The following is a 144179-nucleotide window of genomic DNA, read 5'->3' as shown; positions in this document are numbered from 1 at the left end:
CCCTGAGACACATTCCTGTAGTAATTCTACCCTGAGACACATTCTGTAGTAATTCTACCCTGAGACACATTCTGAGTAATTCTACCCTGAGACACATTCCCTGAAGTAATTCTGCCCTGAGATACATTCTGTAATAATTCTACCCTGAGACACACCCTGCAGTAATTCTGTAATTCTGAGACACATCCTGTAGTAATTCTACCCTGAGACACATTCTGAAGTAATTCTACCCTGAGACACATTCCTGTAGTAATTCTACCCTGAGACACATTCCTGCAGTAATTCTACCCTGAGACACATCCTGTAGTAATTCTACCCTGAGACACATTCTGAAGTAATTCTACCCTGAGACACATTCCTGTAGGAATTCTACCCTGAGATACACCCTGTAGTAATTCTACCCTGAGACACATTCTGTAGTAATTCTACCCTGAGACACATTCCTGTAGTAATTCTACCCTGAGACACATTCCTGTAGTAATTCTACCCTGAGACACACCCTGCAGTAATTCTACCCTGAGACACACCCTGTAGTAATTCTACCCTGAGACACATTCCTGCAGTAATTCCACCAGGGATACATTCCTGTAGTAATTCTACCCTGAGACACATCCTGCAGTAATTCTACCCTGAGACACACCCTGCAGTAATTCTACCCAGGGACACATTCAACCATTAATTCTACCCTGAGACACATTCCTGCAGTAATTCCACCAGGGACACATTCCTGTAGTAATTTTACCCTGAGACACATCTTGTAGTAATTCTACCCTGAGGCACATTCTGCAGTAATTCTACCCTGAGACACATTCCAGCAGTAATTCTACCCTGAGACACATCCTGTAGTAATTCTACCCTGAGGCACATTCTGCAGTAATTCTACCCTGAGACACATTCCAGCAGTAATTCCACCCAGGGACACATTCAACCAGCAATTCTACCATGAACACTTTCCAGCAATAATTCTACCCTGAGAAACATTTCTGCAGTAATTCTACCAGGAAAAGAACGTTTCATGGGAAATGTTCCAGTATAAATTCTACCAGAACACAAATTATACCTTGGAACTTGGTGTTTTACATTACTCAGGACGGGTTATTTTTTGTTTGGTATTTTGTGCCAGCAAGAGATGCCACTACGGCTGTAACGATGCATCAAACTATCGATGGATTGCAATTGTTGAAATATTGGGAAATAACTTCAAATGACACATATCAAGGAGAAAAATGTTATTGCAATAGGATTGCAATAGTTGGTCGCAACAGACTATCGCTATCGTAATAGTATGTTGCAAAAGACTATCACTATTGCAACAGTTGTTTTCCCCTCAATAGTCACCCCTAGATGCCACTGACTTACCTCCTTTGTTTCTGAGTGATGTAGTCTTTTTGATCCCCCTTGGCTATATAGAACAATGATGCACTGAAACAACACAGTCACTTATCAGACAGTGGAGCACAATTTTCAGAAATAAAAACACAATTAATTATTTATTTTTAAATATGGTCCTGAATATGGTCCTACATGACATTCAATGAAGCAGACATGACATTCTAGCAGACATCGCAGTGGTCGATTTAAGGAAATGAAACCTACTTGCACCCAGTGCAACCTAAGGCAATAACCTTGTTGCACCAAACAAATACATGTTGCACCTCCTGCTTGATAAAAACTCTTTTATAATGCTTGAGTTTTGGTAAAGACGATTAAGAACAGTATTATAACAAAAGAAATCTGTAGTTATCTTACTTCCTAAACTTTCATGAACAGCAATTCCTTCAGTCACTGTTCCTACAATAATTAGAGTCACTGTTCCAAGTCAGTTCCTCATTCTGTTTTCCAGCTGAAGTCTGTGTTCTTTGATCACAAAATATTAGCATGCACTGGGTGCAAGTGGATATATAAGAGGTTGCATTTAGCAGTTTCAGGTTGCACCAGTGCAAGTTCTAAATGCTTAAATCGAGCCCTAAATGGCATTGTCAGAAACATATGAAATGGATTGACGACAGAATACTTCATATACTTGCAGCTGTCTGAGTTTTCTGGTGAATTGAAACTGTGTACACTTTACCTGCCTACAATCTGCACCTGTTTGTCCCAGATGTGGCGCTTCATGCCAGCCAAGATGGCCTGAAACAAAACGTCTTGTCATCAATCATCTATTGTATGAACCTGAATACAATCAAGAATTTGAAGAATTTAATTAAATGACTCCATTCCTGTTTGGTATGGCTGCCTGTTCAGTATGGCTGCCTACTGTCAGATCACATTGTCATGTGTGACTTTAACTCACTATTCCAGAACTTCATCAAATCAGGTGGTGATGTTGTCCTTTGAAGCTCCACACCTTTTCATACATGGTGGAGTACAGTATAGAAGACACACCATTGTTCATGCAGAATAAATCAAAATGCCCCAAAATAGTTTTCATATTTATTTCATTATTTCTCCAACAGATGGTTAGTACATTCTGGCCGGCGGCGTAGCGTTTCCTTGTCAAGCTGAAGACCCGGGTTCGATTCCCCACATGGGTACAATGTATGAAGCCCATTTCTAGTGTCCCCAGCCATGATATTGCTGGAATATTGCTAAAAGCGGTGTAAAACTAAACCCACTCACTAGCACATTCTGAAACAAAGGTACAATCAATTTTGTGAATGAATTGTTTGATCAGCATTCTAGTTGGTGAATCAGTAATGAAGCATACAACTTTATGGATGACAACTTCTTGTTTATTGCATAGAGTAACATTTCAGATTAGATAAGAGTGCTTTCAGCTTCATAACGGTGTAAGAATCTATATCGCTCTATGCAATATACAAGAAATTGTTATCAATAAACTTGTTTGCTTTATTCATAATGAATGAAGAGATCTTGACAATGAACTTGATATTTGGCTTCGATCTATATTAAAGGTAGGTGAAACAATCGAGCAAGGTACATATCATGATACACAGGTCACGATGTGATACATATTTACGTCAAATCATCTTCTTAAGTAAATATATCAGAACAGGTTCCAAAGGAATAATTAGGTGTCAGATACAAGTTCACAGCAGTTATTTATAGTAGTGAACAGTGAAACACTAATTTAACACATTTTGCGACATTTGACTGACAAATGCTGAAGTGGGTGTCATTAACAAGCAGTGATTTAGAGATTGTGTTGTCTTGTAATCAAACGGAAATACCATGGAAAAAACGTATCTTGTGTCCTAATGCCTAACTAACAATACAGCTGTGTACCCATGAATAATTTCACCAGTGTTTCCACTGGCTTTTTATACAGCTGGACATTGTGACCGGCTAGCATTTCAAATACCGGTCATTTGTAAATTTTACCTGTCAAGTGATCAAGCTTTTCATTGTACATGAGACCTTGCACTCTAACAACCAATCAGAAATGCATAAATTAGAAAACTGATTTTTAAGAATTTGCCTGACACGATGACTGGTAGCCTTTGAAATTACCGGACATTCTAACTTTGTCCCGGTCAAAGACCGGTATATACAGGACAACAGAAACACTGTGACAATGTTTCAGTTGTGTGTTGTCTATGTTTTCAATTTATTAATCTAAAACCCCAGTTAAACCAACTGAATGTCACTGTTTGAACATAAAGTTCAAGGAAAACAGTGTTTCCGTTATCCGGTATATACCAGCCTTTAACTCATTAAGCCCGAGAGCCCCATCACTACTCAACACCTGGAAGCCCTCGCTGATTGCCCACTCTGTGTGCAGAGACTAATTAGTGCTAGTCACACCTGATTTCCCTGGCAGGTTTCGGGGATCACAGGAAACTGTCTAGTCGTACAAACAAGTCCTGATTGTTTAATTGTGTCGTAAAGATATATGTTGAAAGAAATCAGGTGTGAATACATGTCGTGTATTGCAAGCTTTATGTAATTTTATTGCAAGTTTCTCTTGTAGACCTTTTATCGGCGTGTACATTTATATTTTATCACAATATGCATACACATGTATTCTTTGTATGTAACAGATGAGACACACGTTAACAAATTCTGTCTCTTATATCATTGTGTGAGGTTTAAATTTACAAAACATCTATGACAATGACATACTGTAAAGAAGAATTTACTTTCATACTTTATAATCTTCTACCTAAAATAGCGGTTTTGCCGATACATTTCTAGTGTTTACTTAATTACTTTAATGAAAGTACTATAACGCTAGTCTGTGACTAGCACAAAGCACATTCATAGCATTGCACTTTATTTCATACAGATTTAATGCAGAAAACATAATGCGACCATACAAACATACATATACAAAATGTATACTACATATTCCTTGCATAGACATAAAACAAAGAGTCACGTGATAGGGCCATCAAATTTCCTAATATAAAGTTCGGTATCTCAACTGTTCAACGTAGTGGCTGGTCATATGTTATCTGTGACCAATCGTGATCATGAGATACCTGTCACACAGGAAAGGACAGGTGATGGGGCATGGGCGAAATTTCTGAAGAGCACGCTTTGGTCACTCAGCAGCTTGGATAGAGATTGGTTATTGGCTATATCCTTGACCAGTCGATATGCTGGGTTTCGCTTTATCAACTCAAGCTATCGTGTAACAGTTTGTGTATTGTAAACATACACACTGGTATCTCAACTGTTCAGTATAGGGGCTGGTCATATGTTATCTGCGACCAATCATGATCATGAGATACCTGTCAAAGAGGAAAGGACAGGTGACGGGCCGGGTGAAATTTCTGAAGAGCACGCTTTGGTCACTCAGCAGCTTGGATAGAGATTGGTTATTGGCTATATCCTTGACCAGTCGATATGCTGGGTTTCGGCTTTATCAACTCAAGCTATCATGTAACAGTTTGTGTATTGTAAACATACACACTGGTAACGATGTATGAAATATACACATAAGACAAATAGGAGTAGATAGTCACTTTGGCGAGTTTATTTGTCCTCATTTTAGTGTTTTTCGATAAGTAAAACAAAGCGATTGAAATCCAACCACTGAGTAGAGGTAGTATTTATTTTCATATACATTTTATGCACACAACTAGTACATAAAACATAATGGTTTGCTGTACATGTAAATATAATCTTCACCTTGATACGAATGACTATCCAAACTAGAGTACACACATTACAGAATTCACAAGGTGACACTATACTGAATTATTATAGTGTATAAACTTGCAGTTGACACCCCAACCCCAATATTTATGAAGGTGGGCGTGCCTATATCTTTACTGAATGCAAACGAGGGTTCATAAGATTACAGATGTGCATGCATGTATAAACATCACAGAGAGAGGGCGGACTCCATAAAGCAAGGTGTCCAATGATATAACAGCGCATCTGTTTATTTTACACTTGTCACGGGGCAAACCTTTCAACAAGGACGTAACTACATATGCATTCTACCGGAGGCTGTTATTTCAAGGTCAAAAGAGGCGCCTAATTATCTCATTACTGTAATCTGCTTGAATGATTATAATGCGATGTATCGATACCGTGAACTGATATACTATCCAGCTGTTATTGACGATGGATCAATAGAGACTGAGTTGATTGATACACGTGATAATTGCACCGGATTTGATAATTACACAGATCAAATACAAACGTTTTACAGAATGCTTATGTAAATTGCATAGAAAACTGACAATTCAAATCAACATGAAACTTTCAACAGCTTGAACAAAAATGCTTAAAATACCTTTGTATGGCTTACATGTAATAACTTATGATATTACTTCTGTCCATGTGTGACAATGTTTTGAATTACCAACTTACTGTCTTTTGTAACAAATGTAGTAAAACATTTCATTGTTGTAATAACACTGACATGTATATATGTATTCGATGCAAAGGCTCGACTTATCACTTTATATTCGCTTAGGTAACATTACGAACTTTAGATTATGGAAAACAACTAGTTACAATTCAGTAAACTTCAAATTAGTAAGTTCAATTATGTTTAATCTATTCGAGCTTGGATGTATAATTACTTGTGTTTATACATTATGTTTCAGTATATGAAACATGACAACGTAATGATGCCTAAAAAGTAAATTCAAACTATTCTATTGTGTTTGAATTCTTTGTATGTCCTTGAAATTTCGTATATTGTTTCCTATTTATTACGAGTTGAAGGAAATATAATTTTTAGTAACCTCTAAACCATTACATCTAATTCAATCAAGGTGCATAATGAAGTATTTTAGTATCCATTCCCAAGGAAGAGTACCAGGCACTTACCTCTGTAAAAACATCATAATCCCTTTCGCCGACATGCGCTTCATTTGCTAAACGCTGTACAAGCCTATGATAATGATTAGCAATTGTTATCAAAACACTTTAAATACTTCATTCTGATTGATACTAAAGGTGGGATCTCTCGTAAGAAAAGCTAATATTTGCTCAGTACTGCTAAATTGGTTGAAATAATAGGTACAGTGCGATTTTTAAAAGTACAACACACATATGCGTCTCTCGCTGAATAAGAGGTGCTTTCTGTTGACGACTGTATGTGGGAAACTGTGAGAAACTGCTAATTACCTGCCCCATAAACACGTCACTCGCTGTGAGGAGCTGATTAATTTGCCCCATATATGCGTCTCTCGGCCTTAATGAGGCTGGAATTGATTCCTATTGATGCATACAATAAAATATTCACCAATGTTTGTATCTGTTAACAAATCATCTGTGAATACAACACACATAAATCTGTCATAACATTAATCAGTCCCTCTTGGTCAACTTACCTCAAGAACTGCACACTGTCTACTGACTGCAAAGTTACGGAAAAGATGGAAGACACTGTTGAGAGCCTTGATGAGCAGACCACACCTGTCCTGGTACACCTGTAGGGACAGCAGGACCTGCTCCTCATCACTCTCACCGGTCACCTGCAACACCAGCAACCATACACAACATGATCAACCTGCACAACACCTGTCCTGGACAACCTGTAGGGCTCACACTCCACACACAACATGATCAACCTGCACAACACCTGTCCTGAACAACCTGTAGGGCTCAGACTCCACACACTACGTGATCAACCTGCACAACACCTGTCATGAAACAAGGACATGTTTGAACATTATCAACTGTACACAACAGTTTATATATCTTATAAACCCGTGAAGATCCAGGTTAGAATTGACCTTCAGTAGCCCATGCTTGTCGTAAGAGGCATCTAACAGGATCGGGTAGTCAGGCTCGCTGACTTGGTTGACCTGTCAACGTATCCCAATTGCTTAGATCAATGCTTATGCGGTTGATCACTGGATTGTCTGCTCCAGAATCGATTATTAAAAGAACGCCGCCATATACCTGAAATATTGCTGAGAGTGGCGTAAAACTACACTCACTCCACCTTGGGGAAGTATGTGTTACCATTAAAATAGTCAGTAGAAGATGTCTAAGAATTTAAGCACTAGGACTCTTAACAGACGCTGAAATCATGTCAGATAATCAGTCGGACTCCGGGGAACTAGGTGTCCCCTCTGACTCATCTGATTTGGAAACACCTCCGCCTGCTACACCAGAGTCAGTGAAGCACAGTAGAAGAGGCCTTATCAGCAGCTTTGAAGCCTTTTGATAATCTCATTAAAGATTATCGGATCTCTGCGGCGTAAAACTAAACTCACTCACTCACTATGAATCTTATAAACTTATGAAACAGTTAACTCAAGAGGAAAAAATATGTTCAGGTTTGCATGAGCTACAGAACTAAATGGCTGTGTGCATGTGATGTCGATTTATGTCCTAGTGGCGGTTCATTAATTAATTTCAACCATAAACAGACATTAGATGAATAAAACAAAAGTGTAGAGCATTAAAATGCCCAACCAAATTTGACCAACATATTACAGATCAGCAGAACCAATTTTACATTTTTACCTGATTTTAAAGAGATAAAAATGGATAACAATGATTATATTCTTTTAAAAAATGCAAATACTAAACATGAATTGATTTCTCAAAGGGAGATAATTAACTCCTGAGTATAATGTCAACCTCCTGTTATTGGGTACAAGTTTGGGGAACATGTTGTGTATAATGCACAGTCAGAAACTACATCATGTCTTTTAGGTGAACCAACAAGCTCACCTATATTTTTTTGTCCTGACTGGATTTGATACAAGCATGGCTGATTTGAACCCCTTAATCATTGCTACACGTATGTAGGTCACTTGACCCCCGGGATAAAACAGACAAGTGTTTGCCACTAATATGGCAATGTCCCCCCGCCACTAAGGAATGGAATATTCATAACATATTTAGTGCTTCTTATTTTTTGCTCACATACAAGATGCTTGAAATCACAGATGTCTGCATAATTACCCAATGTAGGCTGTCGACATAATTGAAGACATTGGGTGCAATGTTTTATGAGATATCGCGTTTACATAAGTTTGAAAAGTGGTCAAAGTGTCGTGGTGGCCTTGAAGAAAAGGTCAAGGTCGCCAAAATCAACTGTTGTCTGGGTAATCCCCCAGTGTAGGCTGTCACCAAATTTGAAGACATTGGGTAGAACACTTCCTGAGATATCGCGTTAACAAGAGTTTGAAAAGTGGTCAAAGTGTCGTGGTGACCTTGAAGATAAGGTCAAGGTCACCAAAATCGACTGGTGTCTGTGTAATCCCCAAATGTAGGCTGTCACCAAATTTGAAGACATTGGGTACAACAGTTCATGAGAAATTGCGTTAACAAGAGTTTGAAAAGTGGTCAAAATGTCATGGTGACCTTGAAAATAAGATCAAGGTCACCCCAGTCGACTTGTGTCTGCGGAATCCCCCAATGTAGGCTGTCACCAAATATGAAGACATTGGATACAACAGTGAATGAGATATCAAGTCAACAAGAGTTTGAAAAGTGGTCAAAGTGCCGTGGTGACCTTGAAGATGAGGTCAAGGTCACCAAAATCGACTCGTGTCTGGGTAATCCCTCAATGTAGGCTTTCACCAAATTTGAAGACATTGGGTACAACAGTTCATGAGATATGGCGTTAACAAGAAATGGGACGGACGGACGCCGCTGAATACATAGTCCCCCGTTCCGCGTTGCGGCGAGGGACAACAACAGAGAGTGATCATTACTCACCCGTTTGGCAGGTATATTCTTTCTGTAGCAAGCATCATGGGCACATCCAAACAGACCCAAAAACTCAAGCATTCGTCCTTCTAGTCCAGGAATACTACACATTCCGGCACTGCAACACAAAGTGGCATATACAACACCTGCTGCATCACATGACGAGTGACTCTACCACACCTGCTGCATCATATGACGAGTGACTCTACAACACCTGCTGTATCACATGACCACTGACTCTACAACACCTGCTGCATCACATGACCACTGACTCTACCACACCTGCTGCATCACATGACGAGTGACTCTACAACACCTGCTGCATCACATGACCACTGACTCTACAACACCTGCTGTATCACATGACCACTGACTCTACAACACCTGCTGCATCACATGACGAGTGACTCTACACCTGCTGCATCACATGACCACTGACTCTACAACACCTGCTGCATCACATGACGAGTGACTCTACACCTGCTGTATCATATGACCACTGACTCTACAACACCTGCTGCATCACATGACGAGTGACTCTACAACACCTGCTGCATCACATGACGAGTGACTCTACAACACCTGCTGTATCACATGACCACTGACTCTACAACACCTGCTGCATCACATGACCACTGACTCTACAACACCTGCTGCATCACATGACCACTGACTCTACAACACCTGCTGCATCACATGACCACTGACTCTACAACACCTGCTGCATCACATGAAGAGTGACTCTACAACACCTGCTTTATCACATGACCACTGACTCTACAACAACTGCTGCATTACATGACCACTGACTCTACAACACCTGCTGCATCATATGACCACTGACTCTACAACACCTGCTGCATCACATGACGAGTGACTCTACAACACCTGCTGCATCACATGACCACTGACTCTACAACACCTGCTGCATCACATGACGAGTGACTCTACAACACCTGCTGCATCACATGACCACTGACTCTACAACACCTGCTGCATCACATGACTACTGACTCTACAACACCTGCTGCATCACATGACCACTGACTCTACAACACCTGCTGCATTACATGACCACTGACTCTACAACACCTGCTGCATCATATGACCACTGACTCTACAACGCCTGCTGCATCACATGACCACTGACTCTACAACACCTGCTGCATCACATGACGAGTGACTCTACAACACCTGCTGTATCACATGACGAAAGTGACTCTACAACACCTGCTGCATCACATGACCACTGACTCTACAACACCCGCTGTATCACATGACGAAAGTGACTCTACAACACCTGCTGCATCACATGACCACTGACTCTACAACACCTGCTGCATCACATGACGAGTGACTCTACAACACCTGCTGCATCACATGACCACTGACTCTACAACACCTGCTGCATCACATGACGAGTGACTCTACAACACCTGCTGCATCACATGACTACTGACTCTACAACACCTGCTGCATCACATGGAGAGTGACTCTACAACACCTGCTGCATCACATGACTACTGACTCTACAACACCTGCTGCATCACATGACGAGTGACTCTACAACACCTGCTGCATCACATGACTACTGACTCTACAACACCTGCTGTATCACATGACGAGGGTGATATGCGATATGTGTTGGCGTATTGCAATATGTATTGCAATATATTGTGAAAGTGTAACACATGGGTTAAAGTAATGAAGATTTCTTTTGAAACAATGCCACTGGCCACTGTCAGGACTCAGATGTGATTGTACAAGAGATCAATTGAAAATGTATCCAAATTGAAAACTCTAAAGTTTGGAACTCGAGAAAAAGCGCCTGCAGCAACGTGAGCCATTTTGGTTTGTTTATCCCTACAATTGAGTACAATGAGTGCCGGTACCAATCTATTTTTCTATTTAAATGGTTTAAAAGTCACGCAAATGCAAATATATGACCAATAAACATTCTCAAAACTATTAATGTACAGTAATATCAAGGAAATACCAATGATATTACTAGTTTTGACTACATGACGAAAATTACCGATCGTATCGGTTCACGAAAAGTGTACCGCAATATGTCGTATTGTGAAGTTCGAATTGCAATATACCGGTTAACCGGTTTTATCGCCCACCCCTAATGACCACGGACTCTACAACACCTGCTGCATCAAATGAGAACTGACTCTACAACACTTGATCAATACAAAAGATGTTGATTACTGGATTGTCTGGCCCAGACATGATTACTTACAGACCGCTATCATAGAGCTAAGTGCGGCATTAAACAACAACCAGCCAAACAAAACAAAGCGTGTTCTCAACTTGCCTTTAGCAAAATCCAGGATGCTACTGGTATTCATTGTATCTGATTGGCTAGTGTCTCTAGCATGGTCTGGCCTTTTCCAATCATATACAGTGGAATCTGTCAAATCCAGACTCTGTGTAATCCGGTTTTCTCCATAATCCGGACTACTCTCCGAGTCCCAGCAAAATTGTTCTTATTTTATCATTAAAGCTTGCTTTATAATCTGGACTCTCTCAGTTACATATTACTAACTAAAATAACAGTCTCGAAAATCAACTTGCTATGAAAATAATGCTTTGTAATCAGGACGTAGCTGACTCAAATAACAGTCTGTTGACTAAACATCTACGTTACTTCTGTTCACAATGGTTAATGAATTAATTAATTCTATGAACACACATTAATTAATGTCAGTTAACTCAGTGTCACTTCGCAGTCTTATTAACGACAGATTACTTGCTTGTTTCACATTCACTTCATAGTTATGGCAGACCAACCAGCGAAACGTAGGCGAACTGATTTGTCACTTGCTGACAAAGTGAAACTTATTGACTAGTCAGAGAGGTCAAAACAGAAAGATCTCACTGAGAAATACAAGATAAGCAAACAGAGTGTATTAGCAAAGTGAACATTAATACCGTCAGCTTTTTGAAAAGAAAATAGCATAAGTCATCGTGGCAGTGTCTACGGTAACGGGCAAAAGTTGTCTAAATTGACTCTAATCCGGACTGCTTTACAATCCGGACAAATGAGTCGGTCCCAGGCGAGTCCAGTCCTTAATAGACAGATTCCACTGTATGTATTATCTTTGGCTAAAAGGTAAAGCTAGCAAGACTTGTTGTCAGGGCAGTCTCATATTCGCCATTGGGCTAAATGGATTACAAACAGGCTTTAGTAAGGATTTTTACACGAACATTGCTGCAACATCAAAATAATAATAGATATGTCAAAATCTGAATCGATAATAAAACAAAGGAATCATGTATTGCACCGTGTCATTTCTAGTTATTAGCTATTCATATAGCTTATGTTTGAGCTTATATCGTTAAGTCAACTTTTAACTTTGCAACCAGTAATTAGATCATGTACTGTAGATTAGACGGTGGCTGAATGTGTCAGGTGTGAAATATACATACCTGTCTGCTTCTTGTGATGTCTCCTCATGGTGGTTCTTACTGGGCCTGAATGACTGGATCTCAGCCTTCTCAAAGCCAGCCAGGTTGGTGCCTGAGATGTCAAGTGATGTCACAAGAGGGAGGCCGCAATGAGCTGCTGGAGATACTGTTCAGGGATGGGTGTACATCACAGGAGTGTCTGACTGGCCTTGAGAAACATCTAGGTGTCTAAATAACACACATACATGCATGACGGAAAATAGGGTATTGATGAGCAATTATTTCATAGGCATCTTTTATGTAGCAAAGCAGGTGTGATGAAATCATGAGAAATACAATACAGGTGTGATATCATGATGTATACATACAACACAGACAACAGACAACACTCAACAACACAACTGACTGACTGACTGAGTTTAGTTTTACGCTTTTAGCAATATTCCAGCAACATCACGCAGGGGACACCAGAAGTGGGATTAACACATTGTGCCCATGTGGGGAATCGAACCCGGTCTTCGCGATCGCGAGCCAACGCTTTAACCACTAGGCTACCCCACCGCCACTCCTCAACAACACAAGATGGCATAGGATTACTTTTTACTAGACATTTTGTGGACATGTAGAACATTTTTCTTACTGACCTTCACTGTGACCTTGACCTTTCCATAGGTCACCACAAACCTTTTAAATGGTGTCCCTGTCCCTAGGATGATATGTTCATATCTCAGTGTCATCTCCTTACAATCATTCTTGAGTTATTCTTTAAATGCCTTTAGAAATTACTTTCTTAATCAATAAGCCCAAAAAGGTTTCTCAGGGCTATACACAGGAGACATCCTTGACATTATAAACCAGGATGTTCACTTACAGTGCAGTACCAAAACAGAATGTGACAGAAGCAGTTTCCTTGGGAAATTCAAACATACCCATTTACATGTGGTGCTCATTTCTGGCGGTGTCCCCAGCAGTGATATTGTTGGAATACTGCTAAAAAGCAGCCGTAAAACCATATTCACTCACTCATTTTTACATGAGGTTGCTCTGTGTCATGTTACAATGTGAACACACACATAATTAATGTCAGTTAACTCAGTGTCACTTCGCAGTCTTATTAACGACAGATTACTTGCTTGTTTCACATTCACTTCATAGTTATGGCAGACCAACCAGCGAAACGTAGGCGAACTGATTTGTCACTTGCTGACAAAGTGAAACTTATTGACTAGTCAGAGAGGTCAAAACAGAAAGATCTCACTGAGAAATACAAGATAAGCAAACAGAGTGTATTAGCAAAGTGAACATTAATACCGTCAGCTTTTTGAAAAGAAAATAGCATAAGTCATCGTGGCAGTGTCTACGGTAACGGCCAAAAGTTGTCTAAATTGACTCTAATCCGGACTGCTTTACAATCCGGACAAATGAGTCGGTCCCAGGCGAGTCCATAATAGACAGATTCCACTGTATGTATTATCTTTGGCTAAAAGGTAAAGCTAGCAAGACTTGTCAGGGCAGTCTCATATTCGCCATTGGGCTAAATGGATTACAAACAGGCTTTAGTAAGGATTTTTACACGAACATTGCTGCAACATCAAAATAATAATAGATATGTCAAAATCTGAATCGATAATAAAACAAAGGAATCATGTATTGCACCGTGTCATTTCTAGTTATTAGCTATTCATATAGCTTATGTTTGAGCTTATATCGTTAAGTCAACTTTTAACTTTGCAACCAGTAATTAGATCATGTACTGTAGATTAGACGGTGGCTGAATGTGTCAGGTGTGAAATATACATACCTGTCTGCTTCTTGTGATGTCTCCTCATGGTGGTTCTTACTGGGCCTGAATGACTGGATCTCAGCCTTCTCAAAGCCAGCCAGGTTGGTGCCTGAGATGTCAAGTGATGTCACAAGAGGGAGGCCGGCAACGAGCTGCTGGAGATACTGTTCAGGATGGGGGTACATCACAGGAGTGTCTGACTGGCCTTGAGAAACATCCAGGTGTCTAAATAACACACATACATGCATGACGGAAAATAGGGTATTGATGAGCAATTATTTCATAGGCATCTTTTATGTAGCAAAGCAGGTGTGATGAAATCATGAGAAATACAATACAGGTGTGATATCATGATGTATACATACAACACAGACAACAGACAACACTCAACAACACAACTGACTGACTGACTGAGTTTAGTTTTACGCCGCTTTTAGCAATATTCCAGCAACATCACGGCGGGGGACACCAGAAGTGGGATTAACACATTGTGCCCATGTGGGGAATCGAACCCGGGTCTTCGGCGTGACGAGCCAACGCTTTAACCACTAGGCTACCCCTGCGCCACTCTCAACAACACAAGATGGCATAGGATTACCTTTACTAGGACATTTTGTGGACATGTAGAACATTTTTTCTTACTGACCTTCACTGTGACCTTGACCTTTTCCATAGGTCACTCACAAACTTTTTAAATGGTGTCCCTGTCCCTAGGATGATATGTTCATATCTCAGTGTCATCTCCTTACAATCATTCTTGAGTTATTCTTTAAATGCCTTTAGAAATTACTAATCAATAAGCCCAAAAGGTTTCTCAGGGCTATACACAGGAGACATCCTTGACATTATAAACTAGGATGTTCACTTACAGTGCAGTACCAAAACAGAATGTGACAGAAGCAGTTTCCTTGGGAAATTCAAACATACCCATTTACATGTGGTGCTCATTTCTGGTGTCCCCTGCAGTGATATTGTTGGAATACTGCTAAAAGCAGCGTAAAACCATATTCACTCACTCATTTACATGAGGTTGCTCTGTGTCATGTTACAATGCCAGTCAAAGCACATGCTGAACACACACATCATTTCTTCACATCAAGCATGAATCTCATTCTGTCCTAGAAATGCCTAAGGCTTAAGAATTCAAAAGGTGAGGTGAGGTGAAATTGGGTTTAACGTCGTGCTTGAGAATATTTCGCTCATATGACGACGTGCATGCATGTGCGGCTGCTTGTACTAGCCCAGACTTAAGCTGGTTTTATAGTGCTAGCCCACTGAGATACCATGCCGCAGTGAAGCATGAATACCCCACTCAGACACATTATACTGACTCCGAGCCGACCAGTCCTTGTTGTACCCATTAATGCCGAGCGCCAGGCAGGGACCAACAAGTACCATATTTTAACGTCTTTTGGTATGACGTGGTCGGGGATCGAACCAGCGACCTTCCGCTCTCCGGGCGGACGTTCTAACCACTACACCACGGAGGCGGTAATTCAAAAGGTAATACCTATAACTGTACAGTACTTACTTGAGCTGTTTGAGTTGGCACAAGTTGTCAATGACTGCATCCAAGTCTTGAATGTCAACATCCGCAAGGCTGAGTGACAATAGGTGATGTAAGCACTGGAAGTGGGGAAAGGTTTCCATGGCAACAGTACATTGAGATAGGTCCAGGTGTGTCAGCAGCTTACACCAGCGGAATACATCATGTAGTTGGACGTTTCCAATCAGCAAGTTGTCTTCCAACTGGAAATCTCTCATGCACAATTTACGGAGATGAGGACAGTTCAAAATAGGGTCATCATTCTGTTCAACATTTTCTACTGGCACTTTATCAATATAATTTTCATTCTGTGCAGCAGAAATAGAATCTACATGATCTCTAACGCCCTCAAACATATCTGTAGTGTTCTCCAAGCGCAGTGACCGTAAGGTTTTCCCCATTTTGTTGATGAACGGGATGCAGTCAGATGACAGTCTTGTACAACAGGACAGGTCTAGTTCTACAATAGGTTGATGTTTTACTAGACCTAGTCCACAGTCACTCACATAAGAATTTGCTAAGGTTAGTCGACTGAGCTGTGTCCCTCGAACGTTACTGAATATATTGAGGAAGCCATCTGCAGTGGAATGTGCATGATCGACATGCTCCATGTAGAAGTGAAATATCTTATCACAGATTGTTTTGGGCAGGGACACTCCTGGGAAGAGGGTATACATTGTGGTGTGGTGTGTTGTTGTGGCCTGGTGTGTGAAGGTCTCCAGGTTCTTCACACAGTACTGCACACAGAGATCCTCCAGGGTTGCCGGCATGTTGCGAGGCCAACTCTCCATCCTGCCTGCAAACCAGAACACAGCTGTACTTCAAACACACAGATGCCAACCCTAATTTAGCCCAATAAGTATTTTGACCAAAAAATGATGCAAAAATTAGTATTTTGGGGTCATATATAATATATATATATATATATTCTTAGAGCTTGTTATCAACAGTGTACTCATCTAAATTAGTATTAGGTATCCACATATAGCTTGATACTGAATAAAATGTGGTTGAAATTTAATGTGTATGGTACGTATGTGGTCTCACCTTAGGCAAGTGAGTTTGTTCAAAATTGTCTCTGTTCACCCAGCAGGAAAATGGGTACCCGGTGGAAAAAGTCATATGACTATAACCTTCGAACCACAACATAAAAGTACAATATTCAGATAAAACGTTTGAATACAGTTGTACTTTAGGTGAAATATGCCTCTTCATATGTGTGTATGAGATGTAGCAACCTGCAAGAGGTGTTACTAAACCATGTTAACATAGCCAGCATGACAAGGGACAAGTTATATTGACATAAACACCTGAAGTTTCAATTAAAAACTTAAACAAGCAGACCCACAGACACTCCCAGAAATGGTGAAATAGAATTTTATTGGTATCTTGAATGAATTTTTAGATACACAATTGCAGGACAAATACACAATGCACAAACTTTATAAACCCAGAAGTTTATAGGAAGCAAAATTTGCAGTAAAGTGAGATAGACGGGCATGATGGGGGCCACATCAATTATTACATGGTCTTTGAGTGGCATTTAGATTCTGGTGGGCACATTACTCACAGGAAGGCATGGAGGATCAACATTATATTTTCAAAGATGCTTTGATAAAAGGTCAGGCGATAAAGTACACTTTTTGCATGACGTCACACTTCATTGACATCACTACGCCATTCTCGTCTGCCCCTTCATTATCACACGTACCCTTGAAACAGACATCACAATGGATGCCAACTGTCATCACCTCGTACAGCCTCCTACAGTAAACTACTCTGTAGCATCCCAATTCTTGGTTTGCAGTTGCTTCTTTTGGCTAACATCACTGGTGGAAACATTACGTTCATGTTTTTCGACGGATAAAATTTCTCAGTTCGACTCACAATTAAACAGCGGTACCACAACATTCGCAATGTTTATTCCAACAATGCATCCGTGGAATGTTGCGTGACTAGTCAGCTTCATCTGGATGTACTGATCTATGGTAACTTACGTTGGTAGTAAAAATGTGACGTTCATATTGCACCTAATGGTTTACGTGAATCACATATGTAATTGAAATAATTTAGAGAAGATATTTAAATCGAATGTAAACCATCAGAAAACTGTTATCATTTGTGTTTTCTCTGGTAACGTGCATCTAAGCGAGGGTTGATAATTTAGGACACCAACACCGTCGCTTTTTCGTTTGTTTTCTGCCTAGATTAATTCCTGTGTGTATTAAATTGGCAACTTAGAAAAGAAATACAGTTCGCTCTACCCCCATGTATAGTTTAATAAAGTACCTTTTGTCATGTACAATAATAATTTTAATGCAATTGGACGCAAGCGGCCTCGTACTTCATCTATAATAGTTAAAGGCACAAGTGTCCTTTATTACACTATACACTGGGGGAGAGCGAACTGTATTTCTTAAAAACACAAAGCAATGTTTCAGTGTAGATGTTAACAATAATAACACAGCTACCAAACAGCCAACAGCCTTCATCCTCACCCACTGAAACCCTTATTTGTGCTATAAAAACAGCAATTTAGAAATTTCAAATGCTGCAGCGGACTTAAAAAAAAACTTGGGACAGGATTTTTTCATAGATTGACATAATTACCTTCGATTTTGCATGTGTTTGGGTTTTTTGTGGGATGGACTTTTGGATAGGGCATTTGGGCATTTTAAAGGCCTTATCTCTCAGAACTTTGTGTAAAGTTCTTTATTTAGCAATAGTCAGTTCTTTTCAGTCAAAATATTTGTTTATTGTAACCACAGTCTTTTGAGTAAAAGAAGAAATGTCTTATGTTGACATTGTGTCATTGAAAGAAAACTTCCCATACTGTGTCAGATCTGTCACAAACAACATATGTAGAAAATATGCCAAAATATAATATATCTATGAAAGAAAACTCATTTCAATAAGAATATGACTGAATCATACAAAACAAGTTAAACCAAGCATGTTGAAATAGTTTGTTTCGCGCTGATTTTCATTGTACTGATGGAAAATGACTTACACCTTGGTGCCTGTCGCAAAAGTAAACAATCTGCAAAATGGCACAAAGCAAAGGTGAACCCTTCTCTCTACCACTTGAGAGAGTTGTTCGTATAGATCGTTAGGAACTTGCAAAATAATAATCAGATTCTCGTACGTAAAGTAGCATCACTTCTGAGAGGACCGTTCGAAAAAAAACAATAGCGGCCAGAAATCGGCTTTCACTACAGAAACACAATGCAACAACACCTAAAACAATCATGTGTTCTTGTGTCGTACTGATTTAAAGGAAGGAACGTCTGATAGTGTCAGCTACTGTTTATTAAATGGTGTTGATATGGTTTCGGCTAGGAACACGAAATTTACATCCTCTCTAATCTTGCCCGATTTGGTACTTTTCACAAAGTTATTGACCGAGGTATATAGGTAACCCAAGGATTCACAATATGCAGAATATGGGGAAAGAATTGAAACCACATAGGAAAGCCTTCATGAAGGGTGTTAAATCATGATACCTAGTAATAGATGAATATCAGCTGAAATCCATTTGACACTGTGACATATCGGAGATCTGTGTTGTCATTTACCAATAACCGGAAGTTGATGAAGGTCGAGGTTGACCGGGGAGGTAATGCAACAGTCAATCAAAACGGACCAGGGACGAAATGGACTTGTATCAAAACGGACAATATTTTCACAGGCTATATATTTTCACGTATGTTTTATGTTCCTTCTAAGTGCATACCCAAGACCAAAAAATAAACGAAACCAAGTAAATTGGAGATTGTTACTGTAAGGCGATGCACGCATGCGGGAGAAATATAGGAGGGTAAGACAAAGCGCACCTTCAAACACGTTTGCCTAAAATGGGCTCAATGGGATCCTAAACTAAGCCTTAATTACACCCATTAAACATCCGCAACAGCCCTTCAGTCGACACCTATATATACGGTGCCACCCAGGACAATTGCCACCCGGACAAATGCCACCCAATCCCCAACCCCAACCCCCACCCCACCCCCAAAAAAGAAAAAAAAAAGAAGAAAATTAATAATTCAGTTTCTTTACCAACTTTAATTGAGTTTGACATGGTAATCCATAACAAATAATAACATATTCTTCCATATAACCACTTTTCATATTGAGAAGGCGTTCGAAACAGTATCTACTCAAGAATTCTTGACTATTGTTTTAGCTTAATTTGGTTTTGGTCCTGAAATCATTCGTTAGATAAATAATACTGACATATAAAATAACATCCTGTGAAATCCAACCTGGTAAACTCTCTGAATTTTTCGTAAATGAACGCGAATGCAGGAAGGAGTATCATTCTCTGTCACTGTACCTCTTAAAGGCTGCTATTGATGAAATTATTAGTTTTTTTTATAAAATGTCAGGACTTAAAATAAGCATTGATAAGATTCTTTGCAATATCCCAGTTTTTTATTTACTCATAACTGAATGCCATTTGAATTTATTGAAATCATGCAAAGGCTCTAGATCTTTTTATGACTCCTTGATTTCTAATGGACATTTACCTAAGGTGTGTCTTAAATGGCAAGCATCTTTTGCTAATGTAACTTTTGATTGGAATAGGATGTTTATGACTTACAAAAAGATGTCAAACTACTTGATTTCCAATACAAGTTTTCACATGGGATTATCTATACTAAAAAAGAACTTAGTCTGTTATAATACCCTGTTTGGTTTGGAACATTATACACTAATAGATTATTGAATCATACTATCTTATCTGACAAAATATATATCCAGTTATGTGGGATTAAACAAAATGCTCCAAAACTTCAAAGTTTTTGCTTTATACATAAAAATGTGGGTGTCAATTGTCATAACTATTACAGTAAAATTAACTGGATGGCAATTGTCCTAGGTGGCAATTATCCGGTGGCAATTGCCCTGCTCCCCTGGCAACAATACCACATCTAATGTTCCAGACTCTGAATCTGGCTATTCTGACGGCAATATTGCATCGGAGGCCTGTTGTGTTTCAGGCACGGGTTCATCTGTCACAGCGGAGTTTGTCATCAGTTAAAACAGTGTGCAAAATAGTTTCCAGTCGGGCTAACTATGCCTCAAAGTTACTAGCCCACAAAATAATTCACTAGCCTGAAATTTGAATGTAGTAACTAAGCAAATGATTACAAAAATGTAAAATACCATTAATACAAATAAGAAAACACATGTCTGAATTTCTTAAATATTTTGTTTATGCTCAAATATATACAAATATGTTATCGTTATACTACTAATATGATGAACATTTTTATGAGGCCATAATCTAGCATGATTCAAAAGTGTATTATAGCTTAACAAGTCGGAGAAAGTGATATATTTACAAAATGACCCCATGAAAATTCACTAGCCAGTCGGGTAAGTGACTGTGGAGATTTACTGTCCCGAACTGATTTTTGCTAGCCTCGGGCTATCGGGCCAGTAGCTATTTCGCACACTGAGCTCGAGTGAAAACATCCGGGACTGTGCAGGAAAAGCCTTTGGTTGATTTGAGCATTGTTGCCATCACCGTCTCGGCAACGCCAAACAGTTGTACCATGTGCCCATCGAGAATGAGCAAGCATTTTTGGTCTTGATGGGCTTTGCGTACTGTACAAAATGTTTGGGCCAACAGAAGAACAGATCGTAGTTAATCCATCCATTTTCACTTGCCTTTTCAATAGACCTTGGTGGTTCGTTAAAGCAGATCGCATTCTTTTGTCGGGGGAATAAAAGCAGATGAGACGTGTAGGTGCCAGATTTATGCAACAGTTCTTCTCTTTCACCTCTATTTTTCGCCCGTTTTGCCTGAACGTTTATATCGGTAACACCACTTTCGTCCATATTCCAGACTAAACCTGGCTGACATGAAGACCTCTCCATCTTGGCCTTGGATGTCCCTGCATAAAGCCAATCTTACCTTGCCACACGTACTGCTTTGTTAAAGGGATGGTCCAACCATTCTACTCTTATGTCTTGTTTTCCGCTGTCTCACTGGAACTGCACCTTCTTATCTATTCAATCTTCTAGCTGTGTACACGCCTTCTCGATCTCTCCGCTCACAGGATAAGCACTTACTTGTTGTTCCCAAAGTAAAGACAGTGCAGTATGGAAACAGGTCCTTAGTCCATGCAGGATCAATGGCATGAGCCGCAGAGCCCCAGAGACTGTTGTGACTTTCAAACTTTCAGTTCCAATCTAAAACCACACATGTTCAAGATAGCCTTTCAACTGTAGCTCTTTGTCTCAATTGCATTTTATTTTGTGCGTGTAAAACATGCTTAAGCATGGACTGAGTTTGGTTTTACGCCGCTTTTAGCAATATTCCAGCAACATCACGGCGGGGGACACCAGAAATAGGCTTCACTCATTGTACCCATGTGGGGATTCGAACCCGGGTCTTTAAGCATGGATATATGCACAGAACAAACATGCTATTATTATTATGTTTTACAGATTAAAGTTAATATGCAGCAGAGAGGGTTCGGGTGATCCTGGCACAGTCAGGCTAGTAAGGCTCATCATCAGCTCAGGACCCTTGTCCCCTCTACACGCAGCCCAGACAGCGAATGGGACTTCTCCCAGGAAACACTGCCTAGTCGAACCCACCAAGAACTTTCCGGAGAATATGAAGGCTCCCCAACACTGCAGCCTTCTGCATTACCCAGAGTGCCCGGTGGAGAACCCAGGCAATCTCCTGATCTGCGCCAATAGATCAGGAGGTACAAATTAACTACCAAAACAAGGGCACTGAGAACAATGGGGAGGGAGCCTGACGACTGTGTACTTGGGATGCAAGCGAGACATTTCAAAGGCGAGGTCCGCGTATTTAGCATGCTTTTCCTGGATCTTGCCAATCACGATGCTGTCAAAAGGGACAGAAAATTCAATGATATAAATAAATTCATTGGCTTTATCAAAAAGGACAAGATCTGATTCAGGTTTGTTGGCAGGAATTCTTCTAAGGCTGTATATGGGCCAATTGCACAAAAGTTTAAAAGCATCATTTTCCATGACGCCCTGGACATGTTCAGGGTCGTACCATGGATGGACCTCGGAGTCAGAGCCACAGGCATGGCGGAGACGGTAGTAAAAGCAACGGGCCATGCCATCATGTCGTTTAAGATATGCTGTTTGTGGAGGGCCAAAGAAGGGCATCCACTGACAAGGTGGTATTATTATTATTATTATTATTATTATTATTATTATTATTATTATTCTTCTTCTTTTACATATTAAGATGCAAAATGCAGCAGAGAGGGTTTGGGTGATCCTGGCCCAGACAGCGAATGGGACTTCTCCCTGGAAACGCTTCCTAGTCGAACCCACCAAGAACCTTCCGGATATTTTAAGATATCATGTTTGTGCCAAGGATGGGCATACACTGACGAAGTGTTGCTAGTCTCTGTAAATTCATTACACAGTCGACATTTCATATTAATATTTTCTTTAAGAATCACATTTAAGCGATTGCGAGTGGGAAGTGACTGGTCCTGGGCAGCAAAAGAAACCCCCAGTTTCACATTTAAGACCATCTGACTTCATCCAGGCGAAGGAGTCGGTGGGATTGCAATTCTGTTCCACACACTGCATGTATACACGATACAGTGACTTCTCAGAAAGCTTCTCCACAAATGACCGACTCTGGGCGGACTTGGTGAAGGACTTCGCCTGGTTTACTCCCATAGCTGTACCGTCCAGCAGGACATCGCCATCAACAAAATCAACATCAAATTTCAGAATCTGTCCAACAACCTTGGCACGCTTAAAATAGCTGTGGAATTCCTTGCTTTCATCATGAGTCTTGACATGCATCACCAGAGAATCATCCGATAAATAAATATGTGCAAAACTGTTGTCTTGTTTTGTCCATACTCAAAAGGAATAGGAAAGGACTGGCACAACAAACGTATTGGTGGCTTTGGCCTTGTTTCGAGCATTTAGCTCTGAGCTCCGGATTTTCTTAAGCGAGGTTTATACTCGGCTTGTCGTGAACTTGCATTCCCAGATAGGTGTAGGCCTGATCTTGCACAAGATGCTCAATAACTCCTTCCCCTTGTAACCTGACCGATCTATCATTATTTACCTTGCCACGTTTCACATGAAGAGTATTACATTAGTCAAAATGTCATGCCAATATCATAAGAAAAGAACTCGACAGGGAGAACCTGTTCTTTCAAACTGGTATCACCTTTGGCAAGGAGCTCGATGTCATCCATGTAAAGGAGATGAGTAAGAGGTGTTGGGGATCTGTGCTGTGGAGGTTCGAATTCGGGATTTTACACCCACTGATACACTTGTAGTGAGTGAGTGGGTTAGTGAGTTCAGTTTTACGCCGCATTCAGCAATATTCCAGCTATATGGCGGCGGTCTGTAAATAATCGAGTCTGGACCAGACAATCCAGTGATCAACAGCATGAGCAGCGCAATTGGGAACCGATGACATGTGTCAACCAAGTCAGCGAGCCTGACCACCCGATCCCGTTAGTCGCCTCTTACGACAAGCATGGGTTACTGAAGATTAATTCTAACCCGGATCTTCGCGGGTCTGATACACTTCGTACCAACATCATGAAAAAGAAATGAAATCAGTCAGATCACGTACCAGTATCACGTACCAACATCATGAAAAACACAAGAAATCATTCAGATTATACGGTTGCTTTTAAACAAGTTATTACTGGGTCAGGCACCGTCATAGATCAGCCCTCAAAAGATACAAGAGTGAGTGAGTGAGTTTAGTTTTACGCCGCTTTTAGCAATGTTCCAGCAATATCACGGCGGGGGACGCCAGAAATGGGCTTCACTCATTGTACCCATGTGGGGAATCGAACCCGGCAAAAGATACATGATGCCAACGTGTTTTGTAAGTGGTGTAATGGTTAGAACGTCCGCCCGGAGAGCGGAAGGTCGAGGGTTCGATCCCCGACCGCGTCATACCAAAAGACGTCAAAATATGATACTTGTTGGTCCCTGCCTGGCGCTCGGCATTAATGGGTACAACAAGGATTGGTCGGCTCGGAGTCAGTATAAAGTGTCTGAGTGGGGTATTCATGCTTCACTGCGGCATGGTATCTCAGTGGGCTAGCACTATAAAACCAGCCTAAGTCTGGGCTAGTACAAGCAGACGCATATGCACATACACACGCATGCACGTCGTCATATGAGACACGTTAAACCCAATTTCACCTCACCTCATCTGATGTTTTACTGCAATAAACGCATCAAGATATATATATAATGCAACCCTTACTGCAGAATGACGGTTTTCAATATTTTTAGAAACGTACCTTTACAGCGCATTCATATTCAGCGCCGGTTCCCATTGGCTGATCGCTGAAACTCACGACATCTGTCGGTAGTTCAGGTCAGTAACGCTTTCTCCAGAGTTCACTGGACATAAGTACACACCTATCACTGCAAACACTCCTAAGTCTACTAAATAACCCGTGAAGATCCCGGGTAGGATAGGTCTTCAGCAACCCATGCTTGCCACAAAAGGCGACTATGCTTGTCGTAAGAGGCGACTAACGGGATCGGGTGGTCAGGCTCGCTGACTTGGTTGACACATGTCATCGGTTCCCAATTGTGCAGATCGATGCTCATGCTGTTGATCACTGGTTTTTCTGGTTCAGACTCGATTATTTACAGACCGCCGCCATATAGCTGGAATATTGCTGAGTGCTGCGTAAAACTAAACTCACTCACTCACTCACTAAATAACACCCAAGTCTTCAAAACCGTAGGCATATTTCTTGTCAAAACTGGCCTTTTAGGTAGCAAACCTAACAAATACCAACCAAACCATCCCATAGCTCATGCCCCCTACAACTTTTGGCAGATTTCAAAATTCAAAATTCATACAAATTTAATTATGCAACACTAACGCCCCCTTCAGGTTGCCATAACTCTCAGTCATAATCACCCATTTTTCGATGGCCTCTAAATGGCTATCGGGCTCGTGTGTGAAATAAGCATTATGTAGGAAAGCGCACGTTAAATCTCCAAATAATCATCATGAACTTCTCGCTTTGTCACAGTCTTCCCTAAACGCCCAAACTGTAAAGATATAGTTGATTCAAAAACGATTGGCAAGGCTTGAGTGAATCATGGATTCTACTGGGGCTGGGACGGGTCCAAATTTCCAATCCGGGTACCCCACCCTCTATTACCCGACCCGACCCGGGTACCCGTTATTTGATGCGGATGTCAGCGTTCCTGGGTCTTTTACATATTTACATGACAGTTGATATGTTGTGAGTTTTCAGTGAAAGTTTTGCTCACAATCTCGAACATCAGACAACAATCTCGTTGTAAATAAAATAATAACAAATGCGTTCAATAAACTTTACATGTATTAGTCACGTGATCAAAGCGGGTCAGGGTAATGTGATGGGTTCCCGGGTCTAATTCTTAGCCCATCCCTCCCGGGTATCCGGGTTACCCGTCCGAGCCCTAGATTCTACTGTTATTGTGCATGTGTTCTTGCTGTTTTGATGCGGTTATGCCGGTACATAATATCAGTAAAAACACTTGTGTTGTTTGGGTGTCTTTAATAAATTGGTTTTCTAACTATTCTCTAACTGACACACATTCTTGCATGAATTGCTCAAATATTTTTGACCATGAACAAGCTAGTCGTAGATGGTCATATGTACTAACTCGCAACTCGAAAGACCAAGATTGTATGGAAATGTAGTCGCAAGTCCCGTAAGTTCTGTTCAATGTACTTGTAAGTATTTGCATCCCAATACTTATGTGACCTTATTTCGTATAATTTTTATAACAACAATTCAATACATCATTATGTCATAATACCTAAGTTACATTTGTTATATGTGTCACAAGGAAAGAATTTTTTGTAAATCATTACTTTTCTGTGGAAAATTAATAGTGAACACTTTTCAGGAGGACTTTTTGACCTAGGCAAATCTAGGATTTCTTTACCTGTACGTTTTTACCGAGGACCTTTTCACCAGGTTCAGGAGAAACTGTCGCGCTTGTCGGGGATTGTTCTGGTTTTAAATAAGTCGTATTACAACTACGTAAATAAAAAACAACAACAATTCAACATAAATTAACATATCTGATGTCATCTCATTTGATTTAAACATATTTTTATTCATAAAAATATACAAGTCATGAATGAATTGGGTAAATACAGAAACAGACGACACAGTAATGATTCAATTGTTATTTATGCGCGATCAAGATAAGGATAATGCATGAATAACGATTCGCTTGTTTGGCAGTCAGTATCAAAGTATTTATGAAAATTTAATATCAAATCGACCAGATTTTTTATGTAATCATGAATAGGTTTCAATAATTTGAACAGCCACGCAGTACCGTGTTAATACTAAATCCCTTTAAATAGGAAGATGATATTTTTGTCTGAATTTATTGCAGAAAAAATGTACAGCATTTTCGACTGGATGACCAACATGAGCACGAGGGGCTGTAGATATTATGTCACTCAAAAATAGGAATGAATAAGTGAGTGAGTATGGTTTTACGTCGCTTTTAGCAATATTCCAGCAATATAACGGCGAGGGACACCAGTGGGGAATGTGGGGAATCGAACCCGGGTCTTCGGCGTGACGAGCGAACACTTTAACCACTAGACTACCCCGCCGCCCCTGGAATGAACATGAAGTGCTGTAAAATAAGTTACATTCTTTAATATTCAGGCGGATCTTAGTGGCATTTGGGTTAATAAATTTCCCGATACTTTTAACACACCCCGCATATGAAGCACATAGTCTTTGAAATTTCTGCTGGTGGTCTACTGTCAAACATACCCTCTCCACCCCCACCCCCACCCCAAAAATTTTTAAAAAATATATAAAAAATAGAAATAAAAACAATGATAATAAAATAAATAAATAAATAAATAAATAATTTTAAAAAAAGATAATTAAATCAATCAATCAATCAATAAAAAAAGTAAATAAATAAAGTAGATAAGATAAAATGAAAAATGGAAAATCTTTAAAAAATGAAATAGATGTGTTGGGCATTTCTCCCACTATTCAGCTGCTAATAACCACCCAAACACAGTTCCCTTCAGATGCACTAATGAACTCATCAGTTTGGGGAGGTGTTTACATTGAGGTGGGGAAATGTATAGGGAATAATATTCTTGCCTGGGGAAATGGCCAGGTTTGGAAATGGCAGATGGGATAATGACCTAGGAGGGTAGGACAAAATCCCATAGGACAAAATGTCTGCACAATCTTGCCTAATGAAAAATGACAATACAATTTATTTTTTTAGATGTTTTTATTTTTCCTTATAAATTAGCAGTATTGATGATAAGCTCTAACAACATGATTCAATGCAATCTCATAACAGAATGCATCATCCTGGTATATTTTAAATGAAAGAAACAACCTTAAGCTTGAGTGGTTACTTGCTGGCCAAAGACAGACTTAACATAGGGTTTTGCCGCCTGCTCAACATCAGCAACAACAATAGTGGGATCGGCACTGACACTAAGATCATCACATCTATCAGAAACAGCTCTAAGCATTTCTTCATACACAGGCTGATTTTTACGTGACAAGATTGCATATACACATGTAACAAATGTCTCACTGACTTCTGCTAAATAAAACTGGTGAAAAAGGGTAGCAATAAGGGTTATCTCCCATTTGACAAACACCCAATTTACAGACACTGAACTAGAAGGTTAATTAGGGTAACACCTACGGGTATAATGGAACAGTCCACTCTCTAGTGAGTAGAGCAGGGTGAGCCTGAAACAGGTTCGTTACTGAGAAGTTTGATTGTGGGTAAATAGAACTTTGTTGTGATTAAATGATAAATGATTTCTCTTCTCAAAATTGATTTTACTATCAATTACTATCGAATAGAAAAACAGGTTTGTCACTGAGAGGTTTGATTGTGTTTATAGATAGAAAAGACCCCTCCCAATAATAGCATATGTACAACAGAAATTAACTGAGAAAACGTTTTGTTGGAGAGATATAGATATGTACATATTTCAAAACATTCTGATTTGCAGTAAATGAGACACCTGCATTGCCATGTAAGATACGGTTAATACCAATCAGTGTTCTAATTTCAACAATACTTTCTAAAGATGGTAACAGTTTGTCTTTGAGTAGTATACAATGGACATTCAAGGAAGTAATGAAAAACATTCTCACATCCATGGCCACATTGACATGATGCGTCATATTGTAAATATTTATTCTAAATATATCTTAATTAAGTGCACTCGTCATATATCTTAATATTGTGTGCAAAACATTATAACTTCTTTATTCCATATGAATAATATTTAGGTTCGCATTTGTCTTTATATGATTTTTATGATACAACAGTGTCGCAATTTCTAATAGCTAAGCTAATGTTTTCAACATGATGATGCCGACTCCCGTTAGACTAGAAGGTTAAACCGAAATGTTTATGACAATAAAAATTCAAATAACTGTCTATATAACTGATATATAAATGTGAATTTGTATGGGATATTTTGGTGTGGGATTTTGTCCAAAGAAATTTTGTCCTATGGGATTTTGTCTGGGTCGGATTTTGTCCGCTTGGGATTTTGTCCGTCCCCCTGACCTGGTGAGGAATTGCCCTACACCCGTGAAAGCTATCGGCGCTCAATTCACTACAACGGAGCCTGAGGCGAGGATTATAATTTGGCATATTCTTGATCCATAGTTTATGTCAAAGGTAACAGTCTTCTTATTACGTCTGCTCAACGATTTGTTTAATCGGGATAAGGTATCAATATTTTGAATTTCAGGACTTAGTGAATTCCATAGTTTTAATGTATCAGGTAAAAATGACCTGTCATCCAATATTACTATCAATACCATCTACAATATCATTAATATATATTATAAACATTAGGGGCCTAAAACTGATCCTTGAGGGACGCCTGCTAATGCTGGTCTCGGATTTGATGTGTGTCCATTAGTTACAACTCTCTGGGTTCAATCATTCAAATAACTTTCAAACCATTTTAGTAGGTTACCTTGAATACACCTAAAAAATACCGCTCTTACTTCATTCCCATCGGGACCCGTGAAGGTCCGGGTTAGAATGTGCCTTCAGTAACCCATGCCTGTCGTAAGAGGCGACTAACGGGATCGGGTGGTCAGGCTTGCTGACTTGGTTGACATATGTCATCGGTTCCCAATCGCGCAGATCGATGCTCATGCTGTTGATCATTGGATTGTTTGGTACAGACTCGATTATTGACAGACATATAGCTGGAATATTGCTGAGTGCCGCCTAAAACTAAACCCACTCACTCATTCCCATCGTCTGGCGCTTTAGCTATGAAATCATATAGATAGGTTAGCTGATAAGTTGTCGAGTCGCAAGAAGTAAATCCAGACTGGAAGTTTCACAGTAGGTTATTATCTCTCAGAAAATTATAAACATATTTACAGATACAGTTTTCAAATACCTTAGCAATAAAACTTGTTAATGCTACAGGTCTGTAATTAGAACGATCGTTTTATGGATAGGGATTACGTACGCTTCTTTCCAGAAGGTTGGGAATTTGGTCTCTTTTAATGACAAGTTAAATAATTTAATTAGAATCAGACCTAGTGGGTTAGCATCATCTCATTTGATCGTGTAACTACTCACGATATGGCAATACTAAATTTGAGACCATTCTGGTTTACTGAATTTTGTTAATTACCTTCAGAGTCACTGTTCCAATTAATCATTAATAAATTGAACGTCCATGTATTTCGTGAGGAAGCAGTTCAGTATTTATGGGGGAGCATCGCTTCCCATGATCGGACACAACTTGCCATTGTCAATGGCCATGGCAACATTCCCAAAGCTTTCTTCAATCGCTTAGTGTCATTTATGCGTCGTCATTGCCAAGGCTGCACCAACGACAATGTGGACACACACGATACTGAATTTGTGAACTGACTTTTCACACCACATCTCTTCAAGGGCGTGTCACGATGCCTCTTGTCAAATCATACAGATTTCGATATCATCCTGTCAACAGTTAAACAGTGATTAAGGAAAACACCACAAATCATGTTATGATCTTTTTGCATTAAGAAATGTCATAACAGCAAACAGGGCGTAGCTACTATTATAAAAACAAGCCCGGGCTTACACATGATTTTTGCTAAGAAGGTTGGGCAAGCCCTCAATACTATCTAAATATAAAGCTTTGCAACCTATCGTGCTTACACGAACAAATTGGCTTGCTACGCGCCTGTCAAATAATGCACAGTTACTTTATTCCAGTAGTATATAATGGGTTGTATTGATGTCGACTAATGCCTCACCCGGCAATATTCCAGCTATATGGCGGCGGTCTGTACAAGTCAAAACATTGATTACATAAACAGTTTCGTTGCCTGTTGACTGGGTTTCCTCCTATTGCGCAACTTCGTACATTAACCGGTCGAGAATTTTGAGACTAATTCATTTAATTGGATACATAAATATTAATCAGTATTATTTGATACATCTAAGCACTTGTATATCGCAACACCATGCTCCATCTAATCCTTGCAAACATGTCGTGTAGCGTGCTCTGTCGTACAGCGAGCCCTGACAAACAGAAACCTGGAAATCGTGGACATCTCAAAACGAGGCTCAGCCGCTAGAAAAGTTTTGCGCTCGGTACGCACTTGATGTTATATCAATCACAGTGTGTGTTACAGAACTACACTGAATAAGCGTAACAAACACATAACAGGTGTAACCCCAGATGCATTGTGAATCATTTTACGACCTCATCAAACTGGGGCAGTCTGTGACGTCTTAGTTAAGGTCATGCTGCCTACACCTCGCCATAAAAGATAAAAATACGATGTTATTAAAGTTTAAAATTAAAATTCATTTGTAAATGCCATTTTCATATGAAGCGGGAAATTGGATTTCAGTGTAACCATAGTTGTTTGTGATGTCTATTTTCACTTTCACACGAGAAAATTCGGATCGGCTGAAAAGTAGGTCATTGTCTGAATAGGTTAATGAGACTAATGTTTCTGTTTGATAATCGAGTCTGGACCCGACAATCCGGTGATCAACAACATGAGCATCGATTTATACAATAGGGACACGAAGACATATGCCAGCCAAGTCAGCGAGCCTGACCACCCGATCCCGTTCGTCGCATCTGTCGTAAAAGCTTAAGCATGGGTTGCTGAAGACAAATTCTTCACATATTTCGTATGCTGTGAAAGGTTGTATGGGTGTACTGTTTGTATTGATGTGAAGGGCTGTATGGGTGTACTGTTTGTATTGATGTGAAGGGCTGTATGGGTGTACTGTTTGTATTGATGTGAAGGGCTGTATGGGTGTACTGTTTGTATTGATGTGAAGGGCTGTGTGGGTGTACTGTTTGTATTGATGTGAAGGGCTGTATGGGTGCACTGTTTGTATTGATGTGAAGGGCTGTGTGGGTGTACTGTTTGTATTGATGTGAAGGGCTGTATTGGTGTACTGTTTGTATTGATGTGAAGGGCTGTATGGGTGTACTGTTTGTATTGATGTGAAGGGCTGTATGGGTGTACTGTTTGTATTGGTGTGAAGGGCTGTATTGGTGTACTGTTTGTATTGATGTGAAGGGTTGTATGGGTGTACTGTTTGTATTGATGTGAAGGTTTGTATGGGTGTATTAAAGGGAAGCCGTAGCAGGTATACTATTTGTAGTGATGAAGAAGGAGTTAAATGGAATTATTACTGTTTGTAATTGATGTGAAAGGGTTGTATTGGTATACTGTTTGTATTATTGATGTAGGGAGCTGTATGGGTGTAGTGTTTGTAGTATTGATGTGATGGGTTGTATGTCTAGGTACTACTATTTGTATTGATGTAGATGGAGTTATATGGAACATGCACCGTTTTGTATTAGATCAGAAAGAATATGGTACTGTTTTGTAGTGTGATGGGTTGTATGGGTATACTGGCATTGATGAAAAGTTTATATGCAGGTGTCCTATTTGTATTGATGTGAAGGAGCTGTATGGGTGTACTATGCAGTATTGATGTGGAAGGGTTGTATGGAATTTGTACCTGTTTGCTTATTGATGTGAAGAAGGGTTGTATATGAGTGTACTGTTTGCATTGATGTGGAAAATTTGTATGGATGTATACTCACTGTTTGTATTGATGTGAAAAGAGCTGTATGGGTGTACCGTTTGTATTGATATGAATAGCTGCATGGGTGTACTCGTTTGTATTGATGTGGAACGGCTGTAGCTGGGTGTACTGTTTTGTAATGATGTGAAGGGCCGTATTGGTATACGTTTGTATTGATGTGAAGGCTGTATAGGTGTACTGTTTGTATTGATACTTGATGGAGTTGCTATGGAATTATACTGCTTCTTATTGATGTAGAAGGGTTGCTTATGGGTGTACTGTTTACATGTGATGTGATGGGCAGGGCTGCAAAGGTGCACTGTTTGTATTGATGTGATGATGTATAACTGTTTGATTTGATAAAAAGGGTTGTATAGATTGTACCTGTTTATGTATTGATGTGAAAGGAGGCTATGCTGGGTGTACTGTTTGTATTGATGTATGTGATGGAGGTGTATAGGTAATGTTTGAAAATTGATGTAGAAAGGGGTCAAATGGGTGTACTGTTTGTACGGGATGTGAAGAGTAATAAATGGGTGTACTGTTTGTATGGATGAAAGGGTTTGTATGGGTGTGTACTGTCTGTATTGATGTGAAAGGATTTGTATTAGTGAAGGCAATCATTCATCGATGTATAAGGGTTGTATGGATGTACTGTTTAGATTGATGTGAGAAGGGTCATCATAGGTGTACTGTTTGTATTGATTCCAGGCTTGATTGAGTATACTAGAAACCATGATGTGAAAGGAGCTGTATTGTTTTAGTGTTGATATTGTACTCGATGGAATGGGACATATACCGGTTCATGACGATTTGTATGGACGTGAAGGGTTCCATGGGTGTACTGTTGTATTGATGTAAGACTGTTTGTATAGATTGTACTGTTTGTATTGATGTGATAGGGTTGTATGGGTATACTGTTTGTATTGATGAAAAGGTTGTATGGTATCCTGTTTGTATTGATGTGAAGAGGAGCTGTATGGGTTGTGTACTGTTTGTATTGATGTGAAAGGTTGTATGGAGTGTACTGTTTGTACTTGATGTGAAGAAGGTTGTATATAGGTGTACCAATTTACATTGATGTGAAGGGTTGCTTGTATGGATGTACTGTTTGTATTGATGTAGAAGAGCTGCTTGTATAGGTGCACTGCCTTGTATTGTGATGTGAATGGGTGTATGAGTTGCACCGTTTGTATGTGTGATGTAGAAGAATTTCTTGTATGCATATTGTTTATGAATTGAGCTGTGTAAGAACCATACACATAGTGCAAACAAGGTTTGTACTAGGTGCTGAAAGACTGTATAGGTGTGCTATTTATATTTTAGCCGCTGTGATAGGGCTGTATGTAGTGCTATACCGCTTCCATTGATATGAAAGTACGTGTATATAAGGTGTACCGTTTTGTGTTATTGATGTGAAAGGAGCTGTATGGGTGTACTGTTTGCATTGATGTGATAGGTTGTATGGGTATACCGTTTGTATTGATGTGAAATGGGCTTGTATGGGCATCCTGTTTGTATTGATGTGAAGGGCTGTATGGGTGCACCAATTTGTATTGATGATGGGTTGTATGGGTATACCATTTTGCATTGATGTGAAGGGTTGTATGGGTGTACCTGGTTTGTATTGATGTAAAAGGGTTATATGGGTGTACCCGTTTTGTATTGATGTGATGGGGTTGCATGGGTATACTGTTTGTATTGATGTGAGAAGGGTTGTATGGGTGTACTGTTTGTATTGATGTGAAGGGCTGTATGGGATGTATACTGTTTGTATTGATGTATGAAGGAGCTGTATCGGTGTACCAAGGCTGTTTGTATTGATGTGAAGGGTTGTATGGGTGTACCGTTTGTATTGATGCTTGAAGGGCTGTATATCAGTGTACTCCGTTTGTATTGATGTGAAGGGTTGTATGGGTGTACCGTTTGTATTGATGCGGTAAGTACATTTGTGTGGGTACTCGGCTTGTATTGATGTGAAGGGCTGTATAGGTGTACTGTTTGTATTGATGTGAAGGGTACTGTACTGATGTGAAGGGTGTACCGTTTTGTATTGATGTGAAGGGCTGTATGGGTGTACTGTTTGTGGATGTGAAGGGCTGTAAGGGTGAAGGTTTGTTGTATGTATGGGTGTACTGTTTGTATTGATGTGTTTAGTTGGATGTTAGTCTGCCATACAGACCCTGAATCAAACATATCCAAGAAAGCCTATGTAAAGTCTAGATTATGTGGCAAGTCTAGATTTCCACAGTTTCCGGCTGAAAATGAAGGAAGTCCCACGGCTCCTTTTCATTAAATTTTATGTTTTTTTATTATGAACTGTTTTTTTTCTGTAAAATATGTTCTTTTCAGAGACTAGTTTATAGTCTAGTTGGATGTATATTTCCGTTCAAACACATTCCTGAAATCTTAGATCACATATTATATATGCTCGAATTGTATGTGTCCACGTGTATGTCAAACACTGACTTGCAGTTTGATTTTAAAAATTCTTGAGTAGAAACTGCGAGGCGAGGCGAAAACAGTTTAGTCATTTTGATATACATTAAAGCCATCAGTAAAGCATCTTCGGAGAAACAGTGAATATGAATGACACGGATCACCTAACCGGATGCTTCGGGATACGTGTAATGATAACAAGCAGAACCAGTCCCCGTGTCCAGCACAAGGATCTGACTTCACTTTGTCGTGACAGACTTCACTTAATACCATCCCAGGAAACTCGATTTTGTTGATTTCCACTTCCAATAGGATTACTCAATATTGAATTCGTGGATGATCACAATGTCTTACAGTCCTAAACTATGAAAGAGTTTGTTTATGGTTTTCAAACACGTTTATAATAAGCATGACACTTAAGGGATCAAAATCTCACTACATATACCACTACCCAAATATTCTGTTTAACGTATATGGAAATAATTTATTTCGAATGCTTACCAAAATATACTACCCATCAAAAGTTTAGACTCACTTAAATGTTATGCATATATGTGTGGTTACATCGAAGATGAATTTCTCCACTAACTTTGGGGAACCAACTGCAAACTTTATGCAGATGAATTGCACGAGGATCAAGCATTAAATTGCTAAAAAGCATGTGCAAATATCGTGCATGTGAACTGCTGTGTTGTGGTGAAAAATTTTGTTAACAATTCGCCAATTTTCACCCAGTTTCATCATTTTTTGTAACCCATGACAATAATCTTTTCAACGTTACGAATTTGTTTTTACAATACATCAGTTCAAGTGTAAACAGTATGGAAAAATTTTGCAAAATCTAGTTGAGAAGAGTTGACATAAGTAAGTGGCTACATTTACACTAGTGAGTCTAAACTTTTGATAGGGAGTAAATGTTTAATGGGTACAAGTCATAACTGTACTAACCACTTGGACGAATATGGGAAGGTTGCCATCTGCATTGAAGGCTACAGAGTCTTTTTGTTAGTTGCAGCCAACGTGGACAGCCCATGAAACGACGTCATCGGACCGGAACGGCCTGGAGAATCCTACCTTGTGCCCCCTATCCATGAGCTTCCAACAAATTCATTGAGTGTGGCAACGAGATGGATCTTAGTAATTACTTCTGTCCTGAATAATGTTTGGCATGGACAGCCGGCAATGCAAGACTACGACTGATGTCCATTGTTGTGATCGTGAAGATATTGTTGACCATGAAGACATGACTGGCTCGAACAGTGCAGTTACGTTTGGTAGTGTAGTTTGAGGTATATTTGATCCCAAAAGATGTGGAATTAGACTTTTGTATAAATATAAGCAGGATGGAGACGTTTCTTTTCTACGATGGTGATTTCGAGAATATATCTAAAATTTAGTCTATGTATCAGTGATTATGCATAATCTCTGAAATTTTCAGTGATTATGTATAATCACTGGAGTGAATCAGACATTATACATTATCACTAAACATTTCAGGGATTATACATTATCCCTGGTTTTACATATCACTGTAACATATACATTCCTGTGTATAGACGGAGAATAGTATTATACCTGGGTAACAGTTCATATGCCTAAAACATTAAACGCAAAACCGTCGGGGATTTGAGATAGTTTATTTGTGAATCACGTTTCTCCAGAAACATACATGTACATATCAATGGACTGAATCTATGTGCACCTGTGTACGAGCTAGCTCCTGTGGGAAGATGAGAGGCATCATCACCCTGATGCAGCAGCAGCAACAGCAGCAGCAGCAGCAGCCGCAGCCGGGGAAAACACCATACACCAAGACGCTGACCGTCCTAACTGGTTGAAGCAGTTGTAGACCTCGTCATCCTTGGAGGTGTACGAGACAGTCAAGTAGGATGTTTGAAGTAAGTATATATTATCATTTGCACTAGATTGCCTGTGGTGTATATACAAAAAGATAAGTACAGATGCAGTTTATTCTGAATCCTAAAACCATAGAAACACTGCCATGTAGGTCGAGTAGAAAACTTTATATTTATATCGTTCTTTGTATCCTACGTACACAAGGGGTCAGTAACTGGTGGAATAACATATGCATGTCTTATCAACAACAGGTGAGTGACAGTGCTGGTGATGTGGACAACGCAGGGGAAGCCAGGATATATACTGTTCGAGACGTGTGTGTGGACAAAAAATAAACATCTAGTTCTTCGTAGGAAATCAATTGTCGTCGACGTGGCGACATGAAAATCGTGTAACATGTTGATTGATAATTGAAAGAAAACTACGCTCTTGCTGTTTTTCTCTTTTGCTGATTTTCTCTAAGTACGTTCTGACCAGGAGATCCGACTATGACTGAAATACTTCATTTTTATAAATACGATAATATCAGGACCTCTAGTCTGTCTCACAGTGCCTGAGCCACATTATTTTCGCTACTGCCTAGCCCTCCCTGCAATGCTAAAGAATGAATGAAGCAATCTAGATTTCCGAATCTCCCATCTCACAAGGGCTCCTTTTCAGTTTAAATGGTTTTTATTGGTTACTATAAAAAATCATTAAATTTTATGTTCAGGCACTAAGCGTTAGTCTACGGGACATCTAATGACAAAGCCAATCGACGAAACAAGGAAGCAAGTAATTTCCAAGACTAGCTGGTTTGTCTTTTGTTAACTCTAGTTAATCGAGGACAGAAGGAAATTTGATCCCTTTAATTCCTCTGACGAACTAACATAGATGTTAATTATGCCAACACATCCTATAAATGTGAGAAAACGAGCCCAGATGAACATCAGTTTTTTGATTCGACACTAAAATGCCTAATCATCTTCTTGGCCTGTCAACAACAAACTAAAATAAACAAACGTGTGGATCAGACATCACCCCTTACGAAGAGTATCCACGTGAGATATCGGTCGTCAAGTTGTCGTTTCAGGCAGTTTGCGATACAAAAGAGCTTTTGTGTCAATGTAAACGTATTACGATGTTGCAGCCCACTACCCACAGTCCCATCCCTTGGACACATTCACGGAACCATCTACATGGGCTATTATCATAGCCAAGGGTTGCAAAGACATTTTAAGATTGAAATAGCGAGGATAACTACGAAATGCCTCTTTCGTCTATATTTCAGGCTTTCGTCTTGGAGGCTGTAGACCTCCCTGGCTGAAAGGCCATAATCTGTGGAAAAATAACATCTCCTCGAAATACAATCAGAACAAACATTTAAATATTCATGCATAAAGATGACAATAGTATATAATCAACATGAAGCTGGTTGACTTGGATGGCATAAACTGGCATGACATATATTCAATATATGAACACACACGGGGCATCATCATGAACATGTTAATAAGATCCATTGATGGACCATTGATAGAGGACGGCTGATGCTGCATGTCCAGCAGGTTTTCCTCCAGGGATGCACACTCCAGGCTTCCTACAAGGATGTATACTCAGTTCCTAGAGTCTGTATAGAGCACCTGTGACGCACCAGCAAGGTAAGGCACCGATATCTGATAGCTGCCTGGCGTGGACATGTATGTATGGACAGTCCAGGGGTTCGGGTGTACCCAGCATGAAGGCAAGTGTGGACGGATGATGGATGTAGAACACATACAGCGACGTGAAGTGACAATATCTACAAGATCCTTCCTAGCACCTGGTGCTGGAACCTGGATGACATAGCTCAGATAGTTTCTGTGGAGGCGACAACGTTCTAGATAGCACCATTAACAAAAATATTCAACATGTGATTTTCGAGCTACCACAAGAGTGAGGCCTGTGATAACAAAAGTCACAAGCAAATACACAGTTTTCACAAATCGAATAGCACCAATAGTCGTGTGGCCTGCCTGTAGTAGGATCTCACAACTCTCCCGTGTTGAGCAATCCTCACTGTTCCGCCATTTTCAATGTGCGTATGAAGTGATGACATGTCCAAAGTGTATTAGATTACGAGGGGCACCTGTCTCACTGCGACATCTGGTGCCCGTAGGGAGAGTGATGCATGGTGTTGTATTCCTGTGCTTTGAGACGTAAACAGGCTATACTGGACCCCACGTTGGGCGGTGGTGAGTAAGAGTGATTTGCCAGTGCACAACTTGAGGAGGTGGTAACTGGGCTGTAACTAGGTGGTGTTGACCAAGACAGGTAATCGGAGTTCATGGGGGACGGCCGCGGGGTGATGGGTTGTTCTATGGGAGTGTTTTCAGGACTTCGGCCATATATGCTTTGTCTCTGAGCCATCAAATTGCGTTCGTTTCTTCTAAACTTGGCTCGTCGATTCTGAAAACCACACCTGAAATGACAATGTACGTGGTTAGAAATATTGCCAAGACGAATACATTGAAAACACTCACAACGTAGTGTGCTTTCCTTTACAAGAATATGGAAATTAACATACATATGGATATGGATATTATAATTATTTTTATTATGCTAATATTTGTATAGCGCCAATATCCTCCTCAGCCTCCTCAAAGGCGCTTTGTTTTCACCTCGATCACTGGATGTCAATCTCAGAGGACATATCGTATTATCAATCTCAATTCCCCCTAGGAGCATACAATTATAGCATTATAATTATTAATATGATAACTTTATCAACATAGACATTCATTACCATCCACTGGTTACAGTCTGTGTTTTGCCTGTCTGCCACCATTAGTACAAAATGGGCAGCATAATATACACAAACTTATTTGAACTCTTGCTTCGCTCAAGTTTACCCGGCCTGGCCAGCTCCTCTCGAACGAAGGCATCTGGGTAGTGTGTCCTCTCAAACACTCGCTCGAGCGCCGCTAGCTGGGTGCTGTTGAACGTTGTGCGGTTACGCCGCTGTTTCCGTCGTCGTTTGCCGTCACCGTCATCCTTCTTGTCGTCATCGTTGTCTGCTGTAACGAAAGAAACGATGTGTTCTTACAACGGACTGCAGCTATGTACATCAATCACCCGGGGAAGAGCTCACATGACCACTACATGACGCCACAGTAGCAGTAATGTAAACCTTGTACACACTTACAGAGTGAGTTAACGAGTGTGATAAAGATCCACACACAATCTACGGCCAACAGTGTAATACAGATCCACACACAATCTACGGTCAATTGTGTTATATAGATCCACACACAATCTACGGTCAATTGTGTTATACAGATCCACACACAATCTACGGTCAACTGTGTTAAACAGATCCACACACAATCTACGGTCAACTGTGTTATACAGATCCACACACAATCTACGGTCAACTGTGTCATACAGATCCACCACAAAAGCAACGCTCAGAAGTGTGAAATCCTGGTGAACAATGACACGTTGAAGCCGCCGTAAAATGTCCATAGACGTCTACCACCGACACGCAACATTCCGGAATCCGCCCTTCCCTGTGCATATATTAACGAAGTAATAATGTATTGATGCTGTTCAAAAGATATATTGTTTTGATACTTCACATAATTAGTTAGTAAAAGGAAATTAATGTTCTTTTGAGGACCGGGATTCATTGCAGTCTTCGCCATCAGGACTTGTTTAGCACCGTGTAGTTAAGAGCGGGTTCGTGCTTCGTTTTTCGGTTTTTCGAATAACGAATAACGTTCTAGCTGCGGGTTCGTTATTCACTCTAATCCCATTCCTTCTATCAAATTTAAGATAATCCATATCCCAACAACTGCTTAGCGCCGGATTAGTTATTCAGACATGGGACAAGAAATATAAGATACAGTATATTTTCAAATGTTTTTTTTCTATTTTTGTAATTTGTTCTCGAATAACGAAAACATGCCAGCAGCAGATTTGTTAATCAAACTCTGTATGTTACCAACCATAGTAGGTCATTCAAATGACTCATTTAAATGTTGTAAAGTATTGGAGATCAGGAAGTCAGCTGACCAAGGCCTACATTTCCAACATCTGAAGCTAGTGATATTATCAGTTTTTACACGAGGAAGGGGGCCTTTGGTTTATACGTAGTCTGCCTCACAGTCCCTGAAACACATTATGTAGAGGGTAATGTCCGAGTTACTCTCCATTCCTGAAAAATAATGGAGCCGAGGCCGTGTCAACCGCTCCTCGTATTCATGGTTTGCTATAATATTTAGTATAAAGTAGTTTGACGCATATGGGAATGAATTACAACATTTAAAAGGCAGATTTTAAAATATAGTATTATATTACACACACAAACTATGTTTCCAAGCATAACCATTGTCATTTACCATATCTGTACTTCTCTCCAGAAGTTCATGTCTATTGTGTGTCCTATAACGCCAAAATTAAACAGTTGCTTGTAAACATCTTAGATGTCCTTACATTTGTCAGATTGTCAGACATAAACTGACAGTGATGGCAAGGTTTTCGTAATTCAAAAGAACTGAATTTGAACAATGCACCTATCAGACGAAGCTGATGGCTCCAGCTTGGTGTATTTAACATTACTGTAGTTCAAAGATATACAGTCTTTGCATAACAAACCCGTTACTAGAACGCTCTTTTTAGAACACAAATCCGCTGGAAGCACGGTATCAGTCAGTTTATTTCGTGAAAAGGCCTTAGGCCCACGTACAAAAACATGATAATAATATTTCAACATTAACTTTGTACTACACATAAGATGACCGTAATGCAGGCGCATCTTTTACATAACGGTATGTTATATTTGTTATCATATATTTGATAGAATTGATGGACATAAACTGAATATCGGAGCCGGTGTTAGTTAGTTTTTCTTATTCATAAGTGCTCAATACCTGATTAGCTGTTGCACAATGCTACACCAGTAAACGAACCTGCTGCCTTTCATTGCATGAGTTTCAGTGTGTATGTTTTTATTCGACATACAAATTCCAAGTCTGAATAACCACAAACCCGTTGCTGCTGGGTCTTCTTTATTCAGAAGTGCTGAATAACTAAACAGTTGTTGAGATATAGTCTGCCTTATATTTGATAGATCTGATGGGCATAAAGAACACGTTGCTAATACGTAATTCATTATCCGAAAAACGAATAACGAAAATCAAATTCAGGCTGCCGATTCATCTCTTTCCACCGTGAGGACGGATTAAATGTGTTGGGATTCATCTCTTTCCACCGTGAGGACGTCTTGAATGTTTTGGGATTCATCTCTTTCCACCGTGAGGACTTCTTGAATGTTTTGGGATTCATCTCTTTCCACCGTGAGGACTTCTTGAATGTTTTGGGATTCATCTCTTTCCACCGTGAGGACGTCTTGAATGTTTTGGGATTCATCTCTTTCCACCGTGAGGACGTCTTGAATGTTTTGGGATTCATCTCTTTCCACCGTGAGGACTTCTTGAATGTGTTGGGATTCATCTCTTTCCACCGTGAGGACGTTCTTGAATGTTTTGGGATTCATCTCTTTCCACCGAATGTCTTGAAATGTTTTGGGATTCATCTCTTTCCACCGTGAGGACGTCTTGAATGTTTTGGGATTCATCTCTTTCCACCGTGAGGACGTCTTGAATGTTTCATCTGTGAGGACGTCTTGAATGTTTTGGGATTCATCTTTCCACCGTGAGGACTTCTTGAATGTTTTGGGATTCATCTCTTTCCACCGTGAGGACGTCTTGAATGTTTTTGGGATTCATCTCTTTCCACCGTGAGGACTCTTGAATGTCTTTGGGATTCATCTCTTTCCACCGTGAGGACTTTGAATGTGTTGGGATTCATCTCTTTCCACCGTGAGGACTTCTTGAATGTTTTGGGATTCATCTCTTTCCACCGTGAGGACGTCTTGAATGTTTTGGGATTCATCTCTTCCACCGTGAGGACTTCTTGAATGTTTTGGGATTCATCTCTTTCCACCGTGAGGACGTCTTGAATGTTTTGGGATTCATCTCTTTCCACCGTGAGGACGTCTTGAATGTTTTGGGATTCATCTCTTTCCACCGTGAGGACTTCTTGAATGTTTTGGGATTCATCTCTTTCCACCGTGAGGACGTCTTGAATGTTTTGGGATTCATCTCTTTCCACCGTGAGGACTTCTTGAATGTTTTGGGATTCATCTCTTTCCACCGTGAGGACGTCTTGAATGTTTTGGGATTCATCTCTTTCCACCGTGAGGACGTCTTGAATGTTTTGGGATTCATCTCTTTCCACCGTGAGGACGTCTTGAATGTTTTGGGATTCATCTCTTTCCACCGTGAGGACGTCTTGAATGTTTTGGGATTCATCTCTTTCCACCGTGAGGACGTCTTGAATGTTTTGGGATTCATCTCTTTCCACCGTGAGGACTTCTTGAATGTTTTGGGATTCATCTCTTTCCACCGTGAGAGACGACGTCTTGAATGTTTTGGGATTCATCTCTTTCCACCGTGAGGACGTCTTCTTGAATGTTTTTGGGATTCATCTCTTTCCACCGTGAGGACTTCTTGAATGTTTTGGGATTCATCTCTTTCCACCGTGAGGACGTCTTGAATGTTTGGGATTCATCTCTTTCCACCGTGAGGACTTCTTGAATGTTTTGGGATTCATCTCTTTCCACCGTGAGGACTTCTTGAATGTTTTGGGATTCATCTCTTTCCACCGTGAGGACTTCTTGAATGTTTTGGGATTCATCTCTTTCCACCGTGAGGATCGTCTTGAATGTTTTGGGATTCATCTCTTTCCACCGTGAGGACTTCTTGAATGTTTTGGGATTCATCTCTTTCCACCGTGACGACGTCTTGAATGTTTTGGGATTCATCTCTTTCCACCGTGAGGACGTCTTGAAATGTTTTGGGATTCATCTCTCTCTTTCCACCGTGAGGACTTCTTGAATGTTTTGGGATTCATCTCTTTCCACCGTGAGGACGTCTTGAATGTTTTGGGATTCATCTCTTTCCACCGTGAGGACTTCTTGAATGTTTTGGGATTCATCTCTTTCCACCGTGAGGACTTCTTGAATGTTTTGGGATTCATCTCTTTCCACCGTGAGGACGTCTTGAATGTTTTGGGATTCATCTCTTTCCACCGTGAGGACGTCTTGAATGTTTTGGGATTCATCTCTTTCCACCGTGAGGACGTCTTGAATGTTTTGGGATTCATCTCTTTCCACCGTGAGGACTTCTTGAATGTTTTGGGATTCATCTCTTTCCGCCGTGAGGACGTCTTGAACGTGTTGGGATTCATCTCTTTCACCGTGAGGACGTTTTGATTCTGTTGGGATTCATCTCTCTGCTCCATGAGGACCGTTTTAGGGTTCACCCTGTCCGAGTCATCCGACTGACATCACAGTGCCTGTTTGACGAAGTTCTAGATCTACGGATGTATGCATCTCCAGCCTCTAGACCCGTCTACTCACAAAGTAACTTATTCATTAAACATCAATCATTCCACTGTCTTGCTTTATTTTAGGGGCTCCCTTCTCCAAACATAATGATGCTCTCAGTAGGTTCCCTCCTATTGATTGTAGCTTGGCGGAGGCCTAAATGACATCAACAAGCAAAACTGAGTACACTCAAGAGGTGTAATTAATGCCCAACTCTCTTTGATGTGTGTTTCCAAATGCCAAGCTCTTCACCGGCAGTAAGATCTGTTTTCATCAAGGAGCATGGTAAGGGGATTGATGTTTTATACAAACTGTGTACTTGCATTAGACAGACTACGATGAATTATGGCCAATCCAGATTTTTGACATACCTTTTTAAAAGATTTATGACAAAAACCTGACGGCAATGTTTGCGATGTTATCTGGCACTCTCCCAGCGGCCATCGCGATCCGCGCGGACATACGACTTGCCAACACAGGAAATCTACACTCGGATTACATTAAAAAGCATTTCTGAGCATGCTTTAGTCCCTTGCTTGTATTGATCAATACGATAGTATGTAAATTATTTATTCTGTGTGAAGTGAGGAGAATCTGGAAAGATGGCTGCTGGCACATCGTCCAGCCTCCTCAGTACACGTGTGTAAAGCCACACATCCAGTTCTGCACTATGGATCTCTACATTTCTACTTGTAAAATGCGCTGAAATTTTCCGACTCGACTTTTGTATATTGCGTTACTTTAAAGCTTGGTCTCGCATGGGTAACAAGGGTAGATTTGCTGAATATGAAGAGGAATTATGACCACGACACAAATGGATATCACTGTTAACTTCACATTCTAATTTAACTTAGTATGTAACACGAGTTCTGATTGGTGAATGCTGTACATTTCCGACCGTTATAATCAGCATATACGGTCGCAATTTGAAAACCGATTCACCAAAACCTTTGAATGTATCCCTACACTATTGGGGTAACGCTGCTTTGCAGGACATTGTCATTTGAGGAAGCCATAGGTCAATTAACTCCCCTATTCCGGTAAACTGGGTGGAATTTGTGTTAAAAAAGACAAAACAGTATCATAAATTTAATTTTAAGTTCAAACAACTTACTCGCAACGGGCTGTTGACCCAACACTGTTTGATCATGAAAGAAGATTTATGACGTCATTACGGAGCGTGACGTCACCTGCTGTGACGTCATTTGACAACAGAACTGATAATGGCCCGTAGTTGAGGAATCAGCGGGCCGCTCATTTCTGTAACTAGAGGGCGGTTTCATCACAATTCCGTCCATTTTATCTGTAATACTATTATCTATTCATCATTGTCAGATTTAGTCTGTGTGCACATAATAAACGTGTGTAGTTTGAAAGGGAACTACGTTTTCTGGCGATGGTGTAAGTTCAAGGAGTGGTATGATTAACCTTTGACCTACAGGAACTTTGAACTGGTTTAAATAATGAATTTCTTTCACGAAAAAACAACGTAAAACGAGTTGAATTAGAATGGGGATAACTGTGCGTCGCCGATATAACGTTAAATTTGCGGCTATATAACCACCGGTATACGTCCCCAATTCGTCAAACACAGTACAGTTATCCCCTAAATACGTGACGGGTACGACATTATCCCCCCCTCAAACACGAAACGGGAGATAGAGAAACAGGCTTCGTCCGCTAGTCAAGTTTCGTTTCCGAAATATATCTCTTCAACTGTGAAATATTTCTTAGCGAATTTGATATAGATATCAGTGCTGAGCCAGGGCTATTTATATTTCTAAGGGCAACAGGTTAAAGAGGAGGTAGTCTGCCATACAGACCCTCAAACAAACATCCAAGAAAGCCCATGCAAGTCCAGATTATGTAGAATTCCACAGTTTGTAAAAATGACGAAACTCTCAGGGCTCCTTTATATTTAATTGTTTTCATTATGAAATGTTGTTGTTTTTCTTCTCTGAAATATGTTCATTTCAGAGACTAGTTGTTAGTCTAAAGAGGAGGTAGAGTTCGAGAACTTGGATCTGGACTGGAGCCTTTTCCTAATCTGGAAATTCATCTTCATATTTTGTGTGTTCGAGGTTTACAAGTCAAAATATATTGAAGATTACCTAAATTATAAGTTTGAAATTAAAGATCTCTCACACGTACAAAATCTATGTTTATTGTTGGGAAATGCAACAGTTTAAACATATCTGAACAGGTAGCCATGCTGACATAAAAATTCAATTCAGTGAGGGACGCGTTCAGAGGCACGCGTGATGTCTGGGATCATTTACTTGCCGAAAAGTAGGAAGAAATGTGGGTATGTGGAAAAGAAAGTCGTATAATAAATATTGCGAAATACAACCAAAACAATACCAAATTATATTCTGATGCAAGATACATTTTGCAAAGCACAAACAGTGCATGCATCGACATTCGTTTCCACAGAAATACTGTAGCAGGGATTGTACTTCTACGTTTTCATGTCAAGGACGTAAATGTTTATAATCGATGGGCAGGGAAGAAGGGGCAAACACGCTCACTTGAACATCCTCATAAGACGTATAAGGCAGACCTTGCTATTACGATATCATGATAAACACCTTTTTATCTCTAGGTGGGTTCACATTCTCTAATGAAAGTTGTCAGCTCCAAGTGGCGTCTCACTTTACTGATAAAGTTGTCACCTCCATGTGGCGTCTCACTTTACTGATGAAGTTGTCACCCCCATGTGGCGTCTCACTTTACTGATGACGTTGTCACCTCCATGTGGCGTCTCACTTTACTGATGACGTTGTCACCTCCATGTGGTGTCTCACTTTACTGATGAAGTTGTCACCTCCATGTGGCGTCTCACTTTACTGATGACGTTGTCACCTCCATGTGGCGTCTCACTTTACTGATAAAGTTGTCACCCCATGTGGCGTCTCACTTTACTGATGACGTTGTCACCTCCATGTGGCGTCTCACTTTACTGATGACGTTGTCACCTCCATGTGGCGTCTCACTTTACTGATGACGTTGTCACCTCCATGTGGCGTCTCACTTTACTGATGACGTTGTCACCTCCATGTGGCGTCTCACTTTACTGATGACGTTGTCACCTCCATGTGGCGTCTCACTTTACTGATGAAGTTGTCACCTCCATGTGGCGTCTCACTTTACTGATGAAGTTGTCACCTCCATGTGGCGTCTCACTTTACTGATGACGTTGTCACATCCATGTTGCGTCACACTTTACTGATGAAGTTGTCACCTCCCTGTGGCGTCTCACTTTACTGATGAAGTTGACACCTCTATGTGGCGTCTCACTTTACTGATGACGTTGTCACCTCCAGGTGGCGTTACACTCTTTACTAATGAAATTGTCACCTCCCTGTGGCGTCACACTTTACTGATGAAGTTGTCACCTCCAGGTGACGTCAACTTCTCTTCTGATAAAGTTGTCATCTCAAGGTGGAGCCACATTCCCTACTCATGAAGCTGGGCCACATTCCTACTCATGAAGCTGGGTGACCTCTAATGATAGTAACACAGGCAGATATGTTCCATGATAGAACTTATGTATCTCCTTGTAAAGAAGATGGTAATTAAAACTCTGTGGCGAGTGCGCATCTCCTCTATGTTGTAAATGCCTCCCTTTCCGGACCAATTGAAGCTGTGGACATACTGGCGCTCGTCCGGATTGAGACATGCATTCATTCAGTAATCTGGGAAAATTCTGTTGCTTTGAAAAAAATATATATATATCTCAAAGGGGAGGTGAGATCTATGAAAGAAAACATGGGACGCGTACTGAAGTTTGAAATAAGGCTGGTGGTGTCACTGAACTGGAATCAGCTCGGTGTATTATAGAAGTACGTCATGCTTTGATTCCACTTACGGCTGAACTGGTATAGGCGCGAGCTTATTGCGCAGACTAATATCAGAACACTTACAGGTCGTATTCCTTTGTTGTATTGTGAAGCCGAACTTCAGCAAACGTCTGGCATGAAATGGCAATGTGCTTCTGGAAGTATAATGCAAACTTCCTTCACAGAAGATGGCGGTATGGTTGTCCCCTGCACCGCTGATGGTGGAGAGCAGACGTGGCTTATCGCGTCGTTGTCAGAGCCGCTGATGGCGCTGGCGGAAGCTGGGGCTTAATTGGCCGCGTTGTTTAGTATTTGAGGTCGCGCCATCACTCATCCCCGTTTCTAAAGTCCCCAAATGTTTAGAAAACACGCCATTTCGTACAAGAAGAGGTCAGCCCGTAGACCAAGTGGCCTCATTGCTAATCGTTTTATTTCACTTGCATAATCACCGCACACTTTTACATGGCCGCTATTGTTTCAGGATTATATTTGTGCGTTTCAACAGACATGTGTATTGATATGATGAACTATTTCTAACAACTTAACACGATAGATATACCCTGTTCCGTCATGGAATGCTGTGCAATAAATATCTTATCTTATCTATCTTTCAGACGAATATGTGTTTGTGTAGCAAATTACCACATCAGAATAATTGCCAAATGATTTGACATCACATCTGACTTCTATCCGTTCAAACGTCATACCTCCCAGCAGAGGCAAAATCCTTGATTCACCTAAAACCAAGACGGTTGGATTCAACACAGGAGATTATACACCAGCAACAGGACTGGCGTAGTGACGGTGGTTTAACATTTTAATGAATTTTAATGGTTTTCTAGATGAGTAAAGGTTGACGTCATGTTGGTTCTGGTGATACAACCCCAACCACACCTGTTGGCACAGCTAGTGGCAGAAATCAAGGTGTAGTGTGCGCCTGGCCTTTCATGCAAGGAGACAGCCGTTGGAGGGGTCAGATTCTAATGACATGTATAGAAAAATAGAAAACAAACATCAGGCTTCCACATAGAGCAGCGAAATACTCTGATGGGGGCATACCCTGATGGGGGTATACCCTGTTGGGGACATACCCTGATTGGGGCATACTTTGATGGGGACATACTCTGTTGGGGGCATACCCTGATGGGGACATACCCTGTTGGGGACATACCCTTATGGGGGCAAACCCTGATGGAGGCATACCCTGATGAGGGTATATCCTGATGCAGGCATACACTGATGGGGCATACACCCTGATTGGGCATACCCTGATGGGGCATACCCTGATGAGGGCATGCCCTGATGGAGGCACACCCTGATGGGGACATACTCTGTTGGTGACATACCCTGATTGGGCATACCCTGATGGGGCATACCCTGATGAGGGCCTACCCTTATGGGGGCATACCCTGATGGAGGCATACCCTGATTGGGGCATACTCTGATGGGGGCAAACCCTGATGCAGGCATACCCTGATGAGGGCATACACTGATGGAGGCATACCCTGATGGGGGCATTCATACCATACCCTGATTGGCATACCGTGATGGGGCATACTCTGATGGGGCATACCCCGATGGCGGCATACCATGATGGAGGCATACCCTGATGGAGGCATACCCTGATGGGGGCATACTCTGATGGGGCATACCCTGATGGGGCATACCCTGATGGGGCATACCCTGATGGGGGCATACCCCAATGGGGGCATACCCTGAGGGGGCATACCCTGATGGAGGCATACTCTGATGGGGCATACCCTGATGGGGCATACCCTGATGGGAAATAGCCCAATGGGGGCATACCCCAATGGGGGCATACCCCGATGGGGGCATACCCCAATGGGGGCATACCCTTATGTGTGTTTTTAGGAATATGCAGGTTGTGTAGATGGAACCAATGGAACAGACTCTACTCCTACTGGCCGCTTCATACACACTTGCATGACCCCGTCAGTAATGGAAGCATTTAAATATCGCCTCTTTATCCAGACCAAGATACAGCACATCCACTCCGCTACTCGGCCAGAGCAAACACGAGGTTGACAAATGTAGACGGGGCCGATACAACTTGTCCGGGATCTTATCATTTGTTTAACTCTCGACCTGGGGGCGAGCACTAATTAATCTAGTGGAATATGAAGAGCCTTATCACCTCTGGAGTACGTGACAAAATTACTCCGCCGTTTATCACCACTGCCATTGCAGTGGTAGAGTTCCTGAAGAGGTAATATCAATCTTATTGTTTCCATCTTGATGCGATGTGCGAACAACGAATTTGTTTGAGAGATAAGAGCAGGACTGACTGACAATTAGAGGACTAAAAAAAGTCGTGGCATCTTCGACTATACGAGCCGACGTAGTTTGACGTCTGGCATGGGCGCGATTAGATGAAGATAGTCTGTAGTGAAAGCTATCGGTCTCTAGCGGCAGCCATGACAGAGTGCCAACCCGTGACTCAAATTATTCTGCAGTCTCTACTCAGCCCTTCTCTCCAACACAGCAGTCTGCACTTGCCTGATACATGGAGACGGTGGGAACGTCATGTTACTCGCGACATGCTGTACAGCAATATGTCCTCATCATATCTCACACTCAAACGGCCGGAAATGTGACTGTACAGTTGATGTAATTTGCCTCTTCGAATCGGATCGCATATACCGCAGTAAGTGGTTTGGAATTTCTGAACTGCTTCTTCTCAAAGAGTGAACAAATTTCAATCGTCATAAACTCGCCTTTTCAACGGAGAAGCTCGACTGTACGATAGCACATTTAAATCACTGAGATTACGCCCGCCCCTTAGCCACAAATTCCGAGGCTTATCACCCAACAAGTCTCATTTCAAAAGCAGCGTAATTAGTTGGCAGAAATATATGACCACCATCTGGACCAGGGTTTCACAGAGAGAAGACGACAAGCGGATCTGAGGGAGTCACTATTCGGGTTTACAAAAGGAAGATTATGCGACATATCTGTCTGAATACGAGCCGATAAGCCAGTCAGTATTTAAAGGCCCTCGTGTTGTATTTGACGGCTCCCGGCCGATCAAGAAACAGTTTTGCCTCAATAAATTTCATCATCAGAAGTCATCTACCTTACACTTGCACAAGTATATAAGGTAATAATTAAAAGTATAAATTCTTTGAAATATAAATGTCCCTGTAACAGACTGGCGACCTTAGACTGAAGTGTCCATTAATATAGATTTGCCTCTTAAAGGATAGAATTATAATACTTGCATGGGCTTAGTCTTCAGTACAACCTTGGAGGAAGGCTATCATCTACCGCAATCTCAGTCACAGCATCTCGCACTGTTAATAAATAATGCTCTGAGTAATAATGTCAGTCAGCATCACACTCTGGGTAATAATGTTAGTTGGCATCACGCTCTGAGTAATAATGTCAGGCAGCACCAGGCTCTGAGTAACAATGTCAGTTGGCATCACGCTCTGAGTAAAAATATCAGTTAGCATCACGCTCTGAGTAATAATGTTAGTTGGCATCACGCTCTGAGTAATAATGTCAGTCAGGACCAGGCTCTGAGTAATAGTTGGCATCACTAAAAATATCAGTTAGCATCACACTCTGAGTAATAATGTTAGTTGGCATCACACTCTGAGTAATAATGTCAGGCAGCACCAGGCTCTGAGTAACAATGTCAGTTGGCATCACGCTCTGAGTAAAAATATCAGTTAGCATCACACTCTGAGTAATAATGTCAGTCAGGACCAGGTTCTGAGTAATAATGTCAGTTTTCACCAGGCTCTGGGTAATAATGTCAGTTGGCACCAGGCTCTGGGTAATAATGTCAGTCAGCACCAGGCTCTGGGTAATAATGTTAGTCAGCACCAGGCTCTGAGTAATAATGTCAGTCAGAACCAGGATCGGGTAATAATGTCAGTTAGCACCAGGCTCTGAGTAAAAATGTCAGTCAGCATCAGGATCGGGTAATAATGTCATTTAGCACCAGGATCGGGTAATAATGTCAGTTAGCACCAGGCTCTGTGTAGAAATGTCAGTTAGCACCAGGTTCTGGGTAATAATGTCAGTCAGCACCAGGCTCTGAGTAATAATGTCATTTAGCACCAGGCTCTGGGTAATAATGTCAGTCAGCACCAGGCTCTGAGTAATAATGTCATTTAGCACCAGGCTCTGAGTAATAATGTCAGTCAGGACCAGGTTCTGAGTAATAATATCAGTCATGATCAGGCTCTGAGTAATAATGTCAGTCAGCACCAGGCTCTGAGTAATAATGTCATTTAGCACCAGGTTCTGAGTAATAATGTCATTTAGCACCAGGCTCTGAGTAATAATGTCAGTTAGCACCAGCCTCTGGGTAATAATGGCAGTTATCATCACACTCTGAGTAATAACGTAAGTCAGGACCAGGCTCTGAGTCATCACGTCAGTCAGCACCACGCTCTGAGTAATAATGTCAGTTAGCATAATAATGCCAGTTAGCACCAGGCTCTGGGTAATAATGTCAGTTGGCATCACGCTCTGATTAATAATGACTGCTAGCATCACGCTGTGAGTAATAATGGCAGCTATCACCACGCTCTGAGTAATAATGTCAGTGCATCAGTTAGCATCACACGCTCTGTGTAGTAAATAATGTCAGTTAGAACCAGGCTCTGAGTAATAATGTCAGTTGGCACCACGCTCTGAGTAATAATGTCAGTTAGCACCAGGCTCTGAGTAATAACCAGTCAATACCAGGCTCTAAGTAATAATGTCAGTTAGAACCAGGCTCTGAGTAATAATGTCAGTTAGCACCAGGCTCTGAGTAATAATGTCAGTTAGAACCAGGCTCTGAGTAATAATGTCAGTTAGCACCAGGCTCTGAGTAATAATGTCAGTTAGAACCAGGCTCTGAGTAATAATGTCAGTTAGAACCAGGCTCTGAGTAATAACCAGTCAATACCAGGCTCTAAGTAATAATGTCAGTTAGCACCAGGCTCTGAGTAATAACCAGTCAATACCAGGCTCTAAGTAATAATGTCAGTTAGAACCAGGCTCTGAGTAATAATGTCAGTTAGAACCAGGCTCTGAGTAATAATGTCAGTTGGCACCACGCTCTGAGTAATAATGTCAGTTGGCACCACGCTCTAAGTAATAATGTCAGTTAGCACCAGGCTCTGAGTAATAATGTCAGTTAGCACCAGGCTCTGAGTAATAATGTCAGTTGGCACCAGGTCTAGCACAGTTAGAACCAGGCTCTGAGTAATAATGTCAGTTAGAACCAGGCTCTGAGTAATAATGTCAGTTGGCACCACGCTAATAATGTCAGTAGCACCAGGCTATTAATGTCAGTTAGAACCAGGCTCTGAGTAATAATGTCAGTTGGCACCACGCTCTGAGTAATAATGTCAGTTGGCACCACGCTCTAAGTAATAATGTCAGTTAGAACCAGGCTCTGAGTAATAACCAGTCAGCACCACGCTCTAAGTAATAATGTCAGTTAGCACCAGGCTCTGAGTAATAATGTCAGTCAGCACCATGCTCTGAGTAATAATGTCAGTTAGCACCAGGCTCTGAGTATTAACGTCAGTCAGCGCCATGCCCTGTGTAATAATGTCAGTTATAGCACCATGCCCTGTGTAATAATAAACGTTAGCAGTCTAAGCCTTTATGTCTTCTACTGTGTTTGTTGGTAGTGTCGCCATATATTGACGGACATGAGATAAGAAGATTCTGCGTGTTTGAAACATCAGGCTAATATATTTCAAGCAGCCTTTTTTTATCCGTCAAGCAGTCAGTTTTTTATTCTTTTTTCTCCCTCGGAGGAAACTGCAAGTTTGCATGAAGGTTTAGAGGAGTGGACTATGCATCATTACGTGTGACCCATATAAATCAATGTGATAGTGTCGCTGTAACTTCACTTTTTCCCCTCACTTCCGACGTGAGAGAAACACTTGTCCTATAAACATTACCGCGTATGTTTATCAAAGCAGGTATCGCTCGCCTGCTCCTGCTGTTATTAATGACACGTTCATTCTATCCCGTAAATGCTCAGTTTATGACCAGTTCGGTAACTGAAATGATTTATCACCTTTCTGCTATCCTCTACAGAGTACAGAAGAAATGTATGTTGCTGACTCCAGACTGTGTTTTGTGGTTGTCAGGTTTACAAGAAATGCTTCTTACCCTTTCAGGAAGGTCTTGGTCAATTTGGAGATAAAAAAACAGCTATTAAGAATGATTTTTCATTGAATTGGTATTCATATGATTTATTGCCCTCTTCAATTGTACAAACACAGATGTTTTAAAACTTCGCAAGTAGATATTAACAGTTGGGAGTGTGAAGAATTGGCATACGGTTATGATTACACAATGCCGTTTAGAAAGTGGTCAAATGTAACATATGTTATATTTGGGATTACACTTTCTTTGAAAAGTTCAAATTCTAGTACTTTTGGGTTGAGTCCCATCCGGGATTCGAACCCACACCCTCAGAGTCAGGCACCTAATCATCAGCACAGAAAGTCAGCCGCCTAACCCGCTCAGCCACCGCGACTTCCACACGGTTCCACACTCAGCAATATTCCAGCCATATGGCGGCGGTTTGTAAATAATCGAGTCTGGACCAGACAATCCAGTGATCAACAGCATTAGCATCGATCTACACATTTGGGAACCGATGACATGTGTCAACCAAGTCAGCGAGACTGACCACCCGATCCCGTTAGTTGCCTCTTACAAAATGCATGGGTTACTGAAGATCAATTCTACCCGGATTTTCACGGGTCAGAATGTATATGAGAAGAAGTTAATGAAGAATCGGCTTAAACTGTAGCGTCGCTGTCTAGTCAACTATTGGTAAGCACAATTGGTTTGCTGAACTATTTGATACAAGGCATTCTATATCATGTACCTCCTACCTTTTATGTAGATGCAGATAAGATAAGATATTTATTGCATAGCATTCCATGACGGAACAGTGGCAATATTCTATAAACTACAAATATACACACAGTAGGTACAAAGATATAGAAATACAGACACAGTTCACATATAAATGATGTACATTATAACAATTTAACAAATAATATGTAGTATAATGTAGTGGTGTTCCGATTAATTGGGGGCGGTGGGGTAGCAGTGGTGTTCCGATTAATTGAAATAATCGAAGATTGATCGCAGTGACCAAACGACGAAGCACCAAATCAGATCACATTTTCTCATAATCGTTTTCACATTTTCTCATAATCGAACATAAACGATTTTGGAACTACTGTTTTAGTCTTTGAAATACTTGACAATGGAACATATCGTTGAAGTTGTCAGGGCATGAAAACGTGTTTAATTCTTAGAAAACTCACTTCACTAACTGAAAAGCCATGACTGAATATTTCTTGAAGACTCCGTGAAGTTTATGTTCATGATATATTAGTCATCACTTTAAAGTAGCGAGTTGCATCATGTTATAAGTATCTGCAATAACAACCTGGATAGGAAAATCTGAAAAATGACGCTATTTATTTTGATGATTGTTCGTTGGTAATGAAAAAATCATCAATTGTGAGATTTCAACCAATTCCCAACACTAGTATAACGACACGGAAACAATATGAGGTAGAGAAGCTTCATGACAGGGACCAGCACTTGCCCCAACTGCCATGGTGCCGCCAAGGAAGCCGCTACTCACACCTCTGTCTGCAGGCGGTAGATGAGGCCAGCTTTCATCAGTGAGTTCAGAAGGAACATCATTAGTGACCAGTGATATATTAAGGCAGGACGAGATAGAAGGATCTATCTTTAGCGCGGTCAACACAAATACGAAGAGTTGTAGTTAATCAAGAGGCATCTGTTTGCATGCTTCATCAGATGTACACAATATGTTTAGTCTTCATTTGTTGTGCAATGCAACTTTAATTCAGGGAGCAAAATGTGTGTGGCGCATTTTATCTTTACATGGTTTTAACATATTTTATTCGTGAAGATATGAATGGATTGGCCAACAAGCTCCGAGGAGCTTACTTGAAGGCCGCTCCGATAAACAAATACATGTATACAAGTAAATACAGAAACAGATGATACATTGTTACAATTCTTATTTATCAGCAATCAAGATAAGGATAATGCATGAATATCGATTCGTTTGTTTGGCAGTCAATATCAAAGTACTAAGTATTTATGACATCAAATCGATCAGATCTTATTATGTAATCAGGAATAGATTTTAATAATTTGTGTAGATCATTGCTAGTGAGGGATGTACATCCCCATAGTACTGTGTTGATACTAAACCCCTTTAAATAGAAATATTATTTTTGTCTTAATTCCGTGTATTTATTGCATGTGAAGAAATAATACACAGCATTTTCGACTGGATGACCACATGATCACGAGGGGCTGTCGATGATGTGTCTGTCAAACCTATCGGCATTCAAATCACAACAACGGAGCCTGAGGCGAGAATGGATAATTTGGCATATTCTTGAGCCATAGTTTATGTCAAAGGTAATAGTCTTGTTATTAGGTCTGCACATCGTGTCTTTTACACGATGGGTACACCTTACTTTCTTTGTTTATGACGTGTGTTGTAGTTTGTATACTGTTGTCAACAGTTTGACAGTTTGTACGACGCATCTTTGACACAAGCTGGCAATTTACAGGCTATTATTTATGTGAATGCCACATCATTGCTCGTAATGCGAGGCACGCACAACTGGCATTTCCCATATGTAAGAGTTTGAGAGGGAAGGGGAGCGTTGACCACTTGGCCCATCTGGTTGAGGGATGGTTGACCAGTGGCCATCATCAGCAGGGGGTCCCCACAACCGGGTCTGTTATTTAAACATTGTGTAATATTGACTTAAACAACATAACCGCTTGATAACATACAGTGGTAACAGGAGAGGCAGTCTTGTGTGTGTTTGTGTGTGTGAGAGAGAGCGAGAGAGAGAGAGAGAGAGAGAGAGAGAGAGAGAGAGAGAGAGAGAGAGAGAGAGAGAGAGAGAGAGAGAGAGAGAGAGAGAGAGATTGTGCGAGTGTTTTAAGTACATGTTTGCGTTTGTAAAAGAAGATACAGAAACATACATCACATCGATATTGACAACACGTTGATCTTTAACAATGCCAATCACAGAAAATAACCTTTGTATTAAAATATTTCTGCTTTGTGCGAGTCCGGCATCTCGATTGAAACAATCTCCATCACAACAATAATGATATGTCTTACTCAGGTGTGATCAGGTGCGACAGTTTACCTACTAAACCCCTGTGCGATTGGCACTCCAAGATTTTGTTCTAAAATGTTTGAATTCAAATGTCATAGGAAGCTTTGTTAAAGTAAATAAGGTCACAGTGGTACCTTTCATGAAAACCTAACTGCCTTGCCATCCTAATATCTTTGCTGTCAAAGTGTTTTTGAACAAAATCGTGCTTGTTGAATGATGTAGCATAACAACACAGACACAGAAAAGAATGATAGAGTGAGTACCGTGTTGCCCTGCAATACAGAAAGTATCATGTTGCCCAACGAAAAGGATTGATAGAGAAAGTACCATATTGTCCATTGGCGGATCCAGAGGGTGTGGGTGTGGGGTGTGGGGGTGGTCAGGGGTTCGAACCGTCCCCCCCCCCTTTGAAATGACCTAAGACCACATTGAAGATTTTTTTTGGCGTCGAACCCTCTGAACCACCCCCACCACCCCCTTTTAAAATTCCTGGATACGCCAATGTTGTCCATCAAGAAGAAATTATAACCCTTTGGAAATGGAAGAGTAACGTACACGTGTTGTACGATGAAGTGGGGGGGGGGGGCACTACAGATGGCGTGTTGCGTGAGAACATGATGATGACAACTTGATCTGCCCCGCTCCGCCGATGTCTCAGGCAGTGTAGGGTATTGAGTTACGTTTTTAATTAACTTGTAAAGAAATGATCTCCTTGTGTCATCACTACATCTTAATGTCCACAAAATCTCTCACACCATATGCTTCAATGCGATATGTGCGCTATATGACCATCCCAAATATATACAAGAGGTGATTGGCAGATCCTGAGCCTCACAAAGAAACAAGTCAGATATATGAAGTACTCCTTGTGGATTTTTTATAGTGGATATCTCAACAAAACCATGGTTAGCCGAAAATGTTGATTCCTTAGCTGGATCAAGTAAAATTGTTAGGGGTACGTGACATTTAGAATATGGACAAACACAAGGAACTTGCTGGAAAAAGGCACGTATTAAAAAAGAAAACATCAGATCATTTGTCCTAAAGTTATTGACATCACATCCATAATACACCAGCTGCATGTCTGTTTAAAGCCGATCCAGAGAGGTTTGTGACTATAGATGAAACAAGCAAGATATTGGAACCATTGACAGCACCAAATACCACCACTAAGAGTGGCATAATCTGTCCCATCAGAAGGAAAGGTTATGCCCAACGGTCTATATAGAACGTGTTTACCGGGCCCTTATGAACTAAAAGGATGACATCAAAGATGCTATCGAAAACATTCTGAACTACCAAGACAAGCACTTCTTCGAATCGTAAAGTAAAAATCTCTAAAACATAATAGGACTAACTGTATCAATCCGGAAGGAGATTGGAATGAATGAATGAATGAATGAATGAATGAATGAATGAATGAATGAATGAATGACGGGTATAAAGGACTAACTGTATCAATCCGGAAGGAGATTGGAATGAATGAATGAATGAATGAATGAATGAATGAATGAATGAATGAATGAATGACGGGTTAAAGGCAAGGTTCCACTGACATTACATACGTATATGATCATGAGATAGGGCCACGATCCAAGATTATCAAATAGTACAACTTCCCACTAAAGTAGCAGAGACACTTTTGAAACTAGTTTACCAGCAATATGAAACCTAGGAGCTCTACATGATGCACTCTGTTATAACCCAGTCCTCCTCCCCAATACAGCCCTGTTGCAGACAGGCAGAATGATGATGTAGTGCCCTTACGGGGTCGTCCACGTCCACAACGTTTACGTGCAGAGCGGCTGACACAGACTCTCTACGCGGGCGATCGCGACGTTCAAATGGCTGCGTGGCACGGCGAGTACGTTGTGGCCGACGTTGCGGCGTCGCTATGACGTTAAGGGAATAGACTTCTCGCGAGGGGCGTGTTAAAAAGCACTGTTGGCACACTATTAATTAAGTGCACCGTCTGAATGCGAGGCAGAAATGGGCCGGGAAAAGAGATTGGAAAGATGGTCGTGCCCCACGGAGAGCATGGAAATTGCTTTCAATCATCTGGCGAGCGACACAACTGTTTACACTCTAATATTTCAGAGTAGGGGCCACATAACAGCGTTTCTTCTTTGACATGGCAAGGGATAGTCATATGTGCTGACTAAATAGGATTCAGTGAGTTTGCAACAAGCCTGGTGCCCAACCTGTACACTATATTAATGTGAAAAGACTGATAACCTGTTCATGTTGCTATCATAGTATGCAGTCTGGACCTAGCCTGACCTGAAGGTCCGTGATAGTGGGCAGTCTGGACCTAGCCTGACCTGAAGGTCCGTGATAGTAAGCAGTCTGGACCTAGCCTGACCTGAAGGTCCGTGATAGTGGGCAGTCTGGACCTAGCCTGACCTGAAGGTCCGTGATAGTAAGCAGTCTGGACCTAGCCTGACCTGAAGGTCCGTGATAGTGGGCAGTCTGGACCTAGCCTGACCTGAAGGTCCGTGATAGTGTCTGGACCTAGCCTGACCTGAAGGTCCGTGATAGTGGGCAGTCTGGACCTAGCCTGACCTGAAGGTCCGTGATAGTAAGCAGTCTGGACCTAGCCTGACCTGAAGGTCCGTGATAGTGGGCAGTCTGGACCTAGCCTGACCTGAAGGTCCGTAATAGTGGGCAGTCTGGACCTAGCCTGACCTGAAGGTCCGTGATAGTGGGCAGTCTGGACCTAGCCTGACCTGAAGGTCCGTAATAGTGAGCAGTCTGGATCCAGCCTGACCTGAAGGTCCGTGATAGTGGGCAGTCTGGACCTAGCCTGACCTGAAGGTCCGTGATAGTGGGCAGTCTGGACCTAGCCTGACCTGAAGGTCCGTAATAGTGAGCAGTCTGGATCCAGCCTGACCTGAAGGTCCGTGATAGTGGGCAGTCTGGACCTAGCCTGACCTGAAGGTCCGTAATAGTGAGCAGTCTGGATCCAGCCTGACCTGAAGGTCCGTGATAGTGGGCAGTCTTGATCCAGCCTGACCTGAAGGTCCGTGATAGTGGGCAGTCTGGATCCAGCCTGACCTGAAGATCCGTTATAATGGGCAGTCTGGATCAAGCCTGACCTGAAGGTCAGTGTTATTGACAAGTCTTTAATTCAGTGTCTATAGTTCATTGTTAGTGGCCACTCATGGTGTACCCTATGGCCGAGGTACTATTTGTTTGTGGACAGGCATGGGGCAAACAGCTCCTTGGTCATTGTTAGGGTCTTGTCATGGTCTACGTTTCTCTTGTCGTATAAGGCCAGCCTACATCTAGTCTATTTCTCATGGCGTTGTTTTATGGCTAGTCTACATCTAGTCTATTTCTCCTATCGTTGGCCAAGGTCAGATTACTTCTAGTCTATTTCTCCTGACGTTGTTTTACGGCCAGCCTACATCTAGTCTATTTCTCCTGACGTTGGCCAAGGTCAGATTACTTCTAGTCTATTTCTCCTGACGTTGTTTTACGGCTAGTCTACATCTAGTCTATCTGTCCTGTCGTTGGCCAAGGTCAGATTACTTCTAGTCTATTTCTCCTGACGTTGTTTTACGGCTAGTCTACATCTAGTCTATTTCTCCTATCGTTGACCAAGGTCAGATTACTTCTAGTCTATTTCTCCTGTCGCTGTTGAAGGCTAGGCTAGTCTACATCTAGTCTATCTCTCCTGCCTTTGAATAAGGTCAGTTTACATCTAGTCTATTTTTCCTGTGGTTGTTTTAAGGCTAGTCTACATCTCGTCTATCTCTCCTGCCGTTGTTGTCTGGGCATTAATTACGTACTTCATGTGAAAGATATCATCTCATAAATATATGACGCCGATAAGCTGTACTGAGTCTCTCCGCTAAAACCCAGGGGCCTCACCACTTACACAAGCAATATACGGGTACCGCTAACACTACACATGTCACTGGAGTCTGTGAGATCTCGGGCTTGTCAAACATGAATGAAGACGGTTTGCTTTAAAAGTTTGGAGTCTGTCCTGACATGGCGACGGAGTCAGGGTGTCACGGTAAGAACAACTTCAGACATTCCCCTTTGGCACGGTGGGAATTCGCTGAAAAAGTACTTGGGAACATGTCAGCTGCCAAGCAGATTATTTGGCAAATTCCTATGTCAAGCGGATATGTGTATCAGGAAAAATGGTTTCAAGGGGAATAACAAGAATACACTTATAATGTGTAGTCCTTCTAAAATGAAACTGCGTATGCGTTCAGCATCAGCATCACTAAAGGCATCTACATTCATAACAGGCACCAGTGGAGGGATTTGTGTCTTATACAGCGATTTAATTTATAGTGACCAAATGGTACTTGATGAATGTTATTATTTACTATTTTGCTGAAGATAGCTAATAGAAGAATGTACATAGCGTACTGTAATGGTTTGATAGTTACCTTTAAGGGTGCATGTGAGACTTTGTTATTTTGGACATTACATTAATTTACATTTCTTATTGAAATATTTACATTTGCTTTGTTGTGGCGGACATACCTATTTCAAACATTTCATCTTAAATTATTTAATTTTGCTTTGTTGTGTTGGATATTACATTTGTTGAACAGTTCATCTTAAATTACTTACATTTAGTTTGATGTTTAGAAAATCATTTCACTATACAGTCGAGCACCGTTGTCTCGATATGCATGGGACCAAGAAGAAATATCGAGTTATCCGAACTTCGAGACATCCAACCAGGGCATATCATCACATATCACCATGAAAGAAAACAAAACAAAAAGTAGATTTCATGTATATATATTTGTATATACATTTTTACTCACAGGGATCGCAGTCACACACGATACAGTTCATGTTACAGTGACCATCTTGAATGATACCTCATCTCGCCCTCCATCTCTCGATTCCACAAATCTTGTGAACGCAACTGGCGTTCTCAACTTCGATTACACAAAACCCTCATTGGATTCTCAGTATGTTTTGATTCGAAACTATAATCCGTTATCAGTAGTGTTTAGTCGTAACAGTGAGTACTTCCTAACTAATTCCTTTTTAATTAATCTAGTTAAATAACAAACAAGTGACACCTTCAACTCAATTAACCCTAATTAGTTTACATTACCGCATCCCTTTGATTCATGCCCGCACCATGTGTAAACGTGTGTAAACAACCTCAGTTCAGAGGGATACTTGCCCATGAAAGGTATGTGAATATCGAGTTGCTTTGTAAATATCGAGTTAAAAGGGTAATTTTGCTTGTTGGGACCATGAAATTATATCGTGATATCCGAAATATCGAGACATCCGTATCGAGTTAAAAGAGCTTGAATAATAATAAATTATGAAGGATTCTGCCGGGACCGAGATGTTATATCGAGACAACCGAGCTATCGAGTTATCAGAGTTCGACACAACGGTGCTCGACTGTATTTCATATTATTTATTATACAAGTACATCAATTTGCTTTCTTGTGGATTCAAGCTTAATTATTTAGTTTACTATTTTCTCTCATATTGCACGACTACTTATACAAATTGTGTTGCTACTTGACAAAACACAAGCAAGACACAATTTCTTTTTATTGTGGGCATAAAAGACTCCATGCTAAAACAACACGTACTGAACAATTTCTGTATTGTATAGGAGATGAAAAATTGCTGGAAAAAGCAAAACAAACAGTGAATATGTTTTGACATCTGGGGGCCGGAAGATGCACAATTTGTCAAGTTAATTCCGCAGCAAATGAAACATATGTGTAGAAGTGACAGGCGTATGGCCGGGACGCCTATGGTGCACATGGGCCGCTCACAACACATTGCCAGGAATTCCTATTGTTTGAGAGGGAACTTTCATACATACGCTCGTAGAAGCAGACAAGCTGAGGTTTGTTATACGAATGAGCAACAGTTTCTCACAGGTAAACCTATCTAATCGTCCAGAACATCCGAATTTTATCGATGTGGTTAACTAATAATGATAATCATTTCTATCTGGGGTCAAACTGAAGATCATAGGTGAAGATACACCGTCTAACGATGATGGCAAACTGAAGATCATGGGTGAAGACATACAGTCTAACGACGAGGGCAAGGTGAAGATCATAGGTGAAGACATACAGTCTAACGATGAGGGCAAGTGAAGATCATAGGTGAAGACATACAGTCTAACGATGAGGGCAAGTGACGATCATAGGTGAAGACATACAGTCTAACGACGAGGGCAAGTGACGATCATAGGTGAAGACATACAGTCTAACGATAAGAGCAAGTGAAAAGCATAGGTGAAGACATACAGTCTAACGATGAGGGCAAGTGAAGATCATAGGTGAAGACTTACAGTCTAATGATGAGGGCTAGTGAAGATCATAGGTGAAGACATACAGTTTAACGATGAGAGCAAGTGAAGATCATAGGTGAAGACATACAGTCTAACGACGAGGGCAAAGTGAAGATCATAGGTGAAGACATACAGTCTCACGATGAGGACAAGGTGAAGATCATAGGTGAAAACATACAGTCTAAGGCAAGCTGGCAGAACTTAAGATGAACCTTCTTGAAACTCGAAGGATCCCATTAACTTGTTACATTTGTGCAGACCTATGTTTGAGAGGTGTAGATCACCAACTGGCTATCTGTTAAAGATCGCCAGTATCTAGTTAGACTTTTGAAGACCTGTGTTTGAGACGTCAGTTCAGTTTGGTTCAAATGGACATTTTGAAACAGTATTACGTATATGTCAGTGAAGGATACACCAGGTCCTCTTCTGAGCACGTCCGACCAATATCGTAAAGATATAGACCATCACGTTTTCACATTCAGTGAAAACTTCAACAAACATTATTCCCGTACATATTACTACAGCTATGGTTCAACAGATATGGCATAGTTCTATGTAAATCTTTCTTAAACAGATCTTGGCAGCAACATCGCTCAAAATAATTTTAGAAATGTAAGTAAGTTTTGTCTGCTTCTAGTTAGGCACTGGTACGAACGCAGACAGCTTTACAGCGAAGGAAACCAGAACTTCAGTAAGGCTGAGTAAGATTGTTGAATCGGTGGAACTATATAATACTCGTGTTTTATAGCAATAAATGCATGCCGAAACCTTTGGCATGCCCAGGTCCTAAGGATATTCTCACTGTCTCAGGAGTTGCCTGCTTGACGTGACGATCATCTACAATAATTTCATGTACTTTATCAACATTTTCTATGGTTCAATTCGGTTCAATTCAATTCATTTATTCGGTATTTTGGCCAAGTGGAGAATCGTTTCCGAATCTGGATGGATGTCAATAATCTGTTATCAGAATCTCAAGCAGGATTCCGACCTAATAGTCGACAATAGACCATATCTTTACTCTCCAAACCCTAGCTACAAAGTACTTGTCAAAAGCTAAAGGTCGTTTCTATTGCGCGTTCATTGATTTCAGGAAAGCCTTTGACTTTGTTGATAGACACAAACTCTTGTATTTAACAAGGGATGTCGATATAAAATATTCACTATCCTTAAAAACATGTATAATCTGTAAAAGCTTGTGTGAAAGGTGAGGGTGGTGTAACGTCTTCTTTCACATCTTCCTGTGGCGTCAGACAGGGCTGTGTCCTGAGTCCAGTATTATTCATCTTTTTCGTTAATGAACTTGTCACGGAAATGTATGCAAATTGTGAAAGTGGTATTTTCTATAGTGGCTACTGTTGAAGGACATCCTCATGTTCTGTCTTACCCCCTTGGTCCTAGTCTTGCTTCAAGGTTGTCCTGAATGCTAAGCCAATGGATGTCTAGTAATTTTATCTTTTAAAGATGCAAGTCTAGATTAGAGGACAGAAAGTCTGTTAGAGCCTCTATTTATTCATATTCTTTAAGCAATTATCATTTATACTATTATTTCTTACCTCAGAGATTTTTGCAAGTCTACCTTGACCAACAAATGCTCATCTCGTAGACAGTGGGAACGAAAGGCGATTCATCCCATGTTGGCAACGTCTTTGTATTAGTGGCTGACGGACTTAGGACGTTAAGCTGCAGATATTTGGTGACAGCACGAGAACCAATTTTATCTATATTTATCAATAGATTATACCCGAGTCAATTCGACACGTAATGCAAGCATTAGACATATTGTGTTTAATACATGTAAACTTTAAGAGTGTAATATATGTCCTTCGTAGGTAGACTCATACTCCTCTCGAAGGTCAGTATGCTGAGCGGTGGAAAACGATTGGGCTCAAGAGAGAATATTAATTCTGATAATTCAAAATTTAAAAAAATAAGAGGAAAAACTCTGATAATTCAGTCTTTAGAACCCCCACACCCTCATATCCCCACCTCTGATTACTTAGTCTTTAGAACCCCCACACCCTCATATCCCCACCTCTGATAACTCCACAGAGGGTCTAGGACAATTGCTACCCGGACAATTGCCACCCGGGTGGCTACCCTCCACACCCTTAGTGATGCTATGAGAACTGAATGTCCTGTAATTGACTGAAGCTAAGTGATATCACATGTGTCGATTAATTCAGTAACAGTTTCAACTGTGAAGTCTGAACTGAGTGGCAACTGTTCGTGTGGCACAATCATATAATCGATCACTGATTTTCCTTGTGGAGTCACATAAGTGAAGTTGTTTCTCTTTCCTACCATTTAGCATACGCATATTGCTGTCAATCATACTTACCTCAAAGGGTACCCAGTGCGTCGTGGTGACAACATAATTCAAAGTAACAGTGCGTCGTGGTGACGACATACTTCAAAGGGTAGCCAGTGCGTCGTGGTGACAACATACTTCAAAATGGCAATACGTCGTGGTGACGAATATTTACCCCCAACCACAAACATGGTACCCTTACCCCTCAGCTCCAAAAAGCTACCCTCATATCCCACCCCATGCAGCACAACTCCCCCTATTCCTCACCCACATGCCCTCCCCACCGTTGTACCCCACAAGACGCAGCATCAGAGATAGTATTCTGGTCGGAACACATTTTCCGCCACATTTCCGTGTGAACCTGTAGCCGTGGCGTATATTCCCGACAGACAGTATACACGTCAGGGGTGTAGTGATGCGTCGAGCTGCATCATCAGCGAACACCTGTCTCCTTTATGGTCAAAATATATTATAATAATGAAACACACTGAATAGGTCTTAACTGAAAGAGCGAATTGAGCAATAAACTAAGAGCTAGTCTCCGAAATGAACATATTTTAAATAAAGTTTTTAAATTAAAATTATAAATATAATAAAAAGGAGCCCAGAGACTTTCTTCATTTTCAGAAACTGTGGCAATCTAGACTTGCCACACATTCTAGACTTGCATGGGCTGCATTGGGTATATTGGTTTCAGGGTCTGTATGACAGACTAATTGAGCAAGAGACACTTTTGATTTAAGTGTGTCTGAGAAAAAGTCCCCACAATGACGCAATTGTACGGTACGATATAGAGATCTTGAGAAATCATCTCTCCCCGTATTGTGCTACCCCCACGACTTTCATTACATTATGGCGTTTAATTTCTGTTTATTTGCTATTATGGAGGTGTCGCAATATCACTTCTTACTAACACTTTGTAGTGATAAAATACGGATTCCTCCTTTTGGCGATGTCCCCTCTCAGCCACCACAGATTTTATTCAGTCTGTTCACATTTATCAAAACTACGGTTAAGTAATCATAAACTCAAAATTGAAACTGGACGATATACAAAACCTGCAACCCCATTAGAACAACGTCTCTGTGAAATGTGCAGTAACTTAGACGATAGGAAGCCATATAATATCATGTACCAAGTATAGCGAACAAAGGGAATCACTTATACACACAATGCTTTATTATGACCAAGAATTTGCTACACTCTCTTAAAAAGAACAATCCCTAATAATTTTCACAAACAGAAGTCCTGAAACAATTTCCAAAATATGTCACCATCTTTACAACTTTAAATGAATTCTGTATATTACCATAGTCTCCTCATATATTATTTCCATGTCATTATACCACATGATTTCTAAAAAATATTATAATGTACATCATTTATGTATGAAATGTATCTGTATTTCTTGTATCTGATGTGTTTATATTTGTTATTTATAGAATATTGCCACTGTTTCTTTATGGAATGCTATGCAATAAATATCTTATCTTATCTTATCACAGTCATCAAAACTCGGTCATGGATTCAAAAATCTAAACACACCAGCACATCACATTTAAGTCAAGTCGTCGGCTACACAACCTGTCAATATGTCAACACTTAGTTTCGAGGAAAAACGTTTCGGGCGGATATCGTTTAAATGTCCCTCGTTACAACTTCAGTCCCAGTGAATTCCGAGACACATCAGAAAGACGTGATTGACTGTAAACTAAAATCATTTGAAGTCAATCTTTTGATACAATCACTGATGCACGTCCCACTGACAGAGTCAGGCTTTAATGATAACTTGTTATCGGCATAATTTACACTACAAACACAGAGACATTGGTTTAACAATATTCCCATACACAGACCTTAATGGAAATGTGTGTTTGCAGTAGCGCTTTTTAAGGCTTTAGGTAAAATAAACAGGGCGAAGTAGGGCCGGAGTGGAGTGGTGCCCTGCACGCGTCCCGGGAAGTACTCACCGCGCGTGGGGAAAGCTGAGACAGTTAATGAAAAACAGATCCGTTAATTTCCCGATACGTCGTGCGATAGGCGCATGTAGTGGACATGTGTTTATGCAGACGAGGCGCATGCTGTTTTCGCCATGGAAGATATGTTTAAATTGAGACCTCTCAGGCCGAGAAAACTCAGACAAGCAAACATACTCGCAGTTTCAACCTGTATCACCAATATACATCGTGCAATTAGTTAACACGTGATACCCTTGACTTCCTCACGTCCATTATCATCATCATCATACATGATTATAGTTATACTAACTATTATATACCGCTCTACATATATATATGAGGGCATAATATAACTACCTTTAAAACGAATAGACACTGATATATTAGCCAATGAGTCATGGTGACAACACACTTCAATGTAGCCAGTGCGTCGTGGTGACAACATACTTCAATGCAGCCAGTGCGTCATGGTGACAACATACTTCAATACAGACAGTGTGTCATGGTGACAACATAATTCAATGTAGCCAGTGTGTCGTGGTGACACCATACTTCAATACAGACAGTGTGTCATGGTGACAACATACTTCAATGTAGCCAGTGCGTCATGGTGACAACATACTTCAATACAGACAGTGTGTCTGGTGACAACATACTTCAATACAGACAGTGTGTCATGGTGACAACATACTTCAAAGTAGCCAGTAGCCTTCGTGGTGACAACATATTTCAATGCAGCCAGTGCCCCATGGTGACAACATACTTCAATGTAGCCAGTGTGTTGTGGTGACACCATACTTCAATGTAGCCAGTGTGTCGTTGTCACACCATACTTCAATGTAGCCTATGCGTCGTGGTGACAATGTACTTCAAAGTATCCAGTGTGTCATTGTGACACCATACTTCAATGTAGCTATGCGTCATTGTGACACAATACTTCAATGTAGCTATGCGTCGTTGTGACACCATATTCAATGTAGCTATGCGTCGTTGTGACACCATATTCAATGTAGCTATGCGTCGTTGTGACAACATACTTCAAAGTAGCTATGCGTCGTGGTGACACTATACTTCAATGTAGCCTATGCGTCGTGGTGACACTATACTTCAAAGTAGCCAGTGTGTCAAGGTGGAAACACACTCCAATGTAGCCAGAGCGTAATGGTTGTCAGACGCCATACTTCAATGTAGCCTGTGCGTCGTGATGACAACACACTTCATAGTAGCCAGTGCGTCTTGGTGACAACACACTTCAATGTAGCTTATGCGTCGTGGTGACAGGGGCGGTGGGGTAGTCTAGTGGTTAAAGCGTTCGCTCGTCACGCCGAAGACCCGGGTTCGAATCCCCACATGGGCACAATGTGTGAAGCCCATTTCTGGTGTCCCCCGCCGTGATGTTGCTGGAATATTGCTAAAAGCGGCGTAAAACCAAACTCAGTCAGTCAGTCTTGGTGACAACATACTTTAAAACTGGTTCATGCGTTGTTGTGACGACATACAACTATTCGCGGTGTACTGAAGCTACGTCACAGAGAAATTGTCAAGCGATTATGTTTGATGGAGATGGTGATGCAATGCTAATGATTTATACACAGGATTTACACAGACGATAAATACCAGCCAAAAAAAACAGGGCTAAAATGCAAGTACACGTAAACAGTAATATAGCAGTCTTTCTATACGTATCCACGCCTGGCCCTCTCGGCGACGGCCTAATGTCTCTATTACTGCGTCTAACGGTTTCTAAATAGCCTCTAATGATGTTTCCATCTGTGTTTGTTTTGGTGCTTATTCCGCGAACACACATCTACATGTTGCGTGGAGTCGTTTACAAACATCGACAATTTGATCTGGAAAAAGAGAAAATAATGACACTGGCTGCAGTGTAAGCCACGGCGGCGAGGAGCCGTGGGGCGAGGATCCCAGGGAATGTCTTCTACATACATCTAGTCAGTGTTAAATATCACTCGCCATACCAACATGCTTGCAATATTCAGGAAGGAGAGTAACTTGAATTGATCAATAATTGGGATTGGACATACATGTATAAGAGTCAATAAGTATCACGATAACAACTGGGGCAATGCAGGGCTGTCCTTGGACTGCCACACTGAGGTGTGATCCACATCCAAGGTATTGGACTCAACACACAATATATAGACACGTGTACATGACACCTTCTGTACTCACACAGAGTACAGTACAGAATATACAGACATGTGTATATCACTCCTACACACAGTGAATACCCTACAGAATATACAGACATGTGTATATCACTCCTACACACAGTGAATACCCTACAGAATATACAGAATATGACATATATATCACACACAGTCCTTCCTTCTACACACACAAAATAAAGTACAAACATGACAGACATGTGTTATATAAAACATGACGCATAGTTCGGTATATACAACAGACCGGTATAACGGATAGTTCGGTATATAGAAGAGACCAGTATGGCACATAGTTCGGTATATACAACAGACCGGTATGACCCATTGTTCGGTATATACAACAGACCAGTATGGCAATAGTATACAGTATACAACATGGTATATACAACAGTGAATAGACCGGTATGGCACATGTGGTATATACAACAGACCGGTTAGGTATATACAACAGACCGGTATGACGCATTGTTCGGTATATACAAGAGACCAGTATGGCACATAGTTCGGTATATACAACAGACCGGTATGGCACATAGTTCGGTATATACAACAGACCGGTATGGCACATAGTTCGGTATATACAACAGACCGGTATGGCACATAGTTCGGTATATACAACAGACCGGTATGGCACATAGTTCGGTATATACAACAGACCGGTATGGCACATAGTTCGGTATATACAACAGACCGGTATGGCACATAGTTCGGTATATACAACAGACCGGTATGGCACATAGTTCGGTATATACAACAGACCGGTATGGCACATAGTTCGGTATATACAACAGACCGGTATGGCACATAGTTCGGTATATACAACAGACCGGTATGGCACATAGTTCGGTATATACAACAGACCGGTATGGCACATAGTTCGGTATATACAACAGACCGGTATGGCACATAGTTCGGTATATACAACAGACCGGTATGGCACATAGTTGGCACATAGTTCGGTATACAACAGACCGGTATGGCACATAGTTCGGTATATACAACAGACCGGTATGGCACATAGTTCGGTATAAACAAGAGACCAGTATGGCACATAGTTCGGTATAAACAAGAGACCAGTATGGCACATAGTTCGGTATATACAACAGACCGGTATCACACATGCTTGTCACACACCTGGGTATTCTGCTGCATGTGAGCTCATGCAAAAAAAGTCTATGAAAAACTGTCGAAACGTTTTGTTTTGTTTACATTTATCAACATATTTAATCAAAGACGTTCGGATTCTTTATTGGGCAAGATCTCAACTAAAATAATCGTTTTGTTTTTCAACTTCGATTGACTTCATTGATGGTGAAAGGGAAATGCTTACTGGTGAAATGGAATTTATTATACAATTTATTATCAATATTATACATGTGTGTGACAGCAGGTATGAGTAAACCTTAAACCAAAACAACTCCCAGGCGAAGGGCAAATGACAATGGCGGCTACCTATAGACTAACAACTAGTCTCTGAAATGAACATACATGTATTTTACAGAAAAAAGTTTATAGTGTAAAAATAAAATATAATGAAAAGGAGCCCTGAGAAGTTCATTTTCAAAGACCCCGAAGCTGTGGAAATCTAGACTTCCAACATTTTCTAGACATGCGTGGGCTTCCTCGGATATATTTGCTTCAGGGTCTGTATGGCAGACTAGGCTACCTACATCACCTGAACCGCGGGTCATAACCAGCCTAGGAGAACATGGCAGACCTCCGCCATCAGAGTGACTCCTCCAGGGATGACAACCTTGTTCCAAGTAAGCAGTATTATTAGAGACAAAATCCTTGTGTTCCTCTGGCCCGGAACTTTGGTGAGAGGTTCCCGAGCACGGCCACATATCTCCCAGTGTCTGGCTGTCACCGCTACAGCATGGCGTATTAATCACTGCCTCGGAGATCACAGATAATCGGCTGGAATTTGAACTATTATTGAGAGGAGACTAGATGGCCAAGATTTCTAAACACGATCTTCTATTAAGGGATTTGCATTCTAAGCAAATTCTCTTTTGGAATATTTTAAGTACATTATCGTATGTTTGCGTGCTTGTGCGGACACACAGGACAAAGTATATTGTTTCTGAAAACATAGTGGACAGGCGTACATTCAAGGTGAGGCATGTTTTCTCAAAGTAATTTTCTTACTGGTATAACAGTTAAAAGAAATAAAGGTATTTAACTATCATCTATCATCATTATCTGCACAAAGCTCCAGCCTGTTCACAGTTGTGTTCTTTGAAACGAAGATAAATTGTCATTTATGAAACAATCTGACAAATCATCGTGTTGGTAATTCAGTGATTCAGATTCCTAGATTCTCAGGGTCTCACAAAAAAGCTTCACCTTTTAAAAATCAAGCAATCAAAATCATTCTTTACTCAAACCGTGAATATATTCAAGTGGTAGTATGACCAACACATCTTCGTAAACATTCAGCTCTCTGGGTAATTGTGTCATATAAGATATTATTTGGAGCGTTTGCATGTTTTAAAGTACTTAAAATAAACTAGTTTATATTAAAATGATATTAACACCAAATAGAATACAGCAAACATCAAAAAGAATACAACGCAAGACATTATGAAGAATGGGAAGATGGAAAAAGGACGAACAAGGTAATTAACTCGGGCCATCGGCTCCCTTGGAGTTTATGAGGCATAATTTACTGAGAGAAACAAATAAAGGACCACAGTAAAATTCAAGCATTACTTTAATATTTTCCAGCTTTTATCATTGGCTTTAAATAGTGTTGTGGTGATGAATATTGAAAATAATAAAGGGACGCTTGAATTGTCCTGTGATTCTTTATTTGTTTCTCTCAGTATATCAATGGGAAGTTGTAACGTTGATATGTCAGTATGATCTATTGAGACATTACTTGTAATCTTGACATAGTGTGAACTACTGGTGGAGACGTGGGGGTGTTCGGGTTTCACTTCGATGGCTCAGTGCGCACAACAGAAAGCACTTGCATCATTTACCACGTTAGGAAGGCGACAGGTACATGAGCACAACTGTGAGAAATTCGACGCTGCATATCAGCAGCAGAAGATGGGCCTTTAGACAGTTGTCTTTTAAATAAACATTTCAAAGAAAGGTGACAGCCCCGAAATTTCCCTTCCGCAAAAACTAAGACAAACAAAGGAAGGAACGATATAATACAAGCAATTGATAAAAAGGGGTTTAGGTGGCATAGACCCACAAGTAAATGTCGAGGAACATCCACCCATCATAGGTTAGTTTGTCATAAAGCCTGTTGAGGTATGACAGTCTATGGACACCCGGATAAGGAGGACTTTCGTCAAGGGTATATAAGTTACTTTTTTATTGCCCAGTCTGTGACGGTGGGCAGACTATAAGCCCACTGGGACAAAAACCCCTCGTACAAAAAAACCTTAGGCTAAATGTCCCCATGACAAAAAGCCTTCGCAAAATTCCACCGATAGGATAAAATACCCTTTGAGTTGATTTTGAGTTGACAGGTGATAATATGATGGTTTCTAAGCTATTCCGGTATTCGACACAATATTAGACTTGTATGAACTGTAATGCATGTATGAACTGTAATGCATGTATGAACTGTAATGTATGTATGAACTGTAATGTATGTATGAACTGTAATGCATGTATGAACTGTAATGCATGTATGAACTGTAATGCATGTATGAACTGTAATGTATGTATGAACTGTAATGCATGTATGAACTGTAACTGTAATGCATGTATGAACTGTAATGCATGTATGAACTGTAATGCATATGTGTATGAACTGTAATGTATGTATGAACTGTAATGCATGTGAACTGAACTGTAATGTAATGCATGTGTGAACTGCATGAACTGTAATGCATGTATGAACTGTAATGCATGTATGAACTGTAATGCATGTATGAACTGTAATGCATGTATGAACTGTAATGCATGTATGAACTGTAATGCATGTATGAACTGTAATGCATGTATGAACTGTAATGCATGTGTGAACTGCATGTATGAACTGTAATGCATGTATGAACTGTAATGCATGTATGAACTGTAATGCATGTATGAACTGTAATGCATGTATGAACTGTAATGCATGTGTGAACTGCATGTATGAACTGTAATGCATGTATGAACTGTAATGCATGTATGAACTGTAATGCATGTATGAACTGTAATGCATGTGTGAACTGTATGTATGAACTGTAATGCATGTATGAACTGTAATGCATGTATGAACTGTAATGCATGTATGAACTGTAATGCATGTGTGAACTGCATTGCATCTATGAACTGTAATGCATCTATGAACTGCGTTATGCGCTTGATTTACATTTGTGAACTATGTGCTATTATCTATGCATCATCACGTTGCTAATGTTAAAACGTATATTATATTATATTTTAAATAATATATTCATGTGAGAATAAATTCATGTGCCGCAAAAAGATTTGTTGGTATTCTATTACATCTTTTCATTGAGGACCCTACCCGTTGGTTTTTGTTGTCATGAGGCATTTAGCCTAGGGGTGTTTTGTCTTGGGGCTTTATGTCCTTGTGGACCTACTTGTCCTACCACCGAGGTGGATATGTCCTTGGCGCTAAGCTAATTGATGCAGTATTGACGACATGCCACATGCTCCTGCAGTATGGACAGAGGAGCACTATAACCCTCACTGCTAAAGATAGCCCATTCTGACTGCAGAGAGTCATAGTAAACGAAGGTGGCAAAGGTTCCAGTTTTTGCTAATATATATGTGTGTTATCACGCGAGTGTGTTTTGGGATGGTTTATATCCTGCATTAGGAATAATCATTGTGCTTAGCGAGCCTTGGCGAGCTAAATACACAGTGTTTATTCCTAATGCAGGACATTAACCATCTAAAATCACATGGGTGTGGTAACTATTTATAAAAAAAATGTCATTCTTAGTTTATAATTTAAAAAAATGCGATTTCAATTGCCACAAATCATGAAACTAAACTTAGTGGAATGTGCAGAGATATCTATGACGTCACAAACATGTGCATAGTAAATAAGTTACGTCACAAGCTCGGTGACACAATTTTCTACTGATCACGTAATTGACTGCGTTATGTCATCTAGTTCCCATGCCCAGTAAGTATTTATGTTAAAGCACGTATTGTTGTCAACAAATCTTACCTAACGTTTGAAAAATAACAACAAACTCGTAGGGAACTTCAGAACCCTTCAGTTAATCTTTAGTTTACACTCTGAAAGTAGTCCCTAACATTTACATATGACATCTCTAATTTGCATCGATATCCGTATATGACCTCAACGGATACCGAAAATATCTGTTGGCTTTACCCACCGAGAACGCTATCCATTGTATGATGAATGCTTTTAACCCGTGAAAACGTTTGTATTGGTCTGCACATAAACACGCGTCTGGTGTACAACAGTATTGCTTTAACGTAATGTCTTATTTGAAGTCACTCCAACTTTACGTCTCTGCGTCTACGGTATGTTTGAGGTCTGTTCAGTACACTTAACGGTGCAGTTATATTGGTTATAAATTAGTCTGGTGCTTGTAGACTTTCAAAACTTTGCTGACAAAGTTGTGTGTTAAAGTGGCGGTGTGCACCCTCTGTGGGCCCCAGTTCACTTGTGACTGTCTATATATGAAGAACGCCAATGTTCCGTTGTGTGACACGATACAGCTAGTCAGCTTGTACCACAGTATGGGGCACGCAGTTAAACATATTGTGTACATAGCATGGGCTCCAATAATGATGCTACCACATCCTGCAATACAAGAATCGGATACAATGTGTTGGCGATAAGACTGCGTTGATCTTACCCTGCGAGGGTGACACGGTACACGACGGACTAATGAAGCGAGTTGACTCTCGCCACATTCTGTACCGGATCAGACACACATAGTAAAGCTGACTATCTCATCGTTTTAGCCTTGCCACTAGACACATAGATGAAGCGAACTATCTCATGGTTTTAGCCTTGCTAGTACACACATAATAAGTGTTGACTATCTCAACATCTTAGCCTTGTTAGTATACACATAGTTAGTGTTGACTATCTCAACATCTTAACCTTGCTAGTAAACACATAGGTAGTGCTGATTATCTCAACATCTTAGCCTTGCTAGTATACACATAGTTAGTGTTGACTATCTCAACATCTTAGCCTTGCTAGTATACACATAGATAGTGCTGATTATCTCAACATCTTAGCCTTGCTAGTACACACATAGTTAGTGCTGACTATCTCAACATCTTAGCCTTGCTAGTATACACATAGATAGTGCTGATTATCTGGATAGTACACCTTGCTAGTACAACATCGTTAGTGCTGACTATCTCAACATCTTAGCCTTGCTAGTATACACATAGATAGTGCTGACTATCTCAACATCTTAGCCTTGCTAGTATACACATAGATAGTGCTGACTATCTCAACAAATTGGCCTTGCTAGTACACAGAAAGTTAGTGCTGACTATCTCAACATCTTAGCCTTGCAGGTACACACAAAGTTAGTGCTGACTATCTCAACATCTTAGCCTTGTTAGTACACACATAGATAGTGCTGACTATCTCAACATCTTAGCCTTGCTAGTACACACATAGTTAGTGCTGACTATCTCAACATCTTAGCCTTGCTAGTATACACATAGATAGTGCTGACTATCTCAACATCTTAGCCTTGCTAGTATACAGATAGTTGGTGCTGACTATCTCAACATCTTAGCCTTGCTAGTACTACACATAGTTAGTGCTGACTATCTCAACATCTTAGCCTTGCTAGTATACACATAGATTAGTGCTGACTATCTCAACATCTTAGCCTTGCTAGTACACACATAGTTAGTGCTGACTATCTCAACATCTTAGCCTTGCTAGTACACACATAGTTAGTGCTGACTATCTCAACATCTTAGCCTTGCTAGTACACACATAGTTAGTGCTGACTATCTCACAATCTTGGCCTTGCTAGTAGATAGTGCTGACTATCTCAACATCTTAGCCTTGCTAGTATACACATAGTTAGTGCTGACTATCTCAACATCTTAGCCTTGCTAGTATACACATAGTTAGTGCTGACTATCTCAACATCTTAGCCTTGCTAGTACACACATAGTTAGTGCTGACTATCTCAACATCTTAGCCTTGCTAGTGCTGACTATCTCAACATCTTAGCCTTGCTAGTATACACATAGTTAGTGCTGACTATCTCAACATCTTAGCCTTGCTAGTAAACACAGTTAGTGCTGACTATCTCAACATCTTAGCCTTGCTGACTATCTCAACATCTTAGCCTTGCTAGTATACACATAGATAGTGCTGACTATCTCAACATCTTAGCCTTGCTAGTAGACACATAGTTAGTGCTGACTATCTCAACATCTTAGCCTTGCTAGTAGACACATAGTTAGTGCTGACTATCTCAACATCTTAGCCTTGCTAGTACACACAAATAGTTAGTGCTGACTATCTCAACATCTTAGCCTTGCTAGTATACACATAGATAGTGCTGACTATCTCAACATCTTAGCCTTGCTAGTACACACATAGATAGTGCTGACTATCTCAACATCTTAGCCTTGCTAGTATACACATAGATAGTGCTGACTATCTCAACATCTTAGCCTTGCTAGTACACACATAGATAGTGCTGACTATCTCAACATCTTAGCCTTGCTAGTATACACATAGATAGTGCTGACTATCTACCTATCTTGCCCTTGCCAGTGCATGCTCTCTTGAAGGTGAAGATGACCAATTCTTCATGTTGGCATTGCAAATATATACACAGTACCATGGTTGTTGTAAAACTATATTATTGTTGGTTATGGGAGCGTTGATCAGCTTCACAGGGACCCAGGTTAAGAAATGAACTATCTGCCCAGTAGTCCATATTTGGCCAATTCATGCAGCGTCAAATTAATTGTCAGTCAATAGACATAATAGACGTAAAATCTACACTGAAAGTAATTTCACAATAAGCTTGGGGAAAAAAAATCAAAATACAATTCAAAATACGTTGTATTGCCAATACACGTGTTACTACCAGGATGTCAGATATCAAATGGGCAGAAATTGCACTAAATCAGTCACTTCCAAATGTATTCCAAATGTTGTCATCGTCGCAACAGCGGGGGTCTTCCGTCTTTCTTTCAACCAACTCCCGGAGGAGAGTGTAGGGAGAGGGGGTGAAGATTGGGTGGAGGGGCACGCTGAGTGGAGTGTGGAGTGAATTCTTTACGTGGTCATGTGTTGTCTCATGTATTACCACAGCCATTTTACGTAACAAGTTATTATCAGAGGTTGCCTATGAAAAGCGCATGTTACACAGCCCTGTCGCATTATCAGCTTGCAAGTTCAAAATGGTATGTATCGAGCACCAGACATAAGATAGACCTACTGAATCACTGAGATGGTGTAATCATCATAGAATTGGTGCCATTAAGAGAAAATACTCATACCATATTAATAATAAATGTACCTTGTGAATCAGTGAGGTGGCACCTTCAACATGAAGATGGTGACAGTACAAGATGTGACTAAGAGCTTGTGAATCAGAGAGGTGGTACCGTCACCATGAAGATGGTGACAGCACAAGACATGACACAGACCATGTGAATCAGAGAGGTGGTATCGTCACCATGAAGATGGTGACAACACAAGACATGACACAGACCATGTGAATCAGTGAGGTGGCACCTTCAACATGAAGATGGTGACAGCACAAGACATGACATAGACCATGTGAATCAGAGAGGTGGTACCTTCACCATGAAGATGGTGACAGCACAAGACATGACACAGACCATGTGAATCAGAGAGGTGGTACCTTCATCATGAAGATGGTGACAGCACAAGACCTTCATCATGAAGATGGTGACATAGACCATGTGAATCAGAGAGGTGGTACCTTCATCATGAAGATGGTGACAGCACAAGACATGACATAGACCATGTGAATCAGAGAGGTGGTACCTTCATCATGAAGATGGTGACAGCACAAGACATGACATAGACCATGTGAATCAGAGAGGTGGTACCTTCATCATGAAGATGGTGACAGCACAAGACATGACATAGACCATGTGAATCAGAGAGGTGGTACCGTCACCATGAAGATGGTGACAGCACAAGACATGACATAGACCATGTGAATCAGAGAGGTGGTACCGTCACCATGAAGATGGTGACAGCACAAGACATGACATAGACCATGTGAATCAGAGAGGTTGTACCGTCACCATGAAGATGGTGAAAGCACAAGACATGACATAGACCATGTGAATCAGAGAGGTTGTACCGTCACCATGAAGATGGTGACAGCACAAGACATGACAGAGACCATGTGAATCAGTGAGGTGGTACCTTCACCATGAAGATGGTGAAAGTACAATATATGACATAGACCTTGTGAATCAGTGAGGTGGTACCTTCACCATGAAGATAGTGACAGCACAAGACATGGCAGAGACCATGTGAATCAGTGAGGTGGTACCTTCACCATGAAGATGGTGACAGTACAAGATATGACATAGACCTTGTGAATCAGTGAGGTGGTACCTTCACCATGAAGATAGTGACAGCACAAGACATGACATAGACCATGTGAATCAGTGAGGTGGTACCTTCACCATGAAGATGGTGAACAGTACAAAATATGACGTGGATCTTGGAGAGGGATACAGTAGAGCTAGTGAATGAGCCATTATGGATGTAGTGAGGTTATGAGAAATTACAAAGGCGTAGTGAAACATTTGAATGTCAAGTAACTTGAAGTACTTGATCTACTATGACTGACAGATTTTAAGAGATCAATTGATCACTCAATGAAGACATTCTATCTATCTATCTATCTATCCTATCTATCTATCTATCTATCTATCTATCTATCTATCTATCTATCTATCTAATCAGATATATATTATATATTTGTTTTCTCTAAAAAATATAATCTTATTTTAATGCGAACATTATTTTTCAACATACGTAGTCTCATGTCACTCTTGTTTTGAGGATCTTCATTGTTCCACGATACATCGATCTCTGTGTAACCAACGTTCTAAAGTTCTAAAAGAAATTGCTTGAACATTTGTAGAGGTACGCAATATCGAATATAAACATCAGAAGAGTTTACTTTCATTTTGTTCTATTCTATTGGAGTATGAACCTACTTTATACAATGTTTGACCCTCTCTATGACGGAGGGGCAATGCCGGGGTCGTGCGTCTCTATTATCAGCCTGATGACCGAACTGGCCCAGCGTTATCAAGCCCGACCCCCGCCAAGGTGACCACTTGTAGCCGTTTGGCCAGCTAATTGGAAGAGACAGACATATGGCCAGTGACTTGAGTAACCAATCCGCCGTGAACATACGGCAGTGGCCATCCCGTGCACGCCAACAGCCGCTCTTTGTGGCCAGTTTTCGGATGAATGCAAGTATGTCAGTCTTCACTACAAACATATCGGAAAAGAACTAGACTATCATTACTATAGCTTAAAGAACACTAAACTTTCTTATCTCGGAGTGGAGGTTATTAATGCTGTTTGTATCAGTGCTTCGAGATACAACAGTTCCAGTTTCCCCATTGAACCCAAGGGAACGGGTCATTGTAGTAGGAACTTGGGAGGTTTGCGTAAAGCATGAAAAGGCTCGGCTTTGTGTTGGCAGTGAATTTTTCCTGTCAACCGTCTTCCATGTCTGCCAGGAACATGGCGGTTGTCAATAGGCGGGCAGGTGGATAAACATCCCATGTTGTCTTACATGCGCAACTAGCCCCTGTAATTTCATAATTAACATGGAATTATAGCTCGGTAAACACGTCTTCAATGTTTTGTGCTTTGTCGAATGTAGGCAGTCGTAAGAACGACAGATGAAACGCTGACTAGGTAACGGGTAGTTTCTGGTAACATGCAACATGGGTGTCCCACAACACAGTTTTGCTGAGTGTGTTATCACAACAAAACATGTAGTTCTTGGACTACATGTCAACGGATATTTGCACATTAAGCATTTACTCGGAAAAGATTCGGCGAATTTAAGAATATTTGGTGTATAATTGTTTTTGATATTTGATATACAGCTGTGGTTTTTTTAACAAGAACGTTTCAAATGGCATAAAATGTAAAACATAACAAAATACGTTATTCTGTATTGGCCCGTGCAACACCGTAGGGTTACTGCGCTATGACAATATTCATTCCTCTGGGTTTGCGGGTACTTCCACAGTGTCACAATCCGCACAGAAACATTGCGGGTACGTCCACAGTGTCACAATCCGCACTGAAACATAGCGGGTACGTCCACAGTGTCACAATCCGCGCGGAAACATTGCGGGTACGTCCACAGTGTCACAATCCGCACTGAAACATTGCGGGTACGTCCACAGTGTCACAATCCGCGCGGAAACATTGCGGGTACGTCCACAGTGTCACAATCCGCACTGAAACATTGAGGGTTCGTCCACAGTATCACAGTCCGCGCGGAGACATTACGGCAATCGTTGATGATGAAGATACAGCAACCAATATCACCCCATTAATACCCCTTCTCTATCTAAACACCGTACACGGGCACAAATGGGACACAGAAAAGTCAATCTATTTTAAGCTGCAGGACACTAATGGTCAGTCACAACTAGCGGAAATCGCAATATTCGAACATTCATAAATAATATAATTAAAGAAATTAATCACTATCGCTAGCATTCATTAGTATAAATTAATATTTTAGTAAACTATACATTTTCGAAATATATCCAACGCTTGTGGATTAGTACCATAACATATTTTATAGTATACTGAAAACATGAAAATGTGCAGATCATTGAGTTGATCGTTATATGTGTCACATATGATAATTTAACGTTTTACATTAAAATCAAATTTATATTTTAAAACTGAATAAGGTATCTTAGGAGAAAAATAACATTAGAACTCATTTAAACAAAAACCTCAAAATATGTACACAGCAATGGAAGCATATTGAAAACAAGTTATCCTGAGCGTCCGCGATGAAGTGTATGAGGAGCATCTAATGAACTGTTTAGCGGCAACTAGATAGCTGAATATCGTCCCCCGCTGATACCCAAGAGTATAATTAATTTGAAAAGTAAACCGTTCTGGTTAAGAAGTCCGATCAAACAGTGAGCAAAAGGGCTTATCAGGTAATAAAGCAACTGATTGTGCGTCCCACAGGGACTATATCGGGGGCCGATACACACGCCAGCCAATTTACTCAGTTCAGCGACACTGCCAAATTCATATGCAATCGATCTTGAAAGAAATTTGTTGCATTCATGGTGTCGTTTAACTGATAAGACAGTCGTTATGTTTGTAAATGATGGTACGTCGTACCAGATTAACACATATTTGAAGCTCAGCATTTGCCAGATAATTTATGGAAATATTTTAAAGCGGTCAGTTATGTAATTCATTCATATTGGTGCCAATAGACAATAGAGCCATCATACATTTGAAGTATAAATTTAGGTACAGTTTCTTATCCCTATATAGTGCATACATCCAGGCATGCTCTTTCACACGGGAATAATGAGCGTGGTCATGTAACTACATGTTACAACAGTATCAGATATGACATCGGTTCTCAACACGCATTCATTACACGTCTCAAATATACATGCATGTCGATGAAACTCAATACGAATAGAACTTAAACAAGCTTAGCTAATGCGCTAATTACCCATTGCTTTTGTAAAGTGATATCTTTATTACTCTGAGGGGGCGGGCCTCTATAAACTCAATTACCATTCAAAACAACCAACACAAACATGAGGCGTTCTGTTTCCCCATACAAGAAAATACACATATTTGAAATATAACCTTGTGTGATTTGTTTAACAACAGTGAACCATTATTACTCGAGAAACAATTGTAGAACTGGTGGAGATAATTCAATTATCTCCTGTTATAATAACGCTGATCGGGAAAAGAATTCTAGTTTATCCCTGGCAGATATTTTTACATGTCATACGTAACATTTTAACATCTCCAATCTTGTCAATATATCGTACAATATATATGATCGAAAATTTATGGATTTCTATTACAGTAAGTACCTTTTAAAAATACTAATTTACATTTGGGAGTTGTGAAGTTGGGGGCAGTATGTTTGCTTCATTAACTTGAGATTACAATGTTTTAACCTTCAACCTTTTTGATCTGTTAAGATAACTAATCTCCCAACAAAACAATAACTCCTGTATGATGTGCCCTTAATCCCCAGCCTGAACAGAGCAGGATTTCTGTCACATCTATTTTCTTCCCAAATACCCGAACAGACAAAATTGTCAAAACTAGTTATAGTGTATTGCTACAACCCAAACAGTCTGTGTGCGACATAAGAAAATATCAACAAATTGAAAGCTTCAATATCCGCCATGAAAATAAACACGAACTTGATATATCTCTCAGATATACGCTTGTTATGCTATCATTTAGATATTTAAGAAATGTTATGAAATTTTACATGACTCGACGGGTGAAGTTTCTCACCTTAATGCGGAGATAAAACCCCTTCAAAGTAGGGATATTTGTATAGTAAACAAACAGGCATGTACACTTTGACCTAACATAAACGCGATGACAGCGATGAGAGTTTCCCAGAATTCCTGGAGTTCTATCCATTTGGATAAACCGAGAGTGTCGCCAACTGGGCAGCAACACCACTGTTTACACATACCCATAAATCATAGAAGAAAAATCTCTTTCAAGAAATATAGAAAATAAATGGGAAAAGTTCAAACGATACGAACGTAAGTTTTCGCATAGTCAGATTTTATCGCTGGAGTATCTCATTTCCAGCAGCACGATTGATTCGTAATTTATTTTCTTGCCTTATCTCCCTCATTAATGAAACTCTTGATACGCTCACGGAACTTACTCAATTTATTTCTTGCCTGACCCCGGTAGAGTTTCATTCGGTTTAATAGCCGTAAAATCTTTAGAAAAAGAATCGCGATGTTTTCTTCTTCCGGCCTGCAAATTAGTACGAAGGATCTTAATTATATTATAGACTTGATGACCAGCCGTAACAAATGTGATCCACGAGCAAAGAATAACTGGCGGTAAGCCGAGTGGAAAGTGTGAACACATTAGCGCTAATTTGTGAAGAGAGTACTTGTGGAAATTCTCACAAACTGATCACGGGAAAGTAACGCAGCGCCCTTCTATGTTTGATATAAGCTCACGTCTGTAATCTCCGGAGTTCATTTGGGTTGCCGAGTGTTTGCTGTATTATCCGACATATGGTCTGGGGTGTATACAGGCTTGGGTACGAAACAAGGGTAATGTCAACTTACAGCTATTGTTCCTCTCGGGCTGGTGGTGATGACCCTCAGGACTGCTGCCCGGGGGGTGGGGAATGTTGCCATTCAAGGTCGGGGAACACCCCTGTGGGGTGGGTAGTCCGTGCTGAGAAGGATCGGTGTTAGCAAACATTGCACAATTTTCACTTGGTAACTCTTCCAAGTCCAACAAATGGCTGACACTGAAGTTGGCTTTGTTGTTGTGTAATGCTGCCGCCGTGTAATGGTGAACTTTGTCAAAATTACTGCCAAACTGGTGATCCGGAGTCGGAGCTATACCGTAACTGCTCATCTTCCGACCTTCCTTCCTTCCTCACTTCTTCCCTCGTTCTCTCACACTGCGCGTTCTGAATTCACGCGGCGCACCTGCTGCTGACCACTGACCGGCCCTGTCTGGAGGATTCTGACCACTTGCAGCTTGACCAATGGTTCAACAGTTGATGTCCCTTCGAACACAAGGGAGTAGACGAGTAAACGCAAGTGCCAACATACAGTCCTCTAGCTAGAATGTACTCCCCGACGGAAAGTGGGGACGAAATGAATCCGCTGTAAACTGATCTGGTCCTTGTAAGAAACAGGCATAGTTTTTTGCCAGTTATTCCCCGCTTGTTGAGCGACAGGCGCCAGGATTCCGCCGTGCCATTGAGAACAGCTAAGGGGGTGGTACCAGTTCTGGGTCCCACGATTTTGGTTGGTAGGCTTTTGTTTACGCCGTGCTCCCCTAGCCAGAGTCGGAGAGATGCGCACTTGACTGATGGGTTTTGACATGGAAACGTTCTTCAGGCAATTCCACATCATATCCTACCCTGCACCTATCTCCAAATTCCTGATGATGTCAGGGAAGATTCCAGCATCTCTCACTCTAATTAACTCGCCTGTGTAACTTGCTACGTATGGTGGCACAAGTGAAAAGGTTGTAAAATACGATGTGTGTATTCAGTAAGACATCGCATGTAGCGTTAATTCCGTCAAGAATTAAGTTGTGAAATTTGTCTCACGTTGTAGGTTTGTTATAGTGTCGTAACATTGGTCTGAGTTTGTAGGTTTGTTATAGTGTCGTAACATTTGTCACAGGTTGTAGGTTTGTTATAGTGTAGTAACATTGGTCTCACGTTGTAGGTTTGTTATATTGTAACATTGGTCTCACGTTGTAGGTTTGTTATAGTGTAGTAACATTGGTCTCACGTTGTAGTGTTTGTTATAGTGTTGTAACATTGGTCTCACGTTGTAGGTTTGTTATAGTGTTGTAACATTGGTCTCACGTTGTAGGTTTGTTATAGTGTCGTAACATTGGTCTCACGTTGTAGGTTTGTTATAGTGTTGTAACATTGGTCTCAGGTTGTAGGTTTGTTGTAGTGTTGTAACATTGGTCTCACGTTGTAGGTTTGTTATAGTGTTGTAACATTGGTCTCACGTTGTAGGTTTGTTATAGTGTTGTAACATTGGTCTCACGTTGTAGGTTTGTTATAGTGTTGTAACATTGGTCTCACGTTGTAGGTTTGTTGTAGTGTTGTAACATTGGTCTCACGTTGTAGGTTTGTTATAGTGTTGTAACATTGGTCTCACGTTGTAGGTTTGTTATAGTGTCGTAACATTGGTCTCACGTTGTAGGTTTGCTATAGTGTTGTAACATTGGTCTCACGTTGTAGGTTTGTTATAGTGTTGTAACATTGGTCTCACGTTGTATGTTTGTTATACATTTAGTGTTGTAACATTGGTCTCACGTTGTAGGTTTGTTATAGTGTTGTCTCCAACATTGGTCTCACGTTGTAGGTTTGTTATAGTGTTGTAACATTGGTCTCACGTTGTAGGTTTGTTTGGTCTCACGTTGTATGTTTGTTATAGTGTTGTAACATTGGTCTCACGTTGTAGGTTTGTTATAGTGTTGTAACATTGGTCTCACGTTGTAGGTTTGTTATAGTGTTGTAACATTGGTCTCACGTTGTAGGTTTGTTATAGTGTTGTAACATTGGTCTTGTAGGTTTGCTATAGTGTTGTCACGTTGTAGGTTTGTTATAGTGTTGTAACATTGGTCTCACGTTGTAGGTTTGCTATAGTGTTGTAACATTGGTCTCACGTTGTAGGTTTGTTATAGTGTTGTAACATTGGTCTCACGTTGTAGGTTTGTTATAGTGTTGTAACATTGTAGGTTTGTCTGAGTCTCACGTTGTAGGTTTGTTATAGTGTTGTAACATTGGTCTCACGTTGTAGGTTTGTTATAGTGTTGTAACATTGGTCTCACGTTGTAGGTTTGTTATAGGTTTGTAACATTGGTCTCACGTTGTAGGTTTGTTATAGTGTTGTAACATTGGTCTGTTGTAGGTTTGTTAGGTTTGTTATAGTGTTGTAACATTGGTCTCACGTTGTAGGTTTGTTATAGTGTTGTAGGTTTTGTAGGTTTGTTATAGTGTTGTAACATTGGTCTCACGTTGTAGGTTTGTTATAGTGTTGTAACATTGGTCTCACGTTGTAGGTTTGTTATAGTGTTGTAACATTGGTCTCACGTTGTAGGTTTGTTATAGTGTTGTAACATTGGTCTCACGTTGTAGGTTTGCTATAGTGTTGTAACATTGGTCTCACGTTGTAGGTTTGTTATAGTGTTGTAACATTGGTCTCACGTTGTAGGTTTGTTATAGTGTTGTAACATTGGTCTCACGTTGTAGGTTTGCTATAGTGTTGTAACATTGGTCTCACGTTGTAGGTTTGTTGTAGTGTCGTAACATTGGTCTCACGTTGTAGGTTTGTTATAGTGTTGTAACATTGGTCTCACGTTGTAGGTTTGTTATAGTGTTGTAACATTGGTCTCACGTTGTAGGTTTGTTATAGTGTCGTAACATTGGTCTCACGTTGTAGGTTTGTTATAGTGTTGTAACATTGTCTATATAGTGTGTTGTAACATTGGTCTCACGTTGTGTTGCTAGTGTCGTAACATTGGTCTCACGTTGTTATATTGTAGTATAGTGTCGTTGTAACATTGGTCTCACGTTGTATGTTTGCTATAGTGTTGTAACATTGGTCTCACGTTGTAGGTTTGTTATAGTGTCGTAACATTGGTCTCAGGTTGTAGGTTTGTTGTAGTGTCGTAACATTGGTCTCACGTTGTAGGTTTGCTATAGTGTTGTAACATTGGTCTCACGTTGTATGTTTGTTATAGTGTTGTAACATTGGTCTCACGTTGTATGTTTGCTATATTGCTGTAACATCAGTCTCACTGTGTAGGTTTGCTATAGTGTTGTAACATTGTCTCCATTAGAATCCCCCACTCACCCCACCTCCTCACGCCCCCACACGCCTCCACTGCATAACTGGATGGTGATGGAACTATCATCTCAGGTTATTACACATATGGGACATATGGGCCAATACCTTGTTGGTTCGTCTATATGTGTGCTACTAACAATGGCTCACAAGAGCAGTATTTCCACAGTAATGTTTGGCACAGGTGTTGATCAGAAAAATATTATCCGGTACGAAACCTTGTATTATAAGCTCCAGTACATATGTTTTTTCACAATTAAGGATAATTACATTCTGTCTTTCACGGATATAGTACGTTACGTTTCAACGAACTATAAGTTCTCTTACTGTTTGTGACATATGAGCTATCAACCGACTCTCTAAACCAAAGGGATATCGGTGCGCTGATATGCTCAACCTTTGGTCGAGGATGAACTACACATCATTTACACAGAACACATATCATATAGCAAATATTATTTTGAACTTTATCGACTATTCATTTGACGCAACATAACTCAGAGGGATAAGTTTCTCTCAGCTTCTGACTGTATGCCTGCTAGTCTCCCATACATCACTTCCCCGTCAGCCACATGTCACAACCAGCCGCATCTCAATATCACGGCCCAATAAACACATATATGTTCATATACTCAACACAGGTTCCAATATGATGCTATCGGTTACTGAGAACATCAGCCTAAAACAACCGCCAGTCTGCGAAGTCAGTCTATCTGTTCATTATAGACAGAAGTCCGTGGAAACACACGATACTTTCCCTTCTGAGGAGGCAATATATCATTGACACGTATGTATGAAACCGTTATTTTCATATAAAGGTCAGTTCAAATAGAACTCGAACTCAGACTATCAACATCCCTTGATTCCTTCAAATGTGCCTTGAAAACTTTCCTCTTCAGAAAATATTACGGTGTTTAATAAGCCTATCCTGAAAGATTTCAACCAGTTTAGGTACAAATGCTGTTTGTGTTGTAACATCAACGTTATTTGTAGCGCTTTGAGGATACACTTTTGTATGGAATCCAGCGCGGTATAAATACACATATTAGTGTTATACTGAATACATAACGGTATCTCTAAGTTATACTGAATACATATCTCTAAGTTATACTGAATACATAACGGTATCTCTAAGACAGATATGTGGTGTTTGTGCTACTGTTTTAAACAGTATCAATCCAAAGATATGAGCACGGTATACTGGTATTCCAGTTTGAAATGCTTGTAAATTATGAAACTTGATTGACGCCTATATCAATTAGGTGTATCTTCTGATTTGACGATTTACAATTTCGGGTCTTTCATTAGGACGATGGTAAATTGTAGAGTAGGGGTGTTGCACTGTGTTTTAGAATTTATAAAAACGCCCGTGGTCAACTGGTAGCTTCAAGTAAATATTTCGAGGTAACTGTGATAAGTAACATATTTATACTGACGATTTGTCTTGAAGACGTATACATTGCATTTAACCCCCCTCACCTAGTCTGTCTCACAGTCCCCGAATCCCGTTATTTTCTCTACTGCCTAGTGATCCCTGCAAAGCTAAAGCCTAGTCTGTCGTACAGACCCTGAAGCAAAGATATCCAAGAAAGCCCACGCAAGTCTAGAAAATGTGGCAAGTCTAGATTTCCTCAGCTTAATGAGGAAAGTCTCAGGGCTCCTTTTCAATATATTATTTTTTCACTAAGAATTTTTTTTGCTGTAAAATATGTTCATTTCAGAGACTAGTTGTTTGTTAGTCTAAGCTAAAGCCCTAAATGAAGCAAGTCTAGATTTCCCCAGGTTAAATCTCTGGTCTCCCTGGGGCTCCTTTTCAATTTAAATGGGTTTGTTTGTTACTATCAAAATTATATGTATTCAGGGACTAAACGTTCGTCTACCCCTTCATCCTATACGCAATATTCTTCTATAAATGAATTTATGTTCAACATTATTTTGTTGAGTATATTTAGATATTTCCTGACGCATGTAATGCTGGGCTGTAAAGACACACCATACAAACGTTGACGAATCACATCCGGACATTTAAGAGGGATTTGTCTGTTGACAGTTAATACAGAAATAACGTTGGAATATTGTGCTCCAAAGATCACCATAATACCGGATAGCAATGCCCACTGAAAAGGTTCAAATGGCAATTGATACCGCATTTCGTCCCTCAGATTTTGCTTCAGAAAGGCCTTGGCTGCCTTGGGAACATAGTTCTTCAAATGCGTAGGGGGTAGGTGAAATTATTATGAGAAAAGAACACCTTTTTTTATCCCGCCCACCACCAAGAATTAACAACCACAAATGGGTAAATATATATCTCGTGTATATACAGTGAGTGAGTGAGATGACAATACAATATAAACACAGGCTATAGATTGCCAACAACAGAAGGTAGATCACCATACTAGGGACCATGGGGACTTCCAGTACATTTGCTTCCTGCATGGACCCAAGCTGGATTTACACCATCCCTTCAGCTGTCAGCAAGTTTAGACAATTTAGCCGTAAATTAAAATAACATATATTCCACGGTTATAAATGCTGGTATGTTTAAGTTTACTTACAATACTTCAACCCCCTGTGAGGATACAGCCACTCACAATCTCAGCTGCTCAATTAAACTACCAGTTTGAAAATATTTATCTATTTTCTAATCATATATCAAAATTTATGTAGCAATTCTATTTATATTAAAAATGCAATTATTAAATCACAATTGACGTTAAAAAGATCCGTTACTCTTTTGACATTGAAAACCAATACAGTCAAGCAGATATGCTTGACAGTGATTCTCTCATCACAGGGGATGCAAAACGGAGGATCTTCACCTTTCAATAAATATTCATGTGTAATTTTGCATGATGACCTCCTCATATCTGGACTGACAACCCAAGTAGGTTTAACCGATAGTTGGTTTACTTTTATGTAATTTATTAATACCTACTTGGATGTCCCACTCCGTTTGCATTAGATCTCAGATATATGATCTAATCACGGTTCTTTAATCAGAGTATAGAATAAGTAGTGGTATCACAGACTTGTTGAGTGCTGCCTTAGCTCTGTAGGTACAGTGTCAGTTGCCAGGCATTTGGATAACATAGGAGTCTTCACCTGAAGCGGGCAGTTTGAAATATAGTGTTTTCTATTGGCGACATAGGAACAGGATTTCAGTTGATGTGCCAATACCCTCGAAACAGTTCATTTTGTAGGCCTAGTGAAACTAAAACATTGATTTTACGCTGGGTTTTAGGTCATTGATATGACAGAAAAACTCTATTATATACACCTTTACAAACACAGTGCTAACAGATTTGAGTTACTTACAGATCCGACACATAGGCAACCACAGAGTGTTTAAGTGGACATGTCAAGGTTGTATTTTGAATCCCTAGTTTTAAATAGCATTCTCACGGAAATGTTTGTTCGCCAAAGCGACAAGCTGTGAAGTAATATCCACTGCTCAACTTCATATATTCTGATCATCCTGTTGAAAATCAGCTACAGACAACTTGTTTTGTGATAAGTGCGTACGGAAGTAAATATATGGCTTATAAACATTTAAACAGACCTATTTTATAAAGGACATTATCTACAAAAATATTCTAAAATACTGTTTTAATATTAATAAATTTTGATGAATATTTTGTAAATCATTTCCTTCACGCCCCTTGACCAATAGCGTGTAAAGCCACTTCACTTCAAGGAAAGAAAGATTATTAAATGTTCATTGCTAGTCTATATCTTCATATGTGATTCTAATGTCGCTAAAATTGCTTACAAACCCAGTGAATATACATCATGACAGCATAGAAAACTATGAAAAGTCAAAATTTCAAATTAAACAATATAATGATTACGAGACACAGTGCTGATTCTGTTCAACAAACCCGTGACAGTGGAAAGAGGCATATCTCATCCCTCGTGCCTGAAGTGTGCTCTGGACTGGGCACAACACATGTTAGCCTTTACTTTTCTTTGTTCACGAATATATTTAAACAAAGGTTTATAGATATGGCAATCTAGACACATATGGGATAATCGCATAACAATAAATCTAATCAGATCAATATCAGTCAGAAAAATGCTGTCTTTCCTCTAGCATCGCAGCTACATCTATGCGACTTACAAATATATGTGCATTGTGCCTGTTATCTTCCAAGGGCCACCAATACTAAATATAAGATGCCCACTTCTCGCAATCAACGACAATTACGTTTCCTGTTATTGTGAAAACAATATTCTTCTTTCGAAACAGCGAGAGCGGAGTAACAGACAGGAAACGGTGAGCCTACAGTGTGAAACAGAGGTGGAACCAAATACCATATTAAAATGCAGCAATTGAATAACCGAGCTGGACTTCAATCGGTATTTGGAATCCTTCTTATCCGCAACACGAAACAATAAAATTCTGCTACAGTCTAAGAAAATAAACACGGGAAGAAGAAAGGCTAATGTTATCTGTAGAGGACGCAACACGATAAGTACGGGGGAGGCCCGGGGGCTTGGGGGTAGAGTGGACAGGCACTGAGGATGGAGCTGGAAGGTAATTAGGGGAGACCTGGAAGATGGGAGATCAGGGCCACGTGGCGTTGACGCCACTCTGGCGGGTGGGTGATGGAGGGGTCGGGAGAGGGAGAGGGAGGAGTGGCGGGGGTAAGAAGGGCACCGTCTTAAATACTTATCATCTTTACAAACAATGTATGCTTAATGTATGTTTACTTTCATGAGGAACCAAATATTACACCGTTAAACTCTGAATATGAAAGTATATACAGCCAACAGAAGATACCGACATACAGCGAATTACAGAGTAGATCCTATACTATCGACTAATAATCGCAACAAAACGAGCAACATTTCCGATGTTACAGATATGAATGATAGTGTTTCAGTTAATCCACTGGCAAGGTGCTCTCAGACCTCTTGGCCAACAGTGCCTGTGAAGTTTCTGTCGTGCACTTTCAAATCACTTTGGAACCTGTGACATTGTCGTTTGAAGGGATAATGAAAACAGGTTAGAAAGTTAAATCAACGACGTGAAAAAATACGTACCACGTATTGAGTGAGTGAGTGAATGTTGTTTTACGCCGCTTTTAGCAATGTTCCAGCAATATCACGGCGGGAGACACCAGAAATGGGCTTCACACATTGTACCCATGTGCGGAATCGAACTCGGGTCTTCGGTGTGAGATGCGAACGCTTTAACCACTAGGCTACCCAACCGCCCCATCACACATATATATATTCCTGATAGTGAGATGAATGTAGCGATGCAGGTGAATGCAATCCATATAGAAACCTGAAGACCCTGAAGCAAATATATCCAAAATAGCCCACGCAAGTCTGGAAAATGTGGCAAGTCTAGATTTCCACAGCTTCAGGAAAATGAAGAAAGTCTCAGGGTTCCTGTTCATTATTTTTTTTACTATGAACCTTTTTTCTGTAAAGTATGATCATTTCAGAGACTAGTGGTTAGTCTACTCAGAAATCGGAACATACGGAATTTGATTTTGAAACAGGGAAATATCCATTAAAGATCATCAATGATCAATCAATGAATTACACAAACACACAGGGCAGGCAGGGGTTGCAATCTTATAAGAAGCAGGTACTGTCAGTACCTACCCTATCTTGGTAGTAGAAACAAACAGGTTCCCGCCGTACTCGTGCAGGATCGTCACTCTAGAGTGCGCACGTATAGTATCGTCCTCATTTGAAAGAAAGGTATCCGGTACCATGAAAGTACTTGGAAGATCTCTAGTGACATCATTGTGGTCACACCGTGACTCCATCAATACCCTGGAATGAAACTTCTGCGTTCAGAAAATACTCTTCAGAAAACAAAGACTGAGTGAAGACATGTATATTAATGTAAAAAAACCAAACTGTTGTCATGTACCACAGAATGCTAACAAAACACATGTGACAAAAAATCAGTAACATCACCCGTCACGATGAGTGTGTCTGACCAAAACCGAAACGTGAAAAAAATCATGAAAATAAAATCATAGTGAAAAGCACCCATTTCATGTGCGCATTGGTTATGTGATCACAGCCTGGCACCCTTGTGTCCTACTTCCAATAACTGTCTGGATGGTAGGCAAGGGAGGACTGTACCTCTCTTCAGTAGGAACATTACCGAGTTCCTTTACAATTGCCGGAAGGACAAGGTGTCGCATTGGGACATCTACAGTACGTTCCACATGTGCTCGATGGGATAAAGGTCTGGTGACCGGGCTTCTCACTCTAGTGATCTCCTGCTCCGAGATGGCTTCAACAACACCGGCACAATGAGGTCGTGCGTTTCCGTGCATACGGTTTCAAAGTCCGGTTACATAGCACCACCATACGGTCTCACGTGCACATCCAGAATCCCTGAAATACACACCGATCATCGTGTCAAGCTCTGGGTAACAGTTCCTCCAGTAAACAGATCCAACCACAAACTATGATTCAATCCCTTCCATAGCAGGCCGGTAAGGCTAAGTTGGAATACTGACGTTTCGTCTAGGTCACACTCGGGCTCGACGATCTGTGATGTCTAAATTGTTTTCATCTTTGTAGTTTTATTGCCCACTCCTGGTCTGTCCAATGGAAGTGTCAACAGACGATATCTGGTCAGTGGGATGCGAATACACAGGTCATTCCAGGGTGTGGTTGCAGTCGCAATGTATGGAGAAACCCATCGACCATCTAATCTAAATCGATATTAGCTGATTTAACTGATGGTATGGATTCTGATTCCCGCTGACCGCACTATTGTAACGTTGTGTTGACCCAGCTTCAAGCAGACCTTTCTATGTGCCAAATTATTCGGTCGTCAAACGACATCGTTGACGCTGAACGGGCACAGATGCATTCAAATGTGTCAATCTTAGCAAATGTTGTTTTGCTCTCTGATAATGATATATCTTTGATGATGTATTGCTGATATATCATTGATTGATGATGCATAATGATGTATAAGATCCGATAGTATGTCACCATGCAGCCAAACAAGCTTTTCAACGATCAATGATCATTCGTTATTATGAAACTTGATCTTCAGCAAACGTTTACTCGTATAGTTATGGATCGCAAAGTATATTTACCTCCCTTGAGTGACACAAAACCTTTGCAATATAATGTAGCATCTCAAACAGCAGAGTTTAGTAGCTGAATAGCACAAGTTCATCAGTCTATTTCAATCAGAAATAGAGTGGACAAGAGAGTAAAAAGACATATGATGTTTGTTAAATGATTTTTGGCCTTGAGCATATGGCAATTTCTTGACATACGGCCTTTCGGACATTATCTACGAAAACCTGAATCCAGATTCGAACCAATCTGTCATTTTCGGGAATGAATTAACTGAATTAAATGAATCTGAACAGAAGTAGCCGCTGTGAATTACCAGAATGGTCTGAAAGAGTCCGGACCATTCCTTGGAAAGTGCTTCCTGACATTACCTTTTTGTTATATGCATCTCGTGTTCTGACGTTGGAAAACTCAATATACTCATGTATACTCATTACTCATACACAATATACTCATGTATACTCATTACTCATACACAATATACTCATGTATACTCATTACTCATACACAATATACTCATGTATACTCATTACTCATACACAATATACTCATGTATACTCATTACTCATACACAATATACTCATGTATACTCATTACTCATACACAATATACTCATGTATACTCATTACTCATACACAATATACTCATGTATACTCATTACTCATACACAATATACTCATGTATACTCATTACTCATACACAATATACTCATGTATACTCATTACTCATAGACAATGTGCTCATATTTCATGGGGTTTTCCCCGTTATCTCCATTGTGTCAATTCGCAATGCACTTGGAGATTGAACAAATGATGCTGCTCTGGGGCTAAAATTCACCAAAAACATGCGACATTTAGATATATTTCGTTTCCATCGACCATGTGCAACAGGGCAAAGCGTAAGCTTGGCTCTGTCTATACATGTCGCAGCGCACATGAGTCGGTAACCGCACCGGAAGCGAGAACTTGGACCGTCGCTTACATGATTTCCAAAGGAGTGTTGTCGCGCTACGGAACAACTATCTCCACCACCGAGTCTTTCACAAAATGGAAGTCTGATGTGATCATCTGGATCCCTGTTGTGTACATTCACTTCTCACAAGTTTTAAGTTGGCACGGCTCCATGGCCGAAAGTATTCAACGCACAATGCCCTTTCGAAAGTGGTGAACTGCAACAAGTGTTATACTTTGGGGTTGGGCTTTCTTGTTACTGGGCAGTCTAGTAATATCTAGTTGCCTCGGTGACTGAGTGAGTTCGTTTGCTGAATTTGTATGCTGGCTAGATTTGGTGTTTCTGGTTTTTCTGTTTGTAGGGACATGGTGCCTCCTTCAAATGTTTTGTTTCTTTTGCAAAGGTATATACATTTACTGATAATTGTCATGGGTGTACTGTTTGTACTTTATGAACTAGTAAGAAAATAATTTATTGGAAATAGTGTCTCAGCCCGTGCAGAACCCTGTGTCGTGTGTGATAGCCCTGACGTGTCAGATGCGAAGGGGGTCATGACACGCGCATGACCCACGTCACTTCCGCCCTACAGAGTGTGCGCGGTTCTGGCAGCTGGGGGCATGTTAGCACTCTGTTAACTCACACAACTGACCCATGGCGAGGTCCCCCACGGGAGACTTACAAGACTGGGTTGTGTCAACATATTGTGAGGAAGCTGGTGTACAACACCAATATATTCACAGGAGGTGCCTCTGTTGTACACAGATACATTATTACAATACTTAAACAACATATTGATAGGCGTTGCTATGACACGTCGTGTTTACATTTATTACGAAATTACTGATACCTTCAAGTGAACAGAAGATATCTTGATCTCAATTGAAGCAGAGACATATAATATACCATTCAAAAAGGTAGGGGATATTCTATTTTGCGAGCATACCACTAGCCAATGCCAATGCATATGAGAAAACGTACTATATATCCATACAGATGAAACATTTCCAAAGGAATGGAATAAATTGTCACATTTTCCCCTAATTTCTCTTCATCATCTGTTTCCTCCTTGGATTCAGCATTTGCATTTTATCAATATTGTAAATCCAATATCCCCTACTTTTTTGGAATGGTATAGATTATCTATTATATGGTCTCTGATCGTGAAGAGATAGTTATAGATATCTGCATTACAATTCATGATATCACGAAAAGAATTCATGTCAATTTCATGATGAAGCATCATGCTTCCGTCTGTACAGTTGGTAACGGTTCTCAACAGGTTCTGTACCGTATTCATTCCTCAATATGTCACATACGACATTTGTTGACGACTTCTCGTATAAGTTGTGAATGTTTTGTCGCCAATTTCGAACCGGAAGAATTTACTGATAAGAAGCCGGAAGTACTTGAAGATGTCATAAAACATGTCCCGCCTATTTTGGGGACGACACAGATTCATTTGCCGGCGTTCCTACATTTCTTATATTAAAGATCGCTACAACTGATGCAGAGATAACTTCAAAATAATCAATAATATCTTTCACTTGATTTTGATGTCTCTAACTGAATTCAAGATATCGGAAACGACAAAATGAAATCTCTAATGCATAACAAGGTGTGAATAAATTAGATATCTTGAAAATTTCCGATGTAAGATGTTTTGAATTAATTTCTAATATAGTTCGATGGGAATTTTTTAGATATCACGAAATAATTTTTTCAGAGTAACATTTTATTATATCATTTATTGTACTTTGATTATCAGACATTAATTAATGTTATCAACAATTATATATTGATATCTATAAACAGTATAGATATAATTAAATATTATACCGATATCTTTACAACAATTGACGATACCAGTAATATCGTATTCAATGTGAAAACGGCTTGCTATACGTTGCCCCTATTGTACACAGATGCAGTGTACAATTATTAAGCTACATATTGACAGCCGTTGCCCATACCAGATACATGTGACAACAAATGACCACTGCCTTGCTGACCATAGCCCTGTTCCAAGGCTGTGATGAGGTGTTCGGAAAAAAGGTCCTTGGAAAAAAAGTACCTGTAAAAAGGTACTAAATTTGCCTAGGAAAAAAGTCCTACTTTTATTTTTTTATAACAAATGTTAAGAAAAAACTATACCGCCGCCAGAAGCCAGTTTGTTTTTAAAACAATCTTGTTGTGAACAGTAATTATTCTTTGATTCATTCAGCTAAAATCGCATTATAACTGTCGAGTTCTTTGATTCAATCAGCTAAAATCACATTATAATTGTCGAGTTCTTTGATTCAATCAGCTAAAATCACATTATAATTGTCGAGTTCTTTGATTCAATCAGCTAAAATCACATTATAATTGTCGAGTTCTTTGATTCAATCAGCTAAAATCACATTATAATTGTCGAGTTCATTGATTCAATCAGCTAAAATCACATTATAATTGTCGAGTTCTTTGATTCAATCAGCTAAAATCACATTATAATTGTCGAGTTCTTTGATTCAATCAGCTAAAATCACATTATAATTGTCGAGTTCTTTGATTCAATCAGCTAAAATCACATTATAATTGTCGAGTTCTTTGATTCAATCAGCTAAAATCACATTATAATTGTCGAGTTCTTTGATTCAATCAGCTAAAATCACATTATAATTGTCGAGTTCTTTGATTCAATCAGCTAAAATCACATTATAATTGTCGAGTTCTTTGATTCAATCAGCTAAAATCACATTATAATTGTCGAGTTCTTTGATTCAATCAGCTAAAATCACATTATAATTGTCGAGTTCTTTGATTCAATCAGCTAAAATCACATTATAATTGTCGAGTTCTTTGATTCAATCAGCTAAAATCACATTATAATTGTCGAGTTCTTTGATTCAATCAGCTAAAATCACATTATAATTGTCGAGTTCTTTGATTCAATCAGCTAAAATCACATTATAATTGTCGAGTTCTTTGATTCAATCAGCTAAAATCACATTATAATTGTCGAGTTCTTTGATTCAATCAGCTAAAATCACATTATAATTGTCGAGTTCTTTGATTCAATCAGCTAAAATCACATTATAATTGTCGAGTTCATTGATTCAATCAGCTAAGATCACATTTTATTTGACAAACAGTACTCAAGCTAGATCCTGGATTAGATCTGCTCAGTTAAAATATCATTGTTCTTGGTTAACTCAAGTATTTGAATCCATGTCTTTTATAGTCATTATACACAAGCACTTTATGTTTTCTTTACAATAATTTTGATGTCAACATCAGTTTAATCTGTTTTCACACTAATAGGACTTTTTTCTGGAGGACTTTTTTCCCCGTACTTTTTTTCCGAGGACTTTTTTTCCTGTAATCAACGCTGATCCCATGGATGTATAGTAATTCTATCCTTCGAAGAGGCAAGTCTAGATAAGCGGACAGTCTAAGAACCCCAGTATGTTATATATTATTTTTTTCCGAAATTATCATTGAAACTATTATTTTTACTTTAGGGACTTGTGCAAGTCTATGCTGACCACCACATGGAGCTAACGCAGTCTGGAAGAATGGCTGTTAAGAAGATTTGACCACCATAGTAGCAGTTATGTGTTTATCTGGTAAAAACATTTCACCATTCATCCTTTGTGGCTAACATTATAATTTCTTCTACTTCCGCTTTCCCCGACAGTTAAATTCCCTACGCTGACAGCGTGTCAGATATTGGCGATGAACGTATCACGTGTGTCAACTTATTACGAGTCCCCCCTCCCCCGCTCTTCTCCCAACCGGTTGTCAATAAATGCAGCGTGGATGCGATGTCCCCTTTGCAACTGTTCATGACTTAGTGTGTAATGTTGTTTATATATGTAAGCACAGCCACACACAACATAACAAGGACAGGAGAGTTGTCATAAACAGGTCCGCATAGGCAGGTCGACCCGCGAGAGGCCTAGACGTTGCTGTGGCTGCTCGGGAGATGGTGACGTGACGACAGATGACAGAAGCTCGACGGGACGTGAAATATACAACCCGTCGGCCACTACCAGGATGTTTATATCAGACTAGCCAACACATCAGCAAGTTGTATCTCCAGTCTTGCGTCAGAGGACACTCAATCTGAAGATAGTAGAAGACGACACCTCTCAAGCCAGACACATGCATTTAAATGAGAAACTTTGTAGTCTGAAGTGTACGTGGAAGATCTGTATGACACCCATATTGTTGTGAATGGTAAAATTGCTTCAATCACACTGTTACGTGAAACCGGTTTGCGTATGTTGGCAACACTACGATCTGACAAACTATGTCCAGAACATAGATGTTTACCCCATGTGTCAACAAACTGTTACTTGCTTGGTGTTTGTTGATGGCCTTCCATTAGTTTTGAAATCAGGACAATCTCAACAAATGTATACAAATAGCCCAATTACTGGTTCACAGAGGTTTTTGAAAGGCATTTAGAAGTTGGATGAACATGAATACATGACACGTTTTATGGATAAAAACTTCTTATTTATTCTTTACACGACCTGATGAAGGAGCAAGAATTAGCTCTGAAACGTCGTGTAAAGAATAAATAAGAAGTTTTTATCCATAAAACGTGTCATGTATTCATGGTTCACAGAGGGTTGAAAAAATGTGAAACGAAGATGAAACTGAACAGTGAGTGAGTGAGTTTAGTTTTACGCCGCACTCAGCAATATGCCAGCTATATGGGGGCAGTCTGGACAATCCAGTGATCAACAGCATAAGCATCGATCTACGCAATTGGGAATCGATTACATGTGTCAACCCAGTCAGCGATCCTGACCACCCTATCCCGTTAGTCGCCTCTTACAACAAGCATGGGTTACTGAAGATCAAACCTAACCCAGATCTTCATGGGAAAACTGAACAGAAACATGTTTCAGGTATCATATACCGATAGCGGTACAATTATGGTCGCCTATTGTATACGACATATTGGAATTGTGAATACTTGTCTAAAGGTGGTGACAAATATTCTTCACGTTGAAGGTTATCACTGAATATTCCGAGAAAGAGTTCCAAGTATTGAAAAAGGTGGTGACAAGTATTCCTCACGTTCAAGGTTATCATTGAAGGTTCCGAGAATGAGTTCCAAGTATTGAAAAACGTGGTGTCAAATATTCATGTTCAAAGGTTTCTTTGCTTGCTAGTTTGACTGGTTCGAAATAATGATCAGCAAATAAACAGTTTTAAGAAAAAGGAAAAGATTAAACAACACTCATGGTTATTGCACTCCCTGGACTGAAATAAGTCATTTCTTGGAAATCATTTTCAGACCTTCCATTGTGGGGAATAGTAATGAATAGTGACCAAATAGATATTTATCGAGAAAACAAAAAGAACAAATCATTATGCCTAGGATTGTTTATAAAACCAAACAAAACTGCCAGCGACAAATCTTGAAAAAATAATTAAGAAAACAAAAATACATTTGACGTTGATTAACCTTCTGTTCATTGTTAAAGCAAACGAGGTTTTAAGGCACACATACAATGTTAGGATTCTCAATCATTATGATATCATATGTCCCAAAACTAACAAACACGTTTTTTCCAGCCTATGAGTAGATAAAGTAATATGTAAAGCAAATCAGTATTGAACGTATGTCCTTTATGCTCTCTTGGTTTTAACCTTTGTGTTCCCAACGAAATGTTCTTTTAGAATTAGTTGTTTGTTTGGGTTTTTTATGTTCAATTGGAAAGTATGGGTTACTGATAGGTATTGTAAGTTCATCTAATTATGCACCCAGGTAATACAGTCATATATATAAAGATGTACATGTTTTTCCTTTCACTTGGAAGGTATAAGTTCCAGATAGATATTCTAAAATCTGCCATTCGTACACACAGATAATACAGTCATATATATAAAACTGTACATATTTTCCCTTTCAATTGGAAGGTATGGGTTGCAGATAGGTATTCTAAATTCTGCCAGTCGTACACACAGACAATACAGACATGTGTATAAAGATGTACATGTTTTTTTCTCAGTATTCTAAGTCAACCAGTTGTGTACATAGATATACATGTTTTTTTCTCGCATTTTTCTCAGTATTCTAAGTCAACCAGTTGTGTACATAGATAATAGTCATACTTATAAAGATGTACATGTTTTTCCTTTCAATTGGAAAGTATGGGTTATAGATAGGTATTCTAGTTCCACCAGTCGTGTACATAGATAATACAGTCATATACTAGCATATAATGATGTACATGTGTTTCCTTTCAGTTGGAAAGAATATGTTTACAGATAGATATTCTAAGTTCACCCATTGTGTACACAGATTATACAGTCATATTTATAAAGATGTACATGCTTTTCCTTTCGACTGGGAAGTATAGATTACAAATTGGTATTCTAAGTTCACACAATCCTGCACACACATTAGGTATGTTGGCATCAGTAAGTCCTTTTACTATTTATCTAGTAGACCAGGGATAATTTTAGATATGTTCCAATAATGAGCTTATAAATTGTTACATAACATTGTTCGTATTTAGAAAGAAGTACGTAGCAGATCGTAATCATCTGATTTCGTTTCGAATAATTTGTAAAAAGATGACCAAAAGGAGAAATAATTGCTACTAGAGCAAGTTGTAGAGGCTACATATCTGGTGGCTTCATGATATTTTATAATTTCTCATCGTGCAAGCTGAAAATGAATGCTTTTATTTTTCATGCATTGGTTTACAAGCACTTGTTTTACTATCAGACAAACAGCAACTTTTAGAATTAGTTGGCAGTAGTAACATTTTTATTGCTCATTCGTAGAGCTTTATGACAGAAATAAAAGAATGGAATAACACATTTGTATCAGGGCATGGTATACATTATAACTTAAAGTTCTCAAAGCATGACATAGATTCACATGTTTAAGCGTATGACAGAGATAAAAGAATGGAATAACACATTTGTATCAGGGCATGATATTCATTATAACTTAAAGTTCTCAAAGCATGACATCGATTCACGTGTATACGCGTATGACAGAGATGAAAGAATGGAATAACACATTTGTATCAGGGCATGGTATACATTATAACTTAAAGTTCTCAAAGCATGACATAGATTCACATGTTTAAGCGTATGACAGAGATAAAAGAATGGAATAACACATTTGTATCAGGGCATGATATTCATTATAACTTAAAGTTCTCAAAGCATGACATCGATTCACGTGTTTAAGCGTATGACAGAAATAAAAGAATGGAATAACTCATTTGTATCAGGGCATGATATTCATTATAACTTAAAGTTCTCAAAGCATGACATCGATTCACGTGTTTAAGCGTATGCCAGAAATAAACGAATGGAATAACATATTTGTATCAGGGCATGATATACATTATAACTTAAAGTTCTCAAAGCATGACATCGATTCACGTGTTTAACGGTATGACAGAGATGAAAGAATGGAATAACTCATTTGTATCAGGGCATGATATACATTATAACTTAAAGTTCTCAAAGCATGACATCGATTCACGTGTTTAAGCGTATGACAGAGATAAAAGAATGGAATAACATATTTGTATCAGGGCATGATATACATTATAACTTAAAGTTCTCAAAGCATGACATCGATTCACGTGTTTAAGCGTATGACAGAGATAAAAAAATGGAATAACTCATTTGTATAAGGGCATGATATACATTATAACTTAAAGTTCTCAAAGCATGACATCGATTCACGTGTTTAAGCGTATGACAGCGATGAAAGAATGGAATAACACATTTGTATCAGGGCATGATATACATTATAACTTAAAGTTCTCAAAGCATGACATCGATTCACGTGTTTAAGCGTATGACAGAGATAAAAAAATGGAATAACTCATTTGTATCAGGGCATGATATACATTATAACTTAAAGTTCTCAAAGCATGACATCGATTCACGTGTTTAACGGTATGACAGAAATAAAAAAATGGAATAACTCATTTGTATCAGGGCATGATATACATTATAACTTAAAGTTCTCAAAGCATGACATCGATTCACATGTATACGCGTATGACAGAAATAAAAAAATGGAATAACTCATTTGTATCAGGGCATGATATACGTTATAACTCAAAGGTGAGTTAAAACTCGTCTTTATAATGAAACAACAAAGAATTGTTCGTTTACAGAAGATTTCAATACTTGCGGCACTGCGTTTACGTCCAAGAGCGAAGCGAAACATGAACTACGTACCTGCCAATGTCCCTTATTACTTTGAATGTAGATGTACAAATGTAGATGTACAAATCACAACGAGCCATATTTTTGCATTTTAAAGGGGAACATAAAGGGACATTTAGATATACAGGCAGCCAAAGTGGATGGCACCGGTGCCATTTGTACTTAGCATTTCTTGTCATGTAAACACTTATGTAAAGACATATGGCAAGTCAGTAAATATGGTCGAGCTAGGAAGGTAAATAAAAGAGAGACATGCATTTCCTCATCATACAGAAACCGTCTCGAGAGATGTGTGTAGCTTTATTCATAGAGCTGACATCATTCTTACATTGCAGCCCCTGATGCTCAAATTACAACCCCCAGCACGACAAGTTTGGTCCTTGAAATATACATCCATTGTTGGCCCCAGAATGACATAACGATGATGGGTACATGTTTCCACTAAAACTGAGTGTTCAAGCATTTCATCAGTAGGGCCATGTTGTATTGTGGGACGCTGATGTTTGGCCGGGAGTCAGAAGGTCTGCCAGGTGGCAGCTGTCCAGGTTGGGTAATGTCCATTGCTTCCATGTAGTTCTCTTAGAACCCATCTCCAGGGTTGGTTACACCTACTATAGATGTGGAAGGACGTTTTGCTGACGCAAGGCGAAGCTATGTTTACACTTTGTTGTGCGTCTAATACTAACTATGATCATATATGTACGACACTGGTAAACTATATATTTATATATATACTTTCTTTATATAGGAAAGTATCATGACGCCTTACAGAAAGGAATTAATCAGAAACCCCGTGTTTCCCGACAATAACAAGTTATAAAAAAAAGTCTCATGTCATCCTACAGAGGGAATGAGTGTGTTTACTTTTACGCCGCACTCAGCAATATTCAAGCTATATGGCGGAGGTCTGTAAGTAGTCGGGTCTGGACCAGACAATCCAGTGATCAACAGCACCAGAATCGATCTACGCAATTGGGAACCGGTCAGCCAAGTCAACGAGTCAACTGCCCGATCCCGTTAGTCGCCTGTTACGACAAGCATGGGTTTCTGAAGATAAATTCTTACCCGGACCTTCACGGGTTCCTACAGACGGAGTTACGAGGAGTTGGACATACTTGCGCTCATATGGAACATCTCCGTTTGATGAACTGTTTTATTCTGCAATACTGTTGGTTGTTGTATCGCTGTCAGGGTAAAGTAGACACGTACTGCATGAAATTGTGAAATACAAGCCTCAAGGTGTAAAATAGTGGTATGAAAATATGATAATTTATTTCCCTTTGTGAGTATGAACCTACACTACGCTAAAAACATAGTGTCTGCTTCAGGCGCATACGCATTACATATACTCTCCAAAAAAGAAACGCATCATGAAACTAGCAATTTCATGTAGCAATGAATTAAAACGTGATTCATTTTACAAAAGGTTTTGCTCTGCTTATGAGTCCTATGGTGTTTATGTTTTGAAACATCACAACAAAACGCACCATCAGTAAAATACCCGTATTTAACGGCATGATTTTCAATATCGGCGTGTAGTGTCACAGAATACACAATTCACATGCAATGCATGTGAAAGTTGGGGATCAGATAGTCTCAATGATGGGTATAAAAGGTTGATCGCTGTCTGTCGATTATTCACTGTATTTGGAATATTGTTGACGAACGCAAAATGCCACGTCTAAGTGAAGCCAACCGTCATATCGCCACCATTTCACGGATCTGGGAGAGATATTGCCGGCAGAATGCGGTAGCAGATGCCCCTCGTAGTGGGAGACCTCGAGCGACCACTGCGGCGCAGGATCGCTACATCCGGGTACATCACCTGCGTCATCGAACAGCTACGGCGACCAGTACCGCTCGACAAATACCCGGATTGAGGAGGCTTTCTGCACAGACCGTCAGGAACAGGTTCAGAGAGGCTGGTTTACGTGCCAGAAGACCTTATTTTGGCCCTGTGCTTCGACAACAACATCGTCGACATCGAGTTCAATGGTGCACCAACGTTCAGGCCTGGAACCTACCGAATAAGCGTAGAATCTTGTTCAGTGATGAATCACGATTTCTATTGGAACGACGCGATGGAAGAATGCGGGTGTACAGACGTCGACGTGAACGTTTCGCCGACGCTTGCGTTCCCCAGGTGGACAGATTCGGCCGGGTCAGTGTTATGATGTGGGGAGCGATCACCTGCAGTAGGAGAAGTGATTTGGTGATGATCCAGGGCAACCTGACAGCTCAACGGTACTGTGACGAAATCCTACGCCCACACCTCCTTCCAATCATTGATCGCCAGAGGAAGTTGTTTCAACAGGACAATGCCAGGCCCCACACAGCACGTCACACTAGAGACTTCCTCCAGAACCACAACATCAATGTGCTCCCCTGGCCCCAAAGATCACCGGACTTAAACCCGATCGAACATATGTGGGATGCCCTAGAGAGACGGGTGCGACGCTGTAACCCTCAGCCCCAGACACTTTGCACAGGCACTACATGCAGAGTGGGCTGCGATTGGGCAACACGAGATTCTGCGACTTATTCGTTCGATGCCGAGGCCATGCCGTGCAGTTCTGGATGCCCACGGTTGTCACACGAGGTATTGACTTCAGCGCCACCACACGTCTCCATGTGACACTCAAACTGACTTTCCTCGAGTTGGTGCCAAAGACGGATAAGTCTGCATTCCCAGTGTGCAATTTCGCTATATTTCATTGACTCATAAAGCCTACAAGATGTTTCAAAATAAACATAAAAATACAGTTGAAATTCCTATATGCGTTTCTTTTTTGGGAGTATATATACAGAGTTCGGATATATCTGCTTATGAAATATAAGTTAAACGTCTCCCTCTGTTGTCATACAGTATGACGACAGCATTATTGCCCTGTGCGTTGCCTTAGTCTGTCTCACAGTCCCGGAACCATATCATTTTCCCTATAGCCTAGCCCTCCCTGCAATGCTAAAGCCCTAAGTGAAGCAAGCCTAGATATCCTCAGGTTCTGAATCTCTGGTCTCCCTGGGACTCCTTTTCAATTAAATGGGTTTGTTTGTTACTATCAAAATTATATATATTCAGAGACTAAGTTTCAGTCCGACATAAATTCAATCTATGGAATTCCAGTTCGATTCCAGAGCCGATGCGGCCATAGTGAAATCCCAACCCTTTTTACCTCCGTGACAAGACGGCTAACTGTGTCGAAAGACATCGATCGTTGGTTTAAGACAGCTGTAGGTTTAAGATGTAACAAACAAATCCATCCATCTATAACACACACCAAATGAGCATGCGTTATCGTATCCGTCTAAACAGGAGGTCCCCTGTGTAACACCGGGCACTTTTTCCCTTACACAATTTAACAGGACCGGTGAAGATCCGGGTTAGAATGAACCTTCAGTAACCCATGCTTGTCGTAAGAGGCGACTAACGGGATCGGGTGATCAGGCTCGCTGACTTGGTTGACACATGTCATCGGTTCCCAATTGCGTAGATCGATGCTGGTGCTGTTGATCACTGGATTGTCTGGTCCAGACTCGATAATTTACAGACCGCCGCCATATAGCTTGAATATTGCTGAGTGCGGCGTAAAACTAAACTCACTCACTCAATTCAACAGTCTTTATAAGACCGTCCATCCAAAGGATCACTGTTTTCATTTACGGTTTTAATGAGGATGTGTTGCACCATCAAATAAGTATGGTTATTATTTTACATGTACTCTCTTTTATCCTTCCTGCATCTTCTTGTTCTCATCCGTATTCAACCACACACCCTTTCTGTTATCCCCCTTCGTCCCCGCTCCCCCGCAGAAGGCCAAGGCGGGCATTGAACACCCGTGTCTGAAATTGCCAACTAACCGTGTTATGCCCGTTTTATGACCACAACCAAACTGTCGTCTGCTTCCAGTCAATTTACCGCGGGGCTTTTCCTTCGATATTGATACTCTCGCTCCAGGTGGCTCAGCAAATATTCTCGACAATAAAATGTAAGAAATGTGTTATTAAAGTCTCGTGCGCCGCGCTTGCTTGCTGAACGTGCTGTTTAGAAACATTATTTGAAATACTTGGAACTCCTGGACTGCACCGGTAGCCAGAGATGCAGATAGAGACCGATGTGACCACAAATCAGCCCCATTTCATCCACAGAGGCATTCGACATGGACCACGGACTGAGTGTTTTATGGGCACCTCCTTCATAGGCTATATGTAACGCTCCACAGACAGCGTTCGTCTGGTTGCAGTTTTAAAAAACCCATTTATCCATAAGCATGAAAATGTATATTAGAAAAATAACCATCTTATTATCCAACTTATTTTTATCTACGTTCGTTACATACTGCTGTCTGTCGGTATGCCATTCTGCAGCCCGAGAGGAGTGCCATTCACATGAGGATCAAAATGACCAAGCTCGGACTTACTGTGTTACTAGCTGACGGTGCTGCAGTGAATTAGTGTGTTTGTGTAAATGAGTCATGGTTTAGTGGTCAATACCTAGTGATTATTAGAAACAAAACATATTTTTTAAATGTTTATACATGGAAACATACCTGGTGACAGCATGTATCTCCCTACATCCCAGTATCTCCCTCTATCCCCAAATTTCCCGACATCACAATATCTACCTACATCCCAAAATTTCCTTAATCCCAATAACTCCCTCCATCCAAAAATCTCCCTCTATCCCAAAATCTCCTTGCATCCCAATATCTCTCTACATCCTAATATTTCCCTACATCCCAGTATCTCCCCACATCCCAACATTCCCCCAACATACTAGTATCTCCCTACATCCCAAAATTTCCCTTCATCCCAATATCTCCCTACATCCTAATATTCCCCCTACATACCGATATCTCCCTCCATCCCAATATCTCCCTCCATCCCAATATCTCCCTACATCCTAATATCCCCCTAATACAAATATCTCATCCTAATATTCTCCCTACATACCGATATCTCCCTCCATCCCAATATCTCCCTACATACCAATATCTCTCTACATACCTACATCCTAATATCCCCCTAATACAAATATGTACATCCTGATATTCTCCCTCCATCCCAATATCTCCCTACATACCAATATCTCTCTACATACCTACATCCTAATATCCCCCTAATACAAATATGTACATCCTGATATTCTCCCTACATACCGATATCTCCCTCCATCCCAATATCTCCGTACATCCCAATATCTCCCTACATACCAATATCTCCCTACATACCAATATCTCCCTACATCCCAATATCTCCCTACATACCAATATCTCCCTACATACCAATATCTCCCTACATACCAATATCTCCCTACATCCCAATATCTCCCTACATACCAATATCTCCCTACATATTATCTCCTTACATACCAATATCTCCCTACATCCCAATATCTCCCTACATACCAATATCTCCCCTATCATTATCTCCCTAATATATCTCCCTACATACCAATATCTCCCTACATACCAATATCTCCCTACATACCAATATCTCCCTACATACCAATATCTCCCTACATACCAATCCCATCCCAATATCTCCTACATCCCAATATCTCCCCTAATACCAATATCTCCCTACATACTCCTAATATCTCCCTCCATCCCAATATCTCCCTCACATCCCAATATCTCCTACATACCAATATCTCCCTACATCCCAATATCTCCCTCCTACATATCTCCCTAATATCAATGTTCCCTAATACAAATATCTCCCTACATCCTAATATCTCCCCTACATCCCGATATCTCCCTCCATCCCAATATCTCCCTCCATCCCAATATCTCCCTACATCCTAATATCCCCCTAATACAAATATCTCCCTACATCCTAATATTCCCCCTACACACCGATATCTCCCTCCATCCCAATATCTCCCTCCATCCCAATATCTCCCTCCATCCCAATATCTCCCTTACACATTATCCCCTAATACCAATATCTCCCTATCATCCTAATATCCCATCCCAATACAATATCCGATATCTCCCTACATCCTAATATTCCCCCTACACACCGATATCTCCCTCCATCCCAATATCTCCCTACATCCGAATATCTCCCTACTTCCGAATACCCCCCTAATACCAATACCTCCCTGCATCACTACATATCAATACCTTCCGTCGTCCTAATATCTATTTTGATAACATATACTGTATGTTATAGTGAATGCCCACTTTGGTAAAATATACTGTACTGCAGATTGTTGTGTGCAAAATCGTTGTAGACCGTATATGTCATTTCCCATATAAACTTGTATTGATTCACTCAGCTTCTGTATTATTATGTGAGTTAAATCGGCCAACCCAACAATCTCAACACAAGACGAAACACCCGGACAACTTAGACCACAATGACCACCAACATTGAGGACGTGAATGTTCAATTGTCCTATCGAGGTCAGCTTGGTACCATCTCCACCACAGCCTCCCAATATGACTGTAGGGAACTAGGTCAACATGTACATGTACTGGTATAACCCGCCGATGGCAGCACCATCACCAACCACTGTACTAACAGTGTACATGTACAAAGAAATCCTACTATACTATGTCCAGGCTGCTAAATGCTGGATTCACTACACACTGCCCAAACAATCACCACTCAGTATGGGGCTCTCTTCTTACACAAAGATTACCTGTCCTATGTTCACAGAGAGCCTTATTGTCCGACCACCAGGGTCTTCATATCCAGTAACATAGCATTAATGGATCTGCCCTTCATACCAAAATTCACACATGCCAATACCACCTGGAACATACAAACACAACCAACCAACCAACAAACACACAAACAAACAAACAAACAATCATACAAACACACATAAACACCAAATTATATATCTAATTAAATATATTTGACGCAGGGGAAATTATGAACTGATCGTGAAATTGAATAAATTATAGATCTATGGCTCAATTTGTTTAATTTCAAACTCATATTTGTCCAAATGTTATATGTTTCTGAGTTGATATGTGCAACCTCATGCTAGCAAAATGTTTCCTCTGCAATGGCCCAGGGCTGTTTGTTTTGAAACAAGCTTGACGGTGAAGTGTTTTTGAATGGTCTGTCCACTTAAACTGTTTACAGTTAGGTAATTATTCTGCTTGTGAACCTGCTTTCTATCCAAACATTCAACAACCTGTTGAACATGTAAGGTCTTCGTGGAAACAAGTGTCTATATTGCCTTGCCAAGACAGCACTATTTGGGTCTGTTAGTAGTGTCAGAGGTTTGGCAAGTACATTTATCGTGCAACAAACTTCATTCTTTATGTTTGACAAGTTAACCAGGATAATTTGCTAACAATCAATTTGCTAACATACGTTTAATGTCACTTTAGTAAGTGGGTATATTGATCTGTTGATCAATGCCTAATATTACTTCATTGAGTGGCATTTTAGAAGTTGGGAAGTACCATGTGGACACGGGTAATAGGTATAGGTAATTTTTATTTCGTGATCTTGTCAATATTGCGTAAAATATTATACTCTTTAAAACAGTAGGGGAATCTCAACTTTCACTTTGGATAGGAAGTATAACCGTTAACAAAACCTATTCAAAGACAGGTGTCGTATGAACGTACCACAATTTCTCTTTATCACCACCGCTAACACAACGCATGGGATGCACGTGCACAACGCAGTAGCGCCATGCACGTGCATGGGGTGTTGTCATTCTTGATTTTGACGGTTTTCAAGATGGTCGATAAATCACTGTAGACCATAAATTTTGACAATCATCTTGCATCACTCATTTGTTAGTGTTTGTTTCTAGCCGTTTTTTGTTGTTGTTGTTTTGTTTTTGGGTTGTTGTTTTTTTAAAAATGAAAATCTTACACATGTAAATTTCACGTCATACATCAATCATCTTTTAAGAGCGATTACTGTACAAACAGCTATGGTCATAAGGTAGTGCAAGTGGTGATGCACTATCAAAACATTCATTATTATCACATCAACATTGATTGACTACGATATACCTCCCAATTGTTTTCAATCGTAAATTAAAAATGAAGCTCCCCTACTTTTTTTTAAGAGTATAGGTATGTTAATCGGTTCATCCGTGTTTAATGCTACGTGAGTAACTATGTATATAAATTTGTTTACCACAACCAAGTTAGTGGTATAACAATGACTGTGTTCATCAACGTCATTTGTTATTTCATCAAGAAGGGATATTAATCTGTTTATCATTGTCTAATGTCACTTCAGGAAGCAGTGATTTATCTCTTTACCTATGTCTAGTGTTATGTCTATAACTTGATATTTTATCGACACTTTTCCCATGTGGTTCAAAACCTAGTCCTCAGTGAACAGAACAAATTATTAATACATAGCGTAAAAATGCATCCAGAAAAAACACGACCTTGGCTAAAACCCCGTGTAGCATGAAAAATATCTGAATTATACCATCGATGCTAAGAAAGGATTGCATGGTGTGTAGGTCGGCATTACTTCCCGTGAATACCAGTGTAACCTATATACTTAATTGTCAGCTCTTTTGTTCTTTTATGTAAAAGATTAATTAACGTCAGTGTGTATAGCGTTCGCATTAAAACTGTGACACAATGAGTTATGTACCTGCCAGCGTGTTGGACATACTCGTTTACAATAATACCAGGAGGACCTCATGATGATGGACACTGATACACTAATGCTCAAAGTATGTAAATATATGTTTCATAGCCTTAAAAGAAGGCAAACATCATTGAATGTGTAACTATTGTAGATATTATATACTACCCATGAAAAGTTTAGACTCACTAGTGCAAATGTAGCCATTTACGTCAGTCAACTGTTCTGAACAAGAATTTGCAAAATATTCCGTACTATTTAAAGGTACAGTTTACACATGAACTGATGTATTGTAAAATATATTCGTAACGTTGAAAAGATTATTGTCATGAGTTCAATAAATAATGAAACTCGGTGAAAAGTGAAATCTTAACAAAACTGTACACCAAAACGCAGCTGTTCACATGCACGATATTTGCAAATGCTTTTCAGCATATTGATGCATGATCCTCATGCAATTCATCTGCATATGGTTTGCAGTTGGTTCCCCAAGTTAGTGGAGAAATTCATCTTCGATGTAACCACATATATATACATAACATATAGTGAGTGCTGTAAGTGAGTCTAAACTTTTGATGGGTAGTATATATAAATTATGTATTGAAATGTACATGTATATGGGCCAAAGGCCTAAAAACATGAATAAACACACTTGACTTGACTTGAGATACAAACGGGGAAATACCTGTGCCCATATATGTGTAGGCTTATCACCGTGACAAATGGTAATAAGCATTTCTCCATAACATAACACACGAAGATAGATATATTACTGCAAGCAGATAATAAACGACCTATTATAAACTATTTCTATATTAGGCTAAGTGGATGTCACAGGACAAAAATGGTGAGAGCTTATAGTTTCCCCGGAATAAGAATAGGAGCTGTTTGGAAGGGAGTTAACATAATATCTGAAGAAAAGATATCCTGACATAGATACCAGCATTTATAACAGGCTGGAGGCAGTGCATTTAGACTCCTATGTTGTCTGACTGAACATTAGGTTTGTGATTTTCACTGTTGCCCAATGGCCGCACAGAGCATTGGTGCCAAAGGTAAAGGTTTATTATTAGAATAAATTGGTTCACTTTAAGAAGGAATTAAAGCATTATTATGCGGTAGAAAAAGTCAAATAATGGAATAAATCTAAGTTTAATGAATTAGGAAGAAAATGGCCAATGTATGTAAAACTTGTAAATGATAAGTTAATGGTAGAGAATGCAAGGGATGAATGAGAGAGCGAGTGATGTCTTCATTTTTTTATTCTTTTATTCTTTTAAAAACCCTGTAACCACAACCACAATGCTATGCATGCTATGTATGCATATCAAAAATACAAGTATATTCAGCGCCTAAGTCAGAATTATTTCAAAGTTTCCATGTTCTATCAGTAACAAGTTCTATCATCTTCCATTTTCCTTGGGACGACCAGACTTGGCCAGAATCCGTGCTTATCCATGATGCGTTCCAGCTGGACACATTTAGTGAATTCATTTATGAAGAATATATGATGTATATATTATCAACATGGGAGATACAACCTTAACATGCAACAAAACTCTAGTTTTGTCCTCGCTGAACACGTGGTTGATGGTCGACATGTTGATCATGTCATATTTAATGTTCTTTCTATCTGTGTTTTGTTTTGGATGACAGGTGTTTGCATATTGCACGAATAATGACATAATTAATTTAATATTGAATATCTTCGTTCTGCAAAAAAATCTTCGGTAACACTATCTCACTTTGTGATGTAAGGTTGAAGAAAATTCCACAAATAACAATAAGCATCACGTTTTTTGTCAGTCGATGTCAAAATAGTACAGTCAGACCTACGAGACACTGAGAGGATAATTTTGTCAGTTGCGTTAAAAATATGTAAATATACCAATATACAATGCCAGATATACAGTAGGATGTACCATAAGAAACAATATCTTCCTTCACATCAAAGTAATAATATCTGTTTACACTATTCGAACAAAAAAACAAAACCTTTTCCCACTAAATATCCATTTTGATCAATAATACATTTGCTCCGGACGATGGGATAGCATATGACTGACGGTTCGGTTGCCTTAAAGTTCAATCGAACATTAAAGAAGAGAAAGGAATTTGTCAAACAGGACGAATATTAACAATTAAACAATACCAATGCTTGAAAAACATCCACATCAACCATTTTCATAAATTGAGGAGAGGCCTTTGTCATTAGAGACTTCAGCATGTACTTGCTGAAGATTATAGTCACCTAAAAACCTGAAGATTAGCACCTGGATATCATGTTGAGATTAGTGATACTATGTTCCTAACAGTAGTTTGCCAAACTGTGATCAGCACGCCTGGTTAGAAGACGTTTAAAATATAAGTTACTTCTCTCAATGTATCAACAGTTTATAAAAGGTATTAAACATTCACTTGTGCTATTCCCTCCAGGATATGTGTTTTAGCCCTATATATTTACACACTCAACCTGGAACATAGGGGAGTAAGCTTTTCTAATAGAAATACATAAAGTCCATAAATGACACAAATTTCCCGTCTCGTGTATAAACATGTTATCAAACCTTGTCTCCTGTGGAGAGCTTCCCGTTGGAAATTGACTTTAAGGGGGATAAAAAGCGAGTTGTTTAAATGATCGCTTCCTACGGGTACAGATTCCCCCTCGGTGGGGTTTATCAATCTGCCAAGGTGATGTATCTCCGTGAAATTTCTTTCTTTACTAGTTTCAGGGGATATGTTTACATTCGACTTGCAGGAAGTCACCCTCCCCCCGGGTCACGTGAAGGGGGAGAAAAAACGTCTGAAAGAGCTACGATATGCATATGTGATCCGTGTACACATTAATGTGAAAATATATTTCTTACTAAAAAATAAAATACATGTATATGATCATCTTTTTTGTTGGGGGGGAGTGGAAAAGAGCAGTTAGTTTCCTGATATCAAAAAAGGGGGATAACCAAGTCGAGCCCTTTTGTGTCGTGAAACTATATTTCTTTCTAAAACATAACATACATGTATATGATCATCTTTTTTTGGCCTAGTGGAATAGTAGTTAGTTTCCTGATATTAAAAAGGGAGATAACCAAGTCGAGCCCATCCTGACGTCATTGTTGAGGTCGATACAATTCAAATTATACTTGATGAAGGTAGCAATACAGACTAATTTGCATCATATCATATTTACTCAAATTAAGTGTTTATGTCAAAATTAAAACCTCCAGGGACGTAAATAAAACTGGTAAGTAAAATTCTACTAAATATTCAAATAGAGACAATAGGGGAAACCTATGCAATATTTTGGCCATATCAACTGGATAATGCTGTTCTAATATCTTATTTGCAAAGTAGTTCCGTTATTTCTATCTGTGTTTTACAAATTGTTAGGTTAAAATAAAGAATTTGCCATCAGGAATTATCCAAAATGTACCAACTTCAGCGTATAATTACGGAAATAAACCGAGTGCATTAAACACGAGGATAATGGAGGTTGCGCGTTTGTCCCAGTTCTTCCACAGGGAATTTTTGGAGGTCTTTATCTCAACTGAAATCAAATATTGAAAAATAATATTGGAGCGGAAATGATGAAGGCAGAGCACACCGGGGAGGCTGGCGCGAGATGGCTTCATTACCGTCTCTGTGTAGCCCCGCTGTACTTTTCGGTACATTCCGTGTGAGAGGGAGGGAACAGCATCTTCATGGATATCACGAGACGCACACTTTCAAAATTGTAACTTTATACTTTTACAGCAAACATGGACACAACTGCCTTCAAAATGCTAACCATTGATTAAAACCTTAACGTCTTGTATCAGAGGCTAAATACATTGATGTTTTTCTTTGCGAGTATTCAACTTATATACGTTGTACTTATGATTTATATGTCATAGTGTATCCAGAGAGGTAGTCTGACCCAAACATATCCAAGAAAGCCCATGCAAGTCTAGATTATGTGGCAAGTCTAGATTGCCCAAATTTAAAATATTGGTTAAAGATCCTTGTAATGCCGCCAAACTAGCTTATAACATGCTTGTACATTTAAATGATATGGGTAAGACAACGTGAGCGTCCAATATTAGAAATCATTTATTTTCTCATGGCTTTCGATATGTGTGCTAAATCAAACAGATGGTAATATAAACCTATTTCTAAAGTAATTTCGAGAACAATCAGTTAGCTAGTCTGTCATACAGACCCTGAAATAAATATATCCAAGAAAGCCCATGCAAGTCTAGATTATGTGGCAAGTGTAGATTTCCAAAGTTCTGAAAATGAAGAAGGTCTCAGGGCTCCTTTTCATTATATGTTATTTTATTTATTATGAACTGTTTTTTCTATAAAATATGTTCATTTCAGAGACTATAGTTGTTAGTCTACAAGGGAGGTTAGTTCATTGATATTTTGCTCTGGATAATATTTCACTTTCAATAATAACAAAGTTTTAGTTATGTAGAACAAAATAAGAATTCATTCAACTACTATACACTTGGGGGTTAATTAGTTCACAGTTAAGGATCAGTGCAAGGGCCTAGCTTTTCAACAAAACCGCCTTCTTAAACCAGTTACCAGTCATGTTTCCAAACATCTCATTCAAATTTTACTTCCAAAATATGAGACATAGATTCAGGTGGTGCTGCGTTGATGGCAAATTCTAGTATTTGCTTGCTGTGGCGCTTGTTAAATGTTCTTACTCCGTCCTAGCAGATGAAACTGAAAGGCGTTGTCATCCATACTATTGATTGTTATACCATTACCCGATTTCTACTATGAGATCAGTACGGTACAAAGACAAGGGCCTACTTACTTTCTAAGTAACAATGAAGACTCTTAAAACACGTGTGCTGACACCCATAGGACCTTCTATCTCATCGCTATCTGTAGTTCTGATACCCATGCCACCAAACTCAGGACCGTCTATCTCATCAATACCAGTAGTTCTGATACCCCTGCCACCAAACTCAGGACCTTCTATCTCATCAATACCAGTAGTTCTGATACCCCTGCCACCAAACTCAGGACCGTCTATCTCATCACTACCAGTAGTTCTGATATCCATGCCACCAAACTCAGGACCGTCTATCTCATCAATACCAGTAGTTCTCATATCCATGCCACCAAACTCAGGACCGTCTATCTCATCAATACCAGTAGTTCTGATACCCCTGCCACCAAACTCAGGACCGTCTATCTCATCAATACCAGTAGTTCTCATATCCATGCCACCAAACTCAGGACCGTCTATCTCATCAATACCAGTAGTTCTGATACCCCTGCCACCAAACTCAGGACCGTCTATCTCATCAATACCAGTAGTTCTGATATCCATGCCACCAAACTCAGGACCTTCTATCTCATCAATACCAGTAGTTCTGATATCCATGCCACCAAACTCAGGACCGTCTATCTCATCACTACCAGTAGTTCTGATATCCATGCCACCAAACTCAAGACCTTCTATCTCATCAATACCAGTAGTTCTCATATCCATGCCACCAAACTCAGGACCTTCTATCTCATCACTACCAGTAGTTCTGATATCCATGCCACCAAACTCAGGACCTTCTATCTCATCACTACCAGTAGTTCTGATATCCATGCAACCAAACTCAGGACCGTCTACCTCATCACTACCAGTAGTGCTGATATCCATGCCACCAAACTCAGGACCTTCTATCTCATCAATAACAGTAGTTCTGATATCCATGCCACCAAACTCAAGACCTTCTACCTCATCAATACCTCTAGTTCTGATATCCATGCCACCAAACTCAGGACCGTCTATCTCATCAATACCAGTAGTTCTGATACCCCTGCCACCAAACTCAGGACCGTCTATCTCATCAATACCAGTAGTTCTGATATCCATGCCACCAAACTCAGGACCGTCTATCTCATCAATACCAGTAGTTCTGATATCCATGCCACCAAACTCAGGACCGTCTATCTCATCAATACCAGTAGTTCTGATATCCATGCCACCAAACTCAAGACCTTCTATCTCATCAATACCAGTAGTTCTGATATCCATGCCACCAAACTCAAGACCTTCTACCTCATCACCTCCAGTACTTCTGATACCCACGCCACCAAACTTAGGACCTTCTACCTCATCAATGCCTGTAGTTCTGATATCCATGCCACCAAACTCAGGACCTTCTATCTCATCACTACCAGTAGTTCTGATATCCATGCCACCAAACTCAAGACCTTCTACCTCATCACCTCCAGTAGTTCTGATATCCATGCCACCAAACTCAGGACCTTCTATCTCATCACTACCAGTAGTTCTGATATCCATGCCACCAAACTCAAGACCTTCTACCTCATCACCTCCAGTACTTCTGATACTCACGCCACCAAACTTAAGACCTTCTATCTCATCACTACCAGTAGTTCTCATATCCACGCCACCAAACTCAGGACCATCTATCTCATCACTACCAGTAGTGATTCAAGAACATAAATTTGTATGTTATGCTGCTATTGATAGTCAGGACATTGTTGGGGCGGTGGGGTAGCCTTGTGGTTAAAGCGCTCGCTCGTCACGCCGAAGACCAGGGTTCGATTCCCCACATGGGTACAATGTGTGAAGCCCATTTCTGGTGTCCCCCGACGTGACATTGCTGAAATATTGCTAAAAGCGGCGTAAAACTAGACTCACTCACTCAAGACATTCCAGTAATTCAGTGCACCAAAATATGAAATTACCGACATCTGAAGACCAGATTCATTCTCATGCAGCTTGATAAACCTGGCTGTGGCGTATTGCCCTACCCCCGTACACCGTGATGTACCAAGCTGTGTAGTATTGCCCCTACCCCCTTCAAGGCCCGCTGTACACCGTCATGTACCAAGCTGTGACGTATTGCCCTATCCCCTTTACGGCGCGCCCTGTACCGTACAGTACCTCTCTGTGACGTATTGCCCTACCCCATTCACGGCCCGCCCTACACCGTACTGTACCTCTCTGTGACGTTTGCCCTTCCCCCTTCACGGCCCGATCTACACCGTGCCGTACTTGGCAGAGGCTGGCATACAAAAACATTGCAGATCTACCCAGTCTTACCTTGAATAAATGAGAGGTGACGTTGAGACTGCCCCAGCGATACACGTACAGTAGATGCTAAAAGGTATTTGTTGTAGCGCGTTCAGCCATAGCCTTGTGTCCCGGAACGACGTATCCCCAAATGTCGCCCACACTTAGGAAAGCGAATTTCTCCACTCCGTGGCTGTTACTTAACCAACACCTTACAAACACGGCCGCCTTGTTACTGAAACAAATTTATTTACCTCTTGGCTTAATTATTCTCAACTATGAGAAAAATTACCCACTTACAGCTGTAATTTGATTTCTAAATTGGTGTTACTGTAAAGCGATTTCGACGTGCTCGATTAAAACGCGTGTTCTCAATTTATTTGTTAATCTGTTAGAGTTAGTTGTGTGCCGAGTTTGCCGGGGCTGGAGGAGGAGGGATTGACGTTTCAAGCAGAAATAGAAGGAAGAATATTTCATTTTAGGGATAGAGGCGGGAGTGGGGATGGGGCGTGGTGGGGAAGACGGGTGGTGAGGGTGAGACGTCACGGAATAAAAATCCAAGATCAAGTTAATAAGAAACATGCGAACGTCATGTTCTGTACATATGTTTGCAATTCGTTGGAACATATCTTCATCAGCTCACCATATACGGTATATAGTACACAGACAGTCTTAAAGAATCTTCAATAAAGGTATAAATTGTATAAGGGGATCATTTTGGCTCACAGAAATGAAAGATTTGAACTATTGTTTAGAATTGTCGGTCAGGTTTGTATGACATGTCTTTATATTTCGCAATTTATTTTACGTTTGATACATCGATAGGTAAGACATAATTATTAAAATATCTTAACATCATGAGAAAATTTAAGTATGCATAAATAAAATGGGATGAACTGTAAACACTGTATACTATGTTGTTGGGTATATTGTTTGTTTTAAAAACCCAGGTTGGATTAAAGATTTACTCGTGTTTTTAACTTCAGAATAGAGCTGCGAAATCAGACTGCTCGTCAGCAGTTTGCCTCACTCATAGATTCAGTGTTAGTTCAAGTACAAAACATACAGACGCTAACAACAAGTCTTATTCTTACTCATATGATTGCAGCTTTTACTTTCACAACACTTTGTAAATGTTTTACTCATTTCTAATTCTTTAATCGTAGAATATGTGTTATTTCAAAGCATGGCTAATTTTGACTACAATCGCCAACTGCGGAAGGGATGATGTAAATCCAGCAAGGGTCCATGCAGGTAGCAAGGCACTGTAAGTCCCCCTGGTCACTAGTATGGTGATCTACCTTCAGTTGTTGGCGATCTATAGCAACTTTTTTATATTGTCTTTCATAGTTAAGGTATTTTAGATTTTCATACTAGTTTTACAATTATATCTGTGATATTATAGTTAGTTTTACTGTCCTTCGCTGACAGGTTTTTATAATGTTTTGTTATGACATTATAACTTGTTAATAGTCACGATATGGCTGAAATATTGCCGATGTGACTTAAAATCTTAACTCACTCACTCACTCATTTCTAATTCAATCTATTCACTGTCATTTATAATATATATATATATATATATATATATATATATATATATATATATATAAGGTATTTAATATAGATATATAGATAGCTAGATCATATATAGCGCTTTGTTTTATCCCTCGATCACTAAAGGATGCTTTGTTTTTCCCTCGATCATAGGATGCGAATTTCAAACGGCACATCGTAGTTTTCAATCTCAACTTCCTGGGGATCATACAGCCATCCACTTAGGTACACCGAGTTATTGCGGCTTTCCCATCCCTACGAGGCACCCATTCACAGCTGGGTGGACTGGGATGCAGACCTATTTTGTCAAAGTTCACTGCATGTCGCTGTACCCGCAACTCGGTGTTTGCACGTATTCATGTGGCCACCATCTGGTCATATACCAACGGATTCGTGGGTTCTTTAAAGTGCACAGGGTTGTGTACTGTACACTAGGGGCTGTGACAACACTGAGAAGAATCTGCACACAACGTTGACTCCAAGCTTTTTACACCGATTGTGGCCGAAAAGGGCCCTCACTGTTCATTCTTTAGCATGGTAGCCAATACGTGTGAACTTGAAAAACACAACGAGGTCTGGGGCCTCGTTTATTGGCACACGAGAACATTGAAGGTTCATTGCATTGGCTACTTCTCTCCAGGGGAGACCGGCGTATTCAGCAGGGCTTTTACACCAAGGCATAAACAGCGCCATAACGCTACAAGAGGAATCATGCCAATGCTAACCTATTAATCACAACGGAGACACATAATATTGGTGTTCAAAATGTGTAACGCCCCTTTCTGGCTGTAAATAGAGTAAGAAATGTTCCCCCTCAAAGTGGTCCACCTGCCCAGGACGTCCGCTGGCAGTGATGGGCGAGTCTGTTGGCACTACCCGGCACCATGGAAACAGGTTGACCGCTATCTCGCCTAATTACAAATGACGTTGATTAATGACGGAGACGTTGAGCCTCTGACGTTGAATTTGTCACTCTTCTTTGCCCCGGCAGGGCCACTACAGGAAGGCTTTCTGTTCATGCGTGAAGCTTTGATGACATCAACATCGCGTAGTATGTGGGTGCCATAACTTATAATCAGTTACAGTTAGAGGCAGAACGAATAAACCAAACACTCCTATGTTCACATCGGGTATGATTTCATGCTTTGACATTAGATCTTAACTAGCAGAATCTGTCCAAAAGAAGAACATAAAGATTTCCTCAAATCTATAAATCATAACACGTTTAACTGTTCATCATCAATTTCATGTGTGTTTTTCACTGGTCCTCCTCAACTAAATCACACATTAATGCATATCATTATTTTTCTATTCGGCTTATTGAATAACTTTGTCAATAGTGAAAAATCTGCGTTTTCCGAAATGTAAACCAATTTGTAAATACTTTTTATTCTTCACTAGGACTGCGTAATGGTAATGTAATAATTCTTTAAACGTTATAAAGCTCTGCCAGCTAGATTGATAATAATAATAATAATACATCAAAAGTAAGTTTAGAACAGCAATAATGCAAAAATACGCGAAAACAGTTACGCTAAACTATGTATGGTTCAGCATTTGCTGCATATTTAGAAGACATTTTACATTCATTTAATGGAAAGTCCACATTTTAAAGAAGTTGAAATACACATCGAGAGATAGTGTGACGGAAAGTGTCATTTTAATGCAGTGGAAATGTTAACGGGAATTACACATCGAGAGATAGTTTGACGGACAGATAGCATTTTAAAATATTTACGTGAAAAACTCACCGAAAGATAGTTTGACGTTTCAAGTATCCAATATTTTCGTTCTAACGTTCGTGTATAAATATGTCAGTCTTTTCTATCTCTGTATTTATGTTCTATACGGGGTCTTTTTCTCTTCGTCATCATGTTTGTGGTCTGATTTCAAGCCAGTACCTCATGGCTCTTACAATTGCCATAGAGGTGAAAGTAGCAATAAATATATAACGTTAATGTCAGAGAATATATCTCTATTATCGACCGAAACAGATCCAATTAAGCAAGCTGCTCATTGATCCAATTGCATAATTTTCCCCGCTAACTTGGCGATGTAATTGGATCAATGAAAACGAGCGATGACACCAGGTGTCCACGATAGGTGTAAGCATGCCCTCCATCCGTCACTCAAACAATTTGCATGAACAGTTTATTGTCTGACACTGCGCAGCAGAATGTAAACAAACAATACCTCAAGTGATGGAGCTGAAGCCCGGTCACACGATAGAGCATTTTACTCGCTTTTGTTGATGTCGAATACGAAATGTTAATTTTACACCTGCTGCGTAAAATTGCAGGGCCTCTGCTGCTTATATGAAAATCATTCGGGTCAAACAAAAGGAAACTTGACTTTTGAAGTGGATAAAAGTGTCAGGAGCGGTGTCCAAACCTCGAGCTGAAAGAATTAAGACGTTAAATGTATCTGTGTGTCTCAAACCCTAAATTAAATTTGTAAAACTAAGGTTGGTGTTTAAGGGTTTTTCTCTTAAATCTATTTCGTTAGCGGAGAACGTGTATCATAAGTACACTGTTATAGCGCTTTAACCCGACTTAAACATTGCTTAGATGTTGCCAATCTACTCGGACTGCGATCTGGATGTTTTGAAAGATGTTAATATACAATTAGCGGCGATCACTGCCTTTAATCGCTATAAGCATCCTACACGGGTAGTTAATCACCGCCAGCCTCAGAAGGAAATGCCAGAGAGAGGCAAGCTTTCAAACAAATGTTGACATTCATTGTACGGTTGAAAAACAAATACTTCTTTCTCCTACAGGTAGATGCCACAAATTACTAAAACGAAGTAAATATCAACACTTGAGTTAATTTCCGAGTGTTGTATCCCCCTGAACGCTGAGACCCCGACTGACACGCCCACTCCCCATCCCCCACCTGAAAAATGCACGGAGCAGATTAAGACAGAGCTTTATGGGCGCACTTCAGCATACTTCACCGTCATGCCATGTGAGTTGTGAGTACGGCTTAATTACAGATTCTACTTTTAGGACGAGAACAAAAACGTCAGCATGGTTATTAGGTCCAGTGTTGTGGGGATGCAGATATCTACAGGTTTAATGTTGTTGTTCGATTACATCTTTGAAATTTGTTGCGTGTTTCACTGTTGATGATGTTGTACTGTGTTGTGGCGTCTTTAACTTCTTTGAGTGGCATTTTAGAAGTTGGGAAGCACAATATAGAACAAACTTTATGGATAAAAAGAAGTTGTTATCCATAAAGTTTGTTCTATATTGTGACGTCTTGCAACGGTTCTACTATACTACCCGTCACATGTTTAGACTCACTTCAAGCACTTACTATATGTTAAGCATATATATATGGTTACATCGAAGAGAAATTTCTCCACTAACTTGGGGGAACCAACTGCAAACCTTATGCAGATAAATTGCATGAGGATCATGCATTAAATTGCTGAAAAGCATGTGCAAATATCGTGCATGTGAACAGCTGCGTTTTTGTGTAAAGTTTTGTTAAGAATTCGCCAATTTTCACCGAGTTTCATCATTTATTGAACCTATGACACTAACTTTTTCAACGTTACGAATTTGTTTTACAATACATCAGTTCATATGTAAACAGCACCTTTAAACAGAATGGAATATTTTGCAAAATCTAGTTCAGAACAGTTGACTGAAGTAAGTGGCTACATTTACACCAGTGAGTCTAAACTCTTGATGGGTAGTATATATGGTTTAGTTGTAGTTATACTGAATATGATAGAGGCTCGGTGGTTTGTGGTGTTGGTTCGTCATATCCCGACTACTTGGGGCATTGATTAGTAACAAGTCAGGTATCTTGGATGTAGCGCTGCTGAAACAAGAAAACAGTGTTCACTTTCATTATACCGTTATGTGTTTTCACTATGTATGTAGTTATCTTAGTTGGTGTTGCTTATTTTATGTTGTGTTTTTTATATGTACTCACTAGATTCATTGTATATGTATATCTAACCAAGTGTGTTTAATGTGTGGCAACTTTAAAAAGCCGCACAGTGAGACAGACAGAAAGACACAGAATGTAACCAGCATTTTGTGGCCTACAATACATCGAGCACTGACGAGGATACAGGTAGCATGTTTAGTATACGGAAGCAGCTATCGTGGATTTGTATAAGAAAGTTTTGGTTTTGAATCATCCCTTGACAAAGATATTGTCATGATAATAATGTTTGAATAAACCCCACCTTTGCAGAGACGAAGGGGATTTCTTTGTTTTTACCTCGACTTGCAAAACACAGAACTCACTCAATATCAGAAGCAAACATTATCTGAATAACAATGTGTAATGAGAGACGTAATATTAGCTGGCACGGGGGAAGTTCTTTATACCGCTTACATACCCTGGTAACGTGGAATTTGTCCTCCACATGAGATACGTGTTACGGGTGATACAAATCCCATCAGTGTGGGTGTGGGGGAAAAATATCACATCTAAACCTAGAGAAAACATGTCCTCAGTATGACTGATGTTTTGAATGAACATGAGATACTGTTTGGGGACAACTTTTTCATTATTTTATGATGCAAAGTTTCGGTATAGATTCTTGTCACTCAAGGCTGATAGCAGTATGAGAATCCATACCGAAACGTCCTATCCTAATATCATAAAGACGTTGTCATGTTTAAGGAACCCTGCCTTTATTGTTTCCCTCCAGCTTCTATTTGTCTAGTCAAACAGGCAGGTCTGAAGAAATATATATCTTTCAGCATTAAACTTTGATTTAAATTGCCCATATAATTAAATCCCAACACCAAGATCTGATCATTATATGTAATATTGACGGGGTGATCTGAAAGTATCTAATCGTAGCAATCTACACCAGTATTTGAGACACTTGGAAATACAATTATGCTGCAGTGGGACCTCTAGTCTCTCGTACAGACCCTGAAGCAAATATATCCAAGAAAGCCCACACAAGTCTAGAAAATGTGGCAAGTCTAGATTTCCTCAGCTTCAGGAAAATGAAGAAGGTCTCAGGGCTCCTTTTCATTATATATTTTTTTTTTTTACTATGAACATTTTTCAGTAAAATATGTTCATTTCAGAGACTAGTTGTTAGTCTATGGGACCTCATACATTCAACAGCTCCAAGTGCCATACCATTGAATGACTGTTACCCAATTTCAAACACAGAATAAAAAACCCATAGATTTGAACGTTTCCGATTGATTTACACTGTATAGAACCCCAAACCCCAGATCCAAAGTCGCCATATAGCTGGAATATTGCTGAGTGTGGAGTACAACGAAACTCACTCACCCAGATCCAAAACAAGAATATAGGCACAGTTACTGAAGCGGAAATCTAACATATGTTTGTACATCTGAATATGTTTTTCATTGTTTAATGATAATGATACAAATACATGTACTTTTTATGTGGTAGGTATAAAGCATTGTCTTAGTTCAAGATTAACAGTACCTAAATACAAGATTAACAGCACCTAGATACAAGATTAACAGCACCTAAAACGGCGAACGTTATTTATCTATAGAGCTTCAAGTTTGTCGCCGTTTCATTGCCACTTCCCACACTGTCGAATACATCTACTTTCGTTGAATATCATTATTTTAGTTTCATTTAAATTTGCATTCTTTCAGTACCATGACGTGCTCAAGAACATTAATTATATTTGTAAATGACAGGTGCAGTATCAGCCAACCCAGGCACTGTATTCTCGGAATATGAGAGCTGCGACACTTTTACATGAATGTAAGTGAAGACAGTCCACCATTCAGGGTAAGCATTGTAGAGGATAACAAATAGCAACGGAATAAAATACAGTCTGTTGACTTACTGTGGTTCACATGAATGTAAGTGAAGACTGTCCACCATTCAGGGTAATCATTGTAGAGGATGACAAATAGCAACGGAATAAAATACAGTCCGTTGACTTCGTGTGGTTCACAAGGATGTAAGTGAAGACAGTCCACCATTCAGGGTAAGCATTGTAGAGGATGACAAATAGCAACGGAATAAAATACAGTGTGTTGACTTACTGTGGTTCACATGGATGTAAGTGAAGACAGTCCACCATTCAGGGTAAGCATTGTAGAGGATGACAAATAGCAACGGAATAAAATACAGTGTGTTGACTTACTGTGGTTCACATGGATGTAAGTGAAGACAGTCCACCATTCAGGGTAAGCATTGTAGAGGATGACAAATAGCAACGGAATAAAAGTACAGTGTGTTGACTTACTGTGGTTCACATGGATGTAAGTGTAGACAGTCCACCATTCAGGGTAAGCATTGTAGAGGATGACAAATAGCAACGGAATAAAATACAGTGTGTTGACTTACTGTGGTTTACATGAATGTAAGTGTAGACAGTCCACCATTCAGGGTAAGCATTGTAGAGGATGACAAATAGCAACGGAATAAAATACAGTGTGTTGACTTCCTGTGGTTCACATGGATGTAAGTGAAGACAGTCCACCATTCAGGGTAAGCATTGTAGAGGATGACAAATAGCAACGGAATAAAATACAGCGTGTTGACTTACTGTGGTTCACATGGATGTAAGTGTAGACAGTCCACCATTCAGGGTAAGCATTGTAGAGGATGACAAATAGCAACGGAATAAAATACAGTGTGTTGACTTACTGTGCCCACCATTCACGTGGTTCACATGGATGTAAGTGTAGACAGTCCACCATTCAGGGTAAGCATTGTAGAGGATGACAAATAGCAACGGAATAAAATACAGTGTGTTGACTCACTGTGGTTCACAAGGATGTAAGTGAATACAGTCCACCATTCAGGGTAAGTATTGTAGAGGATGACAAACAGCAACGGAATAAAATACAGTGTGTTGACTTCCTGTGGTTCACAAGGATGTAAGTGAAGACAGTCCACCATTCAGGGTAAGCATTGTAGAGGATGACAAATAGCAACGGAATAAAATACAGTGTGTTGACTTACTGTGGTTCACATGAACACATTTTTTTTCAAATCAATTTCTGCAATGGCCGAATCTGTTAAAAATGGCGAGCCTTCTCAAATCCAAAAGAACAAACACTTTACGTAACTTAGGAAAATATATTAGAATTGCTTCCAAAAAGCTCAAAATGAAATCTAATTTGTAACATTTACGCTTTTTTCAATAAGTTATAATATATCTTTGGATATGTATTATATCTGATGTCCATGTCACTTTGTACATCCTTGCTATCTTGCATTTATTGTATTCATTTGCATTTATTTGTATCATGTCTCACCGTTTGTGGGTTTTGAGAAATAAAGATGATGATGATGATTATGCTGTTAATATATTATCTGCACACTGGAAATGTTATTACATATTGCCATTGACAGCAATACCCCGATACTAAGCGAACTCATGTTCTTCATGATATTAAATGTTTTAGAGAAATAAAATATATTCCATATAATATTTCATATTTCTTTTGAGCATATTTCATGTGGATCATACCCCGTAAACAAAAGACCTCACCATCGGTGAAACAATTTGGCCAAAAGATAGATAGAATGTTAATGACACTAAATATGTGGCGTTTTCTTCAAAATAGCGCAAAGGACCTTACGAAATGAGCAATATTCTTAAAATATTCATCAGGTTCATGGATTTTGACTTAGCTATACAGAGGATAGATTGTACGGTTTCCCCAGTGAGTGCTTACAGTGTATTTTGATATGTTTTACTGTACGCGTAACGGTGTTTTACTGTACATGTAGTCATGTTTTACTGTACGTGTAATCATGTGCTTACTGTGTATGGAGACGTGTATTTGAATCTCTAAATGTTGTCTTGGTTTACTATATACATGTATAAAACACTGAGTTTCCCGTGTTTACTGCATTAGTAATACTGACTTTACTCTGTATATCTGTATGTGTTTATCATGTAGGCAGATGTGTGTTTACTGTATATGAAATCATGTTTATTGTGCACATATATTTATGTTTATTGTGTGCAGTGTGTTTACTTTACATGAGTTTTTACTGTAGATGCTTTACTCTTTATATCTGCACGTGTTTATCATGTAGGCAGATGTGTGTTTACTGTATATGAAATCATGTTTATTGTGCATACATACTTATGTTTATTGTGTGTAGTGTGTTTACTTTTGAGTTTTTTTCTGTATATACAATCATGTTTACAGTATATGTAGATGAATTAATATGGTATTCATTTGTGTTTAGATGTGTATATGTGCATGCAATCCTCTGTTGAAATAAATTGGCAAAACAATTTGGCCTCAGTTTTAAAGACACACGCAAGCCCGCACACGCACCAGACTAATTATCCACGAAATGTCCTGCAAATAAACACGAAAACGAGTCAGGTTTTGATAGTATATGAAAGAGAACTAGTGAGTGAGTGAGTTTGGGTTTACGCCGCTTTTAGCAATATTCCAGCAATATCACGGCGGGGAACACCAGAAATGGGCTTAACACATTGTACCCATGTGGGGTAGCAAGATTCTAGATTCGACAGCAGTAGTACTGCCATTGTGGTGGACGTCATCAAGACGTGATTCTGTTTTCACACAGTATGACTGACTGACTGACTGAGTTTGGTTTTACGCCGCTTTTAGCAATATTCCAGCAATATCACGGCGGGGAACACCAGAAATGGGCTTAACACATTGTACCCATGTGGGGAATCGAACCCGGGTCTTCGGCGTGACGAGCCAAAGCTTTAACCACAAGGCTACCCCACCGCCCCTCACACAGTATGACTCCATAAACCACCGTGTACTTGCAGTAAGCAATTATTACCCCAAAAAAATATTTACGGGTGTAATTTAAAACGGAAGTGCAGACACATTATCTTTTCGATTTGCTTTCTGCACGCATATTAATGCCACGTGTTACTGTTAAGGTCCGACATCGCGGCTGTTTCCTTGATGACACTTGTAACCTTCAGTTATCAATATCACTTTATTGTGATTGCTGGATGTCTGTCTCAGTCAACTGTATCGGTCGTTACAAAATAACCGACTGGATCTGTCGTATAACATTGCATCTATTAAACGCGATGGTCAGGTATTACTCTCAGACAAAACACGATCCCTCCATTATTGCCTACCGCAGAGTAGATAATATAAGATATATTTATTGCGCAAACGTTCCATGCAGAAACAGTGACAATATTTTATAAACTACATACATAAACAAGATATATAATGAATCAGAGTAACAAAATATATAATAATACAAGTGTGTATAATAATGGCCTAAGACAATCTAGAGATCTTTTAGATTTGCTTAAAGTTGTACATATGGTAGCATATTATTTCTATACTATTTGGTTCATTATTTCTAAACAGGAGGTTAAATTTGTCGATGGTAGTAAGGCTTTGAAAGTTATCAGTTTGAGAAGAAATGGAGTATCAGCAGATTATTGGGATGATTATGGCGATAATGCCATCTCTTATATGTAATGTAATCACACATTTTGATTTTGGTAAATAGTTTAAAAATTGGAAAATTTACATGTACATTATTGAACAAATCATCCACCGAATGGTCGTGACAACTTCTACTAATGCAATAGCATCATTCTTGAAGAATGACCAGATAAGTGAACAAAGAATCCATTTACGAACACGGTACATGATGAACCTGTGAATGTGAACAGAAACAGTTCCATGGCAGGATCTTGTAGATTCAGGTTTTCTAGAAATCTCCTGCCACAGCTAAAAGTGGGCCGCGTTCGTCTCGTCTTCTCCCGCCCACCTCGCTCCCTCTGCACATGGGCACGTGCAGCACTGGCGCCATAGGCTAGCACCGCGCTTGTTAGAAGACGGGGGTCGACTTGGTTCAGTTGCATATCCTGGGGGGAAGGCAATTTACTTTGACATACGTAAACTTGATACATAAACTAGGAAAACAGAGAGAGGGGATGTGTTTTCAAAATGTTTAATGTGCTAGACAGTAGTTGGTATGGGGTCCGGCGTCGTTAAATGTACGCGTAGACTTCTCTGCGTTCTTTACATCACACCTGTATTACACATGCATCTGGCAGCAAATCAGGTTCCTAAAATAATTACAAAGGCGAAGAGTGAGTGAATGAATTAAGTTCTACGCCCTCCAAACAGTGCTTTAGTTCAGTCACAGTCATGTAAGTTTGATAAAGGGGGACATGATGAAGCTAACATTCGTTTTCTACTTTGGTCAAACCCATGAGAGGACTGAGGCACCCATGTCCCTACAGAGACATTATGTTAGCAACAGTACAAACAGGTAGATCATTAAATTGTATATACATATACAGAACAGTTGTAGAAAATGCCCAAAGCATACATGTGGCATTGCATAACATTAATATATAGTTTGTGTACACCGGTTTCTTTCATGGTGTTAATGTTATAAGCTTTCAGATATGCCCGTATGAAGTGATCGTGATTGTATTCCGGTGGTTGTCATTGACAGCAATATGCGACATCGCAGTACCCTCACTAACACTGACAATAAATCATCATAATAGTGATTTACTACACCAACAGTAGCAAAACTATGACCCCCGCTGCAATGGATCGACACATCAGTTACACGTGTACACCTGTACAAGTAATAACCAGATACACCATTAATACTCTCTCTCTCTCTCTTCCTCTCTCTCTCTCTCTCCCTCTCCCTCTCTCTCTGTCTGTCTCTCTCTCTCTCTCCCTCTCTCTCTCTCTCTCTCTCTCTCTCTCTCTCTCTCTCTGTCTCTCTCTCTCTCTCTCTCTCTCTCTCTCTCTCTCTCTCTCTCTCTCTCTCTCTCTCTCTCTCTCTCTCTCTGTCTCTCTCTCTCTCTCTCTCTCTCTCTCTCTCTCTCTGGAAATGTGTGGTGCGTGTTAGCGAGAAATGTTGAGAATTGCATAAAGCGTGATGTCACGTGGACGGCTTATTACTTATTTCACAGTTGGTTTTACCTGATTATAGATATTCATCAGATGTAACTTTCTCTGCCGCTATTATCTGGCGTTTATCAATATCTGCTAATCAGCATAACGAGACACAACTAAAGACTGGCAAAGCCAGGTTGGCTTATCGTGACGAGTTCGCGTCTGTGTGCGATAACCACTCGGGGGTGGTGTTACACTCGCCGCCTTCATCTATACGAGGCCTCTCCACAGTCCGCATAACTCTTAGTCCCGATTTATCAAAGTTAATGGCTAGATGCTGGTACCGCCACGTTTTGACATTGATCTTAAAGAGGGACGCGTATATCCCCGCTTCATCTCAAAAACGCTGATCCCTAGCACATCTTCTCCAACGCTATGTCGATTCTTTTTTATCTGTTTACAGACCATTTCAAATTAAAAGCGTTGTGCCTGCCATATCGGACACCGTTATCTTTACCGTGCCGGCATACGGCAGGAGCTGATTGCGACATCAAGACTCCTTCACGTTACAAATTGTAGGAATATGGCGCTCCCGCAGACACAAAACAGACCCTAAAAAGTGCTTAATTAGCGCTCCCTTAGCCTCGCCAGTTAGTTAGGAGAGAACTATTTTAAACTATGTTGAGTCCCATTTTGTTATAAAAGTCGGGACGATGCAAATGAACATTACCGTATGTACATGTTGCTGTGACGTCGAATCCTACAGTTTAGTCATCTTTGATTCTCCCTTGTCAATGGAAGCCCAAGTTAATCAAGTGTGCCAGACCTGCTACTTCCATCTAAGAAGTATTGGTAATGTCCGCCATCTTATTACCAAAGACGTAACAAAGACACTAGTCCAACAACTTGTGATGCCCCGCATTGACTACAGCAACAGTCTGTTGTATGGTTTGAGTCAGGATCTGCTGAAAAACTCCAGAAGGTACAAAATAGGGCAGCTCGTATTGTGAGTCGTGCACCAAAAAGATGCCACATAACACCGGTATTGATGTCCCTACACTGGCTACCAATAGAAGCCCGATCCACTTCAAGATCTTGTGTTTTGCCTACTAATGTTTGAATGGTACAGCACCGAGCTATCTATCAGAACTGATCTCACCATACCAGCCTTCACGACGTCTAAGGTCTGAAAACCAATGCCTACTTGCAGTACCAAACTCAAGACTAAAATCCTACGGCAACAGATCGTTTCAAGTAGCAGCACCTCAGTTATGGAACCCACTACCTCAGAACATTAAAGAATCCCCCACCCTTGAGATATTTAAAACCAACCTAAAAATCTTTCTCTTTAGAAAGTTCTATCCCCACGAACTATCTCCTCTCGTGAACTTCTCATCTGTGACTATTGTAGCGCCTTGAGCATGCACCTCTGTGGATGGAACCCAGCGCAATATAAATAGACATTATTATTATTATTATTACTTAGAGCTTGACTTGGCCTCTTGTATGGAGATTTTAGCAGAAAGTTTGACAATAAATGCTTCTGAAGAAAATATTTTGGAAGTTACAGCAAACTATGATAACAATATTATATGCGTGTTTTAAAGAGGTGATGTGCTAAATTTTAGTTGTGCAGATTTGTCCACTAACATTTCTATGGAGGCATGACACTAGATGTGACTTGATGTGCTGTATAGAGTGTACATCTGGGAATTAAGTTGTCATGTCACCACGTTGAAAGAGGTCTACACGTGAATTGTTTCAGATCGCAGCAGTAGATAATGTTGTGCGCCGTGCAATATGCCGTAATTGTTTTACCTTCAGATACCAGAGTCACCACGCTCACTTGCTGTGTAGAGATTTGGTGAAATCCGAAGGCAATAACAATAGCAAAATAACAATAGCTGTGTTTTGAAATGTGTGTAATCTTTGGCGCAGTTTTCCATATGCGACTATATTTGATCGTTATTGTATTTATAATGTCGTTCATTATAAATACAGGCCTAGATCGCCATGCCACAACATTCAGGGCTTACCACAACATCTTCAGAATGAAATCATAAACGACTTGAATGAACTTGAATGGCGAGTCTGCTGCAAGTCGGTGTTATCTACACCCATGGTGAGTCTGCTGCAAGTCGGTGATCTACACCCATGGCGAGTCTGCTGCAAGTCGGTGATCTATACCCATGGCGAGTCTGCTGCAAGTCGGTGATCTACACCCATGGCGAGTCTGCTGCAAGTCGGTGATCTACACCCATGGTGAGTCTGCTGCAAGTCGGTGTTATCTACACCCATGGTGAGTCTGCTGCAAGGCGGTGATCTACACCCATGGCGAGTCTGCTGCAAGTCGGTGATCTACACCTATGGCGAGTCTGCTGCAAGTCGGTGATCTATACCCATGGCGAGTCTGAGTCTGCTGCAAGTCGGTCGATCTATACCCATGGCGAGTCTGCTGCAAGTCGGTGTTATCTACACCCATGGCGAGTCTGCTGCAAGTCGGTGATCTACACCCATGGCGAGTCTGCTGCAAGTCGGTGATCTACACCCATGGCGAGTCTGCTGCAAGTCGGTGATCTACACCCATGGCGAGTCTGCTGCAAGTCGGTGATCTACACCCATGGCGAGTCTGCTGCAAGTCGGTGATCTACACCCATGGCGAGTCTGCTGCAAGTCGGTGATCTACACCCATGGCGAGTCTGCTGCAAGTCGGTGATCTACACCCATGGCGAGTCTGCTGCAAGTCGGTGATCTACACCCATGGCGAGTCTGCTGCAAGTCGGTGATCTACACCCATGGCGAGTCTGCTGCAAGTCGGTGATCTACACCCATGGCGAGTCTGCTGCAAGTCGGTGATCTACACCCATGGCGAGTCTGCTGCAAGTCGGTGATCTACACCCATGGCGAGTCTGCTGCAAGTCGGTGATCTACACCCATGGCGAGTTACATCACTGTCACCTGACATCATCAAAAGGGCCAACTCAAACATTTTCTGGCAAGGAATATATAGACATTTATATCACAAATTTAGGCAACATACACCTTTGTATTAATTTTGTGTACGTTAGGCGCGAGTTCCATCTGCCATGGCGATAAACTAGCCCTGTCTCTCTGCATTAAGACCACCAGGCATTGTCTCCCTGCACCACACACCACCAGGCATTGTCTCCCTGCACCACACACCACAAGTCATTGTCTTCCTGCCACCGTGAGTTCCATCCGCCATGGCGACTGCCGTCTCTCTGCATTAAAACACCAGGCATTGTCTCCCTGCACTACACCACCAGGCATTGTCTCCTGCACTATACACCACCAGGCATTGTCTCCCTGCACTATACACCACCAGGCATTGTCTCCCTGCACTATACACCACCAGGCATTGTCTCCCTGCACCATACACCACCAGGCATTGTCTCCCCTGCACCATACACCAGGCAGGCATTGTCTCCACCACCAGGCATGCACTATACACCACCAGGCATTGTCTCCCTGCACTATACACCACCAGGCATTGTCTCCCTGCACTGCATTGTCTCCTACTTGCACTATACACCACCAGGCATTGTCTCCCTGCACTACACACCACCAGGCATTGTCTCCCACTGCACCACACACCACCAGGCATTGTCTCCCTGCACCACACACCACATTCTTCCTACAGGCATTGTCTCCTGCCCATACACCACCAGGCATTGTCTCCCTGCATTGTTGTCTCCTGCACCATACACCACCAGACATTGTCTCCTGCACCACACCACCAGGCATTGTCATTGCACTTACCTGCACTCCCTGCACATACACCACCAGGCATTGTCTCCCTGCACCATACCACCACCAGGCATTGTCTCCCTGCACCACACACCACCAGGCATTGTCTCCCTGCACCATACACCACCAGGCATTGTCTCCCTGCACTATACACCACCAGGCATTGTCTCCTGCACCATACACCACCAGGCATTGTCTCCCTGCACCATACACCACCAGGCATTGTCTCCCTGCACCATACACCACCAGGCATTGTCTCCCTGCACTATACACCACCAGGCATTGTCTCCCTGCACCATACACCACCAGGCATTGTCTCCTGCACCATACACCACCAGGCATTGTCTCCTGCATGCACTACACACCACCAGGCATTGTCTCCTGCACTATACACCACCAGGCATTGTCTCCTGCACCATACACCACCAGGCATTGTCACCACCATACACCACCGGGCATTGTCTCCCCACCATACACCACCAGGCATTGTCTCCCTGCACCATACACCACCAGGCATTGTCTCCCTGCACCATACACCACCAGACATTGTCTCCTGCACCACACACCACCAGGCATTGTCTCCCTGCACTATACACACCACCAGACATTGTCTCCTGCACCACACACCACCAGGCATTGTCTTCCTGCACCACACACCACCAGGCATTGTCTCCTGCACTATACACCACCAGGCATTGTCTCCCTGCACCATACACCACCAGGCATTGTCTCCTGCACTATACACCACCAGGCATTGTCTCCCTGCACCATACACCACCAGGCATTGTCTCCCTGCACCATACACCACCAGGCATTGTCTTCCTGCACCATACACCACCAGGCATTGTCTCCCTGCACCATACACCACCAGACATTGTCTCCTGCACCACACATCACCAGGCATTGTCTCCTGCACCATACACCACCAGGCATTGTCTCCCTGCACCATACACCACCAGGCATTGTCTCTCTACATTAAGACCACCAGGCATTGTCTCCCTGCACCATACACCACCAGACATTGTCTCCTGCACCACACACCACCAGGCATTGTCTTCCTGCACCATACACCACCAGGCATTGTCTCCCTGCACTATACACCACCAGACATTGTCTCCTGCACCACACACCACCAGGCATTGTCTCCCTGCACTATACACCACCAGGCATTGTCTCCCTGCACCATACACCACCAGGCATTGTCTCCCTGCACTATACACCACCAGGCATTGTCTCCCTGCACCATACACCACCAGGCATTGTCTTCCTGCACTATACACCACCAGGCATTGTCTCCCTGCACTATACACCACCAGGCATTGTCTCCCTGCACCATACACCACCAGGCATTGTCTCCCTGCACTATACACCACCAGGCATTGTCTCCCTGCACCATACACCACTATGTCACGCCACACGACACTGTCTATCTGCATCATACGTCACACGACACATTCTGTCTGCATCATAAGTCACACGACTGTCTGTATCATACGTCACACGACACATTCTGTCTGCATCATACGTCACACGACACATTCTGTCTGCATCATGTCACACGACACTCTCTACCTGCATCATAAGTCACACGACACTGTCTACCTGTACCATACGTCACACGACACTGTCTACCTGTACCATACGTCACACGACACTGTCTACCTGCATCATAAGTCACACGACACTGTCTACCTGCATCATAAGTCACACGACACTGTCTACCTGCATCATACAGTCACACGACACTGTCTACCTGCATCATAAGTCACACGATACTGTCTACCTGTACCATAAGTCACACGACACTGTCTACCTGCACCATACGTCACGACGACACTGTCTACCTGCATCATAAGTCACACGACCTTGTCTACCTGCATCATAAGTCACACGACACTGTCTACCTGCATCATAAGTCACACGACACTGTCTACCTGCATCATAAGTCACACGACACTGTCTACCTGTACCATACGTCACACGACACTGTCTACCTGCATCATAAGTCACACGACACTGTCTACCTGCATCATAAGTCACACGACACTGTCTACCTGCATCATAAGTCACACGACACTGTCTACCTGCATCATAAGTCACACGACACTGTCTACCTGCATCATACGTCACACAACACTGTCTACCTGCATCATAAGTCACACGACACTCTCTACCTGCATCATACGTCACACGACACATTCTACCTGCATCATAAGTCACACGACACTGTCTACCTGTACCATACGTCACACGACACTGTCTACCTGCATCATAAGTCACACGACACTGTCTACCTGCATCATAAGTCACACGACACTCTCTACCTGCATCATAAGTCACACGACACTGTCTACCTGCATCATAAGTCACACGATACTGTCTACCTGCATCATACGTCACACAACACTGTCTACCTGCATCATACGTCACACGACACTGTCTACCTGTACCATACGTCACACGACACTGTCTACCTGTACCATACGTCACACGACACTGTCTACCTGCATCATAAGTCACACGACACTGTCTACCTGCATCATAAGTCACACGACACTGTCTACCTGCATCATAAGTCACACGACACTGTCTACCTGCATCATACGTCACACGATACTGTCTACCTGCATCATACGTGACACAACACTGTCTACCTGCATCATAAGTCACACGACACTCTCTACCTGCATCATGCGTCACACGACAGAGTCTACTTGAGACAAGTCCAGATCCAAGCCCGACATGAAAACATGTTTTAGGTCGGGTACAAATGTACTGACCATGTGTACAACATCTCCACTGCAAGTCAGTAACAGTCGATTGGGATGTCATACAGGTTAAAGGTTATTCTCCCTTAATTCAGTAAGTAGAAGGCGTGGCTTACAGAAAAATAACATGCAATAATATAAGAAAAGTCTGTTAACGAGTTGTCAAATTCGTAAAATGCATAGAACTTTCAGTGTCATAGAACAACCTGACACTGGGTATCATCGTGCCCGATGTCGTGGATCGTCGTCCATGCTGTCAACCATTGATTTACCAACCCGGACAAGAGCCGTACAACTGAATACAGTGGATTCCCTCTAAACCGACATTCCTTCTAATCCGACATTTTTCACCGGTCCCGAGCGATGTCGGTTTAGAGGGAATCCAGTGTATGTCCTTACGCCACATGCTCTGACTCACTGTCATTAAATTCAATTCGAGACATCTACTGACTTGACTGTCAACTCTTTTAAGGTCAGTCTGGAGTCAGTGTGGTATTTATAATGTGGATCAATGAAATCCAAAATGGGCATCACTTTGAAAACAGCCAGGTGAAGTGTTGCTCAAACTGAAGTCGACACAGATAGCCACATGCATCCCAACATTACATGTGTCGTGATAAACACATCATATCTGCTGCCCACACAGGGACGGCATAGCTGGAGAACCGGCCAGATTTCGCTTCTAGCAGTCAAGCGATATTAACACATTTTCGCTATCAGACATAAAGATAATCAACATTACATTTTGACGGAGATCATTAGCAGTCCCACGTGATCATGTGGCCACTTATCGCAGGCTCCTGTCAAACAATAAACTCCCCACTGGACGGGTATCGTCGACTCAACAGCCACCGTCCTCGACTCCAACCAAGCGGAACCGTTGCTCTATTATGATGTCACTAGCGCGTGACCATGTTCCGATAAAACGCCATCTGGCGAGCACACCTTGCACCGGAGACTGGTATGAAGACATTATGCACTTGGTAGGAGATTGAAATCTGGGGCCATAAAACTCCACTCTCTTTTCGCCATGGAATATCCCATGTCCTCTTTGTTCTACAGAACAAGATTACTCCGAACCCCGAACACGTGGCTCAACGGACATAGGGAAACACCAGCTTTCTGTTTGTGCATTTTAATGAGCAATAAAATACTTCATAGTATTCCGTTTAACAATTTATTACAACTTAATCGCTTGGTTGGGTGAAAGGGTAAACAAATGGATACTGTGCTCGAGTTTATGACCATGTTCAGCTCTGTTCTGAGGACTATTTTGGAACTCCCGTTTTATATCCTTTAGTGATATGGTTGAAGGCTGAAAATCGGTTTAACCTGTTCTATTTTACACTGCACGAGAGAATTAACTGTAAAAGTACCCAATACATCATTAAGATTTTAATAGATATCATTTAATTGATCCATGTTCACATTATATAGGTCATCTCAGACAAGCTTCAACATATATTATATCAGCAAGACCAAAATGTACCCTTCCTGCATATCATGAATTAAATATTTTCTGCGTTTCTTTCACATTTTGAATATTTCAAAGATTCGCTCTCAAGGGAATATATATATATCCTGTGAGATGTTTCATCGTGGGATTAGCATAGAGGGTGCACATCTCTCCTTCCTTCAGAGGATGGGCATAGAGAGCGCACAAGTTCTCTTTGTTTATTGAGCACAGAGTGCCTACATTTCCTCTTCCTTCAAGAGCTCAGCAATGAGGGTCAACATGGCTTCTTTAGTCATGTGATGAACATGGAGGGTGAACATCACTTCTTCAGTCATGTCATGACTGACTGATTGAGTTTAGTTTTACGTCGCTTTTAGCAATATTCCAGCAATATCACGACGGGGATCACCAGAAATGGGCTTCACACATTGTGCCCATGTGGGAATCGAACCCGGGTCTTCGGCGTGACGAGCCAACGCTTTAACCACCAGGCTCATGTCATGAACATATGGAGGGTGAACATCACTTCTTCAGTCATGTCATGAACATAGGAGGGTGAACATCACTTCTTCAGTCATGTCATGAGCATAGAGGGAGAACATCACTTCTTCAGTCATGTCATGAACATCACTACGGGGTGAACATCACTTCTTCAGGTCATGTCATGAACATATGGAGGGTGAACATCACTTCTTCAGTCATGTCATGAGCAGGGAGGGTGAACATCACTTCTTCAGTCATGTCATGAGCATAGGGGGTGAACATCACTTCTTCAGTCATGTCATGAACATGGGCAGTGAACATCACTTCTTCAGTCATGTCATGAGCAGGGGTGTGAACATCACTTCTTCAGCCATGTCATGAACACATGGAGGGTGAACATCACTTCTTCAGTCATGTCATGAACATGGGGAGTGAACATCACTTCTTCAGTCATGTCATGAGCATAGGGGGACAACATCACTTCTTCAGTCATGTCATGATGGGCACATGGGGGGAGAACATCACTTCTTCAGTCATGTCATGAGCATATGGGGGTGAACAACATCACTTCTTCAGTCATGTCATGAACATGGGGAGTGAACATCATGGAGGTCATGAACATTGGGGAAACATCACTTCTTCAGTCATGAACATGGAGGATCACTTCTTCAGTCATGTCATGAGCGAACATGGGTCAGAGATATGGAGGTGAACATCACTTCTTCAGTCATGTCATGAGCATAGGGGTGAACATCACTTCTTCAGTCATGTCATGAACATGGGGGTGAACAGTGTCAACATCAACATCACTTCTTCAGTCATGTCATGAACATGGGGTGAACATCACTTCTTCAGTGAACATCACTTCTTCAGTCATGTCATGAACACATGGAGGGTGAACATCACTTCTTCAGTCATGTCATGAACATGGGGAGTGAACATCACTTCTTCAGTCATGTCATGAGCATAGGGGGACAACATCACTTCTTCAGTCATGTCATGAACATAGGGGAGGAACATCACTTCTTCAGTCATGTCATGAGCATGGGGTGGTGAACATCACTTCTTCAGTCATGTCATGAACATATGGAGGGTGAACATCACTTCTTCAGTCATGTCATGAGCAGGGAGGGTGAACATCACTTCTTCAGTCATGTCATGAGCATAGGGGGTGAACATCACTTCTTCAGTCATGTCATGAACATGGGCAGTGAACATCACTTCTTCAGTCATGTCATGAGCAGGGGGTGTGAACATCACTTCTTCAGTCATGTCATGAACACATGGAGGGTGAACATCACTTCTTCAGTCATGTCATGAACATGGGGGGTGAACATCACTTCTTCAGTCATGTCATGAGCATAGGGGGACAACATCACTTCTTCAGTCATGTCATGAACATGGGCGGGTGAACATCACTTCTTCAGTCATGTCATGAGCATGGCTGTGTGAACATCACTTCTTCAGTCATGTCATGAACATATGGAGGGTGAACATCACTTCTTCAGTCATGTCATGAGCAGGGAGGGTGAACATCACTTCTTCAGTCATGTCATGACACATGGAGGAACATGGTGAACATCACTTCTTCAGTCATGTCATGAACATGGGGGAGTGAACATCACTTCTTCATGTCATGTAATGAACATAGATGGACAACATCACTTCTTCAGTCATGTCATGAACATGGGCAGGGTGAACATCACTTCTTCAGTCATGTCATGAGCATGGGAGGGGACAACATCACTTCTTCAGTCATGTCATGAACATATGGAGGGTGAACATCACTTCTTCAGTCATGTCATGAACATGGGGAGTGAACATCACTTCTTCAGTCATGTCATGAACATGGGGGAGAACATCACTTCTTCAGTCATGTCATGAACATGGAGGGATGAACATCACTTCTTCAGTCATGTCATGAACATGGAGGATGAACATCACTTCTTCAGTCATGTCATGAACATGGGAGTGAACATCACTTCTTCAGTCATGTCATGAACATGAGGTGAACATCACTTCTTCAGGTCATGAGAACATCACTTCTTCAGTCATGTCATGAACATTGGGGAAAACATCACTTCTTCAGTCATGTCATGAACATGGAGGATGAACATCACTTCCTCAGTCATGTCATGAACATGGAGGGTGAACATCACTTCTTCTGTCATGTCATGAACATGGGGAGTGAACATCACTTCTTCAGTCATGTCATGAACATTGGGGGAGAAACATCACTTCTTCAGTCATGTCATGAACATGGAGGATGAACATCACTTCTTCTGTCATGTCATGAACATGGAGGATGAACATCACTTCTTCAGTCATGTCATGAACATGGGGAGTGAACATCACTTCTTCAGTCATGTCATGAACATGGGGAGTGAACATCACTTCTTCAGTCATGTCATGAACATGGGGAGTGAACATCACTTCTTCAGTCATGTCATGAGCATAGGGGAGAACATCACTTCTTCAGTCATGTCATGAACATGGAGGAAACATCACTTCTCACTTCATCTCATGTCATGTCATGAACATCAGAACATGGAGGAGGATGAACATCACTTCTCCAGTCATGTCATGAACATGGGGAGTGAACATCACTTCTTCAGTCATGTCATGAACATTGGGAGGGGGTGAACATCACTTCTTCAGTCATGTCATGAACATGGGGGATGAACATCACTTCTTCAGTCATGTCATGAACATGGGGGTGAACATCACTTCTTCAGTCATGTCATGAACATGGGGGTGAACATCACTTCTTCAGTCATGTCATGAACATGGGGAGTGAACATCACTTCTTCAGTCATGTCATGAACAAGGATAGTAAATATCACTTCTTCAGTCATGGCATGAACATGGGGGGTGAACATCACTTCTTCGTCTATGTGGTGTTCACAAAATGTGTACATTCCTATTCCGCCGTTATGACATTCTTCACTTCATTATCAGGGCATAACTAGCAGCGGCAGCAGAGAGAAATCCTCGTTGTCTGAAAGCAGCACAAGACTCTGTAGTGGGTACAGTGATCTCAAACCCACAGCCAAGACATTCGGGAAGTTACGTTTTTGTTTAGAAATGTACGGAAAGCCCATACTGTCATTAAATTTCGTGTAAACACAAGATTGTAAATAAACATGTACAGGAATATTCGCTTTCATAGACAAGTTTAACTATAACGGGATTCTACCTTAGTGTTTGTGTCAGAAGAAACTATTGTAGCTGCGGCATGTATATGGCCACAGTCATTGTAACGTTTATCATGACAAGTAATAATGCTTAAATTATTCTGTTGCTAATAAAGACAAGCAAAAACGTACGGCTCGATCATCGTATTGTTTATTATGACAAGTAATCATGACACAGTAATTGTATCGTTTATAATGAAAAGTAATAATGTCTCAATCCTTATATTGTTTACCATGACAAGTAATAATGTCTCAATCCTTATATTGTTTACCATGACAAGTAATAATGCCTC

The 144179-nt window shown here is 40.5% G+C and overlaps 2 protein-coding genes across 2 annotated transcripts; both read right to left on the bottom strand.

Annotated features, from left to right (window-relative positions):
• Positions 1-1320: 1320 nt before the first annotated feature.
• On the bottom strand, positions 1321-19403 carry LOC124260965 (protein zer-1 homolog). The gene is made up of 7 exons (XM_046695284.1): positions 19340-19403; positions 15822-16632; positions 14309-14515; positions 9103-9211; positions 6756-6899; positions 2072-2130; positions 1321-1422 (listed from the first exon to the last, which is right to left on the bottom strand). The coding sequence occupies exons 2-7, from the start codon at positions 16625-16627 to the stop codon at positions 1356-1358; spliced, it is 1392 nt and encodes a 463-aa protein (XP_046551240.1). The 5' UTR covers positions 16628-16632; positions 19340-19403; the 3' UTR covers positions 1321-1355.
• A 17721-nt stretch (positions 19404-37124) lies between these two features.
• Positions 37125-85411, bottom strand: LOC124260968 (retinal homeobox protein Rx-like). Its single transcript, XM_046695287.1, has 4 exons — positions 84737-85411; positions 40109-40273; positions 38705-38817; positions 37125-37241 (listed from the first exon to the last, which is right to left on the bottom strand). Exons 1-4 carry the CDS (start codon positions 85032-85034, stop codon positions 37125-37127), a joined length of 693 nt encoding a protein of 230 aa, XP_046551243.1. The 5' UTR covers positions 85035-85411.
• Positions 85412-144179: the final 58768 nt, after the last annotated feature.

The sequence above is a fragment of the Haliotis rubra genome, unplaced genomic scaffold, assembly GCF_003918875.1.
Source record: "Haliotis rubra isolate DU_JTF1 unplaced genomic scaffold, ASM391887v1 Scf782, whole genome shotgun sequence".
NCBI lineage: Eukaryota > Metazoa > Mollusca > Gastropoda > Lepetellida > Haliotidae > Haliotis > Haliotis rubra.
This window is presented reverse-complemented; position numbering and strand designations above follow the sequence as displayed.

Bases quoted from the DNA above. Each gene is read 5' to 3' on its own strand.
- LOC124260965 (XM_046695284.1), bottom strand. From the start codon at position 16,627: ATGGAGAGTTGGCCTCGCAACATGCCGGCAACCCTGGAGGATCTCTGT. The intron at 14,516-15,821 runs GTAAGTACTGTA...TGTGTTATTTAG, and splicing joins TGCCAACTCAAACAGCTCAA to ACACCTGGATGTTTCTCAAG. The intron at 2,131-6,755 runs GTAAGTTGACCA...GTTTTGTTTCAG, and splicing joins GACAGTGTGCAGTTCTTGAG to GCCATCTTGGCTGGCATGAA.
- LOC124260968 (XM_046695287.1), bottom strand. From the start codon at position 85,034: ATGAGCAGTTACGGTATAGCTCCGACTCCGGATCACCAGTTTGGCAGT. The intron at 38,818-40,108 runs GTAAACTTGAGC...ACATCCTTGTAG, and splicing joins AGAGGAGCTGGCCAGGCCGG to GAAGCCTGGAGTGTGCATCC. The intron at 37,242-38,704 runs GTGTGTTCATAT...TACACCTCCAAG, and splicing joins TGTTCATGATGATGCCCCGT to GATGACGAGGTCTACAACTG.